Raw genomic sequence first — 130,074 nt, 5'->3', positions numbered from 1 at the left:
AAGTAACACAATAAAATAACAATAATGAGGCTATATACAGGGGGTACTGGTACAGAGTCAATGTGCGGGGGCACAGGTTAGTCAGTGTAATTTGTAAATGTAGGTAGGGGTAAAGTGACTATGCATCAATAATAAACAGCGAGTAGCAGCAGTGTAAAAACAAAGGTGGGTGTCAATGTAAATAGTCTGGGTAGCCATTTGATTAATTGTTCAGCGGTTTTATGGCTTGGGGGTAGACGCTACTAAGAAGCCTTTTGGACCTAGACATGGCGCTCCGGTACCGCTTGCCGTGTGGTAGCAGAGAGAACAGTCTATGACTTGGGTGACTGGAGTCTTTGACACCTCGTAGTATATAGGTCCTGGATAGCAGGAAGCTTGCCACCGTGATGTACTGATGCACTATAAGATAAGAGCAAACTCTGTTCACAGAAGTTCACCAGTCCCAGTTCAAACACAACATTTTTTACTTACTCCAGATATCCGTATGCTGCGGTATAAAACACGCTTTTATAACAGTCCTTAGCTATCACATATATCAGGGGGCGACTATCCATGCAAATGTGTTAAACAGACCATATTAGAGCACTTACAGGTGTTTCAGAGGAAACATATTCATGCCAGACCCATGTAGGCTTCAACGTAAATGTCTTAGTTTTAGTGCACTGGCAATCACTGTATACTTGGATAAAACCTTGAGATAGTCAGGTGGTGACACAGGCAGGCTGTTGAGTGAGCACAGGTGTTGGAGACTTGGACCATGAAAGCAGCATGTAAAAGTTAAACAAGTCTTAGTACTGGATTGACTAAGGTACATTTCCTGACTCAAGGTCTAGGCTTCCACGCAGGTAGGCCTTTGATTCCTCTACCTCAGTGTGAATGCATCGTCTGGCCCAGGTGCTTACTCTAAGGTAACACAAACACACACAGTCAAACACACACTCACATACATTCATGCAAGCACACACACACACCAGTGACATAAACATCCAGTCACGCTCCGATTCTAGGAAAGGCCCCCTTGCACATCCCCCTGTCCCGTCTCTCCTCCTCATCAGCCCCACAGCTCCACTTAGGTAGGCTTCTTAAAATAAGCAAACATATCGTCTAGCCCTGTTTGCAGTCTGGCTTTTTCTGGCACTATATATTGGTGACAGGTGTCTTAAACTACCCACTGGAACACCTGGAGTTCATTATCCTCCCAGACACAGCTGGAGTACGTTCAGCTGCCAAACACACACTCACTCTCTCTCTCCCCACACAGACAACGCAGTCTCTCACAGACCCCTCAGTCTGTCGCCCGCGAGTCAGGCCTTCCTCCTCACAAGGCGTCCCAGGGCCACAGAGAAGAGTAAACACAGCCCTGTGTGTCTCCCCATAGCCACACCCCCAGCATCCCCCTCCACTCTGTCCCCCTGGGGCACACTGCTCAGGGGAGGAGGGGTGTTTTTTCTTCATTGGCAGCAGACAGACAGCGGACAGTCCCTGGAGAGGCTGTGGGGAGCTGGGGCTGCTCCGACCAGGGCTGTCTGTTCTGGATGGAAGGCCCAGGCAGACTCATCCTTTCTGGAGGAGCTGTTTAACCAGACTGGGGTTCCTTCCTCCTTCCTCCTACCTCCTTTCTTAGCAAGCCTTCTCACGTTCATATGTGAAGTGGAAAAGGTATGTTGCTCCAACTCAATTGTCCGCTGCTCTCCACGAGTCCTCAACCTCGCTCTGCTTACACCAAGTGCAGAGAGAGGAGCGCAGGCAGACAGACACATAGAGGCTGAGAGAAGTTAAGAAGAGGTCACTCACGTTTTGGAGTGGAGAGAGAGTGCATGTGGTCTGTCTTTGCGGAATGAGTGACACTTTAGACATGGTTTCTAATAACCACCACGTTGGGGACTCAGAGTGCCTTCAAGTAGTTTGTTCCACGCCTCATTCTGTGTGCATTGTTTTTCCTCAGTGACCATAACCATAATTGATGTGTTCTTTGTGAGTAATGGTCTAGCTACTAAATCCTTCTCCTTCACACTGAGGCACTTTCAAACAGCTGAGCCTACCATCCTCAGAGCAGCTGGTGGGGATTTCTCCTTTATCAGGTAAACTTTGTGTCACTAGCTAGCTTAAGATGAATGCACTAACTGTAAGTTGCTCTGGACAAGAGCGTCTGCTAAATGACTAACATTTTTAAATGTAAGAAAGTGCAGAATTCTGCAATCTCTACAATCACCACTCTTGACGCCAAGCAATTGACTTAATTTCACTATTGTTTAAGAAATAATAATTACAGAATGTACACTGACTATCTTAGACTGGTACTTTTCACAATATTGATCCACAATCATTGAGTAATAATTTGTGTAGATTTCTACTCAAGATCCTAATTCTGCTGCAGTAGATGAGAACTAGATTTGATCATCTTCGTTTAACACGTTTAACAGAATACCTATGACATCATCAAAACGAATGCATTTAGTATTTTATTGTTCAAATCACTTTTTCATTGTGCAGTTTCAGAACTTGAATTAGCATGAAAAAGATCCTCCCCCTCATCAGTCTCTCCCACAGCAGTAGAGAGCTCTCCATCAGCACACACACATTCACAACCACACACGCATTCACAACCACACACACACAAACACACACACACATTTGTTTTGGCCAGGAACAGGAGACAAGTCTCATTGGCTCGACTACCACATCACAAAACATACTTCACGGTAGACACACACACACACAGAATCACTTATGAACACACACACATTATACACACACACACACACACACACACACACTTTTACACACAGACAGGCTGGAGGAGTGTAAATATTTACCCACTTACCTAGCTGCAGTCCAGGGGCCGCTGAGTTGTGTGATGCCGGGTCAGAGTGGGTGGTGTGGTGGTGGTGCTGCTGTGGAGATGTGTGTGCAGAGGGAGAGAGAGGGAGAGAGGTAAAGTGTGTGCCTTGCATCTCTCTTCCCCTCCCTCCCTCCCTTCCTCCCTCACCCCCTCTCCTCCCCTCCACCCCCTTCTCCTCCCAGCAGCAGGAGGAGCCCTGCAGCAGGCTCCCGAACGGTGCCAAGCACTGGGGTCTGCCTCTCTTGCCTCTGATGCTGCTGTATGTGGTGGGGACTCTGTCCTATTGACAGGCCAGCGCAAGCCTGGCAGCTCAACTCTCTCTCTGCTCTCGCCCTCTACTCCACTTCGCTCCACTCCACTCGCAGGTCAGACAGAGGAGGATGTTGCTGTTTCCAACAGTGGGAAACCCCCCTACCCCTCCCCTAAACCCCCAACCTCCTATCCCATCACCCCTTCCCCTCATCTTCTCAGTCCCCTGAACATCCTTTCTCCCATTTCATCTTCAGGTGCTGATATCTTGCCCTGTGTGCTTGTTTCCATGTGGAGAGAACACACCAGGAAGTAGTTCATGATGAGTTTCAGAGCAGGACCCTACCTATCACTGAGGTGGATCCAGAATATCTAAGGCCCTATACATAAACAAACATTTAAATTAGAAAGCATTATGCATATCAAAGTTACAGATACGAGGAGAGTGAACGAAAAAGAGAAAGACGATGGAGAAAGTAAGAGAGGTTGAGTCTCTAGAATGTCTTGAGCAGCACAGAGAGAGAGAGAGAGAGAGAGAGAGAGAGAGAGAAACAAAAAGGCGAAAGTGAGATAGATTGAGTCTCTAGAATATCTCAAGCAGCAGAGAGAGAGTGAGAGACTGAGACTGGGAGGACCACCATGCCTGCCCACAACGTCTGCACCCAGCAGCCACATGTTCTCTCTGCTACGCTGCCTCTGTGTCTGCTACGTGCATTAGGATTCCTCTACTACACTACACTGCTAGGCTTCAATCACATGCTCCATACAATCACACAGATTGCTCCATACAATCACACAGTAAACATTACACATACAGAAGTTTCAAAACAATAAAGACATCACAAATGTCATATATACAGTGTTGTAACAATGTACAAATGGTTAAAGTACACAAGGGAAAATAAATAAGCATAAATATGGGTTGTATTTACAATGGTCACACAAATTCAAATTCAAGCTGCTTTATTGGCATGAAAAACATTGTGTCAATATTGCCAAAGCAACAATGTATACAATATACATTGTAATAAAATTATAAACAATGACAAATAATAATATAGAATGGCAGTAAATAATAATACAAAATTAAATATAAAAATAGTAACAATAAAATGGTAACAGTCAATAATCGAATGTAATGTAATAAAAAATGAAACTATAACTAACTTAAAACTAAATAACGGTCATCTTCACCATTACATCGGTACTACAACTACTATCATCATTACCACTACTACCACCACCACCATCATTAAACTGCTATCATTACCATTACCACCCATACCACTACTATTTGGAATGATAAACAACAATAATAATAGTAATAACAATAACAGTAATAACAATAACAGTCATAATAAGTAAGTTACTGCTTACTATGCAGATGTTATTATTCAGTGTCCCTCAGGCTATGGCAGGCAAATACATATTTGGATGCAAGAGGAGCCATTGCTCCTTCTCCCATGAGTATTTTTAGTTTTTCCTCTGGGTTTAATAAGTTAAAATTTGGAATAAATGTAGACATTTCTGTGAATAATGAATCTCCTGGTGAGGAATATTTATCACAGTAAAGGAGAAAGTGCATCTCTGTTTCTACATCCCCTGTCGTGCAGTGACCACATACACGCTCCTCTTTGGGTAGCCATGTCTTTTTATGTCTGCCGGTTTCTATTGCCAATCGGTGGTCACTCAGCCTGTACTTGGTAAGGATCTGTCTCTGCTTCGTATCTCTGACAGAGTAGAGATATTCAGCCAATTCATATTCTCTGTTTAGGGTCAGATAGCAATTTAGTCGGCTTTTGGATTTTGTTTCGTTTTTCCAATGTTGTATATATGAGTCCTTTGATTGGTTCATGATTTTGTTTATTGGAATTCTTTCTTTTGAAGCAGTGCTGGTGTCAGCTTGGTTGGTAAGGTCCAACACCAGCTGACTGAGAGGGCTCGTTTCTGGGCTCAGCTCTTGGGTTTGAAGTGCTTTAAATTGCAGACTCGAATTTGGACTTGAATTTAGATGTAGCCAAAATTTTAATGATCTTTTCTGTATTTTCATTATTACTGGAATGCGGCCCAATTCTGCTCTACATGCATTAGTTGGTGTATTTCTCTGGACTTTTAGGATTTTACGACAGAATTCTGCATGTAGGGCTTCAATTGGATGTTTGTCCCACATTTAAAGTCCAGTTTAAAAGTCAAGTCTCTCTCTCTCTCTCTCTCTCTCTCTCTCTCTCTCTCGTCTCTCCTCTTCTCTCTCTCTCTCTCTCTCTCTCTCTCTCTCTCTCTCTCTCTCTCTCTCTCTCTCTCTCTCTCTCTCTCTCTCTCTCTCTCTCTCTCTCTCTCTCTCTCTCTCTCTCTCTCTCTCTCTCTCTCTCTCTCTCTCTCTCTCTCTGTCTCTCTCTCTGTCTCTGTCTCTCTCTGTCTCTCTCTCTCTCTCTGTCTCTGTCTCTGTCTCTGTGTGGAGAAGCGGTCTGGAGACAGTATGGTTAGTACACACAGACAAGAGGAAACATTAGAGAGTTTTTTCCCCCTCCACAGATGTTGGAAAATAAATATATACTGTTTCAGTCAATGACGCTCTTTCAGTGAGAGAGAGATTCTAGAATAAAAAGGTGTATTCCCAAACTGAGATATAAACAATACTGGCATTTTGTTGGTTTTATTTACATTGATTTCAGTCATCATTTATATGTCTGAAATCTGAATTATAACACATTTTATCTGAATTGTTAAGCTCTATTTATTTCTGAGGTGTGTTTAACAGTTTATTTTAAACTGCCTCACTTCTCTTAAAATTATGTAAGCCATTGAGGTACTTGATAAATTCATTTTAGTCCATTTCAATGGTTATAGTTTTATCTTTTTAAATTCTCACCTACTTCCTCTGAGCTCAGAAGCACAGTGACAGCTCCTCTTCAGCAGGAGAGGAAAGGAGCTGTCATAACATTCTCTGATGTCCTCTTGGCTCACAGCCCAAGTTTATTCAAGCTGGTACTGCTCTTAAACAGACACATTCATGCTCACAGACAGACAGCCAGACAGATTGGCAGACCTACACATCATCAAGCACATAGACAGACAGGCACACACACAAAATATAACTACATACCTACAGACCAACACACACACACACAAAGTATGCATGTGCCCTGGATATATTCTCTACATGGGAGTTTAACAGATAACTATTCTATACTCATACAGTATGTACACTGAGTGTACAAAACATTAGGAACACCTGCTATTTCCATGAGATAGACTGACCAGGTGAATCTAGGTCAAAGCTATGATCCCTTATTGATGTAACCTGTTAAATCCACTTCAATCCGTGTAGATGAAGGGGAGGAGACAGGTTAAAAAATGATTTTTAAGCCTTGAGACAATTGAGACATGGATTGTGTATGTGTGCCTTTCAGAGGTTGAATGGTCAAAACAAAATATTTAAGTGCCTTTGAACGGGGTATGGTAGTAGGTGCCAGGCCCACCGGTTTGAGTGTATCAAGAACTGCAACGCTGCTGGGTTTTTCACACTCAGCAGTTTCCTGTGTGTATCAAGAATGGTCCACCACCCAAAGGACATCCAGCCAACTTGACAAAACTGTGGAAAGCATTGGAGTCAACATGGGCCATCATCCCTGTGGAACGCTTTCGACACCTTGTAGAGTCCATGCCCCAACATATTGAGGCTGTTCTGAGGGCAAAAGGGGGTCCAACTCAATGTTTTGTATACTCAATGTATCTCCAAGTCACTTTCCAAATATACTTTGGATATATTCCCACAGCTTTAAAACTTTTTTTTTTGTATTATGCGTTCACAGAGTTGACTAAACATCTTCTTTATTATTTGTAAAAGAACTGGAGGGCAGAAGGCAGAACTATTTATGAGCTAATCAAAAGGAAGCCCAGTGGTTTCTCAGATGCTTACAGGAAGTCCCTGGCAGCCACATTCCCACACTACTGTCCATGACTATGTTTAGACAGGGACAGGGCAGGGGTATGGGCCTGTTGAGGTGAAAGTAAGCATGATACACTTTCATTTTGTTTGCCCCCCCTCTCCTCTCACATTGCACTCTCAACAGGCTCAATCCATGACCTTTAACCTCAGATTTCTGGGGTCAGCCCCTTTCCAGGGGCCATTACAAATTTGAAAGGCTGTACAATGGGCTGGTATGGGGAGAACAGAGACCAGAGACCAGTGGCACTGAACGCCCACTGGGGTCCCCAAGCTAAGCCTGAGTGGCGTTCTGGTCGTGTGCCGAGTGCTAATGTTACCTCCCCTCCTGGAATAGGAGGCATGAGGTTGTGTTCCCAACTACACAGCAGCCCTTTGTGTTCTTTCATCAGCCCCACAGGGCAAGTGCAACCGTTGAGGAGAGATGAGGACCACCACCAGCTAGTTCTAAGGGCGTAGCCTTTTCCTGCAACCAAATTGCCCTCGAGTGGCCTCATGGGGGGAGTGTGTTTAATATTTTTCATAATTTCATAATTAATAAACATTATTTTGAAAAACAGGCCAAAATCTGGTGTTTCTATTTCAAACGTTTTGGTTATATTTCAGTGTTCTGTGATATATTTAAAGTGTAATATTCAGATGTAAACTCAAAATTGAATACGTTTAAACTCTATATCTGACACGGTACAGGTGTCTTCTTTTTTTAAGCCCATAACCATGTGTGTGAGGTGTATACTTTTGTTTGAAAGTAGATTTGTGTAAGACTACCAAGAAACACTCTGTGTGACCCTGATTTAGCACCCTGCCGTAATTAAAGGACTCACCCGTTCTACCATTCTCTCTATTAACTCAATTAGATCCATGCACTATTTGTATTCACTACTTCACAACTGCCTCTGGAAAAACTTTGAGCCATACAAAACATACTAAGAAAAAATTATGATGATCATTTTAATGCTGAGGAAAATACATTGTACAGTCATATGTGTCATTTATTAGGGGCACATATGTTTACAACTTGAAGTGTGGGTCTACCTTTATGTTGTGTTTCTATCACTGCTAACCTACCAGAGACAGTATTTGTTGATGGCACTGTGTCCTGTCAGAATTGAAATGGACAGAAATTAAGTTACCGTGTAATACAATGGTACTTAAAATGTATGGGATCTGTTTAATCCTAGATTTACCATGGCCTACCTAGATGTACCATGACCTACCTAGAAGTACCATGACCTACCTAGATGTACCATGACCTACCTAGATTTACCATGCCCTACCTAGATTTACCATGACACACCTAGATTTACCATGACCTACCTAGATTTACCATGACGCACCTAGATTTACCATGACCTACCTAGATTTACCATGACCTACCTAGATTTACCATGACCTACCTAGATTTACCATGACGCACCTAGATTTACCATGACCTACCTAGATTTACCATGACGCACCTAGATTTACCATGACCTACCTAGATTTACCATGGCCTACCTAGATGTACCATGACCTACCTAGAAGTACCATGACCTACCTAGATGTACCATGACCTACCTAGATTTACCATGCCCTACCTAGATTTACCATGACGCACCTAGATTTACCATGACCTACCTAGATTTACCATGACGCACCTAGATTTACCATGACCTACCTAGATTTACCATGACCTACCTAGATTTACCATGACCTACCTAGATTTACCATGACGCACCTAGATTTACCATGACCTACCTAGATTTACCATGACGCACCTAGATTTACCATGACCTACCTAGATTTACCATGACGCACCTAGATTTACCATGACCTACCATGATTTACCATGACGCACCTAGATTTACCATGACCTACCTAGATTTACCATGATGCACCTAGATTTACCATGACCTACCATGATTTACCATAACCTACCTAGATTTACCATGATGTACCTAGATTTACCATGACATACCTAGATGTACCATGACCTACCTAGATTTACCATGACGCACTTAGATTTACCATGACGTACCTAGATTTACCATGACGTACCTAGATTTACCATGACCTACCTAGATTTACCATGACCTACCTAGATTTACCATGACCTACCTAGATGTACCATGACCTACCTAGATGTACCATGACCTACCTAGATGTACCATGACCTACCTAGATGTACCATGACCTACCTAGATTTACCATGACACACCTAGATTTACCATGACGCACCTAGATTTGCCATGACGCACCTAGATTTACCATGACGCACCTGGATTTACCATGACGCACCTAGATGTACCATGACCTACCTAGATTTACCATGACGTACCTAGATTTACCATGATGCACCTAGATTTACCATGACCTACCTAGATTTACCATGATGCACCTAGATTTACCATGATGCACCTAGATTTACCATAACCTACCATGATTTACCATAACCTACCTAGATTTACCATGATGTACCTAGATTTACCATGACCTACCTAGATTTACCATGCATGTGACGGGCCAGGCCTCTCCATCATATGTATCATTAAGTGTCCTGGAGGATTTCATCGTGTACGGAACAGCCATCTCTATCTGGGTCACACTGATAGGTGAATGTAAACAGCATTGTATCGTGACACTGTAATGGCCCGTCCTCAGGGTGCGTTGTTAAGTGGCATAAAACTATGTTCAGAGGGCAAGTGAGCTCTGCATGCAGTATCACTGAAAAATTGTTTGGAAGAATGTGCTGTGTCTGTCTCTCATTCTCTCTCTCTCTCTCTCACACACACACACACACACACACACACACACACACACACACACACACACACACACACACACAACATTGCATTGATTATCTCTTCAACTGAACCTGTTATTCTAAACTGATCCTGTGTACTGTATCATATTTCAGTTACAGAAAATGAAAGCAATAAAGGACCTCTACCAGAGACTTGCATACACCAAACTGGTGGGACCAGGATGCTGCTTCGGCTCTGATGCTCCGCTTCTACTTTCAGGTATCATCACAAAGCAATCTCCCTCCTTCCCCTTTCCATTCACAATGAAGGCAATAGTAAATGTCAAACCTAGTTGAGATGTGTTCGGCTTGCACAAGTTTGAACACATTGACATCAAACTTATTATTATTATTTTTATTAGTTTTACACGAGTGGGAATATGCCTATGTCCACAGTTTCTACCACCTGTCTATGGCTGTGTCCTTCGTGTTGCTGCTACCCAAGATGAACCGCTATGCAGGGACAGACAACCCTGCCAAGCTCAGCTGCTACACCCTTTTTACCTCAACAATGCACACGGTTTCAGTGTTGGAAACATATTGCAGGAAGCACAGAACAAGTTCATTTCAGCTTGTTCAATGAGTAGTTGAATTGTGCCTATACTGCACTTAGGTCAGTTCTCTCCAACCCTGTTCCTGGAGAGCTACATTCCAGTTGGTTTTCACTCCAACCCTAATCTAAATCAGATAAAATGTTATTAGTCACATACACATGGTTAGCAGATGTTATTGTGAGTGTAGCGAAATGCTTGTGTTTTTAGTTTCAACAGTCCAGCAATATCTAACATCTAATCTAACAATTCCACAACAACTCCCTAATACACACACATCTAATCTAGTGCACCTGATTCTAATAATTAGCTGGTTGATAAGCTGAATCAGGTGAGTTACAACTGGGGTTTGAGTGAAAACCTACAGGAGTGTAGCTCTCCAGGAACAGGGTTGGAGAGCCCTGACTTAGATAATAATTCACAGTGACTTCAATGGTGCTTGTACCGGAGCTGCCATGTCTACAGTTGAACAAACATACTTGCTAAATTGCTAGTCAGATATAATGTGCTGTAAACTCCAATAGACACCCTTTGTTTCTAAACTCAGCACTGAAAAATATTACTTGTCTCTTATTGACTTCTCTCAGTGTTTCACAAACTTGGTCCCAGGGACCCCAAGAGGTGCACGTTTTGTTTTTTGCTCTAGCACTACACAGCATATTCAAATAACACATCATTAAGCTTTGATTATTCGAATCAGCTGTGCAGTGCTAGGGCAAAAACAAAATGTTCACCCCTAGGGGTCACCAGGACCGAGTTTGGGAAACAATGCTTTAACTTTTCTCACTCTGTCATTTACTATCAGCCACCCTTTCCTGCTTCTATGAAGGAGAAGGACAAGAAGACCCCGTCTCTAACCATTTGGACCATTCCCACTGAACGGCCTTGGACACGGGCCTGCAGCTCACCAACTCTCTCTCTGTACAACGCACCTAGTACACCTGTTAAGAAAGGACTTCAGCAGCACAAACTGTTCACAAAGGACTGGATCTCAGCATGCTCAAAGAACAGAATGGCTGGAAGTGACCCCACAAGACAGATACACTTTTATAAGTCAATTGGTCTTGGTGATGTCCAGAGAGAGAGCAAATAGAGAAAGATGTCATACAATTAAGGGTTACAGGGAAAACAGACATCATCTGCAAAGGTCAAGCCCTGTACTGTGCCCTCAAGGACCTGAAGGGTATGGCTGTCTCTTCCCCCTGTACAGAAAACAGGCGATCAGCCCTCTACTTCAAAACACGGGGAGACTGACAGGGAGAGGGTTCCTGAGGCGAGCCAGTAAAACTGACTGGAAAATTTGTGAGTAGCACAAACCGGCAGACATTTTATCTCTCCAAGATGAATAAATTGTCTTTCAAACATTTCTCAGAAGGACCTAATGTCTGCTCCTCTCTCTGAGAAAGGAAATATGCAGTTAAATTTGGTTATGAAAATTACAAGATTGTGAAAGCACATTTTACTCGCTTTAATATATCCCCTAGGTGCCAAACATGTCATCTGGTGCATCAGACTTTTGAGTGTAGCGGAATCCGGTCCAGACACTAGACTGTAAACCAACTGCAACGCTTTAGAATGTTTAGAATGTTTTTGAGGCGGCAGGTATTTATTCCAGTAAAGTGAGTGACCAACTTTCACTTTATTTCCTTACTTTGTAGCCTCACTTTCTTTAACCATGATGAACTATACTTTATATAATGCTAATTGTAATGGGAAGGTTTGTATTTAACTGTGTTTCACTATCACGTATGTAAATATTTTTTGTAAGAAATATTTGAAAATAAAATGTTGATGCTTCATTTGATCTGATTCTGCATCCTTGAGCAAAGACACCTCATGTGACTGGAAAATAACTACCTGTATTTGAGTAATTTTGTATCACCATTGATGCACACCATGACTGGCAAATAAATGAAGCGGCACTAATCCACTTAAAGCCCTACAAATCATAAAACGGCAAGACTCCTACATTTCCCTTTCAGGACGACATAATGGCGTGCATTAGCTGCACGTCACCTGCTCCCAACACTACCCAAAGAGTTCAAACGTGTTCTGAATGTCTTAGACAAAACAGTTTCCAGCCAAATGTGAATGAAACTTCTCCGGTTCACCATGAATTATTTGACAGGGTGCCAAGCCACCAGCTCCTGTGCCCAGAGAGAGGTGTTTGTCTGGGGTAAAACCTGACGGCCACTGGGATCTCCTGGACGCATTTCCCATTCCTGACAGGACAGTAACCTGAAACTTTTATTACGCGGGTGTGAAACACTTTTCAGCTCCTTTATGACCACCGTCTGTCCCAGACCACTTTGTTCAGTGGCTGCAGCCCACACACACTGTCTGAGGGAGCTGAACCAGGCACCAAGCACCGAGACACCACATTTTAAGGCGGCGGCCCGACCACGCTCTCCAAATGGAGCGACTGAAAGTCAACACATCTGAGGGTTGACATCAGTCTGGGCATGGGCTCCGTGGTCATCTGCACCAACATTGGACAGACACCATTGAGAAGATTTGGGTGGTACCTGGTGTACGGTGTATGAACATGTACTTTTATACTACTTTCTCCACTGTTCCACGCCGCATGTGACTATGCCACTGCTCTCATTCTTATACCGGCAAGGGGAGCTTGAGGAGACTTTGTACTGTTCGTTCATTCTGGTCACAAATGAAGCCAAATGAAGTATTGTTTGTTCAGCAATTGAAATAGCTGGTATGGATGGATGGAGTGCATGTGATCAGCTACTGCTGGGGTGTTTTCTACAGGGTTGAGTGTCACAACTCCTTTCTCCTCAGATGTTACTACAGTGCAGGGAGGGGGCAGCTGCTTCGCTCTCAAAACGACAACTTTTCTCCAGTCTCCCATGTACAATATGCTACAATCCTTGCTACAATCCCCAACTATTACACACTGTAAACCACTTTATTGCCATGCATAAAATATTTTCAACTCTAGATCTATTTACAGGACCAGTATGATTTCAATCTATACAATTGTCTATATATCTTTTAATTTGGCAAAACATACTTTTCAGACAAATTTTCAATGCAAAACAATCTGTTAAAAATAAAGATTTACTGTATACTGTTAAAAACAATTGCTAAACAGACAATGGTATTACCATTCAACTAAATTCTCAAACTTATAGAACCGACACAATAGAGCTACAGTATCTCCATCCTTTATGTCTGTCATATCACTGAACTGCCCCACCTATTCCCTTTTGTCATACGCCCTTCACATGTCTCCATATGCCTGTTAATCTATGGACATAAACAATACAAAAACAATACAAAAATACCATAACAAAATCGTTGTGCCCTGACAATCTAGATTAATGGATCAATTAAATCCAAACAAGTGAGGTGGAACTATGGAAATGTGTGCCTCTACTGACACCTATTGGATTAAGAACAATATGGTACCATCACAACCTCTACATTACTATGGCCTCACTCAAGCTCAGAGGGCTGAAGAGCAACAGTGGACCAACAGTTCCACCATGTCAACTGAACAGTAGTAAATGCCATAGTGTTGCTGCTCATTTGGAATTCACTCCAAACCCCCCAAACTTCCTCCAGTGGTATGGCCTGTCCTTTGAGCCCAGTGCAGACTGCTCCCGTTCCACTGTGCAGGCGGGGGCCATACGGGGCCCGTCATACTGTAGAGGCTGCCGCCATTCGAGGGCCAATCGCACTGCTCGCTTCACCTGGCACAGCCAACACAGGAAGTGCACCTTTGGTCAGTATGAGAGATGCTCTCAACGGGTAGAAGATCCAACTAAAACAAATACTGATCAATGGTGAATGGTAGTGGAAAGCATGAGCGTTTTATGTGATTTGGTGAATAAGAGGTATGGAAAAGAGAGTTTGAATTGAAGGGCTTTATTGAGTGACCTCAGATGAGGTTAGCTGAGTTTGTCTGTCCCAGTGTCTGGATGTCTTCCTGGTCTCGTACCTGCTGGTTGATCCTGACAATCTGCTGGTATACCTCCTGCGGGGCCACACAGACTTTAAGAGGCTCCGCCCCCTGATCGAACTGGTCCTCTGAGGATTGGCTGTCAGACTGGCTGTCTGCGTCATGCGACAGGGTTATCTTGTCAAGCCCACTGCACATTCTGGGGAAACAGGTTAAGGAAATCTGTAATTAGCATCCACCACAGTTAGTTTGTACACTTTGGGACTGGTGAACACACCCATATTTAGCCTACTTCCAATTGAGACTCTCTGTTGAAAAAGCTTATTTGTAGTCCAGGAGAAGGCTTCATCTGGACCTGTGCAACTGCCCTTTAAACAAAATATGTCAAAAAAATTAAAGTACTTGAGGTGTGCTTAATTTAGCTTGGATTCTGCACTTTGGGAACTATTCCACTGGTTCTATTGTACCTGGCAAACTAAACCAAGTGAAGATTAAGTATTGGACATACTGTATATCTTTCTGACTCAGGTCTGACCTGTTCAGCAGTAACAGGGAGGGGTTGCAGACAAACAGTGCTAGCCTAACCTTAGCACGGAGGATGCAGATTGTTTGCAGGCCTGGATGCTGTCCATCAGCTGGGCTTTGACCATCCTGGCCGTTTCACTGGACAGAACATCTGACACGGAGCAGCCTGGGAATAGACTCAGCAGCAGAGGGACCACCTACACACACACACACGGACAGATTTACTACAGCAGTCAGTTCTGCACCGTGGGAGTTCCGCACCACTTTATGAAACATGTATTACATAAAATGAAACGTTGGTTAAAAGAAAGAATCAACCATTCATGTATTTATAAAAAAACATGTTTGGTTTCCCCCCCAATCTGCATAGGAAACAAGTAGTGAGAGCTTTGTACTTGCATAACTAGGGCCCTTCCTATTTCCTGACAAAGTCACGTTAAGCCCTTGCCATAAAAGCTCAGAATATCTGGTCCATAGTTTTTGTACAGGCCAATGTTCGTTTTATGGATAGAGTGGATGAGACATATAGGCGTTGAGGCTCTTGCCTGATCATTAGTGGGGTCCAGGATGAGGGTACTGATGGCATCCTGCTTGGCCCCCTCAACGTTGGGCAGTTTACTGTGGGCTTTGGCTCGGTTCTCATAGTACCGGCTAACTCCAGGGTTATAATTGATGGCCTCAGAGAACTTGTCAGCTGCCTCCTGGTACTTCCTGCGGTGAAGACAAGAAACAGTGGCGTGGATGATAGACAGACTCACCGGTCCTGGTAGCAGTGCGTTCCCAGGGTGTTGTGGATGAGACTCACTGGTCCTGGTAGCAGTGCGTTCCCAGGGTGTTGTGGATGAGACTCACCGGTCCTGGTAGCAGTGTGTTCCCAGGGTGTTGTGGATGACAGCGAGGCGGATCCAGATGACCTGGTCATCAGGAGACATCTCCTTCGCCTGCTGGTAGTCAGCCAGGGCAAACTCCCACTCGTCCTGCTTGAAGAAACAGTCTGCACAAACCACAACCACCTTTATAAATATCAGAGGTGATGTGTGCGGTCTACCCAGATGCACTCATTCCTGAAATTGGATGTTATGGATGTAGGCATAGCCGCGGAAAGTAGGGGTGCTGAGGGTGCTGCAACGCCCCCTGATAATCCGAATTAAAAAATACACAAAATTAGTGCCCTGGCCCTTTATTACTCCGGTATGAGTGAACAAAAATAGCCTTCAGCAGCGCAGGGAGAAAATAATTCTCAGCACCCCGACCTCTAAACATCTCCCATGGCCATGGATATAGGTACTGACTTTATGCATTAACGTATTCAATTTGTATGAGGAGATATAAAATCCCATCACCAGTCACTTCAAAAACATTCTCTTTTGATCTCAGAGACTCCTGCCCACCATCTACAGTCACACAATATTGTTATTTCACTGGGCCAGACTTCAATTGCACCTTTTTCAAGAGGGAGCCCACGGCTTTCCTCACCTAATTTCACCTCAGCCAAACTCACCTCCTTCGCCTCCACTTCCTCCCACCCCCTCAGACATACCTCACTTCCCTGATCTTCCCCTCCTCTATTATCCCCTCCCCTCATTTCTTCTCACCTCCTCTGTTGATGTAGAGGCCACTCTCCTCCTTCTGCTCCTGGATGGCCTTGTTGAGCAGCAGGACTGCCTCTGTGTAGAAGCTACGGGAGAAGCACTGCACAGCAAAGTCGTTGTAAGTGAGCACCAGCTGGACCTGGGCCTCCCCCTGCACGGCCCTCCAGTCTTCCTGGGTGTGTCCGCTCAGCTCCGACCCCTGGTCTCCCTCGTCTCCAGCCTCACTCAGCTCCACAGCCAGGACCAAGTCCTCAATGGCAGCAGTAAACTCTTTCAGCCTGCGGTACAGAATACCCCTATGGTGCAAAATACTACACTTTAGTGGATAATAGACAGTATGTATCCTCATTTACTATAGATTGGTAGAGAAGCTTCTCCTAACAAGATGTATATCTCTTCAGTGGTAGCTGAGAACGGTATGGTAAAATGGGGTCAGGCATGTAACAGATAAACCAAAGGCCTAATCAACCCCCTTGCTTGGTGAATCAGAACCTGATAAATACTCTGCCATCAACACCTGAAGAGGTAGTGCCTCCCAGTCTCAGGGCAATGCTCCAGGGCTGTGTTGATCTTGGACAGGGCCTCTGTGAGCTCCCCTGCCAGGGCCCTGCTGACGGCCTGCTGCCTGGCCCTTTCACTGGCCTCCTCTAGCTGGCCCAGCAGGGCACCTGCCTCTGGGCACGACGGACTGAGAGTCAAAGCGGACCTCAGATCATGGTAGCACATTTTTACCTGTATAGATAATTGTGCTGTCATTACATTAGAATGCATGTAAATGAGACTTTTGATCATTTATATAGATAAAAGTGGCAATGACGTCATATGTGTTGAGCTAGTACATAAGCTATTTATCCCTAGGGTTAAAACTAGAAATCGCCACACCTTTGTTCTTTCTAGCATGGTATTGTCAGATATTGCCCAGTGTTTAACACAGGGGTAACGGAGTGTGAGAGTGTACTACTGACCTGGTTGAGCTGTTTGTGGAGCCGTGCTCTGAGGGTGAACAGATCTGCGGTCTGAGAGTCTGCCTCCAGCCAGTTACTGACCAGCCTCAGACAGTCAGTATAGCGGCCCAGGGCCGTCAGACATGCCAGGCTACAACAGCAACAAAGGGGGACACTTCAGTGGTTCACACTTTAAATATTAGGTGAAAAGCACCATCACATGGCTGTACAAGGCGTCTGTCTATCTGTAGAGACGGCTGAGGTCAAAGGATCTCACATGACCTCCTTACGCCGTGTCCACACAGGTTATTGCCGTACGGTACATTTTACGTAGTCTTCACAATCCATGTGCCGCATCACAACAAAAGGATTCACACCACACATTAGCAACTTCTTCTGTGGTTTACTACTGACACCACGCGGCAAAGCAACACACAAGTTTAAAAAATCCAACGCATGCGACACAACCTAGTCCCACAGATGAGTCGCAGCGGTGCAGATTGCCTCCCAATTAAATTAATGGACGTCTGCCGGAATGGTTACAGTTTGACGCAACCGATATGCACGAGGCGTTAGGCAGATAACATATGGATAAAGCCAAAGAAAGTGTTTGGAAATAGAGGAAACAGTAACACATTATTATTTTTATGCACATAGCTCTCCATGTGAATAACTTGTATTTCACACTGACCTCCTCATGTGATATGACCTGCAGCTAGGCTTGAGCTCGGCAGCCTTGGCAAACGACTCCAGAGCATCCAGGAACATGCCCTTATCATACAAACATTGGCCCTGTGGAGTGGACAAGATTTTATATATTACAAACTGTTTTCAAGTGAAAGCAAGAGGTATTTCAATAGTGCTGGATGCTTGCTTGACTGTGTAGGAATGATCATCCTGTTTGCATCACACAGCAGGCTGCTTTGGGAGACAGCCTCCCTCCTCACTCTCACCTGTAGGTAATAGATGAAGGCCAGACGTGTGTGTAAGGTCTTAGCCTGAGGCTCCAGGAGGCAGGCATGCCTGTAACTGACGACTGCAGACTGGAAGTCACATAACTGTAAATAGGCCTCCGCCTGGCTCACATAGAGCTGGGTCTGGAAGTCAGGACACGTATGACAACTTCAGACAATTCTTTCAGACAAATCAGACTATATTTCAGTTAAACAATCAACCTCACTCCCATCTGTTCTCCTTCCAACAGCAGTTACTGTAGATATTCAGAATGATTTGGTACTTGATGTCAATTTATGTGGTTCTGTACCTGTTTCGGCTGAAGATTGATAGCTTTGGTGAAGAATGTCACAGCCTTTGAAAATTGGGACTCTGCCATTGCCTCTTCTCCATTCTCATAGCTGCAAATTGATAAATATAGGTGAATGACCCTTGGCAAACTCATCTTCAGAGATCCTATTGGCATGTGATCAAAGTAATACATTGTCAAAGAAGCTGCATCAACGTGTTGCCATGTCAAACTCACTGTTCAATGGCTTTTTTTGTTAAAATGTTAATGAGATCAGGCCGATCCCCTCTCCGGCTTTCAGATGATAGGAAAATACTGCTGGACCCAAAGAGCCGGCAGATGGCATGTTTACGCCGCCCCTCCACGAGCACTTCCTCCGACACAGCAGTGGGGAACAAAACCCTGTCGTCGTCGACCTGTTGGTCCATCTTCAGAGCAGGAACAGACATGTCTTATATTATGCAGCTAACGTTAGCTAGCAATTTGTTGGCATTCATAGCTAATGTAGGGGATCGCAAAATTGCCTACTTTATAATTCTAACGTACCAAAGTATTTGCATATAACAGGCTAGCTAGTTACTTAGCTATTAGTGCGAAAAGTTTCTGCACAGTTGTTTTTCTCTCTTTGCTTTCAGTCACTGTTGAGAGCGCCATGTAACCAAGGGAACGAACAACATGTGCATGAGCGGCTAGTGGATTTACCACGCCCATTCTGTCAGATTGATCACAAGCTTTTGTTGCATAAATGATGACAATTTTAATCTTTTGAGAAGTCTTTCGAACTTTAACCTGAAAGGCAAAGGAGATGCGATTTTTTTTACTCGGCCCATGAAAATAGGCACACGAAGTGAGGAATTTTTGTATGGCAGTCAAGGAGAGAGTGGGATGATTCGATTATGCTGAGCCCCGGGACCCCTGTAATAATGCTCGTGGCGTGCAAAAGCGGGAGTCGCGACCTTCTCAAATCGAACAGTAATCTGCTCCGCTCAGAAACACACAATATTTATTTTATATTAAATAAATGTTCGAATTTTAAAACTAGTTTTCATTGGGAAGGCAGATAAAGTGTTTTTTTCAAAGGCAATCATGTGAAAATAGCATCCTTATCATTACTCCTCGTGCTTAATTACGTACATTTTGTTTTGAGGCGATTTCGTCGTGGTCTGAACCGGGCTCCTGGCACACGCCCAGGAGGCAGCCCGTTCGAAACGAATAAAAACAACTTTCACCCGGGACAGATTAATCGAATCCCCTCATAGTGAATTTGGTAAACATCAATTATTATTTGCTAATTTCCTACATGAGGCGTATTTGATCGAATTTACGTTTCGTAATAGTTAGGTTGTTATAAATGCACTGATACAAGTGGACGCACGTGGCATTTCGGCAATAAAAAAACATTACTTTAAATGAGAAGTGTGCCTGTTGTCAGAGCTAGATAGAGGATTTTTAAGCAATAAGGCACGAGTGTGATATATTGGCCATATTTCACAAACCCCTGAGGTTCCTTGTCGCTATTATAAACTGGTTACCAAAGTAATTAGAGCAGTAAAAATACATTTTCTCATACCCGTGGTATACGCCAAATAGTTAATCTGTGTGGTTTACAGTTGGAGCAAATTAAGCATGTGGGCAAAGCCATGTACGAGCTAGCGAGATCCTATTGGCGCGTTGTAGCAGATATTTGCATATTTCCGTTAGGGAACGCCTTCCCTGTGAAACAAACTACGTCCTGGGAACAGCTGCACTTTTATTTTGAAAAACGAAACCGGAAATTGCAATTAATTGCTAGCATGCGCATCAGCTGATTATATGAAAACATAAAACCAGATTTGCCAATCCGCTGGTCGGTCGGTAAATTGACAACATTGAAACGGATATATTGCTTTAAAAATGGTAATATAATTATGATTTTCGTTCTTTCCTGATCATTGTCGTTTTGAATTAAGGGGTTCTAGTCTCACGAGCGGTGATAGATTTCCCTTCGCTTATATTATTTTGCACAGGTTTGCTAAATTATCTGTCGCTGGCTCTGCATGTCCAACATTCATTGTTGTCAAGTGACTGCGAACAGGACAAACCATGATTGAAATCCAAAATGAGTCAAGACGATTGCTTGATACAGAAGATGGAGAAGACACAGGAGTGAGGTCGGAACAGGACGCATATCTTGAGTAAGTTTGTGTTGTTGATTTTTTTGAAACATGTCTGCAAGAAAAGTTTGAACCCAATATCTTTGGTGGCCCTATACCACCTAACATGTTTTTCTTTACTAAAAACATGGTCTCGTTTTGTTGAGATGGTGAAGTCTTATATGTAATGTTATTGTTACAATAGATGCTGATTTGTAACCTCACCTGTTCTGTCTTTCAATAGCAAGGTGAAGAATGGAAAGCTGTTCCTGGCCTCTCTTGCAGCTGTCCTTGGTCCCTTGAGTTTTGGGTTTGTATTGGGGTACAGTTCCCCTGCCATCCCTGAACTAAGCACAATCGCTGACCCAAGATTACGACTAGACGATGACGAGGCTTCGTGGTTTGGGGTAAGATAAATTCTGGGACCCATGACAAGAATGTTTCCCCCCCCCTCTCATAATCCCACTAGGCTATGCTTTGAATCCTTGTCATGCTATAACAAGGACCCAGAGTTTTTCTAGGTCAGGCCACCCCACTTGGGGGGAAACTCAGGGCCCTAATCATTCCTGAATGGATGAAAGTGGACAATAGCCACTTATTTGACTTTTTTTTGGTAGTCTATCGTGACGATAGGAGCTGCTATAGGAGGTCTACTCGGCGGTTGGATGGTGGACAAGATCGGGAGGAAGCTGAGTCTTATGTTCTGCTCCCTACCTTATATCTTTGGTTTTACTATCGTTATTGCTGCTCAGAATGTCTGGATGCTGTATCTTGGGAGGGTACTCACAGGACTGGCAAGTGGGGTTACGTCACTCGTGGTGCCAGTAAGTACTATGGAATGTCTACTCTTATGCTATCAGTTTAAGGTCAGAGGGAGTTACAATTGACCAAGATGCATGATAAGTGTACTATGTGAATGCCTACATTCTAATGATCTTATTTCATCATGCATTCCTATTTTACATGGCACCTCAAATGTTGAATTATTTCTATTGATATGCCATGCTGCATACTCCTCCTGTGTGAAAATTGTTTTTCACTTTTCTCTTCCTCTGTGCTCTAGTTGTACATCTCAGAGATTGCCCATGAGCGTGTCCGTGGGACAATGGGCTCCTGTGTTCAACTCATGGTGGTCACAGGAATCATGGGGGCATATATAGCAGGTATGCCACAGGTGTCTGTTTGTTAGCAGTATTTGGATGTTATGATATTCAAAACGATAAAGTCATAAGTCTTGAACATTTTTTTTATACTGTATCTGGTCAGCGGTGAGGATTTCTGACAATGTCACTAAGGATTTCTCAGTATTGTACAACTTTGACAGAGGTTACAACAGTAGTCATACGGGTAGAGGTTCATGTTTTAATGATGTGGTGCAAGGTTTTATCAATCCCAATCAGTATTGGCAACCGAACCTTGATAATCATATCATGTGATCATCATCACCAGGAATGATCAAGATTCCACCCTGCTAACTGAGAGCTCTCATTTGTGCCAGCCTCCCAAGCCACCACTATGCCTAATCAAGTTACTGACATCACATGCTTGTTTCTCAAGATACTTTCCTCAATAGACAGTACTATTGCAGGCGTGGTAGGCTGTTTTGTCTCAGTAGTGTCTTATGTTTAGAAGGAATAGTCTTTGGCTGAGGAATGTTGTAAGGCAGAGGCTTTTCATTATCCCATTGTCTGTATATGCTCTTCTAATTATGCATTTATTTCCATTTAGTGAAGAGGTGATGGATACTAATAATCAACATTTATAGATTATCATTGTTCATCTTCTGGAGTTACATAATATCAACAACACCACTGTATCTGGAATCCAGAATGTCAGTAGTGGTTAATTTTTCACTGGGAAGGATCCAACTAGGGTCATCCCACTACTGTCCTCTCTCATTCCCTACTCTACTAACATCCCAGGGATGTTTCTGGACTGGCGCTGGCTGGCAATCTGCTGCTCCATCCCACCCACCATGATGATGGTGTTCATGTGTTTCATGCCCGAGACCCCCAGGTTCCTGCTGTCTCAGGGTAAACGGAGGGAAGCCGAGGAGGCAGTGCGCTTTCTGAGGGGGCCAGATGCCCCTGCAGAGTGGGAGTGTGCCCGCATTGAGGATGCTTCTGACGACCAGGTGAGCTTTGTGTATTCCCTAATAATCATGAGCTATAAGACTTTCTTTGAGAAAGACATTGTGCAATGGCATAATACAAGGGACAAAGGTATGGATTGTGAAATATTGAGTCACCTCTTAGTGTTGCACTTAACCAAATCAATAAGAACATGAGGGAAAAATCCAAAACTTTTAGCTGAAGGAACTCTGTCTTTACTTGCATGGTTTTGTATCTGAGTGAGTATATTCTGGTCAGCCTCACTACTATAGGGAAGCAGAGCAGAGAAACTTGGCAGAGCTGAGAAACGGTTGTCATCCATTCAGTGGATATAGTCTGAGCAGAATCAGGAACAAAGAAGCATGCTTCCACATCTGACTCATGTTAATGGGAATAAGAGGGTGTGATGACTGTGTGCTTTGTGTTAAACCCAGGGAGGTAGATTGGGGATGGCTGATCTTAAGAACCCTGGAGTATACAAGCCCCTTGGAGTGGGCATCATGTTGATGCTCTTCCAACAGCTCACCGGTATCAACGCCATCATGTTCTATGCTGAGACTATCTTCGAGGAAGCCCATTTTAAGGTAAGAATTGTTGAGGTATTTTGGCTGCTGGAATGAGCTATTTTATTTTTTATGATTACAGTTTTAATACACTGATCAAAAATATAAATGCAACAATGTCAAAGAATTTACTGAGTTACAGTTCATATAAGTCTTCGAAAGCCAAGTCAACAAACAGATCACTGACCATCTCGAATCCCACCGTACCTTCTCCGCTGTGCAATCCGGTTTCCGAGCCGGTCACGGTTGTACCTCAGCCACGCTCAAGGTACTAAACGATATCATAACCGCCATCGATAAAAGACATTACTGTGCAGCCGTCTTCATCGACCTGGCCAAGGCTTTCGACTCTGTCAATCACCATATTCTTATCGGCAGACTCAATAGCCTCGGTTTTTCTAATGACTGCCTTGCCTGGTTCACCAACTACTTTGCAGACAGAGTTCAGTGTGTCAAATCGGAGGGCATGTTGTCCGGTCCTCTGGCAGTCTCTATGGGGGTACCACAGGGTTCAATTCTCGGGCCGACTCTTTTCTCTGTATACATCAATGATGTTGCTCTTGCTGCGGGCGATTCCCTGATCCACCTCTACGCAGACGACACCATTCTGTATACTTCCGGCCCTTCCCTGGACACTGTGCTATCTAACCTCCAAACGAGCTTCAATGCCATACAACACTCCTTCCGTGGCCTCCAACTGCTCTTAAACGCTAGTAAAACCAAATGCATGCTTTTCAACCGTTCGCTGCCTGCACCCGCACGCCCGACTAGCATCACCACCCTGGACGGTTCCGACCTAGAATATGTGGACATCTATAAGTACCTAGGTGTCTGGCTAGACTGCAAACTCTCCTTCCAGACTCATATCAAACATCTCCAATCCAAAATCAAATCTAGAGTCGGCTTTCTATTCCGGAACAAAGCCTCCTTCACTCACGCCGCCAAACTTACCCTAGTAAAACTGACTATCCTACCGATCCTCGACTTTGGCGATGTCATCTACAAAATAGCTTCCAATACTCTACTCAGCAAACTGGATGCAGTTTATCACAGTGCCATCCGTTTTGTTACTAAAGCACCTTATACGACCCACCACTGCGACCTGTATGCCCTAGTCGGCTGGCCCTCGCTACATGTTCGTCGTCAGACCCACTGGCTCTAGGTCATCTACAAGGCTATGCTAGGTAAAGTGCCGCCTTATCTCAGTTCACTGGTCACGATGGCTACACCCACCTGTAGCACGCGCTCCAGCAGGTGTATCTCACTGATCATCCCTAAAGCCAAAACCTCATTTGGACGCCTTTCCTTCCAGTTCTCTGCTGCCTGCGACTGGAACGAATTGCAAAAATCTCTGAAGTTGGAGACTTATCTCCCTCAACAACTTTAAAAATCTGCTATCCGAGCAGCTAACCGATCGCTGCAGCTGTACATAGTCCATCTGTAAACTACCCACCCAATTTACCTACCTCACCCCCATACTGCTTTTATTTATTTACTTTTCTGCTCTTTTGCACACCAGTATCTCTTCTTGCACATGATCATCTGATGATTTATCACTCCAGTGTTAATCTGATAAATTGTAATTATTCGATTTATTGCCTACCTCATGCCTTTTGCACACATTGTATATAGATTCTCTTTTATCTACCATTTTATTGACTTGTCTATTGTTTACTCCATGTGTAACTCTGTTGTTGTCTGTTCACACTGCTATGCTTTATCTTGGCCAGGTCGCAGTTGCAAATGAGAACTTGTTCTCAACTAGCCTACCTGGTTAAATAAAGGTGAAATAAAAAATAAAAAAATAAATAAGGAAATCAGTCAATTTAAATAAATTTAAAACTGACATTTTCAGCCTCCAGGAATTGTGTACAGATTCTTGCGCTGTGGGGCTGTGCATTATCATGCTGATACATGAGGTGATGGTGGCGGATGAATGGTACAACAATGGTCCTCAGGATCTCGTAATGGTATATTTGTGCATTCAAATCTCCATTTGATAAAATGCAATTGTCTTCATTGTCCATAGCTTATGCCTGCCCATACCATAACCCCACCGCCATGGGGCATTCTGTTCACAATGTTGACTTCAGCAAACCCCTCGCCCACATGAGGCCATCTGCCCAGTACAATTGGAACCGGGATTCATCTGTGAAGAGCCCACTACTCCAGCTTGCCATTGTGATTTTACTTTCATTCATCTGATGACTTATTTATTTAATCCACTAACTATGTTTAATTGTTACCCGATTTGAAATGATCACGTAACAATTAACTCAAAAGGAATTTGGGGCACCACGGAAGAGGTTAAGAGATACCATAGACTTTAATTCGGGAGATGGTAAATCTATTACATTGATAAACAGTTATCTTATTAACTATTACCTCATATCATCATTCAGAACAGTTGTAATCTCATGCATCTGTAAAAAAAACAGCCTTACTCATGATTCAGTACTACACAAATTGGTTTATTTGCTAGCGAACTAAGTGATAACATACACACTTAATACATGAAACAAAGGTCCCTAGCGGACTTTTACAATATGGTGGCTTTTTACACAACAACATGGAGGGGGAGAGAAAGACACTTATCGTCGATACATTTCAGAACTATTCTCCTTAATCATATAGTTTGCACACGAACCACTGCCCGTTTGGAATAAGAAATCATGAATGTTTTTGTCTGAGTGCCTTAGTTTGTCGTTTATCTGTCGGAACCAGCCCTCCTTAGGAAGGTTGTTGGCCTTTCAGTGGCAAGCTGTATGGCTCTGATTGTCCGAAGGGGTCTCCCTGTCCCGTTTTCTACTGTTATTCACTCTGGAAGATAGCTAGCTAGCCAGCCGTGTCGATGGTTCCCACTGGGTGATGAGACTAGCGTACAGGGATTGTCTGGAAGGTGAGCTTCTCACCAACACCTCATGTTGATGTTCAGGATTCAGACCACTTTACACGAACAGCTGCAACCTGGCAATGTTCTGGTCTCGTCTGGGAGGTGAGGTATTTTCTTCAGCTCGTGTTGAGGTTTAAAGTTCCAACCATTTCAAACGTGTAACTCCCTCACATTTCCTGGTCTAATTTTAATTTCTGTTGGAAATCCTTTTATGTACTCTGGCCAAAGGGGAAGGTTCAGTTAGTCTGATATGCTCTCTGGCTACTTATGCAGTTTATAGGGGAGAGATTATCTTATAAACTCAGCAAAAAAGGAAACACCCTTTCACTGTCAACCTCATTTATTTTCAGCAAACTTAACATGTGTAAATAGTTGTATGAACATAACAAGATTCAACAACTGAGACATAAACTGAACAAGTTCCACAGACCTGTGACTAACAGAAATGGAATGTGTCCTGGAACAAAGGGGGGTCAAAATCAAAAGTAACAGTCAGTATCTGGTATGGCCACCAGTGGCATTAAGCACTGCAGTGCATCTCCTCCTCATGGACTGCACCAGATTTGCCAGTTCTTGCTGTGCGATGTTACCCCACTCTTCCACCAAGGCACCTGCAAGTTCCCGGACATTTCTGGAGGGAATAGCCCTAGCCATCACCCTCCGATCCAACAGGTCCTAGACGTGCTCAATGGGATTGAGATCCGGGCTCTTCGCTGCCCATGGCAGAACACTGACATTCCTGACTTGCAGGAAATCACGCACAGAACGAGCAGACACGTGGTCTGCCACTGCGAGGACGATCAGCTGTCGGTCCTGTCTCCATGTAGCGCCGTCTTAGGCGTCTCAGTACGGACGTTGCAATTTATTGCCCTGGCCACATCTGCAGTCCTCATGCCTCCTTGCAGCATGCCTAAAGCACGTTCACGCAGATGAGCAGGGACCCTGGGCATCTTTCTTTTGCTGTTTTTCAGAGTCAGTGAAAAGGCCTCTTCAGTGTCCTAAGTTTTCATAACTGTGACCTTAATTGCTTACTGTCTGTAAGCTGTTAGTGTCTTAACGACCGTTCGACAGGTGCATGTTCATAAAAATGTTTTATGGTTCATGGAACAAGCATGGGAAACAGTGTTTAAACCCTTTACAATGAAGATCTGTGAAGTTATTTGGATTTTTACGAATTATCTTAAAGACAGGTGTTTTTATGATGAGTTTACCTCCTAAAATCACATTCCTATCTTAACAAAATTAAGTTCATAATTGCTACTATTATATGCACAACATATTGGATGGAAACTTGACATAAAGGGGATATACTTATTGTATTTCGTCCATACAATTTTTAATGACGCCACAAAAACATGACATTAGTTTTCTATAGCTCCTGACAGACCATTCCCCACCCTATGTTAGAATTATTGTTCCAGTATTCACGTTTGACTGTTTAGAGTTTGTGGGAAAAGCCTGTTTACAAAGACATTCCTTTTGTTCATACTAGAGGGCAATAGAGTCCTTCTCCTGTAATGTACAACAGTGTGAACTGTCGACCATCCAGCAGCTCCACCCTCTGTGGGTGAGAGCGGGCCTGGTTACTGTCAGCAATTGCCAAGCTGATCTGACCCATTCTGATCCTCACAGGACAGTCATGACACCATCGAAGATGTGCATTTGCCATCTGAAGTCGGTAACGACGCCGAACTGCAGTCGGCTCAAGATGCTGGTGAGGACAACGAGTACGCAGATGAGCTTCCCTGAGACGGTTTCTGATAGTTTGTGCAGAAATTCTTTGGTTGTGCAAACCCACAGTAATCCGCTGTCTGGGTGTCTGGTCTCAGATGATCCCGCAGGTGAAATGGCCGGATCTGGAGGTCCTGTGCTGGCGTGGTTACACATGGTCTGCGCTTTTGAGGTCGGTTGGCCGTACTGCCAAATTCTCTAAGACGATGTTGGAGTCAGTTTATGGTAGAGAAATTAACATTCAATTCTTTGGCAACAGCTTTGGTGGACATTCCTGCAGTCAGCATGCCAATTGCACGCTCCCTGAACTTGAGACATTTGTGGCATTGTGTTGTGACAACTGCTAATTTAAGTGGTGTTTTATTGTCCCCAGAAAGTGCACCTCTGTAATGGCCATGCAGTTTAATCAGCTTCTTGGTATGCCACACCTGTCAGGTGGAGGGATTATCTTGGCAAATGGAGAAACGCTCACTAACGGATGTAAACAAATTTGTGCACACAATTTGAGATCAGCTTTTTGGGCATCTTTTATTTCAGCTCATTAAACATGGGACCAGCACTTTACATGTTGCGTTTATGTTTTTGTTCAGTGTTGATTTATTGGTTCAATTTGTTTGTCTTTTCACATTACTATTCATAAGCTGTAATATGATTATATAAATATCGATACTATGGATATTGACATGCCAGTGGGGTTAAATGTATTAAATGGCAGATGGTGATTTTGTTTTTCAGAACAGCAATGTTGCTACGGTGGTAGTAGCAGCAATCCAGGTAGTGTTCACTGCAGTAGCAGCATTGGTCATGGACCGCGCTGGAAGAAAGCTTCTCCTCATCCTCTCAGGTGCATATGTCTCACAAGCGTGTCTGTGTAATATCGGATACTTAACTTTCCTCCACCACTGATTATAATGCATCAATTGAGTCCTTTGTGGCAATCCCGCTCAATGTAGGGGGTGGAAATAAGGCGCTGTCAAGCTTGACATCAGATTATCTCACCCAAACTGGGCCCCAACTCCCTAAAAATAATTGTTCAATGGCGGATGTGCATAAATATGGAGGCCTCCATGCACTTACCACAAATGCCTCGTTTGCTGTATTGTAGGTTGCTCTCCCTAATTTTATTTTATATCGGCATTAGCACAGTACACGATCCAAATCTCCAAAGACGCCAGCAATTCAAAAAGAGGAAGAAAAAGTAGATTGAGCCGTGTCGCGTGCCAGTTTTTAAAAACTGTTTTAGAACTATGACATGTCTGTACTCTGCCATCTTTATGCACGTTCACCATTGTGAAAAGAAATGTCAATTTCTCCCTCCCTTTATATATCAAGGAGTTTCTATGTGCCTAAGCACTGCTGCCTTTGGTGTTTACTTCAAGTTGTCCAGTGAAACCCATGGTAACTCCTCAGGACTTTGCTTAGTAGAGAGTCCCCTAGCAGAGGACCCTGCGGCTGGGCTGTCCTGGCTCGCACTGGCCAGCATGGGCTTCTTCATCACAGGTGAGCTCCACACTTAGATTGGGCTCTGTCTAGTCTAGAAAACAGTGACTATTGTTGCCCAGCAAACTATCCTGACTAGATAAACACATTTAAAACATTGTTGGCAATGTACAGTGCATTTGGAAAGAATTCAGACCCCTTTATCCAAATACATTTTAGAATAAGGCTGTATTACTTTTTGTTTTATCTCTCAATGTACACAACCCCATAATGACAAAGCGAAAACAGGTTTAAAAAAATGTTTGTATTTTTATGTAAAAAAAATAAATAAACGTTATTTACATTAGTATTCAGACCCTTTGCAATGAGACTCGAAATTGAGCTCAGGTACATCCTGTTTCATTGATTATCCTTCAGATGTTTCTACAACTTGATTTGGAGTCCACCTGTGGTGAATTCAATTGTTTGGATATGATTTGGAAAGGCACACACCTGTCTGTAAGGTCCCACCGTTAACAGTGCATGTCAGAGCAAAATCCAAGCCATGAGGTTGAAGGAATTGCTGTTGGATTGTGTCGCGGCACAGATCTGGAGGAAGGGTTCCAAAACATTTCTACAGAATTGAAGGTACCCAAGAACAGTGGCCGCTATCATTCTTAAATGGAAGGAGTTTGGAACAACCAAGACTCTTCTAGAGCGGTCCACCCGTCAAAACTGAGCAATCGGGGGAGAATGGCCTTGGTCAGGGAGGTGACCAAGAACCCGATGGTCAGTCTGACAGAGCTTCCAGAGTTCCTCTGTGGAGATGGGAAAACCTTCCAGAAAGACAACCATCTCTGCAGCACCTCACCAATCAGGCTTTTATGGTAGTGGTTTCACAGAAGCCACTCCTCAGTAAAAGGCACATGACAGCCTGTTTGGAGTTTGCCAAAAGGCACCTAAAGAAACGAGCTTCTCTGGTCTGAAACAAGCAAACACAGGAATGGCTTTGGGACAAGTCTCAATGTCCTTGAGTGGCCCGGACTTGAACACGATCAAACATCTCTGGAGAGACCTGAAAAATAGCTATGCAGCTAATAAAAAATAGTTTTTGTAGATTCTCATTTATACATTATATAAATTAGGATCAAGCTCCCTGATTGGATAAAAATGATAACTTTAACACTTCCCTGTTATTTTATTTATCCCCATCCAACCTGACAGCGCTTGAGAGGATCTGCAGAGAAGAATGGGAGAAACTCACCAAATATAGGGGAGCCACGCTTGTAGCGTCATACCCAAGAAGACTCGTTGACACTGACGTCTTGCTTCCGGACAAGCTAAACACCTTCGGCCACTTTGAGGATAACACAGTGCCATCGACACGGCCTGCTACCAATGACTGTGGGCTCTCCTCCGTGGCCTACTCGATTTAAGACATTTTAAGCGTGTTAACCCTCCAAAGGCTGCCGGCCCAGACGGCATCCCTAGCCGTGTCCTCAGCGCATGCACCGACCAGCTGGCTGGTGTGTTTACGAACATATTCAATCTCTCCCTATCTGAACTAAATGACTATTGGCCCCCTTAGCACTCACTTTTGTCATCATGAAGTGCTTTGAGAGACTAGTCCAGGATCATATCACCTCTACCTTACCTTTCACCCTAGACCCACTTACATTTGCTTACCACCCCAATAGAGCCACAGATGATGCCATCACACTGCTCTATCCCATCTGGACAAGAGAAATACCTATGTAAGAATGCTGTTCATTGACTATAGCTCAGCATTCAACACCGTAGTACCCTCCATGCTCATTATTAAGCTTGAGGCCCTGGGTCTGCACCCCGCCTTGTGTAACTGGGTCCTGGACTACCTGATGGGCTGCCCCATGTGGTGACGGTAGGGAACAACACTTCCACTTCGCTGATCCTTGACACTGGGGCCCCCACAAGGGTGTGTGCTCAGCCCATCCTCTACTTCCTGTTCACCCATGACTGTGTGGCCAAGCACACCACCAACTCAATCATCAAGTTTGCAGATGACTCAACAGTAGTAGGCTTGATTACCAACAATGAAGAAACAGCCTACAGGGAGGTGAGGGCTCTGGGAGTGTGGTGCCGGGAAAATAACCTCTCACTCAAAGTTAACAAAACAAAGATGATCCTGGACTTCAGGAAACAGCAGAGGGAGCACCCCCCTATCCACATCAACGAGACCGCAGTGGAGAAGGTGGAAAGCTTCAAGTTTCTCGGTGTACACATCACTGACAAGCTGAAATGGTCCAACCACACAGTGTGAAGGCGCAACAGCGCCTCTTCAACCTCAGGCGGCTGAAGAAATTTGGCTTGGCACCCTCAAACCTTTACAGATGCACAATTTGAGAGCATCCTGTCGGGCTGGATCGCCGCCTGGTACGGGAACTGCACCACCTGCAACCACAGGGCTCTCCAGAGGGTGTTGCGGTCTGCACAACGCATCACCAGGGACAAACTACCTGCCCTCCAGGACATCTACAGCACCCGATGTCTCAGGAGGGCCAAAAAGATAATCAAGGACAACAACCACCCGAGCCACTGCCCGTTCACCCCGCTATCATTCAGAAGGCGAGGTCAGTACAGGGGCATCAAAGCTGGGACCGATAGAAGTTGTTTTTCAGTCTCTCAAGCCATCAGACTGTTTAAATAGCCATCACTAGCACATTAGAGGCTAATGCCTTAGACTTAATCACTGGCCACTTTAATAAACGGAACACCAGTCACTTTAATGTTTACATATTTTTGCATTTCTCATCTATGTATATACTGTTCAGTCGTGGCCAAAAGTTGAGTGACACAAATATTAATTTTCACAAAGTTTGCTGCTTCATTGTCTTTAGATATTTGTCAGATGTTACTATGGACTACTGAAGTATAATTACAAGCATTTCATACGTGTCAAAGGCTTTTATTGACAATTACATGACGTTGATGCAAAGAGTCAATATTGGCAGTGTTGACCCTTCTTTTTCAAGGACTCTGCAATCCGCCCTGGCATGCTGTCAATTAACTTCTGGGCCACATCCTGACTGATGGCAGCCCATTCTTGCATAATCAATGCTTGGAGTTTGTCTGAATTTGTAGGTTTTTGTTTGTCCACCCGCCTCTTGAGGATTGACCACAAGATCTCAATGGGATTAAGGTCTGGGGAGTTTCCTGGCCATGGACCCAAAAGATCGATGTTTTGTTCCCCGAGCCACTTAGTTATCACTTTTGCCTTATGGCAAGGTGCTCCATCATGCTGGAAAAGGCATTGTTCGTCACAACTGTTACTGGATGGTTGGGAGAAGTTGCTCTCAGAGGATGTGTTTGTACCTTTTCTTTATTCATGGCTGTGTTCTTAGGCAAAATTGTGAGTGAGCCTACTCCCTTGGCTGAGATGCAACCCCACACATGAATGGTCTCTGGATGCTTTACTGTTGGCATGACACAGGACTGATGGTAGCGCTCACCTTCTCCGGACAAGCTTTTTTTCCGGATGCCCCAAACAATAGGAAAGGGGTTTTATCAGAGAAAATTACTTTACCCTAGTCCTTAGCAGTCCAATCCCTGTACCTTTTGCAGAGTATCAGTCTGTCCCTGATGTTTTTCCTGGAGAGAAGTGGCTACTTTGCTGCCCTTTGACACCAGGCCATCCTCCAAATCTTTACCTCACTGTGCGTGCAGATGCACTCACACCTGCCTGCTGCCATTCCTGAGCAAGCTCTGTACTGGTGGTGCCCTGATCCCGCAGCTGAATCAACTTTAGGAGACGGTCCTGGCGCTTGTTGGACTTTCTTGGGTGCCCTGAAGCCTTCACAACAATTGAACCGCTCTCTTTGAAGTTCTTGATCTGATAAATCGTTGTTTTAGGTGCAATCTTACTGGCAGAAATATCCTTGCCTGTGAAGCCCTTTTTGTGCAAAGCAATGATGACGGCGCATGTTTCCTTGCAGGTAACCATGATTGACAGAGGAAGAACAATGATTCCATGCATCACCCTCCTTTTGAAGCTTCCAGTCTGTTATTTGAACTCAATCAGCATGACAGAGTGATCTCCAGCCTTATCCTCGTCAACACTCAGTCCTGTGTTAACGAGAGAATCAGACATGTCATCTGGTCCTTTGTGGCAGGGCTGAAATGCAGTGGAAATGTTTTTTGGGGATTCAGTTCATTTGCATGGCAAAGAGGGACTTTGCAATTAATTGCAATTCATCTGATCCCTCTCCATAACATTCTGGAGTATGCAATTTGCCATCATACAAACTGAGGCAGCAGACTTTGAAAATTGTATATTTATGTCATTCTCAACTTTTGGCCACAATTCTATTCTACTGTATCTTAGTCTATGCCGCTCTGACATTGCTCGTTCATGTATTTATATATTCTTAATTCCATTCCTTTACTTAGATTTGTGTGTATTGGGTATATGTTGTGAAATTGTTAGACATTACTGCACTGTCGGCACTAAACACAATCATTTCGCTTTGAATACTTATGTAAATGTGATGTTTCAGTTTTGCTAAAATGTATAACCTGTGTTTGCATTTATAATTGTTGTGGGGTAAAACAGTTGTATACATTTTAGAAAGGCTGTAGAGTAACAATCTGGAAAAAGTTGAGGGTTTTGAATACTTTTCGAATGCACTGTAGGAGTGTTTAGTAATGTTTTTAGAGTATAGTGGGTTTCGTCACTTAAGTTGTTCCATGTCTTTTGGCTATAATATTGAAATTACTATTAACCATATACTAATTTATATTTTAAGTTCAGATCTGACATTTTGCCTCGTGTGATATGTTTTCTCATCGGCATACCCTGTTGTCCATTCAGGTTTTTCTCTTGGTTGGGGTCCCATCCCCTGGCTGGTGATGTCTGAGATCTTTCCTTCGCGAGTAAAGGGGTTTGCCAGCTCTGTTTGTGTCCTCACCAACTGGGGCTCTGCCTTCATCATCACCAAGACCTTCCAGGACCTGATGGTGAGTACTGATTTGGGGCATTGTGTGGGGGATAAAGGGATGTTGAGCAGGCAGAGGGCTTGGCAGGAAGCCATTTTGCAGTTATGGTTTGCATGTTCTTAGCATAGCAGAGACAAATGTCTATGTAAACTTCAACATGTATTATTACAGATACACAAACATGGCTATGTATACAGTTCGACACTAAATGTGTCGAACAAGGTAGTTTACGCTGCAGTTCAGGTGCAGTGTCCAAGACAAAACAGTTTAGAGGATCAGCTAAGATGTCTGAGGTAATACTGGTAACTGTAAGGATGAATTTGGGAATTGTAATAACAATCCATGATAAATGTATTTCAGGACCTTCTAACCAGTGCTGGGACCTTCTGGCTGTTTTCTGGGTGTTGTGCGCTCAACATAGTCTTCACCATCCTCTTTGTCCCGGAGACCAAAGGCAAAACTCTGGAGCAGATCCAGACACTATTCAAAGGGACTCCAGAATAATTAAGCTACAATAGACAAACTTAATGCCAACCCCAAATATAACATCAACAAGGACAGAACTAGAGTTTCAAGCATCTCACGATACTTTGTGGTCAATAGTTTTCTGGGTAGTCCTATCTGGATGGTACTTCGATAGATTATCATCTTATTCTGTGACTTGAAAAGGTAAAATGGTTGCAGCTGACTTATGCCTATTTGATACTCTCAGACTTAATAGTGGGCCTTGCATTCTGAGCCATTGGCCTTTTGGGCATCCTGATTGAATGCTGGACCTCTTAAGCCCCCTTTTTTACCCCTCAAAAAATTTGCTGGATTAGTTCAGTTCATACATCACACTTGAAGATTCACAATGTGTGCTCCAGAAATATATCAATTCTACTTACAATGCTTGCATTTCATTATGTTTATGTATTTTTTGTTTACAGTACAAGAACAGTTTACAACATTTTCAAATGTGAGAGAACAATTAAAGCTATGTGCATGTAAGTAAGAATTTGGCCCATATTGATAATTAGATAGTTTACTGATTTAATGTTCTCTTTGTACCATGGGGGTATACATTTGTAAGTGTGCACAAATGTCTTGTTGGAATTATTTGTCATGTTTTTCTTCTGAAATAACAATGTTTTTACTGAAACATTTTTAGAAAGGTGGAGAAAAGTATGTAATTTGGTAAGAATGGCTGTGTGACTACACATGAAGTATCAATGCACAATGTAATATGTGGTATACTATTACCGGTTCCAAAACATGAAACTAAATGTGCTACAGTAGTGAATGGTCATATGTTAATAAAAGACTTGTCTATTTCATCCATACTAGCACTGTACATTTTTTTTTTCTCTCATAGACATTCTATTTGTTTTTTAAATTCTGAATAGTTCTAGAGGTTATGGTCTATTCAGTGGGCACTCAACTATGGAAGCGTAACGGTTAGAGGGTTTCCAGTTTGAAACCCAGGTCTGACGGGACAATTCTGGCGGGAAGTGAGCTGGCAACCAGAGATTTGCTGGTATCAAATCCTAGATGCCATTGCCTTGAGCACAACTGCTCCATGGGCGACCAGTGTGCATCCCCCTCCAACCTGTGTGTCTGTCGGCGGGGCTGGGATAAAAGCTTAAGTCGACTTTGTGTATAATTGATGAATAAAGTGATTTTAACAAGACTAAATGAAATTGCTATTGCAATGACATGAGTGTGTGTGACTAACCCTTGAGAGACATTTCTCAAACTTGGTGGGTCTTTTGATCGCCTACACCTGCAATTATCTGCCTTCACATCTTACATTTGTATAAACTTGTAAGACCATTTGGTGACTTATACACTTTTAATGTCATTAACATTTTCTGAGATTATACAGTATGTCGTCTATAATGTTTTAAATCCTTTCAACTTTGAATGGAAAAGTCAGCTTTGTTTCCTGGCCTCTCACGTTAGGAATGAGTCTCCATTATGTTAAGCATATTTTATCACCTCTGTTAAAAGACTAGATGCATCATTACAATGTGGAATTTACATTCTGAAAAGTGTTATCTTTTTTTGTTGGACAATAGGGTATGTTTCAGTATTCCCAACACGACTTTATCCTTTGAAAAGTGATTATGCATTACCCACAGGGTACAGGAATGTGCAATTACCTAATTGGTGGCAGGTGAATGTGAAGGCGGCATTAGGAACATTTCCAAGTACTTAGAGGAAGATATAAAGGTCCACATCCAGGAGACCTCCCACTCTTATCTATTTGATTCTACCTGCTTGGTCTCACAACAGGGTCTGTTTCTCTATTTGTTCATCATGTTTTTAGTGGTGACCGTCTTCAGCGTGATGCTATGGACTCAGTGTATCAATGCTGATATTCATCCACAACAGGACTTTGATCTACAAAGGGTGAGAACAATGGTATATTTGTCAATGTGCTGTGGTAGGCTGTTTTTTCTGATAAAAGCATTGTGGTTCTTTGATCTTTATTATGGGTTTTACTCTTTGTTAAATGCCTGCTTTAGACCATTTTTATTTATCCTCTGAAATCTGATTAACTACATGTATCTATGGTAAATGTCTGTCTAACCATAGTATATGGAAAACCTTGTTGGAAACAAAAGTTACTGAATTGAAAAACAAACAGTAGCGAGGTCAAAGAACAGCGGAATTTCAACTTTGTTGTTGTTTGTTTAGACCATTACATAAGATTGGTCTTTTTGTGTGTTTTGAATCCTGTTTTGTGAACATTTATTGTAACGTGTACCCTGAAATATTATTTTAAAGCAATTATTATTTGTTCATTTTAAACAATGCTGTTCTCTCGTCAATATATGTTTAAAAACACAATTGTGTTAATACTAAACTTGATGGATTTTGATGGAAGGATTTTATTTCCCTATTTAATGTCATAAGGAATAATGTATTGTCTAACATTCTTAGTGATTTGCTCAGTTTTCAGGACAGTGGTATCGTGTTGGCCTGGCATATGACTCACCAGAATTTGTGCCATGGAGAAGTTATGTGCAGGTCTCCAATGGGAATGTAACCTATGATATGGATGGCAATGCCAACCTAACCGTATGGGGGACAGGGTATTTACCCTATTTTGCTTTTTAAATGAGATCTACACTCCAACAAATAAAAACATTGTAGTTAATAGGAACATTACACATCAGTCAATAAGTTAACACTGGGATAAACTTTATACTGACTATGACTTTCAGTAATAGGCCATTATAAATGCTTATCAATGTTTATAAATGCTTATAGATGCTTATGTTTATAAATGCTTAAATACTCAAGTAGTAAAAGTACACACTATTTATAATATGTGTATTAATACATGTTATAAATACTTGAAACACACAAAACCATAACCCCTTTCTCAATTTCCTGTTGTCAGGTTAAAAGGTTGCATGTGCCGTGTGTACTACTACCAGAAGACTGACCTCCCAGGCCAGTTCAACTACTTTAGTGACCGTAAGTTATGCTTCCTTCCTCGAGCTGGTTAGAGGAGATGGTATGAGGGAGGAGACACAGTAAAGCATGGGGTAAATGTAGAAATAGACACGCCGATGTTGACACTGCAGTGGGAGCAGGAGTACAGACATCCGTTTCTTATGTATGTTAGATTCTAACCCTAACCCTTCCTATAATCCATTTGTGTTTCAATGTATGATGAAGGTTGCTGATCCACTATTATCTGTGCTATTTTTGTTGCTGGTATCATGTCCTGAGCCTATAAAGATAAACAATTTCAAACCATAAAGTATTCTAACTAACAAATTACCTAATTGACAGGCCATCAGATATTGAAGGACATCACCGTGGTGGAGAGCAATTACACTGAATATGGTCTGGTGGTGAAATACAAGAAGATTGTGAAAGAATTCTCCCAGGTGTCTCTTTATGGTAAAGATAATTTACCTACAGAATTGTCTCATGTGGATCACCTTACTCCTACAGTTATTCTAGTCATTATCAAAAAAGTATGTTTTTCTCACTATTTCCCACTCTGTTTTTCTAAAGGTCGCTCACCAACGCTGAGAAAAGAATTGGTGGAGAGATTTAGAAACTATTCTCTGTCTCTGGGATTCTCTGCAGACTCCATTCTGACCCCATCGTTCGTAGGTAAATATGACTGATCAAACACAGTACAAACTGTCAGATGAAAGTAGCGTAGGACTTGGACTGGTGCCATTGAACTGTATATAATCTTTGTCCCAGTTTCCAAAAATTACTAAATGTGTTATGTTATGCTTTAAAATTTCACCTTTTGTTGTTTTCATGTTTTCACTCTACTACTTATACAGATCCCTGCTCTGATTGCGGACATTAAGTGAGTAGAAATTACATTAAATGAGAATAACATTTCTATAGCAACAGGGTTTTCTGAGCGTTTCTATGTTCTGCTTTTTATATAATAAAATCTGCTCACTTTTTAAGGACCTAACAGCAAACATTGGTTAAAAAAACTCCACACCATCATACTGGACCAAGATAGGAGCGCATCACCCTTACATATCCTGGGTCTTCTGTTTCGCTCTCTACTTTACATACATGTATTGTACAATAACACTATTGAATACACAGAGAACTGTTGCCATACTCTATAACAGGTCTGAGTCATATTACTCATATATGTCACTGCCTAACGTGTTGTACATGAAGAATCTGTTTTAAAACCAGAGGTTATGATTGTTAATACAACAAACGTTGTATTTAATATGGGATAGTGGGTTGAAATGTCTTGAAGGTTGACTTTGGAAGCTATCAATATAACCCTATTACCTGAGGGAAAACAGAGGCCTGCTTAACATTATTGCTGAACCACTCAACATCGCTTTACATCATTAAACCTTTCTATTTAAATCTCAGGTTTTCTGTAAGCAAATGTACACAATTTATACTGTATACACAGGTCCGGAAATCAACAATAAACAAGATTTTGAATAGAATAACTTTATTTTTCCCTTGAGGGAATTTCTTGCCTGGTGAAAACAAAACAAGGAACTTGTGTATTTGTCTAATTGTACTTGAGCAGATCTGCCCCACGTTTTACCAAACCATTTCAGCTCCCTCTAGTGGGTCTTAACAAAGCCATTTAAGAATTTTGTCAGTGTTCATTCAATGTCAGTATAGACCATGATTTTAGTTTTTTAAGAAATGTCCTCCCATAATAGATCCATAGACACTGTGTGAAAAAGAGTGGACCTGTAGAAGGGAAACAACTTGGTTCTGGAGCTTGAACCAATAAAGCCATAGTTATACCAAGTGCACTAATGGGCTAATACACTTATAACAACTATTTCACTTTTTAGGTGGTATGCTGAAAATGCCAACACAAAATGGGTCTTGCTTCCAACAAGGCCAGAGTGACTGTGATGACACTCATGTTGCACTTTCCACCAAATTATGGGGAACAGCTGGGAATGGGATAAGGGTTTGAACAGTTCATCTGAGGTTATAGAGCATGACTGAGTTTACACTATAAAGGTCTAGACTCCAGACACCTTGGTTGATGCTAGATGTCAGAGGCCAGTAACTGTGAAACTCAATTAGGCCATTTAGCTATCCCTTTCTATCCTGAACTAAACAAACAATTACAACGTTAGACAGTGGATAACACAGTAATATAGGGCACAGAACGCTAATGAAAACAAAACTGTTTTATAACATATTTGTCAATTTAGAAAAATGGTGGTTCCTTCCCATGGGTATCAGTTCCATTGAATGGACATTTTGGACAAAATGTGTTCCAACATTTGGCCAGCCTAAGAAAAAAACTAAATTGACATTTACATAGATATAGAAATTGAATGGTAAGGATTTATAATCGAAACAAAGTAAAACTTACGAGATAGAAGTCTTCAAAGCAGGGCAAATAACTGACATAGATGGCCTTCACTCACAGCTCGTCAATTTCGTCCTCTCTGGCTAGTTTAGTTTAAAGCTACAATTGGCTGGTGTTACTGTTATGCAGATCTCCATAAGGGTGGTAGCTAGAACTGACATAATATTGCTAGCTGACTTGCTGGGATAGCTAATAACGTTACCTTATGCCGTATTCTTATTATTCTGATATTAACTAAATTGTAGTTTAGAAACTGTTTTCGACATAACGTTGTCTTTATAAACGAGCTTGATAGCGCTGTGGGAGCTTGACAAGTTGTGCCTGCTTTTGAAAACTTAGCCTGTTAGCTAGTTTAGCTTGCCGGAGTGGGCACTGGGGATCAGACTCGGAGAGCTGACCAGCTGGCTTGCTAGCCACTTACTACCAGTCAGCTGGCTAATGTTATTGGCCACGCTAACGGTACTGTAACAATGCAGGTTAACTAGATAGCTATATTCGCTAGCTAACTGTTTTAAGGCTAGATAAATCGTTTTAGGTAAACTGTGGTGTACCTACATGGAATCGATGGATAGTTAGCCTGACGACAAGAACACAACATCTTAGCTTAACGTTAGTCCTCGCTACTGTAGTTTTTTTGTTTTGTGAAGGGGAAGAATGGAGAGAGATACTATTTTGAGATACATTGACAAATGAATTTTCATCTGGCAAAGATTGATTTACAAGAATTGGATCGGACCTGGCGTTGACAAGCAAGCTGTAAACTCGCCCTGCTAGCTAGCTAAGTGGGCTAACGGTAGCTGACTGGCGTCAACAACCGAGTAAGTTCTATAACGCGTTACGCTAACGCAACACTTTTAACGCTAGTAGCTATAAAAATGTCACGCACTGTACAGTAACTTTGCATGGTATGGATTTGTATTTTCTGAAGTTGTAGGTGTAGCCCGTAAGATTGAGTTGACCCGAGCTAGAAAGCTACAAAAAGCTAGCTAGAAAGCTAGCTGACGAACGTTGTTACGATAAAGTCGAAGCGAATATTGTCACCATATTCAAGTTGAATTGCAAGACATTTGTTCCACTAGCTATATATCATAAAGTAACTAATTTGTAATTACAATAGCATATACTTGCTAGTAGCTACCAATCAAGGCCCAGTTTGCGTAGTTAACTAGCTGACGTCAACAGGTTACTTAGCTACTAGCTAACGCGTTATCTAAGTTAACGTTAGCTAGCTAATTGTTTCGCTAACATTAGCCAACTAAATAAGCTTGAAAGCAAGTTGTCGGGCACACATTTCTCCTTTGGTTTGATGCATAATGTGTTTTCTGTTTGAATTATATGGTGGTTAACAGTTTCTACATAAGTTTTCTGTGCTGATGTAGAGGTTATTGCTCCCATTTCTACCGGAAGTGGGGCGTAACTCTTGCGCGATAACTAGCTAGCTACGTATATACCCATTAAAGTACGGACTGCTTAGTTTTTTCCATCTAGTAATGCATAGGTGTAACATTAGGTAATTAATATATATCTGGACACCTTGAGTCATCACACATTATTTGCAGTGTCGGCCTGGGTGATGTCTCTTGGTCACCCACACTGCCACAGCAGAAGTGCAAACATAATTTGCACTTCACTAAAACTGAATGCAATATTCATTCAATTCCGTTTCAAATCAGGAAATACAAGTTAATTTCATGAATTCAATGATTACATTTATGCATTACAAATTCGATGTATTGAATTGAAGTGCAATATCTTATACACATTGAAAATATTTAAATCAAATACAGTTTCTGTTGGCACTGATATCACTCAATACACCACCCTGTCACCATGAAGATCCAAGAGACCATGAGTCAATGACATTACCTATTCTGCATGTACTCATGCAACATAAGTAAACATAAGGATTTGGGATTGCCCATGTTTTGAAAATCTAATTGACAGTTATTTCAACCTCCCTTTAGCTCACATTACATGCACTCACTTTGCAGTGTGTTGAACATTTGCTCCTTGTGTCTGTGATGAGCTGTAGGCTGTAGCCAGTTCAGATTACTTCCAAGCCAGCACAGATATACTGTGGAAAGTTGTAATATTGTGTAAAGGAATGATTAGGCCTGCATCTTCACAACAGTTACTCCAAAGCTGCTAACAAAGGTTTTTCTTTGATGAGTTGCTAAGTAATAGCCTTATACAAACTCTTGATGGGGTTATACACCACTCTTCTGTGATTTTGATTCAGCCCCATTATAAGGTCTTGTGCTCCTCTCTGTAATCATATTACAAGCTTTTGCCCAGAGGCAGCTTTTGTCATTTACATCTTCCGATCAGAAGTTTTTCATCTCGGCTCAAAACTTTGCCAAGGGCTTAACTCCTGCTTTGGTCGAAGTGTTTGTGTTAATTGAGTAGGGCAGTTTTATCATGAGCTGCTCATCTCCGGGCCCACAGGCAGTGTCAGGAGGTTGTGTGTGTGAACTCCGGTGGTACTGGTGGAGGATTTACAGTAGTCAATAGACCAAAACATCCAGTCATCAACAGAAGAAGGCGCTCCTCTGCTCTAAGGCATCTTTGTTTCAAGGTTATATGTTTGTTTGTCATGAAACCCCTCTCTTGCCTGCCGGGCAGTTGAAAAGTTGTGTGCTAGCCTGTTGTGCTTCTATGCTCAATTTCTTTGACTGCCACTACTATCTGTCATTGAGAGGAATGGTGGGATCTTGATTGCAGACAGTTGTAACTCGTGCTGACAATGGGCCACTCTGTATTGTAGTTCTCTGCAGACATTTGTTTCACGATTTCCCTGCTAAGCTAATCACAACATGCGATGCTCTGCAGTATGGTGGAACAACACTGGGCTGTACTGCTTTCAAAATGCTCTAACTAACCTGTCTTGTATTGTCTGACAAAAGAACTCATCACCTTCCCTTTTCCTCTTCTTTCCCCCGTCTGCTGTTCAATGCAGGCAGCTGATTGCGGATGGCCGGTGTCTCTGTATTGGACATGGAGACGCCTTCATGCCCTCCGGTCCCTGTGCACCAGAACGGGACTGCTCACCGGGAGCCACGGGGGTCCAGGCCAGCCGCTGCTCCGGTGCTGCGTGTCCACCTCTACCACAGCAGCCTGGCTGGGGTAGACTCAACCCCCCTCAGCTACCCGCCGGGGGACTACGTAGTCGAGCAACTGTGTATCAATGCAGCGAAGGAGTGCAGTGAGTACCAGTCAAATTCTTTCAATACAGCATGATAACGGTCATGAGTTTGTCCTTACTTAGTGACCTGGCCAAGAAGACTTCTGGACTGTAGTTATAGACTTGTAACTTTAATAAGTTAAAACCATAGTTTTTGGTTAGGTCCTGTGGGTTTGGCATGAGGTGTCCTTTCTGCACCAAAATGCATCGTTGCATTTCCTTTGAAAAGGGATAGAGGGAATTGGGTTTGAATGGTATTTTGGTACAGTATTTTATTAGGATCCCCATTTATTAGGATCCCCATGTAACTTACATGCTCATTGAGTTAATGTACTAGCTCAGACATAGGGGACTAGACACAGAGGTTATGGTCTTGGTTGATTTCAAAAATAAACTATATTATACACTTTGTTCCAGCCTGTCTACCTTTATGTGCTGTTGTCATGGACACGTAAAATATAATAACTAAGGTTGAGTGAGTTCTGACATAAGCTGCACTCCCAATGGTCAATAAAAATGTGCGACAACAAAAAAATGTCAGCGAGGAGAAACAAAACCCGCATGTTTTTAAATGCCCACGAGATTTATTGAAAAGCAAAACATGAGGGACATTTTAAAGGACAATTCAACCACTTTTCAACCTCATTTTCATTATCTCCAGCACAATAGCAGTGTGTTGGAAATAAGTGTCTACATAATATATGTGAAAACTGCACATTTCTACATTTAAAAAAACCTTTAATCCTACCCTGTGATGTCACAGAGAAGCATATTTTTAAGACCTACCTTCTCATCTTTTTAATCACAGATCATACAAACATGCTGTTTTAACATATGTAGACACTGGTTTGGTGCAGGAGATAATGAACATGCGGTTGAAACATTTCACAATTGCCCTTTAAGCAAACGGCAACAGATACGTTTGTTGGAATATGTCCCAAGTTCCAACGGCTCAAATACAGGTCTTGTGTTTAATGACCTTTTGGTGACCCTGTAGGTTGAACATTTTATTATCGTAACATTCAAATCCTTTTCAAGCTTTTTAGTAAGACTCAAGGCACAGTGCATTATCTGGTCTCCTAAATGTTGATGATAGATACAATATTTTCGTGTTGTGAAATTAATCATGTTTCCATCCACAGTTTTTATGTGAGTAAAGTCATACAGTATATAAAAAAAAATCACGACAGCTGTGATGTAAACAGGACGTTTCGGTACAATTTATATAAATGCCGAAAGATCATTTGTTCGTTCGACATGGTCAGATCTTTTTGTGTCGGTAAAATTAATTTTACGAGAAATGGTGGTGGAAACCATTGTATAATAACCGTCATCTCATCGCGTGACTCCAAGTTTACTTTGATATGTTGTGTGGTCTAGAGGTCGACCGATTAATCGGCATAGCCGATTAACAATCGGTAATCATCATTTTTGGACGCCGATTATGGCCGATTACATTGCACACCACGAGGAGACTGCGTGGCAGGCTGACCACCTGTTACGCGAGTGCAGCAAGTAGCCAATGTAAGTAGCTAGCATTAAACTTATATTATAAAAAACAATCAATCTTAACATAATCACTAGTTAACTACACATGGTTGATGATATTACTAGTTTAACTAGCTTGTCTTGCGTTGCAAATAATCAATGCGGTGCCTGTTGCGGTGCCTTATCATCGAATCATAGCCTAGTTCGCCAAACGAGTGATGATTTAACAAGCGCATTCTTGAAAAAAGCACTGTCGTTGCACCAATGTACCTAACCATAAACATCAACGCCTTTCCTAAAATCAATACACAAGTATATATTTTTTTAAACCTGCATATTTAGTTAAAAGAAATTCATGTTAGCAGGCAATATTAACTAGGGAAATTGTGTCACTTCTCTTGTGTTCTGTGCAAGCAGATTCAGGGTATATGCAGCAGTTTGGGCCGCCTGGCTCGTTGCAAACTGTGTGAAGACCATTTATTTCCAACAGACCGTAATTAATTTGCCAGAATTTTACATAATTATGACATAACATTGAAGGTTGTGCAATGTAACAGCAATATTTAGACTTATGGATGCCACCCGTTCGATAAAATACGGAACGATTCTGTATTTCACTGCAAGAATAAACATTTTGTTTTCAAAATGATCGTTTCCGGATTTGACCATATTAATGACCAAAGGCTCGTATTTCTGTGTGTTTATTATAATTAAGTCTAGGATTTGATATTTGATAGAGCAGTCTGACTGAGCGGTGGAAGGCAGCAGCAGGCTCGTAAGCATTCATTCAAACAGCACTTTCCTGCGTTTGCCAGCAGCTCTTCGCAATGCTTGAAGCACAGCGCTGTTTTTGACTTCAAACCTATCAACTCCCGAGATTAGGCTGGCAATAATTTAGTGCCTATAAGAACATCCAATAGTCAAAGGTATATGAAATACAAATGATATAGAGATAAATTGTCCTGTAATTCCTATAATAACTACAAACTAAAACTTCTTAACTGGGAATATTGAAGACTCATATTAAAAGGAACTACCAGCTTTCAAATGTTCTGAGCAAGGAACTTAAACGCTAGCTTTTTTACATGGCACATATTGCACTTTTACTTTCTTCTCCAACACTATGTTTTTGCATTATTTAAACCAAATTGAACATGTTTCATTATTTATTTGAGACTAAATTGATTTTTTTTAATGTATTATATTAAGTGAAAATAAAAGTGTTCATTCAGTATTGTTGTAATTGTCATTATTACAAATATATTTATAAAAATAATCCGATTAATCCGTATCGTTTTTTTTTTTGTCCTCCAATCAGTATCGGCGTTGAAAAATCATAATCGGTCGACCTCTTGTGTGGTCCTCCCACTACGTCTCAATTGGAAACCATGCAGTTTATTAGGCTATATAAATTATGAAGAACTTCACAGGGTGTTGAAAGTTCACGGTGATGAGCGTGATGCTCCTTTCCAATAAATATCAAGGGTCTTTTTCTGGTGACATGGTGATCGATGCTTGACTGCCGTTTGACAAATAAAATATTGTCATTCTTATCCATAGTAATCTCATCATGTAGACCATCCTATCCAGTACCTGCACAGCCTACGCTCACTGTGTCTGTGAGCACACATGCGAAGACCAGAGTTGGCAAATTTGCTATTTAACATAGCTGTTTTTGTGACTAAACTATCAGTAGAGGTGAAAATGCAATGGAAGCACTTAACTTTAGATTTTTAGCAAAAAAAATACAAAATACCAATATTCCCTCTAAACTGCACGCGTGCCCCGAGACTGCCCGCGTGCCCCGAGACTGCCCTTGAAGAAATATCAGCTCACAGAGAGAAGAAGCACTGAGATTGAATTTCTCTCAACTTTCTAGAGCAGTGGTCACCAACCGGTCGATTGCGATCGCCTGGTTGATCCAATGCATTCCTAGTCAACCGCCAAACATTTCTGTAAAAAACCCAACGATAAAGACTTGTGTTACTATTTTTTTGTATTAGTCTCGGGCAGTTGGCGGTATGTGCACCTGATTCAGCTGTGCTGCGTGCCGGGTAGGCAAACTGTTGCAATTTTTAACCATTTCATGTATATGAAGGTACAAACTCTTTCTTCCCGGCGGGCCCAAAGAGCAAATCAAGTGCACTATAGGTCTACCGTTGGCCAGTTGGATAGCTCAGATTACCATGTCTACAGTAATGTTACAGGCTACAGCAAAATTGATACTGTGAGATTTCAAAACGTTTAAAACCATGACTAGAGAGAGACAGTCAACGAATACAGAAAAGTGTTGCTGTTTTTATGAGTTAGTAAATGTTTAAGTTCTTACAACACTTTGTATTCAACATTTTTAGCGGCTTGGGTATTTTTTAATATCGAGGAATATTTCACTTTCTCTGTTCATATGAGTAACAACATGCAGTTGGGCATGAGGCAGAAATAATGCAGTAAAACTCGTGTTTCGCCATCAGCTGGAAGAAGGTGTCACTTTTTAGTCAGTTTCAGTGGAGGAACGGGAGAGCGGAGGGATGTTGAGAGGTGGACCCTCAGCCCAGTAAAATAAAAAGCTAATTATTTAAATGTATGCTCAATCAGCTGTGCCTCACAAGTAATACAACAACAGATCTAGTACCGGTGTAATCATATAGCCTACCTCAAATTTTGTAAAATATATTTTTTTGACTCATAAAGTGATCTTTTTTATTTATTCATTTATTTTTAAATTTTTTATCCCATTTTCTCCCCAATTTTCGTGGTATCCAATCGCTAGTAATTACTACCTTGTCTCATCGCTACAACTCCCGTACGGGCACGAGAGAGACGAAGGTCGAAAGCCATGCGTCCTCCGAAGCACAACCCAACCAGCCGTACTGCTTCTTAACACAGCGCGCCTCCAACCCGGAAGCCAGCCGCACCAATGTGTCGGAGGAAACACCGTGTACCTGGCCCCCCTTGGTTGGCGCGCACTGCGCCCGGCCCGCCACAGGAGTCGCTGGAGCGCGATGAGACAAGGATATCCCTACCGGCCAAACCCTCCCTACCCCGGACGACGCTATGCCAATTGTGCGTCGCCCCACGGACCTCACGGTCGCGGCCGGCTGCGACAGAGCCTGGGCGCGAACCCAGAGACTCTGGTGGCGCAGTTAGCACTGCGATGCAGTGCCCTAGACCACTGCGTCACCCGGGAGGCCCCATAAAGTGATCTTGAGTCAGAAAAGGTTGGTGACCACAGTTCTAGAGTTTGCCCTGTTAACACTATCAACGTTTCCCTTTAATGTGGCAATTGTGATCGAATCAACACAATATTAGCCACTTTCAATGCAACATACAGGCAGAACGCATTGGAGTAGGATTCTATTGCATTGACACACTCTACACAGACCGGTGCGGTATAAACAATCAGAGTTGCAGTAAGCTTTTATGCAAATAGACCATTGCCATATATAGATCTGTGCCATTTACTTGGAACTGGATTGTGTTTACAGCATGAGAGGTCGTGAGTAGATGCGCTTGTTTTGAGAGCAAAGCGAGAGCTGCATTTAGCCACATGCGCAAATTTAGTTCATATCCTTTACTAGTTAGTGAGAGCTATTAGCCCAGTTATAGATCATTTGTAGTCAGCAAAAGGGGAGTGATCGCTTCCTACAAGAGCACAAAACGTGTACATTTCTAAACACCTTTGAAAAGGGAGAGTGGTAAAGAGCTTTTTTTTGTCTTAAAGGGGCAGTGTTGTATTTTGAGAAAGGCTACGTAGCCAATAGGCAGAGGGTAGCATCATTTTTCTGATTCTCTGTAATAATGGTATGACAATAATAATGCATTTTATTTTGTAAAGTGGTGTCTTGCATCAAACAACAACAGCATTGCCAGTCACCTCCTTGTCTGAAGGACAAGTGGATAAACCGTCAAGCCCTGTCTGTTTTTTTTCCAAAAGTCTCATGAAATGTAGACCTAGATTGAACACCACACATTGGCTGCTACTGTAGGCTGAATGATAGAACAGCTATTTCCATGTTAAAATGTTATGGGGTGCATTTTCCATAGTTTTTTATGGAAGGCAACTCTGGTAGGCCTACATGATGATCAAATAGCCGCTATTAAAATGGTAACTTAAAGCGAGTACAGCCTCAGTGTTCGCAGTAAACGCTGGAAGTTGCACAGAATTTTCATAATGTAAAATTTTGCATAGAGCAGACCTGAAATTTGCTCAGTGCCGGAAAAAAATTTGAGGGAGCATTGGTCTTCACACTCTGATTGGTATCCGCAACAAGTCTGTCTGGTGGAAGCACCACTGGTAGGAAAATGTGCATATTTTCTGAATGACGATTTTAGAATATTCACATGAAATTCTGTCGCCAATTGGATGGAACCTAGTTATTGACACTAAAAATGTGTACCGTGGAAGTGCTTCATAAGCACTGTATTTATGTAGACAGTTCTGCAATGAATGCTATCTCATGATGTATCCCCTGTCTCCACTCTTCTTTAGGTGTGTCGCCTCTGTACTGCAGCCTGTTTGGGCTCTTCAGAGAGAGAGACGGCATGTGGTTCTCCCCGAACCATGTCTTCCAGCTAGATGAATATGCCAATGAAGACATGGTCTTCAGAATAAGGTATGTGTAGTGTTTTCTGTGCTCATGGTTTCTGCATTTTTGTTCGCTAGATCTCACGCTCTCTAATTATACACTATTAATTTCTCTCTCTGTCTGTCTCTCTCGCTCTCTGTCTCTCAGGTACTATTTCCCTGGCTGGTACAGCAGTGGGGCTACGAGGGCATATCGGTATGGAGTCACCAAGGGCTCCGAAAGTCCTGTCCTCGATGACTTTGTCATGGCATACCTCTTTGCCCAGGTAAGAGTCAGTCTGTAACATGCGGAACCTAGCAAACTAGCAAATTGTCTCACTCTTCACTGTGATGTTTGTTAAGATTTGATCACTAAAGCACACGTTTGTCCATTGGTGCACATGTGGCCTTCTTCCTTCAATAATGCTGTGAAAAAACAATGGTTGTTGATTGGCTGACATTTACTGTAGCCAATCGGTATCTGAGATAAGAACATTGACTAGCTATATCCTTGAGGAAGTATCAGTATTGCTGTCAGACTGTTGTACTGTCTGTATGTATCGTGCTTTCGGAAAGTTTTCAGACCCCTTCACTTTTTCTACATTTTGTTACGTCACAACATTTTGTGACGCCCTATTTATCTTCAGAGTTTGTACTGTTAGGTGACCTAAACTGGGATATGCTTAACACCCCGGCCATCCTACAATCTAAGCTAGATGCCCTCAATCTCACACAAATGATCATGGAACTTACCAGGTACAACCCTTAATCCGTAATCACGGGCACCCTCATAGATATCATCCTGACCAACCTGCCCTCTAAATACACCTCTGCTGTCTTCAACCAGCGATCACTGCCTCTTTGCCTGTGTCCGTAATGGGTCCGCTGTCAAACGACCACCCCTCATCACTGTCAAATGCTCCCTAAAACACTTCAGCGAGCAGGCCTTTCTAATCGACTTTGCCCGGGTATTGTGGAAGGATATTGACCTCATTCCATCAGTAGAGGATGCCTGGTTATTCTTTAAAAGTGCTTTCCTCACCATCTTAAATAAGCATACCCCGTTCAAAAAATGTAGAACTAAGAACAGATATAGCCCTTGGTTCACTCGAGACCTGACTGCCCTTGACCAGCACAAAATCATCCTGTGGTGTACTGCATTAGCATCGAATAGCCCCCGCGAATATGCAACTTTTCAGGGATGATAGGAACCAATATACACAGGCAGTCAGGAATGCAAAGGCTAGCCTTTTCAAACAGAAATTTGCATCCTGTAGCATAAACTCCAAAATGTTCTGGGAAACTGTAAAGTCCAGGGAGAATAAGAGCACCTCCTCCCAGCTGCCCACTGCACTGAGGCTAGGAAACACTGTCACCACCGATAAATCTACGATAATCGAGAATTTCAATAAGCATTTTTCTACAGCTGGCCGTACTTTCCACCTGGCTACCCCTACCCTGGTCAACTGCTCTGCACCCCCCACAGCAACTTGCCCAAGCCTACCACATTTCTCCTTCACACAAATCCAGATAGCTGTAGTTCTGAAAGAGCTGCAAAATCTGGACCCCTACAAATTAGCTGGGCTAGACAATCTGGACCCTCTTTCTAGAATTATCCCCCGAAATTGTTGCAACCCCTATCACTAGCCTGTTCAACCTCTCTTTCATATCGTCTGAGATCCCTAAAGATTGGAAAGCTGCCGCGGTCATCCCCCTCTTCAAAGGGGGAGACACCCTAGACCCAAACTGTTACAGACCTATATCTATCCTACCCTGCCTTTCAAAAGTCTCCGAAAGCCAAGTTAACAAACAGATCACCGACCAATTCTAATCCCACCGTACCTTCTCCGCTATGCAATCTGGTTTCCGAGCTGGTCACGAGTGCACCTCAGCCACGCTCAAGGTCCTAAACGATATCATAACCGCCATCGATAAAAGACAATACTGTGCAGCCGTATTCATCGACCTGGCCAAGGCTTTCGACTCCGTCAAATCACCGTATTCTTAGCGGCAGACTCAACAGCCTTGGTTTCTCAAATGACTGCCTCACCTGGTTCACCAATTACTTCTGTGACAGAGTTCAGTGTGTCAAATCGGAGGGCCTGTTGTCCGGACCTCTGGCAGTTTCTATGGGGGGTGCCACAGGGTTCAATTCTCGGGCCGACTCTTTTCTCTGTATACATCAATGATGTCGCTCTTGCTGCTGGTGATTCTCTGATCCACCTCTACGCAGACGACACCATTCTGTATACTTCTGGCCCTTCTTTGGACACTGTGTTAACTAACCTCCAGACGAGCTTCAGTGCCATAACTCTCCTTCCGTGGCCTCCAACTGCTCTTAAATGCAAGTAAAACTAAATGTATGCTCTTCAAACGATCGCTGCCTGCACCTGCCCGCCCGTCTCGCATCGCTACTCTGGACGGATCTGACTTCGAATATTTCCTTCCAGTTCTCTGCTGCCAATGGCTGGAACGAATTGCAAAAATCACTGAAGCTGGAGACTCATATCTCCCTCACAAACTTTAAGCATCAGCTGTCAGAGCAGCTTACAGATCATTGCACCTGTACATAGCCCATCTGTAAATAGCCCACCCAACTACCTCATCCCCATATTGTTGTTTATTTTTTGCTCCTTTGCACCCCAGTATCTCTACTTGCACATTCGTCTTCTGCTCATCTATCACTTCAGTGTTTAATTGCTGAGTTGTTATTGTTTCGCCACTATGGTCTATTTATTGCTTTACCTCTCTAGTCTTACTTCATTTGCACACACTGTATATAGATTTTTCTATTGTGTTACTGACTGTACGTTTGTTTATTCCATGTGTAACTCTGTATTGTTTGTGTCGCACTGCTTTGCTTTATCTTGGCCAGGTCGCAGTTGTAAATGAGGATTTGTTCTCAACTGGCCTACCTGGTTAAATAAAGGTGAAATAAATATAAAATAATTGAACAGCCTTATTCTAAAATGTATTACATAATTTCCCCCCTCATCAATCTATACACAATACCCCATAATGACAAAGCAAAACCAGGTTTTAATACATTTTTGTAAATGTTTTAAAAAGAAAAAACAGAAATACCTTATCTTAATTATTCAGACGCTTTGATAAGAGACTCGAAATTGAGCTCAGGTGCATCCTGTTTCCATTGATCATCCTTGAGATGTTTCTACAACTTGATTGAAGTCCACCTGTGGAAATTCAACTGATTGGACATGATTTGGAAAGGCACACACCTGTCTATGTAAGGTCCCACAGTTGACAGTGCATGTCAGAGAAAATACCAAGCCATGAGGTCGAAGGAATTATCCATAGAGATCTGAGACAGGATTGTGTTGCGGAACAGATCAGGGAAAGGGTACCAAAAAATGTCTACAGCATTGAAGGTCCCCAAGAACACAGTGGCCTCCATCATTCTTAAATGGAAGAAGTTTGAAACCACCAAGACACTTCCTAGAGCTGGCCACTGGCCAAACGGAGCAGTTGGGGGAGAAGGGCCTTGGTTAGGGAGGTGACCAAGAACCCAATGGTCACTCTGACAGAGTTCCTCTGTGGAGATGGAGGAACCTTCCAGAAGGACAACCATCTCTGCAGCACTCCACCAATCAGGCCTTTATGGTAGAATGGCCAGACGGAAACCACTCCTCAGTCAAAGGCACATGACAGCTTGGAGTTTGCCAAAAGACATCTAAAGGATGCTCAGACCATGAGAACCAAGATTCTCTGGTCTGATGGAACCAATATTGAACTCTGGTCTGAATGCCAAGCATCACATCTTGAGGAAACCTGGCACCATCCCTACGGTGAAGCATGGTGGTGGCAGCTTTATGCTGTAAGGATGTTTTTCAGTGGCAGGGACTGGGAGACTAGTCAGGATCAAGGGAAAGATGAATGGAACAAAGTACAGAGAGAACCTTGATGAAAACCTGCTCCAGGTTCTTCTTCCAACAGGACAACGACACTAAGCAAACAGCCAAGACAACGCAGGAGTGGCTTCGGGACAAGTCTCTGAATGTCCTTGAGTGACCCAGCCAGAACTCGGACTTGAACCGGATCAAACATCTCTGGAGAGACCTAAAAATAGCTGTGCAGTGACACTCCCATCCAACCTGACAGAGCTTGGGAGGATCTGCTGAGAGGAATGGGAGTAACTCCCCAAATACAGGTGCGGCAAGCTTGTAGCGTTACACCCAAGATGACTCGAGGCTGTAATTGCTGCCAAAGGTGCTTTAACAAAATACTGAGTGAAATGTCTGAATACATATGTAAATGTGATATTTCTGTTTTTTTTGCACACAAAAAGTGCTACCTGTGTATTCTTTGTCATTATAGAGTGTTGTGTGAAGATTGAGGGGGGGGGGGGGACAGTTTAATCCATTTTAGAAAAGGGCTGTAACGTAACAAAATGTGGAAAAAGTCAAGGGGTCTGAATACTTTCCAAATGCACTGTATATATCGAGACATCAGACGTGGAATGTGAGCACCTTCCAACTGCGTTTGATAAGGGCCCCCTATTATGGAAGTTGCATGATAAATGAAGAATTTCTACACCCGCCTGACATTGCTGATGGGCGATGCGTGTTTGGCCATCAATATTTTTGTTTGGGATGTTTACAGTTGAATGACGTCGAACAGTGTATGGTTCAGTGCGGATTGGAACATGCCTTTATCACGGAAGTAGAGAGGGAGACTATTTTAATCGCTGATGATACAGATTTACTCTAATCTATAGATTTGTGTCTTTTCTTATTAGAGACCATTTCAAAATGATCACACATACACAAAGCTTTTTTTTAATTTATTTTCCCATCTTTTCATGTAGCCTGATCTGTTTGTTCTTTTCTTTAGTGCTTGATATAATTTGTCCAGTCAGTGAATACATTTAGAGGTGCCCATACTGTCCACCCATTCTGTAAAACATTAATTATCTATTAAGCCACAATTTAATAAATAGTTAATTTAAGAGGATTTAACATTGAGATAAACCGACTAACACCTTAAATTTGCCAAGCTTATTTTAGGTTTGGGGTCAAATTAGATTGAAGATTCTCCAATGCATCTTCCCATGTGCCTCGATGGAAAAGAGGAGAGGTGAACCCAGGTATCTTGAGACTGCGATATGACTGGGGCTGAACTCTCAGGATTATATGGATTTATAACCTGGAAATCTGCTTCAGTGACACAGTGCTCTGGGGCCTCATTTATAACCGTTGGGTAAATTTAACACTAAATATCTGCATGCTGCATTTCTGAAAAGACTGCACACGTACAGAAATATTGAGATTCATATGTTTGGCGCACACCATACATATGCATGTTTCCCGCTATAAATTAGACCTGTCATAAAACTACGCACATGAAGGAGCATTATAACTCCGCCTGAAAAATGCCCATCATTCAACATTTATGGTGACAATAACGCCCTTATTTGCTGTATACTTTGGAAGTATTGAAATTGGGGCAAGACGGTAAAGGAAATAGCCTAGTAATGGTGAACTTGATGAGATGTCTTTTAGAGGTGTTGGCAGAATGTTTTCTCCTGCAGTGACATTTGCTGTATATGAAAGGCAAAAACAATTGCAAACTCTTGTGGACCTGTAAACAGATAGTTTGATTTCAACAATGTTTTGCATTCACTTTTTCTCGAACCTAAATATGCTGAACTGCCCGCCAATTCTGAAACATTGTAAACTACAGTAGGCCTACTTACAGTGGCAGCCTACACACTTCAATGCAAAATATCACCTGTATATCAACTGTCTGTTCATCTGTTAATTGATACTGGATGTTATAAGCCATGCTCCCTGTCAGGCCAAGTTTTTGCTCTATATATCTATCTAATAGGCTCAATTAAATGAGATGTGCATTGTCAGTTGTTGTATGGCTACTTCGGGAATATTAACTCATCATTGACAGAAAAGGTGAGGAATTTATTCTGCAATGGTTATGAGATACACTACCATTCAAAAGTTTGGGGTCACTTAGAAATGTCCTTGTTTTCCATGAAAACATACATGAAATGAGTTGCAAAATGAATAGGAAATATAGTCAAGGCGTTTATAAGGTTATAAATAATGAATTTTAATTTAAATAATAATTGTGTCCTTCAACATTGCTTTCGTCAAAGAATCAACCATTTGCAGCAATTACAGCCTTGCAGACCTTTGGCATTCTAGTTGTCAAGGTAATCTGAAGGGATTTCACTCCATGCTTCCTGAAGCACCTCCCACAAGTTGGATTGGCTTGATGGGCACTTCTTACGGTCAAGCTGCTCCCACAACAGCTCAATAGTGTTGAGATCCTGTGGCTGTGCTGGCTACTCCATTATAGACAGAATACCAGCTGACTGCTTCTTCTCTAAATCGTTCTTGCATAGTTTGGAGCTGTGCTTTGGGTCATTGTCCTGTTGTAGGAGGAAATTGGCTTCAATTAAATGCAGTCCACAGGGTATGGCATGGCATTGCAAAATGGAGTGATAGCCTTCTTCAAGATCCATTTTACCCTGTACAAAATAAACTCAGCATAAAAAGAAATGTCCCTTTTTCAGGACCCTGTCTTTCAAAGATAATTCGTAAAAATCCAAATAACTTCACAGATCTTCATTGTAAAGGGTTTAAACACTTTTTCCCATGCTTGTTCAATGAACCATAAACAATTAATGAACATGCACCCGTGGAACGGTCATTAAGACACTAACAGCTTACAGACGGTAGGCAATTAAGGTCACAGTTATGAAAACTTAGGACACTAAAGAGGCCTATATACTGACTCTGAAAAACACAAAGAAAGATGCCCAGGGTCCCTGCTCATCTGTGTGAACGTGCCTTAGGCATGCTGCAAGGAGGCATGCGGACTGCAGATGTGGCCAGGGCAATAAATTGCTATGTCCGTACTGTGAGAAGCCTAAGACAGCGCTACAGGGAGACAGGACGGACAGCTGACCGTCCTCGCAGTGGCAGACCATGTGTAACAACCCCTGCACAGGGTCGGTACATCCGAACATCACACCTGCGGGACAGGTACAGGATGGCAGTAAGAGCTGCCCGAGTTACACCAGGAATGCACAATCCCTCCATCCATGCTCAGACTGCACGCAATAGGCTGAGAGAGGCTGGACTGAGGGCTTGTAGGCCTGTTGCAAGGCAGGTCCTCACCAGACATCAATGGCAACAACATCGCCTATGGGCACAAACCCACCGTTGCTGGACCAGACAGGACTGGCAAAAAGGTGTCTTCACTGACGAGTCGCGGTTTTGTCTCACCAGGGGTGTTGGTTGGATTTGCGTTTATCGTCGACGCAATGATGGTTACACCGAGGCCTGTACTCTGGAGCGGGATCGATTTGGAGGTGGAGGGTCCGTCATGTTCTGGGGTGGTGTGTCACAGCATCATCGGACTGAGCTTGTTGTCATTGCATGCAATCTCAACGCTGTGCGTTACAGGGAAGACATCCTCCTCATGTGGTACCCTTCCTGTAGGCTCATCCTGACATGAACCTCCAGCATGACAATGCCACCAGCCATACTGCTCGTTCTGTGCGTGATTTCCTGCAAGTCAGGAATGTCAGTGTTCTGCCATGGCCAGCGACGAGCCCGGATCTCAATCCCATTGAGCACGTCTGGGACCTATTGGATCGGAGGGTGAGGGCTAGGGCCATTCCCCCCCAGAAATGTCCGGGAACTTGTAGGTGCCTTGGTGGGGTAACATGGGGTAACATCTCACAGCAAGAACTGGCAAATCTGGTGTAGTCCATGAGGAGGAGATGCACTGCAGTACTTCATGCAGTTGGTGGCCACCCCAGATACTGACTGTTACTTTTGATTTTACCCCCCCCCCCCCCCCCCCCCCCCCCTCCTTTGTTCAGGGACACATTATTCAATTTCTGTTAGTCACATGTCTGTGGAACTTGTTCAGTTTATGTATCAGTTGTTGAATCTTGTTATGTTCATACAACTATTTACACATGTTAAGTTTTCTGAAAATAAACGAGGTTGACAGTGAGAGGACATTGTTTTATTTTTTTCCTGAAGTGTCTCCAATTAAATGATTGATGGAATGAATGGTTGCCTATCCCAACTGGTTGTAGGCCTATAGGCTATTTCGCAAGTACCCTATGAAACCATCCCAGTCAGAAAAGGTGAGGAACTTATTCTGCAATGATAATGGAAATGAAATAAATAATCCGAAATATATGCCTATTTCTAATTATTTTAGAATGCACAGATAAAATAGGCCTAAATCGATTTTCACCTTTTCACACAAATGATTTCATCTTGTTATTATATTTAGCTACCTGATTTTTTAATATTAATAAATCATCATATATTTTCAAAAGGCTAATACTAAGCTGCTGTGCGTTGGCATGGTCTAAAGTTTGCGGGAGGATAAGGGGGATACCTAGTCAGTTGTACGACTGAATGCCTTCAACTGAAATGTCTTCCGCATTTAACCCAACCCCCCTGAATCAGAGAGGTGCGGGGGGCTGCCTTAATCAACATCCACGTCTTCGGCGCCGGGGGAACAGTGGGTTGACTGCCTTGCTCATTTGCAGAGCGACATATTTTTACCAAGCACATTCTTATGTCTCCCAACTTTTCAGTGAAAACTGGTGCAAGTTTTGTGGCATATTTTGTCTGTACTCAGCGTTTATAAATGAGGCCTCTGGGCCTGTAGAAATATACACTACTGGTCAAAAGTTTTAGAACACCTACTCATTCAAGGGTTTTTCTTTATTTTTACTATTTTCTACATTGTAGAATAATAGTGAGTACATCAAAACTATGAAATAACATATGGAATCTTGTAGTAACCAAAAAAGTGTTAGGTTTTAATTATTAAGAGTAAGAACTCGACAGACACTGTGAAAGCTTAAACCAAGTTTATTCTTCCCAAAGGATCGAACTTCTGAATCGACATAGACATATTCACACAAACACTGATATTTAACTCTTTCTCCTATACTGAGTCTCCTCCTACACATCTGAACAAACAGTGTATCTTTATTGCTTGGCAGGAAACTAAGGGATAGGGGCCATAAACTCTTTCTCCCTTAATGTGACCTGACCTTGACCCCCTTCAGCACTAATCCATGGCTCTCTCCCCTTATCAGTGCCTGCCACGTGATTGCTTTCCCTACACTCAGTATATGCCAAGCTTAATTGCACCCACCATATACCTTCCCCCTACAGATAACCATTAACCTCTGGTGTAGCCCCTCGGCTATGGCACCCCTCAGATCTCTATTATAACTAATGATTAACATTTAAAGTTCAGAAATCCAAACCCTTCAGTCCCCCTTTTTGAACATTTGACGACATACTGTTCAACATTACATAAACTTGGAAATGAGTTATAAATGGACAAACAATGATAATAAAACATGAACAATATATATATATATATGATTAACATTCACAGTGAGGTTTACAAACTCAGAGACTTATGGCCTCTGTTCTATGATCACACCATACCCAATCTTATTTCCATTTCTCACAGAACACTGATAATAACATGTCAGCTGGAGCCATTGACTCCTTTCATTTCTCCTTCTGGTTCCTAAAAGAGTGATAGCACAAGACTTGAAAAACAAAAAGATACACAAAACATAACAACATTAATAATGTGTTAAGATTTGCACAGTTATATATGCATGACAACCCAAAGTTTGATAACATGACAATTCCCACTCTCTTCGCACAAATGAAAGCCCTAAAAAGCCTCATGCTTTCGCCCAGTCTTCCCCGTCAGACTACAGGATCTAAGAGGTGTTCCCAAGCCATGTCATTCTCACTTTGCTCCTCATCATCTTCCTCCATAGCCACCCGATATATACGTGCGGTAGCCTTAATCAGTTTGACCTCATCTTGAGGTAACTCAACACTGTATTGTAGTTTTAACATCAATGCCCTGAGCACATGATATCCCAACAATATCACCAAAGTAACCCCTGCTATTACTAACACTGCTCCTGACGTATATCTCACTATTCCCCTCATTTGCGTCATAGTCCAGTTCCATGATGTTAATATAGCTTCCTTCGCTACTAGTACTGCCCCTTCATTGACTGTCCCTACAGCGACTGCCGTGAGAATAGCTATTGCCCGGAATCTGTCTCCTGCTCTCCTATTGTCTTCGTGGTTTACTGATAAGTCAAGGACTGAACCTTTCAGATATTCCCTACCTGTCTCCCAGTTCATACTCTGGTCCCTAGCCACCAACATCTCCAATGACCTGTGTTCTGCTACAGTTGACGCCTGTGGATAATACTTTCCTGTGCTCAAGTTAGGTACACTTCGCTCATTCCAAAGCCAATCTACACCCCACCCGTTTGCTTATCAACCCAACGGTTGATAAGCAGCCACCTTCTGACACTTTCCGTTTACCGTCACTCGGTCCCAATCTTCTGGGAGGTATGTCAAGTGTTTACTAGCCTTCAGAATTGTTTTATTTTTTAAATGTATTTTAAAATTTCACCTTTATTTAACCAGGTAGGCCAGTTGAGAACAAGTTGTCATTTACAACTGCGACATGGCCAATATAAAGCAAAGCAGTGCGACACAAACAATACAGAGTTACACATGGAATAAACAAACGTACAGTCAATAATACAATAGAGAAGTCTTAATACAGTGTGTGCAAATGAGGTAAGATTAGGGAGGTAAGGCAATAAATAGGCCGTAGTCGTGAAATAATTACAATTTAGCAATTAAACACTGGAGTGATAGATGTGCAGAAGATGAATGTGCAAGTAGAGATACTGGGGTGCAAAGGAGCAAAAAAACAAAACAATATGTGGATGAGGCAGTTGGGTGGGCTATTTACAGATGGGCTATGTAGAGGTGCAATGATCTGTAAGCTGCTCTGACAGCTGATGCTTAAAGTTAGTGAGGGAGAGATGAGTCTCCAGCTTCAGTGAGTGGTGGAGAGATTAGTGGCGTTGGAAGAGTATCCAAACAAAACTCTGAGTCACATGTTTCTTAACTTCTTATGGCTGTGATCCTGTTAACGGGATCGATATGACAACAGCCAGTGAAAGTGCAGGGCGCCAAATTCAAACAACAGAAATCTCATAATTAAAATTCCTCAAACATGCAAGTATCCTATAACATTTTTAAGGTAATCTTGTTGTTAATCCCACCACAGTGTTCGATTTTCAAAAAGGCTTCACAGCGAAAGCACCACAAACGATTATGTTAGGTCACTGCCAAGTCACAGAAAAACACAGCCATTTTTACAGCCAAAGAGAGGAGTCACAAAAAGCAGAAATAGAGAAAATTAATCAGTAACCTTTGATCTTCATCAGATGACACTCCTAGGACTTCATGTTACACAATACATGTATGTTTTGCTCGGTAAAGTTCATATTTATATAAAAAAATCTCAGTATACATTGGCGCGTTATGTTCAGTAGTTCTAAAAACATCCGGGGATTTTTTAGATAGCCACATCAATTTCCAGAAATACTCATAATAAACGTTGATCAAAGATACAAGTGTTATACATGGAATTTTAGATTCACTTCTCCTTAATGCAACCGCTGTGTCAGATAAAAAAAAAAAAAGCAAACCATGCAATAATCTGAGTACGGCGTTCAGAGCCCAATCAAGACTAAAAGATATCTGCCATATTGTGCAGTCAACAGAAGTCAGAAATAACATTATAAACATTCACTTACCTTTGATGATCTTCATCAGAATGCACTCCCAAGAATCCCAGTTCCACAATAAATGTTTGTTTTGTTCGATAATGTCCATCATTTATGTCCAAATAGCTAATTTTGTTAGCACGTTTTGTAAACAAATCCAAAGTCACAAAGCGCGTTCACTAGGAGCAGACGAAATGTCAAAAAGTTCCGTTACAGTCCGTAGAAACATGTCAAACGATGTATAGAATCCATCTTTAGGACGTTTTTAACATAAATCTTCAATAATGTTCCAACCGGAGAAATCCTTTGTCTTCAGAAAAGCAAATGGAACAGAGCTCACTCTCACATGAACGAGCGTCACAAGCTCAAAGCATTCTGCCAGACCTCTGACTCGTTCCCCTCTCATTCGGCCGCACTTCACAGTAGAAGCATCATACAAGGTTCTATAAACTGTTGACATCTAGTGGAAGCCTTAGGAAGTGCAACATGACCCATATCCCACTATCTCCAATAGGGAATGAGTTGAAAAACGACCAACCTCAGATTGCCCACTTCCTGGTTGGATTTTTTCTCATGTTTTTGCCTGCCATATGAGTTCTGTTATACTCACAGACATAATTCAAACAGTTTTAGAAACTTCAGAGTGTTTTCTATCCAATACTAATAATAATATGCATGTATTAGCAACTATGACTGAGGAGCAGGCTGTTTACTCTGGGCACCTTTCATCCAAGCTACTCAATACCGCCCCTGCAGCCATAAGAAGTTAACCTCTCTGGGATATTCGGGACGCTAGCGTCCCACCTCAACAACAGCCAGTGAAATTGCAGGGCGCCAAATTAAAAAACAACAGAAATCCCATAATTAAAATTCCTCAAACATACAAGTATTTTACACCATTTTAAAGATTAACTTGTTGTAAATCCAGCCACAGTGTCCGATTCCAAAAAGGCTTTACGACGAAAGCACACCAAACGATTGTTAGGTCAGCACCTAGTCACAGAAATACACAGCCATTTTTCCAGCCAAAGAGAGGAGTCACAAAAAGCAGAAATAGAGAAAATTAATCACTAACCTATGATGATCTTCATCAGATGCCACTCATAGGACTTCATGTTACACAATACATGTATGTTTTGTTCGATAAAGTTCATATTTATATCCAAAAATCTTAGTTTACATTGGTGCGTTATGTTCAGTAATGTTTTGCCTCCAAAACATCCGGTGATTTTGCAGAGAGCCACATCAATTTACATAAATACATTGCTAAAAGATACAAGTGTTATACATGGAACTTTAGATAAACTTCTCCTTAATGCAACCGCTGTGTCAAATTTCAAAAAAACTTTACGGAAAAAGCACACCATGCAATAATCTGAGTACGGCGCTCAGACACAAAAACAAGCCATACAGGTACACGCCATGTTGTGGAGTCAACAGAAGTCAGAAATAGCATTATAAATTTTCACTTACCTTTGATGATCTTCATCAGAATGCACTCCCAGGATTCCCAGTTCCACAATAAATGTTTGTTTTGTTCAATGAAGTCCATAATTTATGTCCAAATTACCTCCCTTTTGTTCGCACGTTTAGTTCAAAATCCAAATTCATGACGCGCAGGCCAGATGAAAAGTAAAAAAATTCCATTACAGTTCGTAGAAACATGTCAAACGATGTATAGAATCAGTCTTTAGGATGTTTTTAACATAAATCTTCAATAATGTATCAACCGGAGAATTCCTTTGTCTTTAGAAACGAAAAGGAACGCAGCTACCTCTCACAGGGGCACGCCTGAGTGAGCTCATGGCACTCTGCCAGACACCTGGTTGAAACAGCTCTCATTCCCTCATCCTTCACAGTAGAAGCCTGAAACAATGTTCTAAAGACTGTTGACATCTAGTGGAAGCCTTAGGACGTGCAATATGACCCCATAGACACTGTATATTGGATAGGCAAACCTACACACCTCAGATTGCCCACTTCCTGGTTGGATTTTTTCTCAGGTTTTTGCCTGCCATATGAGTTCTGTTATGCTCACAGACACCATTCAAACAGTTTTAGATACTTCAGAGTGTTTTCTATCCAAATCTACTAATAATATGCATATCTTAGCCTCTGGGCCTGAGTAGCAGGCAGTTTACTCTGGGCACCTTATTCATCCAAGCTACTCAATACTGCCCCCAGCCATAAGAAGTTAAACCAAGCTTATTCTTCCCAAAGGATCGAACAGCTGAATCGACCAAGACATATTCACACAAGCAATGATATTTAACTTTTTTTCCTATGCTGTGTCTCCTACACATCTGATCAAATATTGTATCTTTATTGCTTGGCAGGAAACTAAGTGACACGGGCCGTAAACTGTTCTTTCTCCCTTAACGTGACCTGACCTGACCTTGACCCCCTTCATCACTAATCCATTGCTCTCTCCCTTTATCAGTGCCTGCCACGTGTCGCTTTCCCTACACTCAGTATATGCCAAGCTTAATTGCACCCACAATATACCTTCCCCCTACAGATAACCATTAACCTCTGGTGTAGCCCCTCGGCTATGGCACCCCTCAGGTCTCTACTATAACTAATGATTAATAACATTTAAAGTTCAGAAATCGAAAGCTATCAGCCTTGATGACAGCTTTGCACACTCTTGGCATTCTCTCATCCAGCTTCATGAGGTAGTCACCTGGAATGCATTTCAATTAACAGGTGTGCCTTCTTAAAAGTACATTTGTGGAATCGCTTTCCTTCTAAATGCATTTGAGCCAATCATTTGTGTTGTGACAAGGTAGGGGTGGTATACAGAAGAAAGCCCTATTTGGTAAAACACCAAGTCCACATAATGGCAAGAACAGCTCAAATAAGCAAAGAGAAATGACAGTCATTATTACTTTAAGACATGAAGGTCAGTCAATACGGAACATTTCAAGATCTTTGAACGTTTCTTCAAGTGCAGTCGCAAAAACCATCAAGCGCTAAGATGAAACTGGCTCTCATGAGGAGCGCCACAGGAAAAGAAGAGAGGGTACGTTCATTAGAGTTACCAGCCTCAGAAATTGCAGCCCAAATAAATGCTTCACAGAGTTCAAGTAACATACACATCTCAACATCAACTGTTCATAGAAGACTGTGTGAATCAGGCCTTCAAGGTTGAATTGCTGCAAAGGAACCACTACTAAAAGACACCAATAAGAAGAAGAGACTTGCTTGGGCCAAGAAAGACGAGCAATGGACATTAGACGAGTGGAAATCTGTCCTTTGGTCTGACGAGTCCAAATTGGAGATTTTTGGTTCCAACCGCTGTGTCTTTGTGAGACTCAGTGTGGGTGAACGAATGATCGCCGCATGTGTATTTCCAACCGTAAAGCATAGAGGAGGTGTTATAGGTGTGGCTGCTTTGCTGGTGACACTGTCAGTGATTTTATTTATAATTCAATGCATACTTAACCAGCATGGATACCACAGCATGGATACCACTGCATTCTGCAGCGATACGCCATCCCATCTGGTTTGCGCTTAGTGGGACTATCATTTGTTTTTCAAGAGGACAATGACCCAACACTCCTGTGTGATGGAATACTGTAGCAGATGATCTTGCCTGCACAATCCCCCGACCTCAACCAAACTTGAGATGGTTTGGGATGAGTCGGACCGCAGAGTGAAGGAAAAGCAGCCAACAAGTGCTTAGCATATGTGGGAACTCCTTCAAGACTGTTAGAAAACCATTCCAGGTGAAACTGGTTGAGAGAATGCCAAGAGTGTGCAAAGCTGTCAAGGCAAAGGGTGGCTATTTGAAGAATCTCAAATCTCAAATATATTTTGATTTGTTTACCACTTTTTTGTTACTACATGATTCCATATGTTATTTCATAGTTTTGATGTCTTCACTATTATTCTACAATTTAGAAAATAGTAAATATAAAGAAAACCTTTGAATGACTAAGTGATCTAAAACTTTTGACCGGTAGTGTAAGCTATTTCTATGACTGAAGAATGGCCATGGAGGGGATGTGGACAGGAGGGCACAGTTATTTCAGTCCATACAACAGCACTTTATCTCTAGGTTTAGATTTTTTGCCTAGCTTGTGTCAAGTAGACACTTTTTGAACACATGATACTGAACAATCTTACAGATTACCATACAAGTAGTTAGTAGATACAGTGGTTGATACAAGTGCTCTCTCTAAGATGGTATCCCTCCTAATTCTACATACTTGTAAAATAAAACCTGTCTTATCAAGCCTAACAAAGACTTATGCTTTTACAGGAGAGGAAATGCATTTTTTACCAGTACAATTATTTATCACTTGAATTGTACCTTCATGCTTGTTGACAAGATTATACAGGGTTATTTAAATGTTTTATGTTTATTCTTCTCTACCATTTGTGTGTCTTTGTGGCCTTGTACCGACCTGTTGCCTTCCCTATCAGTCGCTTTGTTTTGTAGAGGGATGACTACAATATGTATTCTTTACCAAAAGGTTGGCTGGACATCTTTGAAATCACGTAGATCACATCATTACGCTCTTTTTGTTTACAAAGCCCTGCTCCACAAACTTCCTACTTACCTTACATAACTGTTAAGATTTAAAATGACAAGTTATCAAACCCGTTCATTTCTTTAGTGTATTGAGAAATAGGTAAATCAGCCTTTAATATCCTTGCACCGTATGTGTGGAATGATCTACAATACACTTTAAAATGGGAGGAATTGGTGCCTCTAGGGCATTTCAGATGGTTGTTAGGGGAACTTTTCTACTGAAGAATGTGTCTGTTTTTATGATTGTGTTTTGCTTTTTGTGTATTGTTGTGGATTTTATTGTGTAATAAATATAGTTAATATAATATATATAATATATAATATAGCTGTAATGTGTTTTCTGTATTTTGATGTGTATTTTGGTGCTTAGTGGTGCAACGGATCACAAACCTCACAGTTCGAATCGGATCACGGTTTTGAGTCACGGATTGGATAATTATTCGCATCAGCAAAAAAAAGGGGGAGACAAATATAACTTTGCTTTCCATTTATTACTTAAAGAACACTTAAAGCAAGGAACTTTTCAATGTTTAAATAAAATATCCAATACTCAATTGTTAAATTAAAGTGTAATATGAGGCATGATACCTTCTTTCTTTGAACAATAGTGAATGAAACAATAGCCTGTGTCTACATCATTAAAAAAAAGTAAAGAAAGAAAGCAAAGCAGACCTGAGCTAATAACTTCAAATAATTTTTCATAAAGATGAGGATGTCTACATTGTCTGGGGAGAGGGTAGACCTCTTTGCAGTCACTATGTCCCCTGCTGTGGAGAACACCCTCACCCCTAGGAACTGAAGTGCCAGGCATAGCCAGGTAGCATCTTGCCATCATGGCAATGTGAGGGTATTTACACTTATTGCTTTTCCACCATGCCAGTGGATAAGATCCAGTGGAATGCCACTTGCTAACTATTTATAACTATTTATTTCCATATTTCATAGAACTAGAATTGTGGCAATAACATTTAATAAACGCCCTTATTATTCCAAATCAAAAGTGGATTAATCTAATAGCAATAGCATAGACTAAGATTAGACTGCACTATATTTATTTAAGTAATTCACTCTTATTTTTATTTTTTTTGCCTATTCAGTGACCACAATCTTAGTGGTGAGATCACTGTATGTCCTCCGGCATAGGGCAGGGTCTTGGTGAGTCACGGACTTTAACCTTGGATCCAGTACAGTAGTTCTATGAAGGTAGTCCTGTACATTAGGGGGGGTATCTGGGGGTTCAGGTCCTCTCTAATGGCAGCCTTGACATCTCTAGTGATGGTGCCGTCTTCCTCACTTGGGGCCATGGATTGTAGAATCCTTGTTTTCAGAGGTAGGATCACAGACCAGACGGTGCCGTTTTAGTGCTCAATAGGGTTGTAACCGTTTTGAGGGGTTTGAGCACCTGGAGGAACTCCTCTGCCACTTTCACGTCATCAAACAAGGTGACAATGTCTTTATTTTTTTTCAGGGTCTTGTCTGTCAGTGCAGAGTATACAGCTGCCTGCTGCTCAAGATGGTGCTCCAACATGTCATAAGTGGAGTTCCATCTTGTGACATCATGTATGAGCTGTGGGTCGGTAGCTGTAGCATTTCTTGGTTGGTCTTAAGCACATGAGCGGCTGTTGTGCTTCCTGATCCTCCCAAGGAGGCGGTCCACCTGGTTCACTGAGATTCCCCTTTGGGATGCTAAATTGATCACTTGCAAAGCAAGCTATCTGTGGCTCCAGTCCAGCTTCTATCACTGCATTTACTTGGTTCTTGGCATTATCTGTGGTAACTGGAATATTGCTATTGGGCCTCTCTACCTTCCACTCTTCTACTGCTCCAGGCAGTACCTGCGCCGGATTTGTGCCTGTGTGACTCTCATAGAGGGGGCGTGTCTGTAGCACCGGACTTCGCATCTCCCACTCCTCTGTGGTGTAGTGAACAGTCACGTAGCTTTCCGTTGCCCTGGAGGTCCACCCGTCTGTGGTTAGGGCAACAGAGGATGCCTTGGATAATTTGTCGACAATTTTGATATTTTCCTCTTCATAAAGATCTGGCATGATCTTCATACTGAAGTGGGGGCGCGAGGGGATTTCGTAGCGTGGCTCAAGCACTTTCACCATATTTTTAAATCCTTTGTTTCCACAACAGAGTATGGCTTCATGTCTACAGAGATAAACATCCCAATAGATTTGGTGATGGCTTTAGCCCGGTCTGATTCTGCAGCAAAGGGCTGCTTAAATTACGCAGTGAGAAGTTGTCTCTTGGCTGAGTTGGCTCCCGTCACTGACACACCAGACTGATGGCGCTTTAAATGTGTGGCCGTGCTCAATGTATTTCCATGATCACACGGCTTTCTTGTAGCACAATGGCTCCTCACTGTAATGGTGTTGTCCACCACAATTCTTCTGTCATCATATTTGACAGGGAAGACAAAATGCTCCCATACACGAGACTTAAATGAAGCGGGAGGCTTTCCAGTTCTTCAGCTCCTCCGCCAGCCATGGCTGTCACTGCTCTTTAGTCTTCTTTGCTTTTTGCAAAGCGAGCATCCGGGATTGATTCGTTGGGATTCAACATGCCCCATTCACGTGAACAGCACACACAACTGATAAAAAAATAAATAATCTAATCATCCTTCAGGCTTCAGAGTAAAACATTGCACACATCTGTCTTGCCTTTATCTTTTCACTGCATTGAGATTTAGGGAATTATTACTTTAAAAAGTAACAGCGGCAGTAAAACTGTTTCACACTATGTTGGTTAAAATTTGCAATTGATCCGCGGTTCACATGCATGCCGAACCGTGGGGGGTGTACGGGTCACGGATCAACTACGGCCCTGCTACACAGAGCTCATCTGGAAAAGAGACCTTGGTCTCAGCATTGACTCCCTGTCAAAATATAAAGGTTAAATAAATAAAAATATCTGTCCTTTATAGCATTATATTGTATAACTTTGACGTAACTTTCATTTAATTTGATGACTGGTATGTATCGAATCAACTAACTAGGTTTAATTGTTACTTGATTAAATTAATCATGTAACAACTAACTCATTAGGATTTGGGGCACCACCAAAGAAGTTGTTTAACGAGTTACCATCTCCCAAATTAAACTCAAGATGATATAAGATATTTATCGATAACAGTAATTTATTAATCATTACCTCATATCAGTCTCATAATTTTGAACGTCGCATACTCCTTGTATCTGCACAAACCCAAGTCTTACTGATCATTCCGTACCACACAAATGTATGTAATTATTTATTTACTAACTAAATGATAACACGGGATACACACACACACAGTATAGGTTATTGATTAGAAACTTAATACGATGAAAACGGGTCCCTAGTAGACTAACGACAACATGACTGCTTGTTTATCAGAAGAGAGAGAAGTAGAGGGGACAGAGAAAGAGAGGCAACACTTATACACTTGTAACTACGCTCACAGTAATACTTTGCTCCGAACCGCCGCCCGTTTGGGAAAGAAATAATGAATGCATTTATATGTTTGAATGTCTTCCTTCGTCGTTTCTCTCTGTCTCAGGCCTTTGTGGAAAGGGCTCCAGTGGGCATCCTCCCAAGCTCCCAAGTGTAAGGCTCTGATTGTTCACAAGAGGTCACAATGTCCTTGTCCTGTAGTCTGAAGCAGGCTAACAGGGTGGTGTTTACTTTCACTTCCCGGAAGGGGGGGGTCCTCTGAAGACAGCTAATCAGCCGTGTCGATGAGAGCAGTGTATTTGACGATGATTCGAAGAGAGTAACAGGATGATCCTAATTAAATTAACTTTCTTAGATACTTAGAACAGCTACTCAGCCGTAACATCGATTGTTAGGGAGGCTACTTTGTCGTCTTCACCTCGTGTTGATTTTCAGGGTTGTGACCAAAGTAGACCTAAGCTACAGCTTGAGTCCTTGTCTGATATGTTCATTCTCAACTCACCCTTTATACACTCAGGTAAAAAGGGGGTGTTTCCGTCATGCTGACACGCTCTCTGAGCTCCCTCGGGTGTGGCTAATTACTGGGCAAAGTTTCATCCAAGCTATGATCTTGTTAGAAAACTAAAATCACATTCCTATCTTAACAACAATATTCTCTTCATCCTTGATATTTCCTACACGACGTAAAGGATTTAACCTGACATACACAATGTGAAAACTCTTCAAGTTACAATATTTTTGTTATATATTTATACCATATTTAATGACAACACAAAATAGACCATTTCCCGTCTCATCATTCCCCACATCCGGATGTTAGAAATATTATCCCTGTGTTCACTTTTGGATGTTAGAGTTTCTGGGCGGCAAAATCTTCTGGAGACAAAGGGACATTCCAATCCCAATATTAGAGACCAAAAGGAGTCGTCTGCTGCATAAGATTGGCGTGAGGTGTCATAAAACCCCCACACCAATCCCTCCTCCCCTCTGCGGGTGAGAGGGATCTGTAGTCGTTGATCCATTATAACCTGATCTTTGCATCCTCATAGGAGAGTCATGACAACTATAATATATTAACCAGCCCACCTCTGTCTCTGTGTTTAGTGGAGGAGTGACTTTGTGAATGGCTGGGTGAAGATCGTCAACACACATGAGACTCAGGAGGAGTGCCTTGGCATGGCTGTATTGGACATGATGAGGACAGCCAAGGAAAGACAAATGTCTCCGCTGGATATCTACAATTCCATCAGGTGCAAAGGAAAGATAAATACATGTCCAACCACTTAAGTGGTTTTAACCTGGTAGTACTGGGGGTCAGTTGTAGCTAGAGACAAATGTATCCGCTGGATATTTACAACAATGCCATAAGGCCATACCTAAAACAATACTGTAAGTAGTATGGCCAACAGAATGACTTGAATTGGCAATGTAAACTATTTATGGTCTATTGTGTATCTTGGTATTCTATAGGTACCTATTATACTAACCTATTCCATATGGCTTGACTTATCCTATTCTTCCCCGCTGTCACCTCAGCTACAAGTCCTTCTTGCCCAAGGACATGAGGGCTCACATCCAGGACTGCAACTTCGTGACCAGGAAGAGGATCCGCTACCGCTTCAAGAAGTTCATCCAGCAGTTCAGCCAGTGCCGGGCTACGGCACGCGACCTGAAGCTCAAATACCTCATCAACATGGAGTCTCTCGAGCAGGCCTTCTACACCGAACGCTTCCAGGTCAGGGAATCCTCGGCAGGGCAGGTCACCATCATCGTGACGGCTGATCATGGCATCCAGTGGTGCAGAGACGGGCACAAAGACTCTGAGCAGGTACTCACAGCAGTGTTGTCCAGGTTGTTCATGTTCACTTGTCGAATGGGAATTTGCTGAAATGTCATAATTATCAGACTCATCATACAGCAAATGAGTACACTATGATTTGAGTGGAATCTCTTACTGAGTGGAAACATGACTGAACTCCTGGTTCCCTCGTATAGCCTATTAATCCCAGTGATTTAGCTAGCTACCTACAAAATGTATCCAATATTATTTAGATGGTTTCATGCTGTTGTCAGGAGGGTTTTACTGTGAAGTTGAATTTAGGGTGGTGATGTCATGCTATTTTGAAGCTTTGGCCTGGCCGTTTTATTCTTTCCTAATCCACGGTTAGAGGTGTTAATGTATAATTGAGTAATTAATGGGTTTAAGAGCTGTTACAGTAGGTCAACAGTGGCTTACATTGCTAATGGATCCAATGCCGATGGATTGCATCAGATCAGTCTGTGGTGTTTAACAATTTAAAATGTTCAAGGACTTAATTTTCTCCAGTGAAGATGGGCAAAAGCAAATACTGTACTTGGCTCGTTGCTGGCTTAGAACTAATCGTGTCATGCAATTTTCTGCTTCTTGGCACTAAAGGTTATTCAATCAACACATTTTACTTCTTTATCTGAAGAATGATATCCTCTAGATTGAGTCAAACGACGTCTTGTTTTCCCACCTTTTTCCGAGCAGGACTTGCAGACCTACTGTGATTTCCCAGACGTTACTGACATCAGTATTAAACATGCCAATAAGGAGGGCTCGATGGAGAGTCGAGTGGTTACCATCAATAAACAAGACGGCAAGACTCTGGTAAGATTGACGTCAGCCTCTCACCTCCTCCAGCCTTTCTTAATATTCACATTGAAACAGCCACAGTATTGAAACCTCATTCTATCAACTCCAGTTTTTCTTGGATTGGATAAATATCTTGACAATTGTATTCTCATCCTTTTTGCACTGTCTCAGGAGCTGGAGTTCAATTGCCTCTCTGAAGCTCTGTCCTTTATATCGCTGATTGATGGCTACTATCGTTTGACGACAGATGCACACCACTACCTCTGTAAAGAAGTGGCACCCCCTGCACTGGTGGAGGCCATTACCAGCCACTGTCATGGTCCCATTTCGTAAGTGAAGTTTGGAATCCTACCCTTATAGAGCACTGTGCATCATCTGATTGTGAATCAATAACTTGCAGAGATGCATACATACATACACTCTGTTCTTCTCCACAGAATGGATTTTGCAATTAATAGACTGCAAAAATCTGGGAACAAGCGGGGTCTGTACATCCTGCGATGCAGCCCTAAGGACTTTAACAAATACTTTTTGACTTTCACCGTGGGGGTATGTACTGTATTTAAGTTATAATTTTAGTACATAACAGATATAAAAATAAAAAATAAATGTTGTTGCCATATTGGAAAACCTTTGTGTAGAACATAAGCAGTTTGGAACATATTTAACTATCATGTCACAGGAACACTGATTTGATTGTAAGTTCTTGCTCCTGTGCTTTCCTTTAGGTATACGATGGCATTGAGTACAAGCACTGCCAGATCACTAAGGCTGCTAATGGAGAGTTCAATCTGAGTGGAACCAAAAGGAACTTCAGCAACCTCCAGGAATTGCTGAGCTGCTACCAGAAGGAGACTGTGCGCTCTGATGGCATAATTTTCCAGTTCAGCAAGTGTTGCCCACCCAAATCCAAAGGTAACTGAGTTTAAAGACTCACTCCAGCTATGTTGGAATTTTTCCTGTTGAAAAACAAAAACAATATCCCAAGCATAAATACAGTAATGTACACACACTTAATGGTAAAAATATATGTTTTGAGCAAAATATAATTTTTCTAGACACAACTGGGGTGGCAAGTAGCCTAGTGGTTAGAGCGTGGTTAGAGCGTTGGGCCAGTAACCGAAAGGTTGCTAGATCGAATCCTCGAGCTGATAAGGTAAAAATATGTTGTTCTGCCACTGAACAAGGCAGTTAACCCACTGTTCCTAGGCCGTCATTGTAAATAAGAATTTGTTCTTAACTGACTTGCCTGGTTAAATAAAATAATAAAAACTGGAAACTTCAAGGTGTAGACCATTCAAGGGGTTCGTCTGATGTGATGTTGTTAACTCGAAATGACACGGTTCCAGTTTAACAAAGTTTAGTATACTATATGAACACACTACAAAGTAGCCATTTGACTCAAGGCTAGGTCCATCAACGACTCGACTTCCTGCGCATGCGCACTCTTGACTGAGTGATAGCCCCATAATAACAGAAATATAGGGATACTTAAAACATGAACTTAACAATCTCCCCCTTTTCTTTAAAGACAAATAAAACATCAACAACATGATTAAATGTCCAAGTATTATTCAAGATCCCCATTACAAATGGGTTGTGTGACAGTTTTTATTTGTATTACTCAAGCTGCCACTTTCCATTACTGAGAGCCTGTAGGAGCGAGAGCCTGTAGGAGCACAATACCGGATGCTCCTTTTTTAGTCAGACAGTCAGCAAGCTGTTCCTTTGTGGTCGACCACAGAATCCGCTGGATTCTCTGTGCTTGAATAAGTTCCTTGATGCTGCTAATCTCGAAGTCTTTTCTCTGTGACAGACTTGGTTGACTTCACAACATCAACTAATGAGTAGTTGTCAGTGACACAAACTACAGGTAGAAAGTGCCGTTTTGTCCCACCAGTGTTAACCTAGCGAAGCATCACTGAAGACAACTAGTTTCAAAGAGTCATCTTTTCCAACAAAGTCACTTGTGATTTCAGTTTAAGAACAACTTTGTTTGCCTCATGAATGGTTTGTACAGTGGCGTGTTTTGTGTTAGATGCCAAGTTGCAACCATCAAACCAGGTCTACTCTGTCTCGCACCCCATAAAATTTGTCCTATCTTTGACCTCAATTGACCAGCTTCAATTCCACATAGAGGGGAATTCCTTTGTACGGCTCTTGAAGAATCCATGTGAATGGGTTGAAGATTCTTGATATAGCTCTCCTGTTGCATCAGTATTTTTCCATCAACTGTAATAAACTCTATGCCAACATAACAAAAATGATCATGCTCCTCACAGCCAACCTAGAAAACAGCTTTGAGGTGTGGAATCACAGTTGAAGGTCTGTGAGCCACCCCAGATAAAGTCATCAACATGACAGGCAAGTACTCCAGTCACATTGATCAAGCCAATAGAAGACAGCAGGATCCACTTGTGACATTTTTCCACCTGTATTCAGCATTGTTGCCTTGACTTTGTTGTACCAGTAGAGTGATCCATCTGCCAGTCCATACACACACTTTTTTAGTTTCCACAGTGTTCCTTCGCTTTTAGCTTCAGGCGGAGGTCGGATGTGAATGTCCCTTGACAGCTCTGTTCCCTGCAAAAATACAGATTTGATGTCTATGGAATTAAGTTTCAATTTTTTCTGGCAGATCACTGACATCAGCAATCTGAGTGACTCTGATGCGCATGTCGGTGAGTCTTTTGGGAGTTCTTTAGCAGCCAGCTCTTCAAAACCTCTAGCCACTAGACGTGCTTTAGGCATTATTCCAGTTAAGGATTCTTTAAGGGTATACACCCACCTTGTTGAGATGCATTTTTGGCCAATGTCTTTGACTTCCTCAAACACTACATTTTTCCTCCAATTACTGAGCTCATCTAGCTTAGCTGAGTCAAATGACACGTCCTTTGTTTCAAGTACATCATGATTTTGAATGTCATTCTGTTTTTCTCGATTTTCCATTGGTTCAATTCTGATATTATCTACAAGTGACAGGTCAGCTGACCCTGTTGTACCAGAAAGTGTAGCTGGTTCAGAGTACTGCAAGTTGTACCAGTTCTTGTGTTTTGCTTTTCCTGCTCGTCCAATGACGGTTGCTGTATGTGGAATACCACTTTCTCTGTCCATGTATTTAACAGTTTGTTCAGTTTTCAGATTGGAACAACCATGTTCTCTGAACACATGTGGCTGTTGTTGAATGTTTTCCTCATTTGAACGCTCAACAGTATTACCTGTGGCATGGTTGAAGGTCTCTGCTCCATTTCCTGTTTCAGTGTCCATATCATTGGATGTGACATCTGGTAGGTTTGTGTCTGTTACTGTGTCCTTTTTGTCATTTTCATTAGGAGACTGATTCTCAGCAACAGCCCCTCTATCTTGTTGATCATTTACTTTCCGCAATCTTGAGTGATGCACCCTGACAATGATGCCTCCGTGCCTCACAAATATCACCACACCATCTTGTCCAATGACTACTCCCGGTCCTTTCCACTCTTGACAGTCAACTCGTCATCATTATTCCCTGAACTGCTGAGTAACTTCTGAAGTCTGTCAACTGTATCATGTCCAAACTGTTTGTAAAGCTTTAACAATACTGTGTTTTTCTTTAGTGCTCGAGTTCTGTGACTGTCAGAATCTCCATGTGCTCTGTGTCAGACAGAATGTCATTTTTGCATGGACTCTGTGTGATGTCTTAGGCCACTATTGTGTAAACATTTTAGACAGAGGTAGTAAGTTCAAGAGTCACTGGTTGTTTAAACATCACTGCCTTGTCATTTTTTATGTCTAGTACAGCCTCTGCCTTCTTGAGGGAAGCTTTGCTTAATAGTAAGGGGATATCTGTAGGGACCACCTCTGTTTCAATGTGACACTTAGTCAGACCAATTTTTGCTGGTATCTTAACTCTCTTGGTAGATTCTCCCATCTCCAAATTTGAAAGCTCTGTTGCTTGGTGTGTCAATCATATTTTGTACTTCTTTCATATTTAGTTCACTGACATAGCTATCAAGCCATTTTGCACCACACACTGTCTGTGTACATGCAGTATCAATCACAGCAGATCCTAAGTATTCAACTATAAAAATCTCAGTATCAGAAGCAGATTCATTTGAAAACAGTGTAATGTTACACTGCTCTATCTCTGTGTTTATATTTTCCTCTGTTAGTTTAACTTTAACCCAATGGTAAGTGCTTTGACAAATAGCACATTTTGATCTCCTTCCATATTTGTCCAGTGGATTTGGGCTGGGAAATGGCGCCCTCTTCTGGTTGTCTTGAGAACGTGACTTGTTGGCGCCTTTTCTCTGCTACTCCGTGTAATATTGCGTCACTCACTCCATCTGTTATTGGCGCGACAGACGTCTTTTCACCAAATATTCTTTTTAGTGCCGACTTCATAGATGCAAAAGTAAGCACAGTACAAGCAGTCAAAGCCAACTGTTTCTCCCTACCATCTAGACAGGCAGTATCTAGCAACTTGAAAGCTAACACTGCATCGGGGAGAACCATGTCGTACTTGCGCATCCTATTGTACCTCTGTTCGAAATCAATGATGTAGTCCGTCATTGCAACCGAAATATCTCGTAACACTGTCAAAGTTTGAATATGCCTCGTAGGCACGGTCTTTCTCTTTAAGAAATACAGAATCCAGTGCTGTGATCAAAGTTCCCATACCGTCATCCTTGTTCAAATCCTCAACGGATATTTCCAGTGCTGTATCTCTCGCTCTTCCCTCGGGCGATAATACCACCGCAAGTGCTTGCTTTTTCGCGTCCAGATTAGTAACGCGTGTCCAGATTCCCAGTTCATTTTTCCAACTTTCGTACGACCTCTTCTCGTCGAAGCGAGGTGGCACATTGTAGTTATTAGCCATCCTCTGCTACCAATGTTAACTCGAAATGACACAACGACAAGGTTCCAATTTAACAAAGTTTACTATACTATATGAACACAATACAAAGTAGCCATTTCACTCAAGGCTAGGTTCATCAACGACTCGACTTCCTGCGCATGCGCACTCTTGACTGAGTGATAGCCCCGTAATAACATAAATATAGGGATACTTAAAACATGAACTTAACAATGTCACCGGCCTCCCCCTTGCTTGCCTCCCACTTGTGTCATGCCAAGACTAGCTATTGAGATGTGCCTTCTGTTAAGTAAATCGGTTGATAAATGAGGTGAAAAGGAGACTGGAGTGCCACCTAAAATCTAGATTTTTTTGCCTCTAAATTGGCAGAGAAGTTCTTTGACATGTTGAGGCATTGCTCCACTTAAACTCAATATACTGTCAATGGTTAAGGCTGATTATACGGTCCTCTTGTTTTTCTTGACAGACAAGTCCAGTTTACTGGTATCCAGGAGTAACAAGGGCTCAGATGTGCCACTCTCTCCCTCCCTACAGAGACACAACATCAACCAAATGGTGTTCCACAAGATCAGGAAAGAGGACCTGGAATATGTAAGCATTTCACGTTCAACACAGACACACAGTCTTATTTTCATTCATACAGCAAAATTGTAGATGTCATCATCTCACTGTTTAGTACAGTTTTGGATAACCAGCATGCAGTGTCTGTTTATTATCAATGAAAGATTCAGGAATGCATCCTTTTATTGTAGACATTGTCTTGTTTGTGTGTTTTTTAGACTGAGAGTCAAGGCCAAGGGACATTCACAAAGATCTTCAAAGGGGTCCGCAAGGAGCTGGGAGACTACGGGGAGATGCACCAAACAGAGGTCATCATGAAAGTCCTGGACAAGGCCCACAGGAACTACTCGGAGGTAAGAAACTAAGATTATATACACATAGATTATATACACATATCAGACATTAAACCGTTTTCCTGAGTTGATTGGCAAAAAGTAAAGTACTTAATCTTTCTACAAAGAAAGTAAGAGCAGGTGACTAATTGCCTGTGGTCATGTCTATTGGCGTTATTGTCTTAAATCAGACATTGTCTATGGTGGGCTATAATGAATGATGACGGTGTATATTAAAGATGGTTATCTCTCTCCTTCTCTACAGTCTTTCTTTGAGGCAGCCAGCATGATGAGCCAGCTATCCCACAAGCACCTGGTGCTGAACTACGGCGTGTGTGTGTGCGGGGAGGAGAGTGAGTCAATCAATCTGTCCCAGTTGGGAAATGTATATAACAGATAAAGCAAGTGAATGACTGTGTCCCTCCATCCATACTACCTGCTTGCGTTTTAAGCTTAGGTTATTATCCTTTAATGTCCACTACCCTACTGTGACTGATGATCCTCTGACCCGTTATAATAATCTGTGTAACCTGAAGAAGAGACCACAGCAGAGTCAAGGTGGGCTATTCTTAGGGGGATTACAATACCGAGCTGTTTCATCAAAACCCTCTTACCTGACCATTCTTAATCTGCCGGCCTCTGTGCTCTATGAGTGTTCCTCTGCTACTTTTAGATTGGCCCATGTTGTCTCTGGTATGTAATGTAGTGCTGCATATGACTGGAGGGCTGGATTCGATGAAAGCTGATATAGCGATATTTATGCTTTATTGCAAAAAGGTTAATTAATAGTGGCATTTGATTAATCCTTTGGCACAATGTCTTGTGTTTTAACCCCTGTAAAAATGCTGTTAACTCTTACAGATATCATGGTGCAGGAGTATGTGAAGTTTGGCTCCCTGGACACATACCTGAAGAAGAACAAAAACTCAGTCAACATCTTGTGGAAGCTTGAAGTGGCCAAGCAGCTTGCCTGGGCCATGCACTTCCTGGTAAGGCTGAACCCAACCTGTACTACAGACATGGCTGCTCATTGATAAAGGGACTCTATGAATAATTATACATTCTCAGTGTTACAAGCCACAGACTGCCCCAGTCCATCAGTGCCTGCAGGAAGTTTGTGAATGTTTAGTTAGTTGGTGTGATGCACCTCTGCTCCTGACTTTCCCGTCCCCTCCTGACTGTCCCGTCTCCTCCGCTCCTGACTGTCCCCTTTCCTCAATCCCGCAGGAGGAAAAGAACCTTGCTCATGGGAACGTCTGTGCCAAGAACGTCCTGCTGATCCGGGAAGAGGATCGGAAAACTGGGAATCCCCCCTTCATCAAGCTGAGTGACCCTGGTGTCAGCATCACTGTCCTGCCCAAAGATAGTGAGTTCTCCTCTCTCTTCCTCTGATACACCAGTGTTACCACTAGGTTGCCAGAAGGGGGCAACGTTTATCCATCAAAACTCAGTTGTGTGCACGAAGTTACCCCAGCTATGACCTGAGACACACCTCCAAAAATCCTTGAATACCTCAGTTTTTACAACCTTTCACATCTTAAAATATTACAACCTAGATATTATATTCAAATCATATTGTACTATTTCAGAGTTAGGATTATTAAACACTAAATGCTGTGTGAATTGGTTGTCAATTAATTATTAATGACATATTGTGGTCTGGCTCAGTTTTGGTTGAGCGAATCCCCTGGGTGCCTCCTGAATGTATTGAGGATTCTACCAACCTGAGCCTTGCAGCAGACAAGTGGAGCTTTGGCACAACGCTGTGGGAGATCTGCAGTGGAGGGGAGAAACCACTGGCGACACTGGACAACTCTAAGGTGAGGATCACATCAGCAATACCAGTAGGTTATGTTTTAGAAATATGTAGCAGTATGTTTACACTAATGCAATTTGATATGCAGTCCTACTACAAAGAGTCTCAAACTAACATGCCTCTAATGATTCTTTGGTTCAGAAAAATCTATTTTACGAGGACCGCCACCAGCTGCCTGCTCCTAAGTGGACTGAGCTTGCTAACCTGATCACCAGCTGCATGGACTACGAGCCCACGTTCAGACCCTCTTTCAGGGTTATCATCAGGGACCTCAACAGCCTGTTCACGCCTGGTCAGTGCATTGCTACAGTCATTGCCGATTTAAACTGGGTCATACTGATGGGTCCTAGGGTCTCTTCATTGAGTTAATTGTTTCAAGGAGGTCATGATTATTATAATTGTCATGGGTGTAATGGTGGCCATATTACCAGCCTATATTATATCCAGGCTGTTACCGGTGTTTGTGTTTTAGGTGGACCAAGTGCTGCTAGGGGCTTAAAAGAGATGGGGAGAATCCAAGCAGACATGGAACAAATACAAGTCTGCAAAAAATACTGTCATTCCTGAACATGTCTACGTGATTTGACATTGTGCTGTTTTTGCCCACAGAATATGAGCTGATTGTGGAGAGTGACCTCCTGCCAAACAGAACAGCAGCGTCCCCGTGGGTCACTGGGGCGTTTGAGAACCAGGAGCCAGTCCAGTTTGAGGAGAGACACCTCATCTTCCTACAGCAGTTAGGCAAGGTAAGGAACCACAGTATCACAGCCAATGATGGCCACAAGCTACGGAATCACACTCATTGTCATGAACAATGATGACCAAAGATGATCATTCATGGTCTTTGAACACCACACAGTGTTCTCGTTTGTGGAGGTGGATCTTTCTGATTCCGTCTCAAAGCGCTTCATTAAGTAATCAGCTGATTTTAATGTCATCTCTTCAGTCCTACTTAATCATGTTGGTTTCTTCCATCAGGGTAACTTTGGCAGTGTGGAGATGTGCCGGTACGACCCTCTCCAGGACAACACGGGGGAGGTTGTGGCTGTGAAGAAGCTTCAGCACAGCACGGCAGAGCACATGCGGGACTTTGAGCGGGAGATCGAGATCCTCAAGTCTCTTCAGCATGAGAATATCGTCAAATACAAAGGAGTGTGTTACAGCGCAGGTACAGTGTGACGTGTGGGATTGGCTTGATTCCTCGCGTCCTCTCCTCCTTTCGAAAAAGGTCCAATTGAAATTACTCTCCACTAGTGCGTCATCAGGCAAATTACATTTACAGAGGAGGAATCCCAAAATACGTATGTGAAGTGGTAAGGTACATCCATGTATAGATCTATACATGGATAAGTAGCATACCATTTTACATGTGCATGATTTTCTCCTCCGAGAAAACAACAGCTGATTCAAAGGGGGTGTGGCGGATTTCAAAACAATTCTGCAATAGGATACACCTGAGTATCTTTGGCCGGAGGAGGCAATCGAGGAGAGGAGCAAACTCCTCAGTTTACTTTACAAGTCTCTGTCCTACATATGGCAACAACTTATGTCTCTGTGTCCAGTATGAAGGAAGTTAGAGGTACAGTAGTTGTGCTAGCCAATGCTAACTAGCATTAACGCAATGACGGGAAGTCTGGGTATTTATACTGAACAAGACTATTAACTCAACATGCAACAATTTCAATGATATTACTGAGTAAATCAATCAGTTGAAATAAATAAATTAGGCCCTAATATATGGAATTCACATGACTGGGCAGGGGCACAGCCATCGGTGGGCCTGGGAGGGCATAGGCCCACCCACTCAGGAGCCAGCCCCAGTCAATCAGAATCATTTTTTCCCCACAAAAGGGCTTTATTACAGACAGAAATACTCAGTTTAATCAGCTGTCCTGGTGGCTATTCTCAGACGATCCCGCAGGTGGAGAGGCCGAGTGTGGAGTTCCTGGGCTGGCGTGTTTACCCGTGGTCTGCGGTTGTGAGGCCGGTTGGACGTAATGCCAAATTCTCTAAAACGAAGTTGGAGGTAGCTTATGGTAGAGAAATGAACATTAAATTATCTGGCAACAGCTCTGGTGGACATTCCTGCAGTCAGCATGCCAATTTCACTCTCCCTCAAAACTTGAGACATCTGTGTCATTGGGTTGTGTGACAACTGCACATTTTAGAGTGTTCTTTTATTGTCCCCAACACAAGGTGCAACTGTGTACTGATCATGCTGTTTAATCAGCTTCTTGATATGCCACACCTGTCAGGTGGATGGATTATCTTGTCAAAGGAGAAATTCCCACTAACAGGGATGTAAACAAATTTGTGCACAAAATTTGAGCGAAAGAAGCTTATTGTGCGTATGGAACATTTCTGGGATCTTTTATTTCGGCTCATGAAACACAGGACCAACACTTTACACGTTGCGTTAATATTTTTGTTCAATGTACTAGCATGCTAGCAGATACCCATAAACTTCCAGCCATTGCACTAACGCTTCATTGCCAAAAGCCTAAAGTATTTCTTTTAAGGCTCAAGTTTAAAGTTTTAATGTCACATGCACAAGTACAGTGAAATGCCTTTCTTGCAAACTCAAAACCCAACAATGCAATATCAATAACAATGTAATACTAGGAAAAAAACACATGAGAAATAAGACGAAATATGAAGAACACAATAAGTAAGTAAGCATACTATTTACATGGTCGGTTCCAATACCATATTTACAATGTGCAGGGATACTGGAGTGATGGAGGTAGATATGTATAGGGGTAAGGTGACTAGGCAACAGGATAAAATAAACAGAGTAGCAGCAGCTTGCATGTGAGTGGGTGTGCAGGTGTGTAGAGTGTATAAATGTATGTTCATATTTTGTGTGAGCAAATGATGGCGTGAGTGTGTAGGGCCCTGTAAGTGTGCGTCGAGACACTGAAATATAAGGTCAATAAGATACAAGGTAAACTCGGTCCGTGTAGCTATTTATCAGTCGTATTTCTTGGGGATAGAAGCTGTTCAAGAGCCTGTTGGTGTCAGACTTGATGTACCAGTACCTCTTGCGATGCGGCAGCAGAGAAAATTGTCTATGGCTTGGGTGGTTGGGGTCTTTGACGATTTTCCGGGCCTTCTTTTCACACTGCCTGATATAGAGGCCCTGGATGGCAGGGAGCTCGGCCCCAGTGATGTACTGGGCTGTCCGCACAACCCTCTGCAGCGTCATGCGATCAAGGGCGGTGCTATTGCCCTACCAAGCAGTGATGCAGCCAGTTAATATGCTCTCAATGGTAAAGCTGTAGAACCTTTTCAGGATTTGAGGGGCCATGGCAAACCTTTTCAACCTCACTGAGGGGGAGCGGCACTCACGCCTTCTTCTCGACTGTGTGTTTGGACCATTTGAGTTTAAGGATTTGGACACCGTGGAACATGACGCTCTTGACCTGCTCCACTGCCGCCCCGTCGTTGTGGATGGGGGTGTGCCCCCCCCCCCCCCGTTTCCTGTTTTCCATGATTAGCTCCTTCGTTTTGCTGACATTGAGGGAGAGGTTGTTGCTCCAGCACCATGCTGCCAGGTCTCTGACCTCCTCCCTGTAGGCTGACTCATCGTTGCCTGTGATCAGGCCTACCACCGTTGTGTCGTCAGCGAACTTGATAATGGTGTTAGTCGTGGATGGCCACACAGTCGTGTGCGAAGTCGAAGATCTAGTAACCTGTTAGTCCAGGATCCGATCATTAGTAACCTGTTTGCTTCTGAAAAGATCATTCTAAAATACACTATTGATGTGTGAACTCTGAGTGAGCAGGAAAGTTGGCAGTGTTTTTATGTTCTCTGAAAGTCACAGAAGGTGAATAGTAGTTGCCTTGTAACTCCAACAGATCCTTTTAATCCAGTAGGAAGACAAGTTTAGCGAGTTATTCGTAGAATCCTAAGTCAGTGCAGAGGTGAATGTTTCTCTATTTGTTTGTTGTCTGCAGGCCGGAGAAACTTGCGACTGATCATGGAATACCTGCCCTATGGGAGTCTGAGAGATTACCTCATCAAGAACAAGCAGAGAATAGACCACATGAAACTGGTGCATTATACCGCTCAGATATGCAAGGTACTGATAGTGACCAGATATGAAAGTAACATTAACCTTTTGATTATAATGGTTTTACTCTTCCATATCCAGATATCTACCTTCAACTGATGCCTGATGTTTACCATATGGTGATAGTTCATAACATTATAATACACACTAATACAGACTGCAACCTAGTGTGAAGTAAAGGTAAGGCATGTATGAGGTCTGAACGTTTTTGTCTTTGTTCTTTTGTGTGTGCAGGGTATGGAGTACCTGGCAACCAAGCGCTACATCCACAGAGATCTGGCAACCCGGAACATCCTGGTAGAGAGTGAGCTGAGGGTGAAGATTGGGGACTTTGGCCTGAGCAAGGTCCTGCCCCAGGACAAGGAGTACTATATGGTCAAGGAGCCTGGAGAGAGCCCCATCTTCTGGTTAGACACCTTTAGCAGTCCCTCCAGGATTCTGCTATCTTTCTTTAGCAAAATTAACAATTCCGTGCTTATTATCATCATTGAAATCATTGCATATTGTGAAAATAATTTTAAAAAACTCTGCAAATCCTGGAGAGACAGTTTTATTCGGTCACTGGCAGAAAGAACAGTTTTTATTTTCATAGTGACCAATGATATTTCTTGAAGTTAACCAACATAATCGTTTAAAGTAGGACTAGGTGGTTTACTTATATTTACTACACACCGGTATCGAGGCATTTCCACCGCCATTTCTCACACGATTTTACAGACACAAAAGGATGAAGAAATCAACTGCCAGCATTTATAAAATTGTACCGAAACTTCCCGTTTCTAACAAAGCTGTCGTGATGATTATTTATACAGTATGCCTTTACTCACATAAAAACTGTGGATGGAAACATGGTTACAGAGAAAAATAAGGGAAAAGTGACTTTTTGATGATAAAGACAAAACAAACAAGCCACAGTGTGGAAATGATAGCAAACGATTGCAGTAAATGCAAAAATTGATAAATGCTATAAATTATTTTGGGTTGAAGTTGACTAAACAGTTTAAAACACGTGTCAAAACTCATTCCATGGAGGGCCGAGTGTCTGCAGGTTTTCGCTCCTCCCGTGTACGCGATAGATTAATTAGGGTCACTGATTAGTTAGGAACTCCCCTCGCCTGGTTATCTAGATCTTAATTGGACACAAATTGAAAGGTGAAACCAAAAACCAGCAGACACATGGCCATGGAATGAGTTTGACACCGCTGTTTTAAAACAGTCAGAATAGAGACAGCCCCGTTAAATCCACTTAGAATTTGTTGCCACCCTAGGGTCATGCACTAGTCAGCTTATTTAGAACTTTTATTATTCAAAAACATAAAAACAACTGTCAAATGCCATTATTCTGTGAAAAATGTGGATAATATTGTGATATAATACTGTATTTTGAACATTTTGTCCAGCCCTAGTTTAGAGTTCTATGAACTGTGCAATCTTGTTCCTGACTTTATTATTAGTTCCTGTGTTAGATTTGTGCTTTAGCTGTTCGTCTTCACACATTTCCTTAGCTTCCTATGCGGTGTAACTGTAATTCCTAGTCATCCTTTTTTTGAGAGAAAAATAAGAGAGAGATTTGGGACACTTTTTTTGTGTCGTTGTGCAGGTATGCCCCAGAGTCTCTGACGGAAAGCAAGTTCTCTGTGGCTTCTGACATCTGGAGCTTTGGCGTAGTGCTTTATGAACTGTTCACCCACAGCGACAAGAACTGCAGCCCTCCTGCAGTGAGTTCATCTCTCTCTCCCTTTTCTTCAAATACATCTAATATGTTGTCTCATTAAATACTTGCTACTTGTATATGCAAAGCCTACTGACCTCAGGCAAAGATGGTATATGTTACAGCATAAGGCCCCATGGTGTCAAGGGGAACATCAGGGTAATTTTAACAGGCTACGTTAAGATCACATAGCCTGTTAAAACAAACTATGATGCCCAAAAGCTAGAAAGGGACATAAAAATAAGAATAAGTTGCTCACACAGTATAAACATGCTATGAACCAAGGTTGGAGCTATAGTGCCTTCAGAAAGTATTCACACCCTTTTACTTTTCCATATTTTGTTGTTACAGCCTGAACTAAAATGTATTACATTGAGATTTGTGCCACTGATCTACACACAATACCCTATAATGTCAAATTTGAATTGTGTTTGTCGAACAAATTAGAAGCTGAAATGTCTTGAGTCAATAAGTATTCAACCCCTTTGTTATGGCAAGTTCAGGAGTAGAAATGTGCTAAACAAATCACATATGTTGCATGGACTCACTCTGTGTTCAATAATAGTGGTTAACAGGATTTTTGAATGACTAACCCATCTTTGTACCCCACACATGCAATTATCTGTAAGGTCCCTCAATCGAGTAGTGAATTTTAAGCACAGATTAAACCACAAAGACCAGGGAGGTTTTTCAATGCCTTGAAAAGAAGGGCACCGATTGGTAGATGTGTAAAAATGTCCAAAACAGACGCTGAATATCCCTTTGAGTATTGTGAAGTTGTTAATTGGGTTTTGGGTGGTGTATAATACACACAGTCACTACAAAGATACAGGCATCCTTCCTACCGCAGTTGCCGGAGAGGAAGGAAAGTGCTCATGGATTTCACCATGAGGCCAATGGTGATTTTGAAACAATTAGAGTTTTTAATGATGGTGATATGAGAAAAAGGATGATTCACCGGACTATATTTTGGAAGAGGATGTAAAGTACTTTAAGAATATGTTTCCATTTCAGTCTCCTCCATCTCCACTAACCGATGCTAATTGTATGTATTTTTTTACTATTAATAATGTAATATTAACATCTGTACAGAGAGACTCATGTGAAGGCCAAATTACAGAGGAGGAACTTCTTGATGCAATTAAAGCCTTTAAGTCTGGGAAAACTCCAGGGCTGGATGGCATACCAGTAGAAGTATACCAAACTTTTTTTTATATACTCAGAGGACCATTATTAGCATGTTTTAACCAGTCCTATATAAACGGTAGATTATCGGACACGCAACAAGGTGGTCTGATTTCATTATTACTGAAACAGGATCCAAGTGGTGTATATATAAAGATCCAGTCCATTAAAAAAATTGGAGGCCTCTTACACTTCAGTGTTGTGATACAAAAATTCTAGCTAAATGCTTGGCGCATAGAATTAAAAAGGTTTTGTCAGATATTATTCATACTAATCAGACAGGTTTTTTACATGGACGATACATTGGATATAATATAAGACAAGTACTGGAAACAATAGAACACTATGAAATATCGGGGAAACCAGGCCTGGTTTTCATAGCTGACTATGAAAAGTCTTTTGATAAAGTACGACTGGAGTTTATATGTAAATGCCTGAAATATTTCAATTTTGGAGAATCTCTTTATAAAATGGGTTAAAGTTTCTAGTATATGTATATAGTAACCCTAGGTGTAAAATAGTAAATAATGGCTACATCTCAAAGTTTTAAACTGTCAAGAAGGGTTAAACAAGGTTGTCCACTATCAGCATATCTATTTATTAATGTTAGCTGTTAGCTGTTAAAATTTTATCCAACAATAATATTAAGGGATTAAAAATCCATGGCTTAAAAACAAAGGTGTCATTGTACGCTGATGATTCATGTTTTCTTTTAAAACCACCATTAGAATCCCTCCACAGCCTCACAGAGGATCTAGATACTTTTTCTAACCTCTCTGGGTTAAAACCAAATTATGATAAGTGTTACGTATTATTACGTATTGGATCACAAAAAAATGCTACTTTTACATTACCGTGTAGGTTACCAATAAAATGGTCTAATGGGGACGTGGACATACTCAGTATACATATCCCGAAAGAAAGAAATGATCTCACTCCAATAAATGTTTATAGAAAGTTCAAAAAAATAGGAAAGTTAGCAAAAATGGATACGGTCTTGCTACCATGGAAAGGAAAATACCTGTCTATTTGTGGAAAACTAACCCTGATTAACTCTAGTCATATCACAATTTACCCATTTCCTTATGGTTTTGCCTACACCTAGTGACCTGCTTTTTAAATTATATGAACAAAAAATATTCCAATTTATTTGGAATGGCAAGCCAGACAAAATTAAAGGGGCCTATTTAAATGATGAATATGAATTTGGAGGGTGGAAATCATTACATATTAAAGCATTAGATCTCTCACTAAAGGCATCCGTCATACAAAGGTTATACTTAAATCTGTAATGGTTCTCTAGAAAATTAGTAAGAATGTCTCACCCTATGTTCAAGAATGGCCTTTTTCCCTTTATTCAGATTACAGCTGCTCACTTTCAGTTATTTGAAAACAACATTTTTTAACAAGCCTTAGAAAGTTGTTTTCAATTTCAGTTTAAATCCACCTGAAAAGGCAGAACAAATAACACAACAAATATTGTGGTTAAACTCAAATATACTAATTGAATCGAAAAAGGATAATAAATTATATCATAAATACAACTGGTGGAGTTATGTCACACATGCAGCTAACACAGACATATGGAAATGTCTGCTCTACCCAAAATTACAACCAACTAATTGCAGCATTACCACAAAAATGGAAGAGGCAAGTGGAAGGGGGGAAAAGTTACGAACTTGTCTGTCGGCCCTGCATTAAAGACCAAAAATGGTTAAAGAAAATTGTGATAAATAAAAATATATATATTCATCTGTGCAAACAATAATACGTAAGTATAAACACCATGGGACCATGCAGCCATCATACCGCTCAGGAAGGAGATGCGTTCTGTCTCCTAGAGATGAACGTACTTTGGTGCGAAAAGTGCAAATCAATCCCAGAACAACAGCAAAGGACCTTGTGAAGATGCTGGAGGAAACGGGTACAAAATTATCTATATCCATAGTAAAACGAGTCCTATATTGACATAACCTGAAAGGCCGCTCAGCAAGGAAGAAGCCACTGCTCCAAAACCGGCATAAAAAAGCCAGACTACGGTTTGCAACTGCACATGGGGACAAAGATCATACTTTCTGGAGAAATTTCCTCTGGTCTGATGAAACAAAAATAGAACTGGTCATAATGACCATCGTTATGTTTGGAGGAAAAAGGTGGAAGCTTGCAAGTCGAAGAAAACCCTCCCAACCGTGAAGAACGGGGGTGGCAGCATCATGTGGTGGGGTGCTTTGTTGCAGGAGGGGACTGGTGCACTTCACAAAATAGATGACATCATGAGGAAGGGAAATTATGTGAATATATTGAAGCAACATCTCAAGACATCAGTCAGGAAGTTAAAGCTTGGTCGCAAATTGGTCAATGGACAATGACCCCAAGCATACTTCCAAAGTTGTGGCAAAACGGTTTAAGGACAACAAAGTTAAGGTATTGGAGTGGCCATCACAAAGCCCTGACCTCAATCCTATAGAAAATTTGTGGGCAGAACTGAAAAAGCGTCTGCGAGCAAGGAGGCCTACAAACCTGACTCAGTCACACCAGCTCTGTCAGGGGGAATGGGCCAAAATTCCCCCAATTTATTGTGGGAAGCTTGTGTAAGGCTACCCAAAACGTTTGACCCAAGTTAAACAATTTAAAGGCAATGCTACCAAATACTAATTGAGTGTATGTAAACTTCTGACCCACTGGGAATGTGATGGAATAAATAAAAGCTGAAATAAATCATTCTCTCAACTATTATCCTGACATTTCACATTCTTAAAGAAAGTGGTGATCCTAACTGACCTAAAACAGGGAATTTTTAGTAGGTTTAAATATCAGGAATTGTGAAAAACTGAGTTTTAAATATATTTGGCTAGGGTGTATGTAAACTTCCGTCTTCAACTGTACATACATTACATACATATACAGTGCCTTGCAAAAGTATTCATCCCCCTTGGCACATAGGTTCAGTACTGACCCACTGGAATTGTGATACAGTAAATTATAAGTGAAATAATCTGTTTGTAAACAATTTTTGGAAAAATTACTTGTGTCATGCACAAAGTAGATGTCCTAACCGACTTGCCAAAACTAGAGTTTTTTTAACAAGAAATTTGTGGAGTGGTTGAAAAACTAGTTTTAAAGACTCAAACCTAAGTGTATGTAAACTTCTGACTTCAACTGTATGTTATGTATGTATTTACCCCAAAAATATATCGGGGATTGGAAATGATGCAGACAATTACATTGATGGAAGCACCAATCTTTCCGCAATATTAACGCTGATCCACCAACAACAACAAAAAGGATGGATAAACAACATTGTTACTCAATAAGATCTGACATTCTGTACTGTCGCTTCATATGTGTCACGTTCCTGACCTGTTTTCTGTTAGTTTGTTATATGTGTTAGTTGGTCAGGACGTGAGTTTGAGTGGGCATTCTATGTTTTCTGTTTCTGTGTTGGTTTATTGGGTTGCCTGGTATGGCTCTTAATTAGAGGCAGGTGTTTGGCGTTCCTCTAATTAAGAGTCATATTTAGGTAGGCGTTTTCACAGTGTTCGTTGTGGGTGGTTGTCTCCTGTGTCTGTGTATATGCTTGCACCATACGGGACTGTTTGCGGTTTGTTCGTTTTATGTAGTCTGTTCCTGTTCATTGCGTTCTTCACGTTATATGTAAGTTTGTCGTTCAGGTCTGTCTGCATCGTTTATTTGTTTTGTTTGTTTATGCAAGTTTAGTTTGTTTTTTCCGTCGTGTTCAATAAATCATGTCATTTCACTACGCTGCGCCTTGGTTCGATCACTACTCCTCCTCTTCTGATGAAGAGGAGGAGGATTGCCGTTACAGAACCACCCACCAATCCAGAACCAAGCAGCGTAATGTCGAGCAACGGGAGAGTATACAGGACTTGTGGAGTTGGGAGCAGGTATTTAACGGAGAAGGACCATGGGCTAAAGTGAATCACCGTCCATGGGAACAGCTGGAGGCAGTTCGGAGAGCGGAGGAGTTGAGAGAGAGGAACCGGCGTTATGAGGGGACGCGTCTTGCACGGAAGCCCAAAAAGCCCTTGAGTAACACCCAAAAATTTCTTGGGGGGGTGGCTAAGAGGTAGTGGGCCAAGGGCAGGTAGGAGACCTGCGCCCACTTCTCAGGCTAACCGTGGAGAGCGGGAGTACGGGCAGACACCATGTTACGCAGTAGAGCGCAGGGTGTCTCCTGTACGTGTGCATAGCCCGGTGCGGGTTATTCCACCTCCCCGCACTGGTAGGGCTAGATTGGGCATTGAGCCAGGTGTCATGAGGCCGGCTCAACGAGTCTGGTCTCCAGTGCGTCTCCTCGGGCCGGCATACATGGCACCTGCCTTACGCATGGTTTCCCCGGTTCGCCTACATAGCCCGGTGCGGGTTATTCCACCTCCCCGCACTGGTTGGGCGACCGGGAGCATTCAACCAGGTAAGGTTGGGCAGGCTCAATGCTCAAGAGAGCCAGTACGCCTGCATGGTCCAGTATTTCCGGCGCCACCTCCCCGCCCCAGCCTAGTACCTACAGTGCCTACACTACGCACTAGGCTACCAGTGCATTTCCAGAGCCCTGTTCCTCCTCCACGCACTCTCCCTGTAGTGCGTGTATCCAGTTCGGTGCCTCCAGTTCCGGCACCACGCACTAAGCCACCTGTGCGTCTCCAGAGCCCTGTACACACTGTTTCTTCTCCCCGTACTAATCCTGATGTGCTTGCCCTCAGCCCGGTGCCACCAGTGCCGGTACCACGCACCAGGTGTAGAGTACGCTTTGAGAGTCCAGTGTGCCCTGTCCCTGCTCCCCGCACTAGCATGAAGGTGCGTGTCCTTAGCCCGGTGCCTCCAGTTCCGGCACCACGCACCAGGTCTACAGTGCGCCTTATCCGGCCAGAGCCATCCGTCTCCCCAGCGCCATCTGAGCCATCCGTCTCCCCAGCGCCATCTGAGCCATCCGTCTCCCCAGCGCCATCTGAGCCATCCGTCTCCCCAGCGCCATCTGAGCCATCCATCTCCCCAGCGCCGTCTGAGCCGCCCGTCTGCCATGAGCCTGCAAAGCCGCCTGTCTGCCATGAGCCTGCAAAGCCGCCCGTCTGCCATGAGCCTGCAAAGCCGTCCGTCTGCCATGAGCCTACAGAGCCGTCCGCCAGACAGGAGCCGCTAGAGCCGCCCGCCAGACAGGAGCCGCTAGAGCCGCCAGCCAGACAGGATCTGCCAGAGCCGCCAGCCAGACAGGATCTGCCAGAGCCGCCAGCGAGCCATGAGCAGCCAGAGCCGCCAGCGAGCCATGAGCAGCCAGAGCCGTCAGCGAGCCATGAGCGTCCAGAGCCGTCAGCGAGCCATGAGCAGCCAGAGCCAGTTTTGACTGAAATTGGCTTGAAAATCTATAGCAATACTTGAAAATGGTTGTCAAGCAATGATTAACAACTAACTTGACAGAGCTTAAGGAATGTTAATATTGTACAATCCAGGTGTGCAAAGCTCTTAGAGATTTACCCCCCAAAAATCAGTTGTAGTTACTGCCAAAGGGGATTCTAACATGTATTGTCTCAGGGGGGGGTGTATACTTATCTAATCAAGATATAAGTGTTTTATTTTTCATACGTTTAAAAAAATATATTACTTTTGGCATTTTGCAGAGTATTTTGTGTAGATCATTGACCAACAATTACAATGAAATCCATTTTAATCCTAATTTGTAACACCACCAAATAAGAAAAAATTGAAGGAGTGTGAATACTTTCTGAAGGCACTGTATGTTAAGACACATTGTCAGACTCTACTTGAGCCTACTTGTATACACAAGAGCCTGCAAATAAAGGAAAGTATACTGTATGTGTGCAATAGAGACCTAAAACAACTGCAAACATCCCTGCACTCCTTGCATTATACTGACCTAGTTTACATATACTTGTTTGATCATTTGTAGTTCACACCTGACCAACCATCCTTTCTCCACATCCTCAGATGTTCATGGGCATGATGGGTAATGACAAGAAGGGCCAGCTGATTGTCTATCATCTCATTGAACTCCTCAAGTCAGGCAGCAGGCTGCCTCAACCTGTGGGCTGTCCCATGGAGGTAAGGGCTGGGTTCTAGTCATTATGTCCATTTTGTATTGCATTGTTCAGTCTTTATAGTGCGTTTGCCTTCCTTAATGATGCAGTGACATAACATGTGTAAAAGAGGGGTTGCAGTTTCCACAGTTAACTTAGTACCTTAACTGAGCAATGTGAGTGAATGGTAACATGTTTATGTTACAATCAGATTTCAATGAATATATACCATAGGAAGGCTACCAGTTGTGACCATCCCAAATAAACATGTCTTTGGTTCTCTCTCTCGTTCTCTCAGATGCATGAGATAATGCAGGAATGCTGGGACAAAGACCCATGCTTGCGGCCCTCCTTCAAGGAGCTGGCCCTGCGTGTCGACCTGTTCCGTGACAGCAAGGATACGTAGACAAACACCCTAAGTGCCCCTCTTCTAAGAGACTGTTTTTCTGCATTCACTTGGTTGCCGTGTGTGTGCATGTGCGTGTGTGTGACCGCCCCCCCGGCCCTGTCCTTTTGCAGTGTGTCAATAGATTGGACTGAGAACAAGATCTTCTACCAGGACACTATAGAGACACTTGTTTCAAACAAGGTCTCATTTCTCTTGAGTGAGTGTTTTTTTTCTTCTTCTCCAGCCCTTTGTTTTCTAAGCTAGCAGGGCTAGCCTTCACCTTTCTGTCCCCCCATCTGAAAAATGAAAGTATGCTGGACTGATGGAATGGAATGTTTCTTCGTGTCGTTTTATGTATGTATATACATATATTTGTGTACATATGTCAAGAGGATTTTATAATTTTATAAAATGAAATGAATACACTGCAGTCTGTATTTGAAATGTTAGACAAGAAGTCAGTGTAAATGAAGTACATTTAGAGATTTAAAAATCCATTGATTTAAAATTCCATTGTGAAGCAGGTGTTGTAAGATTAAAATATATATCAATGCCATATGAAAAAGGATTGTAGAATGTCTTTCAAAAACCCATTAGTGGGGTCAGTAACTTTTTCTGTTGGCCTTACAATCAATAATATTATGTTCAAGGTCAGTAGAGATTATAGGACTCTTCTGATATTTTGTACACAGGCAGAACTCTGCTTGAGGATAGTTCAACAGTAGTTGAGAGTGTGTGACACTCATTCCTTCCATATCCCATGTCCATTCTAAAAATATCCCTTCAACCGAACAGGCCACTCATCATATCACTCCTCAAATCACAAGACTAATCTCTTTCATTTGTATATGGTCACACTATCAGTATAATCTTAGTGTGACATGAGCTCTTCAATTTCACTAGTTGGGTTTGTCAGCTAACATTGAACTGTATCAAGACATTACGGTGCATAGTCCTACACAATCCCTTTCAAATACTTGACACTACTTGCCTTTAAGTTCCTAGAGCTATTTTATTATTGCAACATCTCATGCATTTTCTCCCCACCTCATTACAAAATGGGAGTGTTACAAACTAGTGTATCAAATCCAGGGGTCACAACTGGTCAGTGAATTAACCCAGGTACAAGTTTACTGACGTTTTCAAAGATTATGACAGATTCTTCTATTTGTTAAATGTGTACATGCATTCCCCTCCATATGTATTTGGACATTGAAGAACTTTTTATTTATTTGGCTTTATACTCTATACTTTGGATTTGAGATCAAATGTTTCATATGAAGCGACAGTACAGAATGTCAGATCTTTTTTGAGGGTATTTTCATACATACAGTGCCTTCAGAAAGTATTCACACCCCTTGACTTTTTCAACATTTTGTTACAGCCTGCATTTGATGAAGGAAAAAGGAAACCGCACACTGCTCTTGATAGTACCACCGATATTTAATAAGCTTACGTATCGGCCACACGGCCTTCGTCAGAGCTTTTGTGATTTTTTTTCATTTGCACCCTTATGTAGACCCATTACAGCCTGAATTTAAAATGGATTAAATTGAGATTGTGTGTCACTGATCTACACACAATACCCCATAATGTCAAAGTGGAATTATGTTTCTAGACATTTTTACAAATTAATTAAAAATGAAAAGCTGGAATGTCTTGAGTCAATTAGTATTCAACCTCTTTGTTATGGCAAGCCTATTCAAGTTCAGGAATAAAAATGTGCATAGCAAGTCACATAATAAGTTGCATGGACTCACGCTGTGTGCAATAACAGTGTTTAACATGATTTTTGAATGACTACCCCATCTCTCTACCCCACACATACAATTATCTGTTGGTCCCAAGCACACATTCAACCAAGAAAACAAGGGAGGTTTTCCAATGCCTTACAAAGAAGGTCACCTATTGGTAGATCGGTAAAAATAAAAAGCAGACATTGAATACCCATTTGAGCATGGGGAAGTTATGAATTACACTTTGCATGGTGTATCAATACACCCAGTCACTACAAAGATACAAGCGTCCTTCCTAACTCAGTTGCCGGAGAGGAAGGAAACCACTCAGGGATTTCACCATGAGGCCAATTGTGATTTTAAAACCGTTAAAGACTTCAATGGCTGTGATATAAAACTGAAGATGGATCAACAACATTGTAGTTACTCCACAATACTAATTTAAATGACAGGGTGAAAAGAAGAAAGCATGTACAGAATTTTTAAAAATCAAAACATGCATCCTGTTTTCAATAAGGCACTAAAGTAATACTGCAAAAACTGTGGCAAAGAAATACACTTTTGTTCTTTAATGAAAAGCATTATTTTGGGCCAAATCCAACACAACACATCACTGAGTACCGCTCAGTATTTCCAAACATGACGGTGGCTGTTATGTTATGGGTATGCTTGTCATTTGAAAGAACTAGGTAGGTTGTTTAGGATAAAAATACATGGAATTGGGCTAAGCACAGGCAAAATCCTAGAGGAAAACTGGTCTGCTTTCCAACAGACACTGGGAGACATTCAACTTTGAGCAGGAAAATAACCTAAAACACAAGGCCAAATATACACTGGAGTTGCTTACCAAGACGATGTTGAATGTTCCTGAGTGGCCTAGTTACAGTTTTGACTTAAATTGGCTTGAAAATCTATGGTAAGACTTGAAAATGGCTGTCTAGCAATGATCAACAACCAACTTGACAGAGCTCGAAGTATTTAAAAAATAATAATGGGCAAAATATTGTACAATCCAGATGTTAAAAGCTCTTAGAGACTTAGACTGACAGCTGTAATCTCTTCCAAAGGTGCATCTAACATGTATTGACTCGGGGTTGAACGCTTATCTAATCAAGCAGTTTGTTTTGGTTGTGTTTTGGAATATGTTTTGCCCAATAGTAACTGAATGATGACTAGAGTCATTTTATTTCTAATTGAGTAGATAAGATGTTTCTGAACACTTCTAAATTAATCCTGATAAGAAAAATCATGAATAATGATGCCGTTCAGAGGCTACAACAAAATGCTACCCTCTCACAATTACCAATAACAGGGGAGATAAGCATTTTTTGGGGAGTATGATCTTTGTGCCTCTGTAACCTTCTCACTCATACATTCATGATTCATTTATGATTATCCATAATCATGGTAGCATCCACTTAATGATTCTGCAAGGATATAACTGAATGATTCATTCATGATTTTTCTTATTAGGATGAATGTAGACTCCAAAATGGCACAAAACATTATTCACCATTCAGTTCCTGTTGGGAAAAACATAATCCAAAACAAACTGCAAATTCATCCAAAAAGTTTGTAGAGTCACAAGCTTGATGTAGTCCTTGCGTGCAAGAAATACTACACTTTTGACTACTTTAATACACTAAGTGAATTTGTCCAAATGGGGGGACTAGATACATAGTGTTTTCATTTCTAAACAGTAAAACAGATACAATGGGTATAGAAAGTCACCACCCCCTTTCAAAATGTTCACCTTTTGTTGCCTTACAGCCTGAAATGAAAACACATACAATTATTTACAGACAGTAGCCCACAATATCCAAGTTAATTTTTCTTTCTATTTAAAAAAAAAAAGAATTAAAAGTCCAACAGTAAAATACCCCCCCTTCCCCCCCTTAGAATTGTAATTACAAACATGCTGAGGTATAACCAACTACCTTCCAGATCACAAATCAAGCTAATTGGCTTCCATCTGTGACCAATTGTAGTGACTTTGATTAGTTCAGAATAAAAGCAGAGTGTTCATAGAGGAATTAATTGCTTAGTAGTGCAAAGAAAGAAGCAAAGAATCCACTATGGGCGGAAAGGTACTTTCAAAAGATCTACGAGATAAAGTTGTGTGAAGGCAAGAGTCGGGATGGATATGAAAAGATTTTGAAGGCTTTGTCTATCTCTCGGAGCACAGTTAAGACCATTATTAAGAAGTGGAAGGTGTATGGCACCACCCAGACCCTGCATAGATCAGGCCGTCCCTCCAAACTGGATGACTGGGACAGAAGGAAACTGATCAGAGAGGCTACCAAGAAGCCAATGTCGACTTTGAAGGAGCTCCAGGCCTTTTTGGCAAACACTAGTCAATGTGTGCATGTGACCACAATATCACAAGCTCCACAAATCTGGCTTCTATGGGAGCGTGGCAAGAAAAAAAAACACTACTCAGAAAAAGCCACATCAAGTCTCTTTTGAGCTTTGCCAAAAACACATTGTAGATTCCGAGGCCGTGGCAAAGGGTTCTGTGGTCAGATGAGACCAAAATTGAACTGTCTGGTGAAATCCCAATATATCTTTACACCCAAAGAATACCATGCCTACAGTAAAGCCAGGCGGTGGCAGCATCCTGTTATGGGGGTGTGTCTCTTTAGCAGGAACTGGAGCACTTGTCAGGATAGAAGGGAAAATGGACAGTGCAAAATACCGACAGATTCTTGAGGAGATCCTGCAGTCCTCTGTCAGGAAATTGAAAATGGGAAGATGGTTCATGTTTCAACATGACAATGACCCAAAGCAACTGTACAGTGGCTGAAGGACAAGAAGGTGAATGTCCTTGAGTGGCCTAGTCAGTCTATTTTATTTTTCTCACTTGGATATTGTGGGTTACTTACTGTGTGAAAATAAAGCTGGGAAAGTCAGATTTGATGTTTTCATTTCAGGCTGTGAGGTAACTAAAGATGAATATTCTGACTTTCTATACACACTGTATGTCTCAAAGTACTCTCACATAAAACCTGACATTCTATACTGTCGCCTATATGAAACATTCTATCTTAAATACAAAATGCTGGAGTATAGAGACACATTTTTTAGAAGTGCTCACTGTCCAAAAACGTATGGAGTGTATTTGCTTCTGCTGTGGAAATGCATTTTATTACTATCCAACTCTGAAAAATGTGTTACATTCACTTGCATTCTCACACTCAACCATGTTCTCTGTTTTTAAAGGTTCAGCTCAGGGGAAAACCAATCCCTTTCAGAGCACATGCACCCTAGTGAGAGAGAGAAGTAGGAGTTGGCATACGTCGTGAAAACAGTGAATCAAGCATTACTATGTAGTAGTACCGTTTACAACCTTCAATGGTTCCTTCTCCTGTGCAGAGAGCAGGAAACCTGTTGAGATACCAAACAGATGGGGCATGGACAGTTGAAAAGGGCTGTCAGATGTTGTAAATGGACTTAGTTTGCCCTAATATTCATCATTAATTTCCTTCAGCCAATTAGGTAATGATGAACATGCCCGATTCTCAAGGCAAGGGCATATTACACCATTAATGATGGGGTTCTCTCCATGTTGGCATACACCATTGACTCTAAGCATACACACATGATTTAATCAATTATTAGGTTGGGGGTCTTGGTCCATTCCATTCCAGTAATGACAGTCATGCTTAATTTTGACTGCACATTTTAGTGGTCTACGATGGTTATGTTGTAGGATACAACCAACCTAATACAACCATAGAATAGATACAACCACAACTCCCTTTGCTGTATGAGCTCCAGAGTGGCGCAGCCGTCTACGACACTGCATCTCTGTGCTAGAGGCGTCATAAGGCCCATAAGGCAACACACAATTGTCCCAGCGTCATCCAGGTTAGGTGAGGGTTTGGCCGGGGTAGGCTGTAAAATAAGAATTTGTTCTTAACTGACTTGCCTAGTTAAATACATGTTAAACAAAATAAATTAGTTGTGATCAAAGCCTCTCATTGGCCAATACATATCATCAGCGATCCAGGGTTTATATACTTGATTGGTCGTGATTTACATAATGAGCATGAGCTCGAAGGGGAGTGTCCAACTCCGACATGTATATATAGAAGACCTCCCCGCGCTGAAATAGAAATTACGATATGGCCGGTAGAAGAGAACAGCAATATCTCCCAATAAACCAGGAGGAGAAGCGCACGAAGTGAGGAGGCTACGAACCAGTCGTGAGTGATGCTTCATTTCTTTATTCCATCCTTGCGTTGAGTTCTCAGAACGGTTAGCAGGATAAGTACTGTCAATTTAGACATAAAAAAAGGCAGAATGACTAGACATGCTGCAAGTGCAGTAACTAACTTATCTCATTGCGAGGAAGAATAGACATCGTCGATCGATGCATTGTATCACATGTGGTGCAGATTGCCATTGCTTGGTTTGCAGTGCAAGTCCACTACGTGCGGTCATTCGCTTGAACGACCGAGAAACTGTGAGTTTGGAGTGCCGATGGACACGACTTTCTAGTCAGAAATTCAGAAACGTTCATCATGCTCAGAAATGCATTCAGGCGGACAAGTTGAGGTTCTAAGAAAGTGTTTCATACTCGCTGTCAACCTGGTCTCGGAGCATTTCGTATTATTCTGTACGTAAATCCGAGACCGTCAACATGTTAGGAATTTGTTAAACATATGTTACTAACTTTAGCTAGCTCCCTAATGTTAGCTAGACTAGGATTTAGGGTTAAGTTTAAGAATTAGGTGACCAGTTAACTTAAAGGGTTCAAGTTAGGGTTAGCTAACATGCTAAGTAGTTGAAAAAGTTGCTAATTTGCTCAAATGCTATAGGTGTATGTGATGCGCTTCGAACTTGCAATCTTTGGGTTGCTAGACTTTTTCGTATGTCCAACCCTCCTTTTGTTTTAGCCTTAAGTAACCATCCGTCTTATGTAACATATCATACTAAATGGTGCATCTTGGATTTACATACAAAATAATACAAAATGCTCTGAGAACAGGTTGCAACTAAGTGTATTTCGGTCCACGAAATGAGTGCCTTTGACATTAAGTAGAAATTGTGCCATTAAGTTGAACATGTGCTCTTTATGACGATGTCAAAATAATATGAAATAAAGTGGTGGAACCACCCATTTACTGACCACATTGCAGCAGTGAACATATGCCTACTGTACATGTTCTTCGAAGGCTGTAGAGCTGTGATGCAGAGCCCTGGTATGAAGGCCGGTGGCCCCCCTGATGGGGGCTATGGATGGGTGGTGGTCACCTCAGCCTTCTTTATCATGGGCCTCACTACAGGCGTCCTTAAGAACTTCGGCCTATTCTTCCTAGAGATCCAGAACCACTTTGGAGTCCTCACCAGCACCACCTCATGGGTCACCTCCACTATGATAGTCATGTTTCACTTGGGAGGTAAGTGAGGGTGAGGGCAACTTGTCTTGTTTACATTGCAGTTTAACTTCTATTTCATTTTTCAACTGAAATGTGTTGCATGGTTATAGTGTTATAAGTTGGACAAATAAACAAACAAACATGCTCAAGCAACTAGAGACAAGGTTGACATTTTGTTGTTGTAACCACGAGAACATTCCACTCTGGTTCCTGTAATGATTTGTCTCCTCACCTCAGCCACAGTTGCCAGTGTCCTGAGCATGCACTGTACCCAGAGGGCAGTCATCATGATGGGAGGGCTCCTCACTGCTTCAGGGATGATCCTGGCTTCTCTCGACCTCAGTCTTCCATGGATGTACCTCAGCATAGGTGTACTGCAAGGTAGGGTTGAGGGCTCCCCACGTGGAAAATGAACTTCACATTTAAAAACAGTTTACGTTGGTGTGTTCTCAGGGTGATACAGTTGCACGATCACCACACAAGCCCATAAAACCTACTGTACCAGTGCAGTTAAAATAATCAGTTAGATGGAAACAAAAGGCATTACCTCGAGTGATTTTCAATTTCAGGAGCTTGAGAAAATAGAACTGAAATTGTCATCCCTGAGGGTTAACAATCATGATGAGTTTTGCCTTGTGACCTGTTAGGGTTCGTTTCTTACGTCCTTTGTCAATCATTGGTTCATTGTTGAAATTAGCATTATGACTATCTTTAATTAAATCATTAAAAAACCTTTATTAATGCAATTGCAGACAGAAGTTGACAAACAGGAACATAGCACGCATGTTTCCGAGTAAGTTCTGCATCAAACAAAAGGTCTCCACTGGTTTTATTAAACCCTAAGTCGCGCCCTAATGACGTCACTGCCTATATCCTCATACTCTACTCCTGGGACCAAAACCATGCCTACAAAGCTGTATAAACAGGGCCTTTATTGTTAGCTAAACACTTAGCAGTAAATGTCCCCTTCTTCCAAAGTTGACCTATTGTGGAATGTTTACCTGGTCTTATCTCCTTCACTCCCCTGCAGAGTTCTGTCTAAGGGCCTCTTTTTATGAGGCAGAGAACTACAATACTAAACTTCTACAATGAATATATATATATATTGTTAATCCGTAGTCTAAAACCCTGTAACTGTAGGAGGGAGGGGTCTTTTAACCCCTCCCCTTCTATTAATTAAACATAAGCACAATACATTATTCTAATACACCAAACATTTGGGTACAACCCTTTTTATGACCCCTGGGTGAACCCGACAGACCCCAACCAGAACACATTGTAACTGAACAACTTGGTGTAGTTATTGATTAGCTATATTGGCTCATTTAAATTTGAGCAGATACACATGTATAATGTATTACATTTAGTAACAGACCAACAGAGCCAAGATTTATCTTTGCTTTATTTTTAGGTTTGGGACTTTCATTTTCCTGGTTACCAGCCAACAGCATAGTGAGCCACTACTTCCTGAAGTGGCGTCCCATAGCGTACGCCATAGCCAGCTCCGGGGAGTGTGTTTTTGCCATGGTGTTCAGTCCTTTCTTCCAGTGGCTCATCGAGGTCTACACCTGGCAGGGAGCTCTGCTTGTCATAGGGAGCCTTCAGCTCAACCTTTGCGTCTGTGGAGCCCTCATGAGACCTCTTGAATCCAAACCCCATAATCCCACCAAGCCAAATAAAGACAACCACCAGGACTCCAAAGCTGCTGATGACCCGATGCCTAAGAAGCTAAGCTTCCAGTGGACGTTGCTAAGGAAGCCAGAATTGCTGCTCTACATCCTGTTTGCCATTTTCGCTGCTGCAGGATTTTTCATCCCACCTCTATTCGTGGTTCCCTATGCCACCAGCCTGGGATTGAAGAACTACTGGGCGGCGTCCATCTTGTCTGTGCTGGCATTGGCTGACCTGCTTGGTCGTCTGGCCTGTGGTTGGCTGGCCAACCTGAGGCTGGTGAGGAACCTACAGCTGCTGACAATGGTGGTCACTATGTTGGGGGTAGTGCTACTGCTGCTGCCCATTGGCAAGGACTACTCAGCCCTTCTGGTCTTCTCCTCGCTCTACGGTTTTCTGTTTGGCTGCGTTGTAGCCATCCATGTGACGTCTATTGTGGACATAGTGGGCCTGGAGGGGTTTGACAGCGGCCTGGGACTCTTCATGCTTTTTAGAAGTATCGGGGGCTTCATTGGTCCACCTGCTGCAGGTGAGATGGTGTGAAATTACAATGTTGACATGCAGTAACTGAATTGCACCCATTTTCACTTTGAATGAACTAAGCTTTTAATCAGTGAAGCTACTGGTTTATTCATCCAGGGCAGCAGTTTGTGGGCTCAAATTTCTTCTCTTTGCACAGGTTGGCTGGTTGACCTGGACAAAGACTTTGGTGCATGCTTCTACCTGTCTGGATTGGTTTTCATCATATCTGGTGTGTTTGTGGTGCTGGTGGACCGACTTGTCGAGCGGAAGAAGGCCTCTCCCAGTGAAACCGAGCTAGAGGCCACTCAGGCCTTTGCCTACAAGATGGGAGTGAAGCTGGTTGTTAGTGAGAGCAACTGCAAATAATGTTACTCTGTTTCAGGGGATATGGCAGTGAATGTTTACAGTTCATGAGCTCTTGGGATGGCTTCATTCTGAGCTTGTATCACCTAGTCAGGTTTTTATCTATATTAAGCTGCATCACAGGAGTAAGTAATGGAGGGTGTTGACATTATACCTGGTCATTCACCCTTGTCAAGTTCCCGGTTTACATATGTTTGACCAGGTTGTACAGTAGTTTGTACCACTTTTATTGACGTATTTTATGTACATGATTTATTTGAATGTTCACTGATTTGTCTTGACATTCTATGTTATATACTTGGCATACAGTATACCTGTATGAACATCTATAGGTATTTTTGTTTTAATCTCTGGTGCAATGCATGTATTTTACCTTTATTTTAAATGTTTTTGTGGTAGACCTGCTAACACCTATGCTTAGGCACATCATGTGAGTGAAGTTAAGTACTTTCGATGTGTAGCTTTACCCATACATTAACCCGAATGTCATGTGCTTTAGGGTTAATGATAAATTAATGTTATTAATCCCCCTGTTACACAATAGAATATTGCCCATTGCAATCTAGTACCATAGCTGTGGCTCAGCACTTTACATGTCACCAGTGCCTTCTTGTTATTATCTGTATTACCCTTGATTCCCCCCCCCCCCACCAGTAGACTATTCAAATATATCAAGTTAATGGTTGTGCAAATTCCTTCTATCCACGTCAAAGGTTGTCAATTGTTGCCACACCATTTAGTCCTCCCCTGATAACGATGTTTCTGAAATAATGATCAGTCTGTTTCAAAAGCTGAATTCTGTAGCTTTCAAATCTTCCTTCACCAAAATGGGTTAAAGGAAGAGCAGAGGTGGCTGGTGGGAGGAGCTAGAGGACAGGCTGATTGTATTGGCTGGAATGGAATAACTTGAACAGTTACCATGTTTGATATAGTTCCATTTATTCCATTACAATGAGCCTGTCCTCCTATAGCTCTTCTGCTGAAGGTGGCACATAATCAGTGAGGCTACAGGCCCAGCATTTCTTTTGTTCAAAACTCTCTGATGGCAGTAACCAAGCCCATTGTCTTTCTACTTTAGAAGAATGACTAGGGGCTAGATCTGTGCTAGCTGACACCCTCAATGTTTTTTGGCATTTTCTGAGGTGTAGAGCTATCCAATCCACAACCGGCTCCTTGCGTTATCACGAACACTGCCATTGGATGCAATGAAACCACCCAACTTTAAAATCCAACAAATCCCATGCAGCTGTGTTACAAGTTGAAACACTTGAATGCGTGATATTGCCTAGACTAACCCCCCCCCCCCCCCCAAATCCAAATGTAACGACAAAAATATAAGGGTACTTCTGTGCCCATCAAATGTTTATTTTTGCAATTGAATGAATAACATTTTTGAAGCCATTGCATGTGTGGTGGCTGTACCTTTTATCCCAATGGGCACGAGTCAATTGTCTAGGGAATAATCGCTCTCCCCTGCTCCTTAAATTGATTTGCTACCATAATGTCACATGCTAGTGTCGTGTCTTTGGCATCATTAAACTGAAGACTTATTTAGCAAATTACACTATTACGCAATTAAACTGATTAATCATGTAACTGTAATTAACTAGGAAGTCGGGGCACCAAGGAAAATATTCAGATTACAAAGTTAGAATTGTCCGAATATAACTTTCAGATATTTTAATATCTGATCGATTAGTCTTCTGATTAATGAATCATTATTTCCCTCATGTTAGTCTCATTCCAAACGTCGTAAATTGTTGGTTATCTGCACGAACCCAGTCCTCACTATGAGTCATCTATACATCAATTGTCTTAAAATTTACTAAGTAATTCACAGAAATGCATAAACAATAGATACAAGCAAATGATAATGGAGTTTCCCTAGTGGGATAAACTGGTATCGTGGCGTGGTGGACAACTGAGGTGAGACACTACAAAGTTGATAATTATAACAATTGAAATGCTAATCCTTTGCACATGAACGCTCACTCATTTGGGAATAATTGCAATCAATATATATATTTACGCTCAGTGTGTCGTCGGGATCTGTTGAAAAGTTTGTTTCTGTTGGAGTTTGTCCCCACTCTGTCGTGGTTAGAATGGGTAGTTCAGAGTGACATTCATGTCTTTATAGAATAGATGTTTCGGCGGTTGTCGGTCTTCGCGTTCAATGATACCGAATTCCTAACTGCAGACTAGTAATTAATATCAAAGACTTGTTCTTATTCTGTCGGTATCGATATTCTAACCACGTGGTGTGGTTAAAAGATGCAGCCATCTACTCCAACCTTGGCCCTCTCCTTATCGAGGGAAGCTGGTCTGCAACCTTTAGCCATCACGTAATTGAGGGAAGCTCGGTCTGGTGATAGAAAACCTGGGTGGGGGTTGTATTCGGAAGAGCAGAAAAAGGCTGTCATGACGCCAGGTCCTAACTGTGCTCATGAGCGGTCCTCCGATTTAGTTAAACTCCAAAGGGAATCCTTCATTAAACAGTCCAAAATCACATTACACAATTTCAAACAGTATCATCCTCATTCATCTTATACAACAATTAGATGTCAACCTCATGAGGCTATTATATAAACAGCGTTATGGTAATGTGGCCGTATTGTCTCCCATGAGTTTCACAAAATTGTAGCAAACGGACCAGTTCGTAGCTGGATTCTTCACCGATCTTTTATACCTTCTCCAGAATATAAATGTTGTTCGGACCTCAAGTTCTGTGAGGTGGAAGAAATTCCTTTGTTCTCTCTATGGAAACTCTCTCTATACTGTGGCCATGAGGAGATAATCTCCTCTAGGAATTTACAACTTGAGGTCGCAGCAGCCGGAGTGTAAGAAACAGTGGGATGGTGCTTGCTGTACCCAAAGAGGGCAACGTCATGACACTAGTCAATTGTGTGTGTGTGACTGGAACTGATGCTCAAGTTTGCAAGCTCTTCAAATTGAGTCTTATACATCCTTAAATTGTGTTCCTACATGGTGGTGAATGAGTTGCAAAAATGACCTTAGTCACAAGTCGTTGTGTAATTGAATCACGCATACAGCCTGTAGATCTTACAAGTTGTCTATTTTGGGTCTAACAATCTTTACGTTGATATTCAGCACTTACTTTAAAGTCATGCACCCACAACTGTTCCCAGTTGTACAGTAAGTCACAATGTATTGAGGCTAAGCAAAGATGATCACCCAATAGGATTAACAAAAGGAATGAACTTCCTTGGGGTTCTCATGCCATGTCCATAGGCAGAGAACTGAAGTCATTCTTTGAACTAATACTTACAGCCCAATTAGTTCGATGAACATCACCTTAGTCTGTTTTGGAGATAAGAAATATCTTAATGTCCAAATGTATTAGTGTCTCAGAACAAATCATGTGAGAACGTTTTTGGTGTTTAACATTCACATCTAGATGGCAGTATTTCCTTATGTGGAAAAGAAATGACAAGTCTACTTCAAACTGAACAAGAAAAGATTGAATGTTCAATACAACTATTTTCCTTAGATCATTAAAACTATCCATAATACATATCAAGACTAGTATAAGTGATTAGGCAAACGTGTCAAAATACACATTTTAAACATTTTCATGCACAGAACACAGCAAATATTAACAAAACCCTAAAACTTGATCTACGTATTAGTCCGATCCGCTACTTTTGAACATCAAAACGTCATGAAGGGAGAGTCAAGGCAACTATTTGTAGTTGAACATTGAAATACAGAAACTACAGTGTACGATACAACTCAATGGATTTTCAGAATTTGGAAGTGTGATGATGACAACTGGTATAATGGAGGCATTTGTCATGAGGAAGCTCTCTTCTCCTCGTATGGTGACTCATACACGTCCATGGGGGGGCAGGTGCAGACCAGGTGCTGGTCACCGTAGATGTCGTCAATCCTGGAGATGGATGGCCAGAATTTGGTCTCGGGCCTCACGAATGGCTGGAAATGGGGATAACGCTCATGTAATAAACATGTTGACATTCACATGAATCATGAAAACAACCATTTTTAGTGGAGTTGGTAGTGTGTGATGTTTTCCAGAGGGAAGACTCACCAGGGGGAAAGCAGCATACTCCCTGGAGTAGGGCCTGTCCCAGGTAGAGGAGGTGATGCTTGCCAGGGAGTGAGGTGCCATCTGTGGACACAGACCCCAGTGAACACCTATTTTAGCTGGTCTGGCGACAAAGCAACTCGTGCCACATTTTAGGTGCTACCACTATAATAAAAGGTTGTCCATATCACAGGGGTATTTCTTAAACCATCTAGTGAAAAACTCCAACCCCAAATAATGTTGACTCGTCCTATTCTTGTGTGGCCAAAGAATACATAAATCAAAAATAATAATTACACTTCAGAAACCCCATCTCAAACAGACAGTTTCAAAAATGCTTGCCATTTCCTCAGAGGATGTCAACAACACAAAACAGTTAAGTTGAAACTAAACCCGATTTGACTTAGTAAAATTGCTATGAGTTTAATGACCACTGTACGTAGCTGATTGCATGGCTTGACACACAATGTGTTAGTTGTCTGAGTCAGGCCAGTGATGTACCTTCAATGGGTTAATGCGGGCATCCATCCTGCCTTCCTCGATATCTGCTATTTCCTGTCTGATTCCCATCAGCGAGTCACAGAAGCGGTCCATCTCTGCCTTGTCCTCCGACTCAGTGGGCTCGATCATCAGGGTTCCTGCCACGGGCCACGACATGGTGGGGGCATGGAAACCTGACCAAGGTCAGACACACAGGGGGATAAGAAGGCTTACGGGTAAATTCAATAAAAGTATTCCAAATTATTTTTTTTACTTAGAGTAAGAGACAAGTGGGCCATGTTGACTTTTCAGCAGTGCCCAACTATCCGTTAATGCAGTGTGTTCCAGCTCACCGTAATCCTGTAGCCTTTTTGCCACATCCACCGCTTCAATGTTTGCAGACTTCTTGAATGGCCTCACATCCAAAATAAATTCATGAGCACAAAAGCCTGTGGACCAAAACAATCGGTGTTAAAGCAACATTTTGCTAGTGTTGGCTAATTACTGAAGGACTTTATAAAGTGATGTAATCAAAAGCTAAATGTTTACTTTTATTTGGGAGTGTGACCGTCCATTACAAATGGAATATGGTTCCAAGTGACAGATGCAAAGGTATTAAAGTTTAGGAACAAAATCTAAGAAGATCATCTGGCAATAATTGTATGATCTTCTGTGCAGAAAAGATCACCGCTTTCAGTGATGTGTTCTTCTCCCTCCAGTCAGATTTGGTGACTGGTCCTGTCCACTCTGTTTTAAGTCCTGTGCAGCTTGTGCGCGTCGTAGAGGGGAAAAAGACACGTACGTGTAACTGCGAGCCTTAGCTTTCAGGAATGGGGTCATAATAGCTTATAGCTCCAACTGTTCAAAAATGTGAGCCACATTTGTAGGAAGTAAAACAGACCGCTCTGTTTGTCCCGACCGCTTTTAGCAGCTATCAAAAGGTTACTCGTGTACCCGTGGTTCTATGAACTAAATGGCACCGTTTCTCTCGCGACCCCATTTTCAAATCAAGAAATCCGACAAGGTCATGACCCCTAGTTTGGAAAACGCTGCCATACGGGGTGAATAGGAACTACCACTCACCTTTTCTGCCTTTGAAGAGGATTTTGTAGTGGCTCTCCAGTCTCTTGGCCATATAGTTGGCATTCAGGATAGCCACCTCTGTGGCGTGAACCAGCCCCTTGGCTCCCATCATCTACACAGTAGGATACAAGGGCAGGGTCTATATCGACATGTACTCAACTGATGTCGCTGCTTTAGTTGAATGTTTTCTCTCTGCATTTGCCTAGAAAGACAATTTGAGTATCCTGAAAACACTATTCTAACAAATCTATCATTATTGAAATTCCATGGCACTGAATGAACCATAAGATCCATGTTGGCATGTAATGTCATGACTTGTGTACTGGCGGCAGCTCTGCAGTGGTCACAAGCTGGCATTGCCACAGTCATAGAATCTGATTTTACACCTAACATTAACCACACTGCTAATCCTGATGCCTAACCTTAAATTAAAGACCAAAAAACACTTTTTGGATTCCATTACATTTTCACAACATAGCCAATATTGATTTGCATCTGGCCAATCTAGCCGATACCACTTAGTTCTTCCTCCAAGACAATATTCATGACAAATGTCAACCTGCTCTTAGGATAGATGTAGTACTGACCTTGATGTAAGCCCAGGAGATAGGCAGGATGGCACTGGAGCCCCAGGGGGCAGCACTGATAGTGCCCAGGGAGCTGGACATGTTGCCTGCTGACATTAAGACCACTGGGTGGCTAGGCAGGAACGGGGCGAGGTGCTCCTTCCTGTTTAACATAACTTGATTTAAAGTCAAAAGTAATTACTTATCCACTTTTTAAAATTGTGTTTTTTTGCACTAAGAGAGTAGTAGTGTTTCCTGACCAGGAAAAAAACTCCACATTTATAATGGATTTGGCCAGTCATAGATCTGCTTTTGGCAGCTTGAGTTTGTGCTTAGCCCATCAATGTGCATTTGAGGGAAACTATCCAGTTTGTCACTTACACGCCAATAGGTCCCATCCCTGGTCCTCCACCTCCGTGGGGGATACAGAAAGTCTTGTGGAGGTTCAAGTGAGAGACGTCAGATCCATAGTCACCAGGACGACACAGGCCCACCTGTAGAGTAGAGTAGAGTAGAGAGCAGAGCAGGTAGGAGAGAGCGGTGATGACAATGTGGTAGAAAAGCAATTCTCCAAAGTTACACTCATCTGCAGAAGAGGGCGCTACTGTACTCTGGGGGTAAAATGCATTAGACCTGGGTTAAAAAATAAATCAAATTGAATAGCTCAAATACACTACATGACCAAGAGTATGTGGACACCTGCTCAGGGAACATCTCATTCCAAAATCATGGGCATTATTTTTGGAGTTGGTCCCACCTTTGCTGCTATAACAGCCTCCACTCTTCTGGGAAGGCTTACCACAAGATGTTGGAACATGCAGGGGCTTCCTTCCATTCAGCCACAAGAGCATTTGAGGTCGGGCACTGATGTTGGGCGATTAAGGCTAGCTCGCAGTCAGTACTCCAATTCATCCCAAAGATGTTCGATGGGCTTGAGGTCAAGGCTCTGTGCAGGTCAGTCAAGTTCTTCCACACCGATTGACAAACCATTTCTGTATGGACCTCACTTTGTGCACGTGGGCATTGTCATGCTGAAACGTCCTACCCCAAACTGTTGCCACAAAGTTGGAAGCACAGAATTCCCTAGAATGTCATTGTATAATGTAGTGTTAAGATTACCCTTCACTGGAACTAAGGGGCCAAGCCCGAACCATGAAAAACAGCCCCAGGCCATTATTCCTCCGAACTTTACAGTTGGCACTATGCATTTGGGCAGGTAGCGTTCTCCTGGCATCCGCCAAACCAGAGTCCAATGGCAGCGAGCTTTACATCACTCCAGCAGACTCTTGGCATTGCACATGGTGATCTTAGGCTTGTGTGGCTGCTCGGCCATGGAAACCCATTCCATGAAGCACCCGACGAACAGTTCTTCTTTCACATTGCTTCCAGAGGCAGTTTGTAACTAAGTGCCGAATGTTGTAACCGAGAACAGACGTTTTTTTACACTCTACGTGCACTCGGTGGTCCCGTTCTGTGAGCTTGTGGGGCATACCACTTTGCGGCTGAGCCGTTGTTGCTCATAGACATTTCCACTTTACAATAGCAGCACTTACAGTTGACTGGGGCAGCTCTAGCAGGGCAGAAATTTGACAGACTGACTTGTTGGAAAGGAGGCATTCTATGACAGTGCCAAGTTGAAAGTCACTGAGCTCTTCAGTATGGGCCATTCTACTGCCAATGTTTGTTTATGGAGATTACATGGCTGTGTGCTCAATTTTATACACCGGTCAGCAACAGATGTGGCTGAAATAGCCAAATCCACTAATTTGAAGGGATGTCCACATATTTTTGGCCATGTAGTGTATTTATGCTTTAGAATGGCACTTCCTGTTTTGGCGGGAAATACTGGCTTACCCGGAGAGAAAAGTGATTTATTCTCAGGATGGAACATTTGTAAAATACTGAAAATATTCAACCGTATGCTGTAGAATAGTGCAATCCCTGAGACACTTGTAAAAAATATATACATACTTTCATAAGGTTCTTTCAAATACACTTCTGTAATATAACTCAATATTAAAATAATGTGCCCATGATTCAATTAACATGTGGATAAGCAACCCAATTTGTTTGTTTTACCATAAAAGGTCTTTCAACAGTTTTAGTACACAGCTTATACTCTTCTCTCACCTGTGCGTTCATATTAGCACCGTCCAGGTAGACCTGTCCTCCGTTCTGGTGGATGAGATTGCAGACATCATCAATCCTCTCCTCAAACACACCGAAGGTGGAGGGGTACGTGATCATCATGGCTGCCAGGTTAGCCTTGTGTTTGTCCACCTGAGAGGGGAATAATGCTCTGCAACATGACAGTCCACTTTTAAGGGGGGGGGGGGGGGGGTTAATTGACTGCCAATTGCACTACCAGTACATAGTGAGTGACCTGACTGTCGGGCCATCATGTTCAGCAATGATTTTTTAGTGCGGCTGGTTAGATTGAAAGGCTACTCTAACAGTGAGCTGAGCAGAATCACTCCAACCAGCTCTTACCAGTGCCTTGAGATTTGCCATGTCAATGTTGCCATCCTTGTCCACCTCCACCACCTGCACCTTCATGCCAGCCATCTGGGCACTGGCCGGGTTGGTACCATGGGCTGACTTGGGAATCAGACAAACCTGAGCAAAAGGAAAATATCAGAAACAGTTACACTCAGACCATCAAAGTAAAAGAGAATTAGGCCTAAACAAGTCAACCATTAGATATGCAATCACAGTCATAAGATTTCGAAGCGCAAATCTCCAATTGACAGCAAACATGATTTAAAATACGTCGTCAATTTATTTTCTCTCTTTTATAAGGAGACTTATTTTGACATTTTGCAATATTGTCACACAAGGTCACCCAGACCTGTGTGTTTGTTCGGTAACGTTTACACCCCCCCCCCCCCCCCCCCCCCCCCTAACAGGAAAAACAAACTGAGCTCAATATATTTTGCCCATGACTTGCAGTTCACAAAAAACACCAAATATGGGATCTTGGAATCAAGTAACTTCCAGACAGTGTGGTATTTTCTGTCCCTTATTTGCACAACTGTGGACCTTGACTGTTTCAAGAGCTCACGCCACTATCAAAGAAGTGCTTATAATAGTTAAAAAATAAAGGCCAAATTACAAAACTGGAAAGCTACTTGAACGAGCAGTCTTATCTTCGGTCACTGTTCTATCATATTCCCATCACCAGATGTACTCAAGCCACTTCAACCCAGCACATTGTGACACTTGGGGCCTTTCAAAGTTCCTGTAGAAGTATCCAAAACAACTCTTCTTCAGATTGAGCTTTTCCAATACAATGTCTGTTGACAAACAAGTGATTGTACTTAAAACGAGTCCCTTTATGTCTTTACATGTGATAAATGATTATAGGTGGGTCTAAGTATCATGTATTACATACAGGTTGTTTACAGGGAAATGGGTGCAAACATTCTGACTGAAAATTAATTAAGGTCATTTGTAGTACGCAAACCCCAACATGTACTTTGATATAATGTTATAACAATTAACCAAGGGTGGGTTATTTTGAATCTACAGGGCCTAGCATGTGTGCTAGCAAAGATGTGTTTAGTTTCATCAGAACCATACTTACTGTTCTATGGGCCTCTCCTTTAGAGTTCAGGTAGGCTTTGATGGCCGCGAGGCCAGCGTATTCTCCCTGAGCACCACTGAAAGACGAGGTTATACAGTCTTAATGTACCAGACATGCTCACAGACACATGCTCCCAGTGAAGTCTCAGCATAATCAAACGTGCCGAGTTCAAAGGTTAGTCTATATGAGCGTCATAGTAACTGTAAAGGAAAAGCATGGAATAAGAGTTGAACAACCAGGCCGCTATCTTTCCAGGCCAATGTAGCAAGATGTGCTTTTCATCAGCCCCATTTATACTGATAAGTGGGGGACTTGGAACCATAGTTATCAGCCACAAACTGAGTTATATGATCAAGTGAAATTAATCAATTGGACAATGTGGTATGTGTAACAGAGGGCGACAGGAAAATCGCGCTCGGATGAGGAGTCTGGGAAACTGAAATCCCAGTTGGTCATGAATACCCCAGACTGAATATTGCTGTCAGTGAGGGGCTTACCTGTTGGGTTGGAATGAGATCTTGTCATAGCCAGTCACCTCACAGAGATCCTTCTCCAGCTGCCTGAAGAGCTGCTGATAACCCTCAGCCTGGTCCAGGGGACAGAAGGGGTGAAGGTTGGCAAACTCCTTCCAGGTGATGGGCTAAAAACAGTGGGAAAGAGAGAACAAAGGGAGAAATATGGGAAATGACAGTCAGCGATGTCTTTGACAAAACAGTGTACATAAGGTAAGCTAGTGTTTTTCACAACACAACCACCATAAGGAGAAAGAAAATATTAATTAATCAGGGTTGGGGTCAACTCAAATCGAAGAGTCAATTCAGGAACTGATTTGAATTTAAAAATGGAAACTTTTAGAATAAATAGCTTTTACTTTTAAGTTTATTGGGAAATCATTGCAAGCTAAAGCCCTTTAATTATTGATGCAATCTCAGTACTTCCTGAATTGATTGCCTTCTAACCGAATTGACCCCAACCCTGATATTAACTCACCATGAGCTCTGAAGAACTGTTTAGCTTCATTGTGCAGGAACCCTGACATGGAAAACAAAATGGATATCACAAATGGCGTCGGTAGGTTTTTAGTATTTAGACCATGTAAAAAAAGCTTACGTGAAATTATTTTTTTTTTAATAAAAAAAAAACAAACATTTCTTTGCTTTCCCATAACTCACCAGTGGAATCATGCTGTGAACCAGAGAGATGTCCTTGTTCTCCAAGCGTTTCATGTAGCGCACAATGTTGGTCTCCGAATGGTAACTGCATGGGATGAAAAATAGGAGTGAATCAAGATATGTTTTAGGCCTAATGTGTTATTTTACTTTAATAACCTTAGTGCTTAAACCCTGTATTATCCCTTATACAGTACCAGTCAAAAGTTGACACCTACTCAATCCAGGGTTTTTCTTTATTTTTACATTGTAGAATAATAGTGAAGACATCAAAACTATGAAATAACACGTATGGAATCATGTAGTAACCAAATAAAGTGCGAAACAAATGAAAATATTGTATATTTGAGATTCTTCAAAGTAGCCACCATTTGTCTTGATGACAGCTTTGCACTCTTGGCATTCTCTTAACCAGCTTCATGAGATAGTCACCTGGAATGCATTTCAATTAACAGGTGTGCCTTGTTAATTTGTGGAATTTCTTTCCTTCTTAATGCGTTTGAGCCAATCAGTTGTGTTAGTGACAAGGTAGGGGTGGTATACAGAAGATAGCCCTATTTGGTAAAATACCAAGTTCATTTTATGGCAAGAACAGCTCAAATAAGCAAAGAGAAACGACAGTAAATCATTACTTTAAGACAGTCAGTCTGGAACATTTCAAGAACTTTGAAAGTTTCTTCAAGTGCAATCGCAAAAACCATCAAGCGCTATGATGAAACTGGCTCTCATAAGGACCGCCACAGGAAAGGAAGACCCAGAGTTACCTCTGCTGCAGAGGATAAGTTCATTAGAGTTACCGGCCTCAGAAATTGCAGCCCAAATAAATGCTTCAGAGTTCAAGTAACAGACACATTTCAACATCAACTGCTCAGAGGAAACTGTGTGAAATCAGGCCTTCATGGCCAAACTGCTGCAAAGAAACCACTACTAAAGAACACCAATAATAAGAAGAGACTTGCTTGGGCCAAGAAACATGAGCAATGGACATTAGACCGGTGGAAATGTGTCCTTTGGTCTGATGAGTCCAAATTTGCGATTTTTGGTTTCAACCGCCGTGTCTTTGTGAGACGCAGAGTAAGAGAACGGATGATCTCTGCATGTGTGGTTCCCACCGTGAAGTATGGAGGAGGTGTGATGGTGCTTTGTTGGTGACACTGTCTGATTTATTTATAATTCAAGGCACACTTAACAAGCATGGCTCCCACAGCATTCTGCAGCGATACGCCATCCCATCTGGTTTGCGCTTAGTGGGACTATCATTTGTTTTTCAACAAGACAATGACACAACACACATCCAGGCTGTGTAAGGGCTATTTGACCAAGAAGGAGAGTGAGTGCTGCGTCAGATGACCTGCCCTCCACAATCACCCGACCTCAACCCAATTGAGATGGTTTGGGATGAGTTGGACTGCAGACTGAAGGAAAAGTAGCCAACAAATGCTCAGCATATGTGGGAACTGTTGGAAAAGCATTCTAGGTGAAGCTGGTTGAGAGAATGCCAAGAGTGTGCAAAGCAAAGGGTGGCTACTTTGAAGAGTCTAAAATATATTTTTGTTTAACACTTTTGTTTACTACATGAATCCATATGTGTTATTTCATAGTTTTGAAGTCTTCACTATTATTCTACAATGTAGGAAATAGTAAAATAAAGAAAAACCCTTGAATGAGTAGGTGCGTCCAAACTTTCTACTGGTACTATATGTGTAACAACCTTATGCTATCAGTGCAAGGAATTATTCTACTAAGCATCAACTGTAGTTTGGGACAACAAAGACAATAATCACGGAACGTCACCTAATGTCTCTCACCAGTCTGGTGTCATTATACTGATAATACTATCATCACTGAGAACACAAGTCATCAACAGTTATGGCATAACAAGCTCATCCTTATTACGGCAAATATTGTAATATGTGGCAGCTACAAACAGACCAACCTGTTGAAGACTGTGTGAACGAGGTACTTGCTGGTCCTCTTGAAAGGACTACCCATAATGCCTTTCACCCTTTCACCCATCTTCTCAGCAATCAGCTCCTGTAAATTGAGATTTAAAAGAAATGTGATATTTGTCCTATTGCTTCAAGATGGACCTTTGCACTCTCTTAAGAAGGCAATGCTGAATATATGCATAATCTTATTCCATTGAAAGCAAACGTACCGCTGAGGATTCACATCCAAAGACCCAGAGCAGATCGTCCAAGTCTCTCTCCGTCACGGTCTCATCCAGAGACACACCTAACTAGGTAAACAAATAAATAATTTCAACAAAAAGTCACCTTGTCCGAGAGATTTACATGGTTATCAAAACATCACGCCAGGGTAAGCCTAAATGAAACACAGCCCTTATTTTAAGTGTTTCTAAAATCCCCTATGGGAAAAATGTATGTTACAAAAACAATTGGAACCATTTCCCTGTTTGACTGCTAGGTTATGACACCGCCACTGTGGAGCTCTATGCTTCTGTGTCCTTTAATGACAATGTATTCTAACACGGAACCCAAACAGGCTGCGAGCGTGCGCCATCGTGCATAAATGTATTTTGTCCCCCTAAACCAAACGCGATCACGACATGCTGGTTAAAATATCAAAACAAACTCTGAACCAATGACATTAATTTGGGAAAAGGTCAAAAAGCATTAAACATGTATGGCAATTTAGCTAGTTAATTTGTCCTATTTAGCTAGCTTGCTGTTGCTAGCTAATTTGTCCTGGGATATGAACATTGAGTTGTTATTTTACCTGAAATGCACAAGGTCCTCTACTCCGACAATTAATCCACACATAAAACGGCCAACCGAATCGTTTCTAGTCATCTCTCCTCCTTCCAGGCTTTTTCATCTTTGAACTTATATGGTGATCGGCATCTAAACGTTTATAGTATTACCACGACGACCGGCAAAACATTTCATTTTTCAATCACCCACGTGGGTATAACCAATGAAGAGATGGCACCTGCTTCTATAAACCAATGAGGAGATGGGAGAGGCAGGACTTGCAGCGCGATCTGTGTCAGAAATAGAAAGGAGTTCCATTTTAGCCCTTGGCATCGCAGATGCTCATTGGCGCCCGCGAGCAGTGTGGGTGGAATAATTGAATAACATGGATTTCTAAATTTATTTTGCGACGCTCGCGCATGCGACGTGTCCGGTCTGGTCAGCATGTAAGGGTCAAACGTTGTCAATAAAGCACATGGGAACACTGTGTGGATGTGAATGTAATTTGTTCCCAAACTGTATCTGTTACTACTCACCACTCCCTCACTGTAGACACGCAGATTAATCTCCCTTTGGACAGCCCTCTCCAGGATGTCCTTGGCTGCCACACTGCAGCCAACCTTCAGCGTGTCGAAGAATATCTCACTGTGCAGCCTGTGTCCGGCCCGCTTCAGACCTGATACAAAAGGAGGGAGAGAGACATTTCTAAAAACTCAAAGAATACATTTGTAAATCATCTGAAAATAAGCAATGTTACCATTGTCTTTCTCAATGCACCCTTATAGTTGAAATTTGCTAACCATTGATTGATCGTAAAAGTTGTGACGTAAAAATGGATCTGTGTAGTCAGGGTGTCGGAGGACATACCTTCAGCCAGTATCAGTGCAGCATTGTGTGTCCTCTCAGCAATGTGCTTTAAGCCCTGGGGTCCATGATACACCCCAAACATGGCTGCCATGTTGGCCAGCAGAGCCTGAAAGACAGATACATTTGAAGGTGAGAAACTTTCCTTAAAAAAAATAAATACTAATCATTTATAAATGAAGACAACCACTGCATTGAGATTTTTTACACAAACAAACTTTCATAAGAGTTGAATACACTAAGTTAACAATCCTGTTCTGGGGCAAAGCGTGTCGGTATTGGGGGGGGGGGGGGGGGTGTAAAGCATGCCGGTATTGAGGGGGGGGGGGGGGGGGTGTAAAGCGTGTCGTTATTGAGGGGGGGGTGCAAAGCGTGTCGGTATTGAGGGGGGGGTGTAAAGCGTGTCGGTATTGAGGGGGGGGGGTGTAAACCGTGTCGGTATTGAGGGGGGGGGGTGTAAAGCGTGTCGGTATTGAGGGGGGGGGGTGTAAAGCGTGTCGGTATTGAGGGGGGGGGGGTGTAAAGCGTGTCGGTATTGAGGGGGGGGGTGTAAAGCGTGTCGGTATTGAGGGGGGGGGGGTGTAAAGCGTGTCGTTATTGAGGGGGGGGTGCAAAGCGTGTCGGTATTGAGGGGGGGTGTAAAGCGTGTCGGTATTGGGGGGGGGGGTGTAAACCGTGTCGGTATTGAGGGGGGGGGGTGTAAAGCGTGTCGGTATTGAGGGGGGGGGTGTAAAGCGTGTCGGTATTGAGGGGGGGGGGGGTGTAAAGCGTGTCGGTATTGAGGGGGGGGTGTAAAGCGTGTCGGTATTGAGGGGGTGTACAGCGTGTCGGTATTGAGGGGGTGTACAGCGTGTCGGTATTGGGAGGGGGGTGTACAGCGTGTCGGTATTGGGGGGTATACAACGTGTCGATATGGGGGGGGGGGGTTGTACAGAACCTGTGCAGTACAGATGTTGCTGGTGGCCTTGTCTCTACGTATGTGCTGCTCTCTGGTCTGCAGAGCCAGACGGTACACCTCCTTACCAGCTGCATCCCTGCAGACGAACAAGGGACATTTCAAACCAATGTGCATGGAGATAGTCTTTATGTGTATGTGCATGCTGTATATTTCAGTCTTTTCCATTGTGAACAAGAATTACCGTAATTGCTGGACTATTAAGCGCACCTGAATATAAGCCGCACCCACTGAATTTTTATTTTGTTTTTATTTTGTACATAAATAAGCCGCACGTGTCTATAAGCCGCAGGTGCCTACCGGTACATTGTCCCGTGTACATTGTCCCGTGTAGCTCAGTTGGTAGAGCATGGCGCTTGCAACGCCAGGATTGTGGGTTCGATTCCCACGGGGGGCCAGTACAAAAAAAAAAGTATTAATGTATGTACTTGTAAGTCGCTCTGGATAAGAGCGTCTGCTAAATGACTTAAATGTAAATGTACATTGAAACAAATGAACTTTACACAGCCTTTAAACGAAACACGGCTTGTAACAAAAATAAATAGGCTTTAACGAAACACAGCTTGTAACAAAAATAAATAGGCTTTAACGAAACAGGCTTGTAACATTTTTTTTTTTTTAAATAGCAGTAAACAATAGCCTACCAAGAAAGTCCTTGGTCACTATCTTCCTCCTGTGCACTGAAACCACTGAAGTCATCTCCTTTGGTGTCTGAGTTGAATAGCCTCAGAATTGCTTCATCCGATGTTGGATCGTTTTCATTGCGCTCTCCTCACTTTCATCCGGAGGCAAACTCATCCAAGCCTCAATTTCTAGTTCGGGCCATCTGCTTTTCTTTCCTCTGAAAACTTTTGTTGTCTTTTTGCACTAAGTCAGTTTCTCACGCTGCTGTTTCCAACGTCTTATCATCGACTCATTAAGGCTCCCGTGCAGCAGCACTATTTCCTTTTCCAACAGCCAGATCGATCGCCTTCAAATTGAAAGCTGCATCATATGCATTTCTCTGTGTCTTTGCCATGATGAGGGTGACAAAATGACTACCGTAATCAGAATGATGGAAAGTTTGAGTGCGCTCGATTTACGTCACATTATGTGACGGTGCTCAGTTTTTTGGCGGCATGAATTTGTGAAAGCGGGAAAAATCCATAAATTAGCCGCGTCATTGTATAAAGCGCAAGGTTCATAGCGTGGGAAAAAAGTAGCGGCTTATAGTCCGGAAATTACGGTATATACAGTCAATCAACATGTTTATAAAGCCCAAGATTGAACAATCTCAAGAGATCTGACTTCCATTCTGAACATGGCCCATGTGAATCTTAAGGGCTCTCACCTGGTCACTCCCACCATCCTGCCAGGCATCATCCTGACCAGGTTTTCTTTGACAGAGAAGAAAGCAGCGTGGGGACCACCGTAGCAGAGTGGTACTCCGAACCTCTGGGAGCTGCCCAGGGCGATGTCCACCCCAAACTCTCCAGGGGGGCGCAGCACACACAGGGCCAGCAGGTCGGTGGCACAGCAAGCCAGAGCCTGCAGGGATGAGAGACGGGGAGTCTTCAAACAAGTCACTTCGGACCAAACTGGAATCACCACATAATGAGGGGTCCTTTCCTACCAAACGAGGAGCAACAAATCCAAAATAACACTACCAAACCCCAACCCACAATCACTTTAAAATAGCATCCTAGGTTAATAAACGGTTACTACCAATGTCAGACGTGGCAGCTCCCTTACCCCTCCCTTGTGAGCACGGTCCACCAGCGCAGTGAAATCCTCCACTCTGCCGTCGGTGTCTGGGTACTGGAACAGCACACCGCTCACATCCTTCCCACTGAAGTCCATCTCATGAGGCAGCTTCAGCACCGTCTTGACCCCGATGTAGCTGTTGGTCAACAATCAGAGCACCCATAATGAGGATGCTGCTTTCAGTACACAGTTCTAACCTTGGTGAAGCTATGAAGGATGTCCGTACTTGGCTCTGGTCTGCACCACAGCAATCGTCTGAGGGTGGCATCGTGAGTCGATGTAGAACGTCCTCCTCTTGTTCTGTCTGTAGGGAACATAAACAATTAAAGACGCAATATGTCACTTTTTGGGCAGCCTGACCAAATCCACATTGACAGATCTATAACTGAATTTCTCTCTCATTGAAAGCAAATCTAAGAAGCCGTAGATCTGTTCTATGTGCATTATTTCTATGCTTCCCGTTCTTACGTTTTGTTTTAGTGTCTTTAACTTTTGTACATCAGCTTCAAACAATCTTCTTGGTTATGGAAAACATTTCACAGCGGTTTAGATGGTACAATGATTCTCTACACTATACTTGCTTGTTTTGTCACAAATTTGGTTTTGCAAATTTTAGAAACCAGGAAATGGAGCAGCGATTTCTGCATAGTGCACCTTTAACATGTGTAGGGCCAGGAGTTTTTCCTGACAAAGTAACCTCATCAGGAGAAACTCTGGGCCTTATTTATAGACTATAACTAGACCCTATACATGAACGATACTAAATTAACTACCCTTTAATGGTCAGCCACTATTTCTCTTATGTTTATTCTCCCCTCACCTATGGCAGAGCTGCATGGCCTCAGCGGCAGCTGTCGCCTCATCCAGCAGAGAGGCGTTGGCCACAGCCATGCCCGTGATGTCACAGATCATGGTCTGGTAGTTGAGCAGACTCTCTAGGCGACCCTGAGCCACCTCAGGCTGGTAGGGGGTGTACTGTGTTACCCTGAGGAGAACAGGAGACACAGAGAAATTATTACGCATTACATGTACTTGCTACGATTGTGATATGTGATTGTCTCACCTAGCTATGTTAAGAGGAATGCACTAATCGCTCTGGGTAAATGACAAAAATATTTATTAAATGTAAGAATGTATTACAATACACAGAAAAACCAAACTCTTTTTCAAGGAATCGAGATACTAGGGTGAAATGGGTGGAAGTTTATGAAAATAAAGAAAAAGTCAGTGCTGTCTTGTTTTAAGTCGGACAAAAAACAGATCCCAAGATCCCACATTGGGGCGGCAGGGTAGCCTAGTGGTTAGAGCGTTGGGCTAGTAACCGAAAGGTTGCAAGTTCGAATCCCCGAGCTGACAAGGTAGAAATCTGTCCTTCTGCCCCTGAAAATAAGAATTTGTTCTTAACTGACTTGCCTAGTTAAATAAAGGTAAAATACATTTAAAAAATAAAAAACATGTGAGGATGTAATTTAATGCAGTGCAAACCTAAACTGGAAACTTCAGCCTCAAGTCAAAAGTTGTATTTGATTAGGGGCACGTTTTTCAGCAATGTAGCAACTAGTGATTTAATGACAAGTGTAACAGTTTAACTTTAGTCCGTCCCCTCGCCCCGGCGCGAACCAGGGACCCTCTGCACAGAGACAACAGTCACCCACAAAGCATCGTTACCCATCGCTCCACAAAAGCCGCGGCCCTTGCGGAGCAAGGGGAACCACTACTTCAAGGCCTCAGAGCAAGTAACGTCACCGATTGAAAGGCTATTAGCACGCAACACCGCTAACTAGCTAGCCATTTCACATCGGTTACACAAGCAGAAGCCCATACATATATGCACCTTGAGTGCACAATCAAACAGTATCTTGCCCTACTGATGGAGACAACTTGGCTAGATGCAGAACAAATAACAACTCTTTTGTTTTTGTGTGTTTGTACCAAAGTGACCGTTACCATCCTGAATTCTCCAGAAGGTTTCTCTGTATAACTGGAGGCACTGAGCAGTTGTAGTAGCCCATTCCGATATAAGACCTCCACACCTTGTTCTTTGATGCAATCTTTTGGAGATGCTCCAAGACTTCATTCTCGCCTGCAGAAATAGAGATCACAATTGCATCACATATATTTGAGGAAAAAGTGCATTAAACAATTATACCCATATATTTTCTGAACAAACCACTGAAACGAATGGGCAGTAACATCATATAGCATCAGATTCACTGTCATAATAGAGTGGAAAGGAAAACAGCTTTGTGTACTCCACGTCACTGTCGTGTTCTCTGTGAACTGTACACAACATTTCTGTGCGTGTAGAATGCACTTCATTTGTGCATCATATTACTATCTATTGTAGGGGACAATTATGTGCAACATATGGGCCCTTTCCCAAAGGTTAGTAATCTAGCCTTATTCTCCAGTGCTGTAGGGGAGATCAACCAATACACACCTAGACACTGGAATTCCTCAGGCATTCCGTCACTGCTTAGCAACACCCTCAGCAAGGAATGGACAATACTACCCTTCAATCGAGTGCCCAAAGTACTCTCAGGATGAGCATTTCTCTGGTGATTTCTAATGAGGTATACCACCATACGATCAGAAAATGGTGAACATTTGCAGTTTGAGTTTAGGTGGCAAGGAATTTAACTGTAATTTAATTTACTGTGGCGCTGCACATTTCATTAGAGAGGACAGTTTTCCCATGGTCCCAAAGTTCCTCAAAGCATCAGAAAAGCCTGATTCAGAACCATCCAGCACATCTATTGTTGTGAAGAGAATCCCTTGCTGGCTTTGCAAACCAAGCCCCCCCAAAGCTGAACAAGCAAAAAGCAGTATGGCCTCCAGTTTGTTCCGTCAGCATGGTTAGCTACATAATGGAACAAGACAGAAAGGAGTGACCGAGGGTGGTCTTAGAACCCCCCTCGACGTTCTTATTAAGCATTGTGAATATTAAGTCAATCATTTTGCATAACAATAATGTTGGAAACTCCCCAAATAGCAGATAAGTGTCATTTTATATAATCTGATCAGTAAGTGTTATTTTATATCATCTGATCAGTAAGTAGTACAGTGGTATTTAAGTACACTAGGCCAAGCCTCCATTACCAATTTAATTACTTTTCTCTCACCATGTTGAGCACTGCTGGAAAAGCAGGATAGTGAAAACAATGACTAATGTAACTGATGCAAAACAGAAAATTATGCAGCAATAATACTAGAGATTTTGACAGCTGAGAGTTACAATACATGACATTAACACCCCAAAACGAGTAGTTTGTATTACATTGATTATTGTAGAGATGGGTCACTGGTAAGAGTGCATCATCAATGTGGCCTGGTGAGAATATTGGCAAAATAAGAATCATCTTTGATGTGCCTTTCGATAAATTGTCATCAGCAATACTTTTGTCTGTTTTCAAATTACTTTGCTTAATTAAATATTGTATATTATGGCCATATTGTCAGTTGCTTTAGAACAATGTTTTTAATAAATGCAATCCATTACACAGAACAAGGTAAATTAGTAATACAATGTACTGTACTTGTCCAGAATAGTATTTTTATAGCCTTGTAAATCTCAAGTGATAACAGTATGAGACGTCAGTCTCCGGTGGAATTATGCAGGGGTTTGCCAGGGAAATATGCCTAGTAAGTGTTTTGTAGACAATAAACTATTATTGATATTAAGACATTTAAAAGGTCTCCTAATTCTCTTAATCGATTGTAAATCCGTCTGTCTATTATTAAATGTAAAAAAAAAAAAAATATTAAAGTAAGAATACCAAAACCCATCAAATTAACCATATTAGGAATTCCATGAAGCTCGTTTGCACATGTCATTCGTCTGTGATGTAATGTTAACGCTATAACCAGTATGAACTGGACTTGGGACAGGAGCTCAAGGCTGAACTTTACACTCCAATTGCCATCCTATTAGCATCCGCTTCCCAACAGGAGATTGGTGCTGCTCGTTGAGTTCCGCAAAAACAACTCCAAATATGTTCAAAGGAAGACTTAACGGTGAAGAGGGCTTCACAATAGGAGTGCAACCTACATTTCAGCCAGTCGCTTGCTTGGCTTGATTTACAATGTGAAAAGAAAACTCAGACCAGCAAAATAGGCAGACAAAACATAAAAGCAAATAAAACGTATCAAGATTACATTTGACGGGGAAATCAACAACAATATTGAAACGCACTTGAAAAACAAAATCATACCAGAAGCGGGAATTTTATAACACGATGAGGCAATATATATATATATATATATATATATATATATATATATATATATATATATATATATATAGCGAGAGAGAGAACACACACACACATCAACAATAACACGTGCTGTTAAAGATGATGGAAAGAAGATAAACTTACAGAGAGGATCATCCATTTTCATACTTCTTTGAATGCGGATGGATTCTGGAACTGTATCTTCTATCAACTGGGCGATTGACTGTAAAACAATGTATAGATCACAAAAAATCGCACTAAAACTATATACATTGTTGAAAGTTCAGCTGTTTATGACAAGAAACATGCAAGAGCGCCTGCAAGGCATTAGATCGACACATTAGCCTACTTCTTGTCCTATCAATTCTCTATTTATCCAAATGTTTATAAATCTTACCTCAAGTCCAAGAACATCCAGCATCTCCCTTTTCTCCCTTTCGCCTGGACCAATATGTCTCTCAGCAAAATCATCGTGTCTCGGCAGTATTCTGTCTATCTGTCTGGAAGAAGCATAGACTGCAGACATCCGAAGACCGCGGACAGTTACAAAAGCATTGCGGTTTGGGATTCTAGTCTGTAGTTTCACAAAAAGTCGGCTTTGACCAGATATATGTCTGCAAGGTGCATGTGAATTCAACGATTTGGCGAATAGGATCCCCCAAGACTTTGCACAGCTTTGCATTTTTAACTCACTAAAACAAAAAGCTATTAAAAAAAATCGTTCACGCTGCCGACCTCAACTGAATCCCTCAGACATGTGATTTCTCCCAAAGTCTCTGCAATCTACTTCAAACTGCTTAGTTTATACGCCTGCCCCTTAAAAAAGAACTAACCAATCGATATGAGAAAGGTCGCTGACGCGCTGACGAGCCCCAGTCAAACAGCTGCAGTGAACTTTCTCACCTGCCCGCCTACTGTAAATAAAACGAATCCGCTGCTTTGTATCGGGCGACCATCATCTCCCGCCAGTTAGCTGTCAGTTGGAGCGAAAATGCTGTGTTTTGTATTAATTCAAATGTATTACATGTTTACAACCATAGCAAGAGCGCTCGAAACGACATGCCAATGCAGTATGCTTGTGCATGTGTAGGGGAATCGTCTAAGTAAGTAAACAGTGCAATCCCATTAGGTACAAAATGTGTGTTTTAAATCTTTATCTCAATTATTTTATTTTCATTATTTTGTAATGCGCCCTCCTTGGGTAATATTCACAGGGCCACCAGGAGGCATGTTTTATTATACTGGTTGATGTAGGGTACCTTAATTATCCAGTTATTTATAATATTTGTTGAAAGCAATATAATGATGGAACTATCTTGCCTGATGGATAGTGCCTGCCATGCCATGGCAGAAATTGTGAAGGGGTAAGAAAGGTAACATAGAATGTTGTTTTAGAATGGAGGTCACATTGAAGCCAAGCCTCTTACTGCCTTTTTGGCAATCTGGACCATATTCAGTATTGTTGACATCTTTGCAATAATGTTTCTGAATTAATCAATTATAAAATACTTTGAGCACAGATTAACTGAGAATGGAGGCTGTTTGCACCATATTATGAAATTATTATATTAAATTACTAGAGGGGTTATATCATCAAACCGCAAAGTTCCCGAATGGGGTGAAAATCTTTGTCAGGGAGAAATCCAAAACCAGTCTAATTGGAATCAATGACATTAGAGCCATAGGGGATACATTTCCTGCTTGTACTTATGCAGGACAGGAAAATAAAAGTATGGCATGTGATGTATCATAAATTACGTAAGGGAATTATAGTCAGCCTAAAATATTATCATATAATTATACATACAGTTTATACAGGTTTATACCAATTTCCGATATAAATAGCCTAAAATATACAGTACCATTAAAAAGTTTGGGGTCTGTCACGTTCCTGGCCTGTTTTCCTTGTTTTTGTATGTGTTTAGTTGGTCAGGGCATGAGTTGGGGTGGGCATTCTATGTTATGTGTTTCTATGTTGGGTTAAATGTGTTGCCTGATATGGTTCTCAATTAGAGGCAGGTGTTTGATGTTTCCTCTGATTGAGAACCATATTAAGGTAGGCTGTTCTCACTGTTTGTTTGTGGGTGATTGTTGCTGTGTCTGCGTCTGCGCACCACACGGTACGGTCTCGTTCGTTTATTTGTTTTGTATTTTGTCAGTGTTCTGTTTTGGTTGGATCTTCATTAAATTTCATTATGTATTCAGCACCCGCTGCGCATTGGTCCGCTCAATCACCTATAGACGATCGTTACAGGGTCACATAGAAATGTCCTTGTTTTTGAAAGAAAAGCACATTTTTTGTCCATTAAAATAACATAAAATTGATCAGAAATACAGTGTTGACTTTGTTAATGTTGTAAATGACTATTGTAGCTGGAATGTCTACATAGGTGTACAGAGGCCCATTATCAGCAACCATCACTCCTGTATTCCAATGGCACGTTGTGTTAGCTAATCCAAGTTTATAATTTTAAAAGGCTAATTGATCATTAGAAAACCCTTTTGCAATTATGTTAGCACAGCTGAAAACTGTTGTTCTGATTTAAAGAAGCAATAAAACTGGGCTTCTTTAGACTAGCTGAGTATCTGGAGCATCAGCATTTGTGGGTTCGATTACAGGTTCAAAATGGCCAGAAACAAAGAACTTTCTCCTGAAACTTGTCAGTCTATTCTTGTTCTGAGAAATGAAGGCTATTCCATGTGAGAAATTGCCAAGAAACAGAAGATCTCGTACAAAGTTGTGTACTACTCCCTTTACAGAACAGTGCAAACTGTCTCTAACCAGAATAGAAAGAGGAGTGGGAGGCCCCGGTGCGCAACTGAGCAAGAGGACAAGTACATTAGAATGTCAAGTTTGAGAAACAGAGTTCTCAACTAGCAGCTTCATTAAATAGTACCCGCAAAACACCAGTCTCAATGTCAGCAGTGAAGAGGCGACTCTGGGATGCTGACCTGATACAGCCTGGATTTGAACCAAGGACTGACACCTCTTGCACTGAGATGCAGTGCCTTAGACCTCTGTGCCACTCAGGTGCCCTTGGCTCAAATATACTGCTTGCTTATCAGTAAACATTGAGAATTATGTGTGCAATTATCTTGTGTCAATACTGTAGAGCCAAAAGCAGAGTTTCTGCAAGGTATTTACGATCTGGTTGTTTAGTCATAAAACCCAGGGGCGTTTCGGCTCCCCTCTGGTGGTTTACCCTGGTAGGCTTTCTTCCAACGGAGCAGTCCACCACAAGAATGGGCAGCGGATGTTCGGGTTGGGGATCACCGTTCCGGACCGGTCGTCTGGTGATCCAGGCTGGTAGATCTGGGCATTAACTTAGAAAGATGTTAACAACGCACACATTCACAAAATATATAATTACGTTTCATCCCCAAATGCGTTGTGGCACTAACTGATGGTTGTATTGGAAACTTGTTTATGGCTCTATCACTTCCTAAGTGTCAAAGACAATGAAACAAAAAATTTAATAAAAGCATAAAGAAAAGATATACAAAATATAGTTATAACACCTTAATCATCTAATGGGACTGTATTTCATATGTGCCCACGCGTGGTCTTGGCAAAATCACCCTATCATGGCATTGTCTAATGTCATATCTAGGGTGTTCCTACTTGGTAGTGTGTTGCTTAGGGCACTATCCTAAGTTGATAACTACATGATAAGTCTACAGCTGTAAGGCACCTAGCTTCGGACAGTCTAAAGGGATGACCTATGGACCTCTGGGGAGAAACTAGTGAGTACTGTAGCTGTAGAGTCAAAGGCCTCAGGGTAAATGTTGAACTTTACTAAGGCTTTTATTTGGCTTGGACTCTTTAAGTGATCCTAGCATAAAACCTGATTAAATGTTCGGTTGTACTTGTGTGTTTATCCTTACACAAGCGCACATACCAAGGGAAAGAAAACCAAGTATCCTGGTAGGCTGCAACCTGTTCAGGATGAGTCTGACGTCATTAGATCATTTCCATGTCAATGCCTTGATGTTAGTAAGAATTGATGTCGACCTCAAGACATATGTTAAGGGGACCTGTAGTAGTTTTACTACACGTCAATGTGTCTTACACCATTGTAGTGGCGATAGGTATGAAGGAGTCTATTTCATAGCTATGTTATCCACGGAGAAGCTAACCTCACGACGGATGTACTCTATAAGCACTGAACCAGTCGTACACGGTGTGATCATGGTTCATGACTATTTAGGGGATTCTATTTATTAGAGGCATGTGTGTTAACCATCAGAAGAGTGATTTGGAGATTCCCTTCCACGTGTTGCAATCTGAGTGACTACTAACTCCTCTGATGCTGTCATCAATAGCAATTTGACTTGTGAGGTGTCACGCCCTGACCTTAGTATTCTATGTTTTGTGTATTATTTTGGTCAGGTCAGGGTGTGACGAGGGTGGATATGATTGTTTTGTATTGTCTAGGGTTTTTGTATGTCTAGGTGTGTGTGTGTAGTCTAGGCATATGTAGGTCTATGGTGGCCTAGATTGGTTCCCAATCAGAGGCAGCTGTTTATCGTTGTCTCTGATTGGGGATCCTATTTAGGTTGCCATTTTTCAATTTGGTTTGTGGGTTATTGTCTATGTGATGTTGCATGTCTGTACTCAGTGTTTATAGCGGTCACGGTGTTGTTTTGTATTCGTTTGTTCAGTAAATTTCTTTATTAAAAGAAGTATGTATTATAATCACGCTGCGCCTTGGTCTCCTCTCTACAACGTTCGTGACATGAGGTCTCTTACCTTCTTACTGATTGTGGCTGGACTGACTGTGCTGGCATTGGTACTGGTACTCAAGGGGACCAGTTATCCTACTTATTTATTCTGAAATGTTATCCTACTGGAACACATGATTAGAGCATTTTACTAGTTGCATTGTAGTTGAAACTACACATGGCAAGCAATGCTTATTGTTGCCATTTGTTTTGGAGGTGGAAAGTCCGCTGGACTTCTTTTACGACCAGTGTGGTACACCTCAGTGATATCTTAGATGTGTTCTAAGGTTATCCCTGTCGAGGGGCCTGTCCGCTCCTCTCTGTTCTCGTGGGGAAGTTTACGACTATATTTTTCCTGCTCTGGCGGCCTCGTACAGTGTTGCACCTAGTCTCAACCCCCCCACCGGCCTCGATGAGGCTCGTCCTGGGTCTGGGCTAGTATTCCCCCCCACCAGCGGTTGGTGTTGGTATCAGAGGCACAAACGAAAAGGTCGGACCCTTTGTACGAGTTGTCAGCAGCCGCATTGTTATTAGATTGGCTGTAACCTTTCAACCAAATCTCCTGGTGTTTGTGCTTCAAAACACTCAGTGGCTGTCGAGGCCTGTCAGTCACCACAGCATCCTTGTGTGGCCACATCTCCAGTACCTGCAAACTGAGACAAGGATATCTGTCTGATATCGCACAGCGTTTCACCAGTGGGAGTCATCAGGTCAGTTGCGGGACTGATACCGTTAGTGTCATTGTAAGGAGTTTTAGTCCCCCACAAAGCGGGAAATGTATCATCGGAAGCAGAGTACACTCTGTACGTTGATGCTTTTATTGCTGAGACGGCCGCAGTGCTTGCGGAAGTGTCCGAAGGACAAGAGAAGTTCATCTTAACTACAGCATTGCACGACTCCAAGAAGGAGGGAAGTTGCTCATTCACAGAGACTGCTGGCTTGAAATCATGAAAAGAATGGTCAATCAGGTTTGCTGATTGAATGTGACGAGATATCATAATATCTCCTTGGTTCAGATTCTGCAGGTTTCGAAATGTCTTTATCCCAAGGGGTTCTGTCGACAGATACCTGTCGTAGATGACTGCATTGCAGCTAGCGTTAGGAGAAGACAGTGTGGTCATTGGAGACGGCACTGTGACCTGTGACCATATTTAGTTGGTTTTCCAGTCCATCAATGGGAGTAATAACCTAACAAATGAACAACTCTTAAAAAAATACTAAGACTTTAGATTGTCTTTATTAAGATATCCACTATATCAAGTTTTAGCCAGACCACCCATCCAGCCCGAGCCGCCTGCATCCCCGACCCCCACCAGTCTAGTACATAATCCAACTCTCTCCTGACACAATGTCCTTCCCACCTTCCCAAGGGAAAGGTTTGGAAACATAAGTAGAAAAAAACAAAGACACATACACCTCAAATACATTAACACACAGAAACAAAAAATCTTCCATATACACTGAACAAAAATATAAATGCAACATGTAACAAGTGATGGTCCCATGTTTCATAAGCTGAAATAAAAAATTGCATA

General features: G+C 42.1%; 6 protein-coding genes across 8 annotated transcripts; 4 read left to right on the top strand and 2 right to left on the bottom strand.

The window, feature by feature from the left end:
- Window positions 1–13,269: 13,269 nt before the first annotated feature.
- On the bottom strand, window positions 13,270–19,245 carry LOC129853282 (tetratricopeptide repeat protein 16). Its single transcript, XM_055919161.1, has 12 exons — window positions 18,831–19,245; window positions 18,615–18,705; window positions 18,304–18,447; window positions 18,042–18,142; window positions 17,372–17,501; window positions 16,924–17,138; window positions 16,410–16,702; window positions 15,667–15,808; window positions 15,360–15,525; window positions 14,875–15,011; window positions 14,329–14,488; window positions 13,270–14,080 (listed from the first exon to the last, which is right to left on the bottom strand). The coding sequence occupies exons 1-12, from the start codon at window positions 19,040–19,042 to the stop codon at window positions 13,913–13,915; spliced, it is 1,959 nt and encodes a 652-aa protein (XP_055775136.1). The 5' UTR covers window positions 19,043–19,245; the 3' UTR covers window positions 13,270–13,912.
- Window positions 19,246–19,250: 5 nt separating this feature from the next.
- Window positions 19,251–35,729, top strand: LOC129853283 (solute carrier family 2, facilitated glucose transporter member 8-like). 2 transcript variants are annotated; one of them, XM_055919163.1, is made up of 10 exons: window positions 19,251–20,767; window positions 20,970–21,132; window positions 21,478–21,549; window positions 21,789–21,888; window positions 22,648–22,859; window positions 23,271–23,420; window positions 28,759–28,867; window positions 29,356–29,523; window positions 34,289–34,434; window positions 34,774–35,729. In XM_055919163.1, exons 1-10 carry the CDS (start codon window positions 20,676–20,678, stop codon window positions 34,915–34,917), a joined length of 1,356 nt encoding a protein of 451 aa, XP_055775138.1. In that variant the 5' UTR covers window positions 19,251–20,675; the 3' UTR covers window positions 34,918–35,729. The 2 variants fall into 2 exon arrangements, with proteins under 2 accessions (XP_055775138.1, XP_055775137.1); XM_055919162.1 differs by having other exon boundaries at window positions 21,343–21,549.
- Window positions 35,730–36,634: 905 nt separating this feature from the next.
- lcn15 (lipocalin 15) lies at window positions 36,635–39,364 on the top strand. The gene is made up of 7 exons (XM_055919166.1): window positions 36,635–36,804; window positions 37,351–37,490; window positions 37,802–37,878; window positions 38,200–38,310; window positions 38,428–38,529; window positions 38,712–38,737; window positions 38,845–39,364. The coding sequence occupies exons 1-6, from the start codon at window positions 36,712–36,714 to the stop codon at window positions 38,735–38,737; spliced, it is 549 nt and encodes a 182-aa protein (XP_055775141.1). The 5' UTR covers window positions 36,635–36,711; the 3' UTR covers window positions 38,845–39,364.
- A 984-nt stretch (window positions 39,365–40,348) lies between these two features.
- Window positions 40,349–93,257, top strand: jak2b (Janus kinase 2b). Its single transcript, XM_055919159.1, has 24 exons — window positions 40,349–41,070; window positions 43,209–43,454; window positions 49,411–49,534; window positions 49,655–49,772; window positions 70,209–70,354; window positions 70,641–70,932; window positions 71,617–71,736; window positions 71,893–72,050; window positions 72,159–72,270; window positions 72,450–72,636; window positions 77,043–77,167; window positions 77,356–77,490; window positions 77,735–77,822; window positions 78,331–78,458; window positions 78,697–78,835; window positions 79,138–79,289; window positions 79,427–79,577; window positions 79,895–80,031; window positions 80,264–80,453; window positions 83,243–83,367; window positions 83,593–83,765; window positions 84,959–85,076; window positions 92,216–92,329; window positions 92,603–93,257. The coding sequence occupies exons 2-24, from the start codon at window positions 43,223–43,225 to the stop codon at window positions 92,708–92,710; spliced, it is 3,372 nt and encodes a 1,123-aa protein (XP_055775134.1). The 5' UTR covers window positions 40,349–41,070; window positions 43,209–43,222; the 3' UTR covers window positions 92,711–93,257.
- A 4,176-nt stretch (window positions 93,258–97,433) lies between these two features.
- Window positions 97,434–103,492, top strand: zgc:114041 (uncharacterized protein LOC574425 homolog). 2 transcript variants are annotated; one of them, XM_055919164.1, is made up of 5 exons: window positions 97,434–98,633; window positions 99,606–99,830; window positions 100,047–100,190; window positions 101,221–102,009; window positions 102,160–103,492. In XM_055919164.1, the coding sequence occupies exons 2-5, from the start codon at window positions 99,620–99,622 to the stop codon at window positions 102,366–102,368; spliced, it is 1,353 nt and encodes a 450-aa protein (XP_055775139.1). In that variant the 5' UTR covers window positions 97,434–98,633; window positions 99,606–99,619; the 3' UTR covers window positions 102,369–103,492. The 2 variants fall into 2 exon arrangements, with proteins under 2 accessions (XP_055775139.1, XP_055775140.1); XM_055919165.1 differs by having other exon boundaries at window positions 97,464–98,633; window positions 99,750–99,830.
- Window positions 103,493–105,419: 1,927 nt separating this feature from the next.
- Window positions 105,420–124,606, bottom strand: LOC129853281 (glycine dehydrogenase (decarboxylating), mitochondrial-like). Its single transcript, XM_055919160.1, has 25 exons — window positions 124,215–124,606; window positions 123,962–124,040; window positions 121,533–121,668; window positions 120,406–120,570; window positions 119,812–119,889; window positions 119,574–119,721; window positions 119,173–119,369; window positions 117,825–117,921; window positions 116,891–116,996; window positions 116,560–116,699; window positions 115,468–115,548; window positions 115,246–115,343; window positions 113,313–113,397; window positions 113,131–113,172; window positions 112,638–112,780; window positions 112,141–112,216; window positions 111,048–111,173; window positions 110,688–110,837; window positions 108,939–109,051; window positions 108,579–108,720; window positions 107,992–108,103; window positions 107,262–107,357; window positions 106,930–107,102; window positions 106,432–106,512; window positions 105,420–106,316 (listed from the first exon to the last, which is right to left on the bottom strand). Exons 1-25 carry the CDS (start codon window positions 124,497–124,499, stop codon window positions 106,176–106,178), a joined length of 3,090 nt encoding a protein of 1,029 aa, XP_055775135.1. The 5' UTR covers window positions 124,500–124,606; the 3' UTR covers window positions 105,420–106,175.
- Between the last annotated feature and the right edge of the window lie 5,468 nt (window positions 124,607–130,074).

The sequence above is a fragment of the Salvelinus fontinalis genome, chromosome 4 (genome assembly GCF_029448725.1).
Source record: "Salvelinus fontinalis isolate EN_2023a chromosome 4, ASM2944872v1, whole genome shotgun sequence".
Classification (NCBI taxonomy): Eukaryota; Metazoa; Chordata; class Actinopteri; order Salmoniformes; family Salmonidae; genus Salvelinus; species Salvelinus fontinalis.
Note: the sequence above shows the minus strand (reverse complement) of the source record. Positions and strands in the feature narration are given on the sequence as shown.

Excerpts from the sequence above, each read along its gene's own strand:
- zgc:114041 (XM_055919164.1), top strand. The coding sequence starts at position 99,620 with ATGCAGAGCCCTGGTATGAAGGCCGGTGGCCCCCCTGATGGGGGCTAT. Across the intron at positions 99,831-100,046 it reads AGTCATGTTTCACTTGGGAG|CCACAGTTGCCAGTGTCCTG; the intron begins GTAAGTGAGGGT and ends TCCTCACCTCAG. Across the intron at positions 102,010-102,159 it reads CATTGGTCCACCTGCTGCAG|GTTGGCTGGTTGACCTGGAC; the intron begins GTGAGATGGTGT and ends CTCTTTGCACAG.
- LOC129853283 (XM_055919162.1), top strand. The coding sequence starts at position 20,676 with ATGATTGAAATCCAAAATGAGTCAAGACGATTGCTTGATACAGAAGAT. Across the intron at positions 20,768-20,969 it reads GAACAGGACGCATATCTTGA|CAAGGTGAAGAATGGAAAGC; the intron begins GTAAGTTTGTGT and ends GTCTTTCAATAG. Across the intron at positions 29,524-34,288 it reads CATGGGCTTCTTCATCACAG|GTTTTTCTCTTGGTTGGGGT; the intron begins GTGAGCTCCACA and ends TTGTCCATTCAG.
- LOC129853282 (XM_055919161.1), bottom strand. The coding sequence starts at position 19,042 with ATGTCTGTTCCTGCTCTGAAGATGGACCAACAGGTCGACGACGACAGG. Across the intron at positions 18,143-18,303 it reads CCTTCATCTATTACCTACAG|GGCCAATGTTTGTATGATAA; the intron begins GTGAGAGTGAGG and ends TCCACTCCACAG. Across the intron at positions 15,526-15,666 it reads ACACACTGCTACCAGGACCG|GAAGTACCAGGAGGCAGCTG; the intron begins GTGAGTCTCATC and ends TCTTCACCGCAG.
- lcn15 (XM_055919166.1), top strand. The coding sequence starts at position 36,712 with ATGTTTTTAGTGGTGACCGTCTTCAGCGTGATGCTATGGACTCAGTGT. Across the intron at positions 37,879-38,199 it reads GTTCAACTACTTTAGTGACC|GCCATCAGATATTGAAGGAC; the intron begins GTAAGTTATGCT and ends CCTAATTGACAG. Across the intron at positions 38,311-38,427 it reads CTCCCAGGTGTCTCTTTATG|GTCGCTCACCAACGCTGAGA; the intron begins GTAAAGATAATT and ends GTTTTTCTAAAG.
- jak2b (XM_055919159.1), top strand. The coding sequence starts at position 43,223 with ATGGCCGGTGTCTCTGTATTGGACATGGAGACGCCTTCATGCCCTCCG. Across the intron at positions 49,773-70,208 it reads TGGCATACCTCTTTGCCCAG|TGGAGGAGTGACTTTGTGAA; the intron begins GTAAGAGTCAGT and ends CTCTGTGTTTAG. Across the intron at positions 79,290-79,426 it reads CGACACTGGACAACTCTAAG|AAAAATCTATTTTACGAGGA; the intron begins GTGAGGATCACA and ends TCTTTGGTTCAG.
- LOC129853281 (XM_055919160.1), bottom strand. The coding sequence starts at position 124,499 with ATGCAAAGCTGTGCAAAGTCTTGGGGGATCCTATTCGCCAAATCGTTG. Across the intron at positions 121,669-123,961 it reads GAAAATGGATGATCCTCTCT|GCGAGAATGAAGTCTTGGAG; the intron begins GTAAGTTTATCT and ends CTATTTCTGCAG. Across the intron at positions 115,344-115,467 it reads TTGGATGTGAATCCTCAGCG|GAGCTGATTGCTGAGAAGAT; the intron begins GTACGTTTGCTT and ends CTCAATTTACAG.